Source organism: Gavia stellata, chromosome 2 (genome assembly GCF_030936135.1).
Source record: "Gavia stellata isolate bGavSte3 chromosome 2, bGavSte3.hap2, whole genome shotgun sequence".
NCBI classification, from domain to species: domain Eukaryota; kingdom Metazoa; phylum Chordata; class Aves; order Gaviiformes; family Gaviidae; genus Gavia; species Gavia stellata.
The window spans coordinates 106,907,436-107,051,614 of NC_082595.1; the positions used below are offsets into that span (position 1 = coordinate 106,907,436).

General features: G+C 41.9%; 1 protein-coding gene across 2 annotated transcripts; it reads left to right on the top strand.

Moving 5' to 3' along the window:
• The first annotated feature begins 3,002 nt into the window (after positions 1-3,002).
• Positions 3,003-80,816, top strand: CLIC5 (chloride intracellular channel 5). Of its 2 annotated transcripts, none has more exons than XM_059827792.1 (6): positions 3,003-3,491; positions 54,859-54,968; positions 55,299-55,424; positions 56,716-56,822; positions 76,919-77,100; positions 79,367-80,816. In XM_059827792.1, the coding sequence occupies exons 1-6, from the start codon at positions 3,003-3,005 to the stop codon at positions 79,532-79,534; spliced, it is 1,182 nt and encodes a 393-aa protein (XP_059683775.1). In that variant the 3' UTR covers positions 79,535-80,816. The 2 variants fall into 2 exon arrangements, with proteins under 2 accessions (XP_059683775.1, XP_059683786.1); XM_059827803.1 differs by lacking the exon at positions 3,003-3,491 and adding an exon at positions 25,745-26,012.
• Positions 80,817-144,179: the final 63,363 nt, after the last annotated feature.

Consider the following 144,179-nt stretch of genomic DNA (forward strand, 5'->3'; position numbering starts at 1 on the left):
ACCTCCTTCCTCTCATTTCTCTGCAGGAGAGACGGCCCGTGTCACTGGATGTACGTGCACGCAGATGCTCTGTTCTGTTCCTTTGCTGGAGCGGAGGATTTTTGGCTGAGGAATAGGGAGGGAGCAGCACAGGAGGCAGGGGCGCAGGCCAGGACGCTAGTGTCCCAGGTTATAATGTGGGTGCCTCAGGTTTGATCTCGTTTGTTATCACATAACTTCTGAATTGTGGCACCGAAATTATTTCTGTCTTCCCTGAGGATGAAATGTTAGGGTTGCAAACCAGCGGTGGGTTTGTATAATGTGATTTGAAATGCACCTGATTTTCACCTGGATAAATTCTTAAGTGTGGCGAGGTTTACTCTGGGGCTTTATCACTCTGTCACAAGAGTGAAGTCTGGATCTTGGGGCTGACTGGTACTTTTCTCTTGGAGGGGGGCAGAGGAAAGGAGAACTTGGGAAACTCACATTTCTAACTAATGAAATCCACATCAACTCACTTTATTTTTAAATAATATTCATACATTACACTCTCATTCCTTGTTTTACCTGTGATATTTTATACCCTCCAGCAGGTGCTGCTGCATCCTGCTAATATCTTCTTCGTGGAGGGAAAAAAAATAATCAGTCATTTGATTTAATACTAGGCAACTGGACTTTGCTTTTTGTTTTGCCTCGTGACTGTGTCTGTATTCTCTTTTATTCCTCAAGTTATTTGCCAGCAGAGTGACTAAGGAGGGAATTTTTATGATCCCAACATATTTAATCCTGCAAGCACTCTTTGTAAGAAGGGGTTGAAGATCAGTGGGAGTTGCTTATCAAGGCCATGCTCAGAGCAAGTTGAACAGACGCAGGTAGAAATACATCTGTATTTCTACAAAAATGTGAAGAAACACAAGTGTTTTCTTAAAAAATAGTCATTAAAAAAATAAAGTTTTTGGTTGGCTCATTGGTTTTTCCCAAGTTTCTTGAGCTTTAGTAATTTAAGCTTATGATTTTAAATCAGTTTTATTGCTAGCCTGATAGCTGGTCTTGAATGCTAGAAGCTTGCAATACAGATTACAAGGCACGTGTTTCAGAATCTCTTATTTAGGATTTCCACGTGAAGAATTGTGACTGAGTTACATACAGAAAATGTAAAGTTGAGATGTGCTTTGCTGTGTTTGCTGATGGACCACTTGTGCCAGGCAGGAATTTGTGGGTAGTAATAGCTGAAATTAGGCTTTGATATGGGTTACATATCCTTGAAGTCCTTGAGTTGCATCAGGCCAGAAATGTGCTCATGAGTTAAGAGATCTCATTGATCTCTGATACTTACCTGCGTCTTTGTACTGTATTGCTGGTTCCATGCAGGGAATTCAAATACTGCTGTAGTGTTTTTCCTCACTGTTACATGGTTTTGACTATGATTTTGGCACTTTTGGGGTTATCTAGGAGCCTTAGAAGGTGAATCCAAGCTTAATAAACTGAATGGTTGGTTTACTTTTGATATTTAACTGTATTAGTAGTCTAAAATGCTCAATATAAGAACAATGACAGTAAACTACAATCATAAATCTCAGTCAGGCAGCACCTGCCACTCTACTGTGTGAACAGCATGTGTGCCCCTGGATGTTCTGCTTGGAGGTGGCTGGAATTACAATCTTTCACTCTAACCTCTCTTCTGGGTTACTTTTAGAAATCCAACCTGGCTGTGGCAGTTACCTCTCAGAAGTTACAAGGATGGGTCAGGAGGAAATCACTTTTTATTTTTCCTTTTGGCTTAAACCCAAAAGGTTAAATATAATTAGATTCTAAGAATTCTGGTAATAATCTACATAATCCAGATGCAGTAAACACACAGATAAAAAGTCTTTAGTCAATAAGGTCTGAAGTTCGCATAACTTTGATAAATTCAGATTTGGCTCTTTAATGAGTTTCAGCTCCATTGGTTTCAGATGCTCTGGAATGTGTGTCTGTCTTTAAGAGGGCAGTTCATTTTATGCTAAAGCTGGAAGCATTCATCTGTTTTAGATTCTGTGGAGATTTATGTGTCTCTGTTCTTTAAGGAAGAGGAGCTGTATAGACAGGGTGGCTAACTAGATTGCTAAAGTCAAGTGGCATTAACCCAACTTTGGAAACTTGGGTCTATGTCTTATGACATGGAGATATATAATGTAAACGTGAATATAACTAACTGATATATTAAGCATACATAATAATAGTTAATGCTTATTCAGTGCTTTCTTTTTCTAGATTCTAAGGCAGCTCATAAGCCTTTTTACAGTTTTGGCCCTAGTTTATAGATGAGAGGATGAAGTTGCTAAATGTGAAGTGACTGGTTCAAGGTCCTAAAGTGAACCAGTGACAAAACTGGAAAGAGTTCAAGTTTCATGCCTTTTTCTCATGGATATACCACTTTATATTTTTTTTTTATTTGTAGGTTTTTTATAAATGATTATCATTTGTTGATGATGTTGTAAGTAACCACTGAAACATTGCAGATTGCTTGGATTATTGAGGCAGTTTTGCCTTGCTTTTCCTTGAAGCTAGGCTTTTGTATATTGAAAATATCGGTAAATGGGTGAAGTCTACATTTCTACCTCTTTATGCAAAATGTACATAACATTTCCAGTAAAACTATTTTAGACTTCCTGTGAAAGAATACATATTTTTTTACCATGGCTTTGTAGTACTGATAGATGCTTCAGCTGTTTTTCACTATACTTCCCCAGGCTATATCCAGAAGAACAAGTGATTACAGCTCATAAGATATAGTTACCAGCAGTCAGCTCGACAAAGGGGTTAAAAGAGAGACAGCCCTATCTTTTACTGCAGTGGAAGCATAGTTGTTGATTTAAAGCTCCAGTAAATGATTGTTGGAGGTCTGCCATGTGTAGCAGAGCATTCAGAAAGCACACCACAGTCTCTGCTTCCTCCTAAAGAGTGTTTGTCTGTCAACATCTCACTTTAATTGTAGTCTTTTAAGGTACCAGAAGGCAGGCAAAACGCACCAGCCAGCAATCATGGAAGATCAGGTCTTTACCAACGTTTATCAAAATATTAACACCACCAATATCTATGAGATTCCAGAATCTGAGGAAGACAAAGGAGATAATCTTTATGATCATGTCCATGAAGATCCAGCATCTCCTTCTTCCATCACTACTATCCCAGAGAGCATGGATAGTAGTCAAGAGAACTCAGAAGATAGCTGTAGTAATTCTGTGGCCTCTCAGCATGGGGCTGATGGGGAAGATGGTTCTTCATCTCACCATGGTGCTGACGAAGACCACCCATACCAGGAGATGGATCTGATGAGCCCAACTCTGGAAGATAAACATGTAGAGGGCATGATGTTTGAAAGAAACGTGCATTTTCCTCCAGATTTCCAGTTGCATCGGAGCCAGAGCACTTCTTCCAACTCTTCAACTTCCCTCAAGTTCCCTCTTAACAATAACTTTGGAGAAACTGACAACTTTCAGGAAGATTATGAGATTTCCATATTTGTAAAGGTAAGAGCTTGGGTGCTCCTAAGAATATAGTAGTTTTAAACCCCAAATCAATTTGTGTCCTCCAAATCAGTAAAATACAGCTACCTGCTGCTTTGTTAGCAACTCTGCCTGTGTGCTGCAGGGGGCCAAGGCATTCACTTACCTCTTACATCTTAAGGCACAGAAAGAGAAGACTTGTGTTGTGTGGAGATGCCTGGGATTTCTTAATTTCAAGTGGAAGTATGAGTATGATGAAAGTATTCTGACTGTTGCTGCAATACATTCCTTCTGTGGTATCTCCCTGTTGTTACTAGACTGTTATTACTTGAACTGGTTTAGTTAAGCTAGTTCAGCTATCCCTGTGTTTCACTATCTATCTAACAGCTAATAGCTCCAAAGTGATAGTTACTAATGCTGTAAAGAAAACAAAATATATACTTTAAATAATGGGAATAAAATTTCCACAAATGCTCATCCCTGAAAGAGAGGTCTTTCTTTTATTTCTTTCAATATTTAATGTATTTCTGTGACAATTTTAACATATATTTTTCATTAATTTCACGTTAAGTGTAAATTACTGAAGGGACTTTCACATTTTCTCTAACCGTAAATACCCGTGTTCTTAAATAAACACTGTACTCTTCCCTTTATAAAAGCTCTTGTATTCAACCATTCTCAATATTTATTAGGCTGTAACACAGACCTGACAGTTCCTCCTTTTTAACTACATAAGAGATAAATTTTCGAGTTCTTGTTTCCCTTGAATAGGACCATACACCATGAGTGTAATACTCTTGTTACTTCAACAGAAGTCTTGTGAAGTTTGTCACTTTTCAACATAAGTAAGATTATTAGAATCTGTTCCTCGGTTCCACAGGTGCTTTGAAAGCAGGGTAAGAGATTTTGTTGCCATGCATAGTGAGAAGTGTTTTTAGCAATGTCTGTATTTGGTTAATTTAGTTTATTTAGGCAGGAGCACACTATAACCTTCGCATTGGTGTGAGATGCTGATTATCTTGTATGAGCTAGGAGAGATAAAATGGCTTGGTGGACTGTCCTAATACTGCGTTTGGTTTCTGTTGTAAATCTTGGATTTCTTGGAAAACAGAGTTAGCTAAAAAGTTATCCTACATTTACTTGTAGGATAAAGGAGAATGCTTCCATAAAGTGTCAACAGAATCTTGAGATTCTTTTGAATGCATTAAGAAAGTTATGATTTAAATGTGTTTTCCTTTGTGTCATGTCTTCCTGTAGATGAAAAGTTGATGTTATTCCCCCTTCATGTTTCCCTTCTCTATGTGACAATCCTTTGTGATTGCTTTTCTAATTTTTGCATAAAGGTAGATCATTTAAATTGTTGATAAATTAAAAAAAAACCTCAAACAAACAAACCAGAAATGGCTATCAGGTTGCTTAGTCTTATTCTGCATAAGAAAAACCATAAAACTTCAGCCATTTCTCTTGAATTTCAACGTTACTGCAGCTACTCTTGTAAAAAGGTGTGTATTCTTCAGGAGAAGGGAGTATTTACTAATTGCTGGGTCGTGAATCCTTCTGGGTCTGTGTGTACTGCCACAAGGGGTTTTTGCTACTGATTTCTGTAGAAGTGGGCTATGAGAGCCATGTGTGAGGGCACTTGGCCGTTTTGTTACCTTGGTAGGACTTACATGGTATGACTCTTTGAAGCAGCAGCTGTCCTATTTCTGTGACTGGATCATGGTGATTGCTAAAAACGTGTGGACAAAGTAAGATCTATGGTGTTGGTTCTAGTTCATATCTCTGCTTGTAGTCCTGCATACATGTTTTAAAAGTTGCAGCAATTGAGTATATTTTGTTTGTTAGCAACTTCATTGTGTTAGCAACATGAGTGTTGTATTTTGGCTTTAAAATCCTCTCTCTCTATTCCTTATTCTTTCACGTTCCTCTTGTTTCAAAATAATGGTGTCCTCTCTTTCTATGCATGAAAAGAGAAAATGTGTGCAGATGCTCCCATTCAAGCAGAGATGATGGGGTTAATTTGGATTTCTGAAAAGTGACAAGAGGGGCATTTTGAAAAGAACTGTCATGGTGAAGGAGTGAGGAAGTCCTTTTCCTTGCTTTTGTTGTGCAGAATAGCTAAGTATCCCATAAAGGGGCTTATCAGCTAGTCTAGAGAGAAGCACAAACTTTGGACTCTGTTCACTTGCCAAAACATGAGTGCCTACTGCCTTTGAGATGTCCTTGAGCCCCAAGACATCCCTACCTGGCTGGAAGAGGAGACGTGAGGCCTTCAGGTGATCCATGCTGTGGTCTTCCTCCAGCAGGAGCTGGAGGCCTGGTGGGCAGGGCACTGGATACTTCTGTGCCAGTGGCTGAACTGAACTCCTATGACAGCATTTTATGCCTTGAGAAATTGATGACATTTCATTTTTGGATTTTTGCTTTTCTTTCTTTCTGGTATCAAGGTAATAAAGCACTAACTCCATGGAGTGAAGAGCCAGCTTCGCTATCTTTAACTATCTAGATAGCAAAAGTCTGCCTATAAAATGGAGGGTCATAGAGTAATATGTAACAAGAATTGCAAAATACCTGAGGGCTATCACTTCTTATGCACGTAGGAACCAAATCTCTCGGTTGTGTCAACGGCCATTATTCATAGGCGGTTCCTTTCTGATATGGTCTCTAGTCCACCTGAGGCCAGCGTTGCTCTGAAATTGGGTTCGTCTTCTGGATTTGCTCTTTTCTGCAGACATTAACAGTGACAGCAGGACCTTTTGCTGCGGGACAATAGTGGTAATGACAATTCTGCCACTATTTACTCCTTGCTTTGTTTGTAGCACTAATAAATCTCTTGAGTGGCCAGAAGGGTGAGTGTCAGACAGGTCGCTGCTGGCTGAAAACCAGAAAAAGTGGGAAGATTAAATGGTATCTAACTTAGTCTAGCTGGCTTAGTTGCAGCGCACTGGCTAGAATAGATATTTAACTTCATCAGAATATTGTAAGTGCTGTTGCATTAGGACCATAGTTTCAGTCAGACCGGATAATCTTTTCTGTAGTCCATCCTGTGTTACTGGACGCCAAGAAGATCTTTAATTCGCATTCACTCATCTTTCAGTGATTATCGGTACTTGGTAACTATGTCCTCATCAGTGGACTATTTCAGGATGTGCCATAAGGTAAAAAAATTTGGCTTTCATCAAGGAATTCCCTGTACCTTTAGTAGCAGAATATAGCATGTACCAACATGGAGCTGTTTGTCTGAATCCAGCATGTCCAGGCTTGTCACAGCCACCTTAATGCCCTTTCAATAACGTTGTAATTTCTGCCAACAAAAGCCTTTGAAATTTGAACAGAAATATAACTGACATACATACAGGCTATGTTACTGAGTGCATAGGACAGCTCGATCTAATTGTAGCTCTTGCTCAGAGGTCCAACCTTTTCACTTGCATGCTGCATTTCCCTGTTTAGCAGGGCATTTGTTCTGAGGCTAGGTTTCTTTGAAAATTTTAACTTTTTGTTTTCTTGAAGCTTGAGGTGTTATTTAAAGAATACTCCCCCTATTTTCTTTTGAGAAGCAAATTATTGCCCTTCCGGTTTATTGATGACTTGAGACTGGCTATGGATTATACCTCTCTGTACAGATTTGTGCCACAGGAGAAGGAAGGTATTTCCTTACCCGGAGCAATAAACACCTTGTGTTATGCAAACAATACAAATTTAATACAGTGGTTTAGCATCGTGAACCTGCATGTTCGATCACTGCACTGGGGTAACAGAGTTACGGATGCTGGAAGGCACCTCTGGAGATTGTCTAGTCTAACCGCTTACTCAGAGCAGGGTCACCTAGAGCAGGTTGCTCAGAGCCATGTCTGGCCAGGTTTTGACTATTTCCAAAGATGAAGAATCCACAGCTTCTCTGTGCAACCATTCCAATGTGCTACCCTCATGGTAAAAATGTGTTTTCCTATGTTTAAATGGAATTTTGTGTATCAATTTGTGCCCATTGCCTCCTGTCCTTTCACTGGATACCAGTGCTTATATTTAAGAATGCTGTTTTAAGAAAGATACTGCTTTTAACTTCCCTGTACATCAGAACTTAAACTTTTAGCTGTTTCCATTGGGATTATTGAATCCTGTAGTAAAATTTCTTTAAGTCAGTAGCTGGGAAAGGAAGGACATTTCTGTTTTTCCTGCAAGATGCTTCCCACTCCCTTGTTTCCAAGTCAGGAAGGTCTGAGGGCTCTAACTTGACGGTACAACCCTGTGTTAGCTCCCTACTGACTCACGAAGTTGAGCTGAACTGTTGTGAATGCCAGACCATGTTCTTAATAGGGACGGTGAGCTTAATCACTTGTATCACTGCAAAAATCACGCTCCTTCCCATTGAGTTGGCTTTTCTGTTGTTTTATGGAGCATATTGGTATCTGTAGAGAAAGTTTTGTTTAAAAATGTGTATTAATGGTTTAGAACATGAAGTTACAGGACATAGCTAATTTTTAGCATGTATTATTTGAAAAGAGCAGAACCAAATCATAGTGTAACCATGTGTATGCCCAGTCTTAAGTGAGTCGTTATGCTGGTGCTTTGCTGAGCAGAACTGAGCATTTTGTAGAAGCAGATGAAAAGTAAAAGAGTACCCAGCATAGGTGAACATTTGTGGCTTTCAGTAGGAAGTCCTGCAGGGGGTTTCAGTTAAAGGGATGGATATCAACATTAATGAGAATATCAGTTTTTCAAATTTTCAACCACTTATTTCTTGCTACACTCATAGTCTACAGAGTAAAACAACTGCAAATTTGGGGTGGTAGATATTTGCAAGCATAATTGGGTGTCCAAATACCTTTTAGCAATGCAAGCCGGGTAGTCTTTTAATAGACTCTGATACAGCACATAAGGCGGGTGTTAAACTATATCTTCTCCACTGAGGTTTGCAGGTAGTAGAATGAGTTCTGGCTGAAGCCAGGTGGCAGATGTAACCCTCTATATGCACATAAAATTATAGTAATTTGGCTTTTTATGACATTTTTGCTTTTTAAAATATTTTTTATAATAAATGTAATAGAAGTAAGCAAATATTATTTTGGTCTTATGAATAAGCTTAGAAAAAGGTTAAATGAATCATAATCCACCTTTTAAATAGTGTTAACTGAGCAACTTGAGCAAGGAAAAGATCCAAGAACTATTTCCAGAGTTCTCCACTCATGGCAGATTTACACACCAAGATGCAACATACTGAAGTTAACATGTACACAGCAAGAAATGACTAATGGGGAGCCAATATCCTAATGTGATACCCTTTTTAGTAATTTTAATTAAATTAATGGATGTTTTTCACTGAAATAGTCTTACTTAAAATAGTTTACAAGTACAACTAAGTATAGAAATACAGGTCTGGAATATGAAGTGATAAGATGTGTCCTCCTGCTCTCAGTCTTATCTAGACTATCCCTAATAGATGCTTCTTTGAAAACATTCAGTGATGCAGATTCAGCACTTACACCAGTTAGTCTCTGTCAATGCTTAATTATTTTCCTGAGACAAAAATTTTCCTTTGTTAAAATTCACTTGCTCTGATTTATGCTATTTTTTTCAATAGAGAAATCTGTTATGTATTGGAAGACACACATCAAATTTCCTTCAGTCTTTGCTTTCCTAGACTAAACAAACTCAATTCCTTCAGCCTGCCTTCAAGCTGGAGTCATCATTTCATTTCACTGAGTCACCATTATCATTGGTTGACGAGAAGCTCAACATAAGCTGGCAGTGTGCGCTTGCAGCCCAGAAAGCTAAACGTATCCTGGGCTGCATCAAAAGAAATGTGACCAGCAGGTCAAGGGAGGTGATTCTGCCCCTCTATTCTACTCTCAGGAGACCCCACCTGGAGTACTGTGTCCAGCTCTGGGGCCCCCAACATAAGAAGGACATGGACCTGTTGGAGCGGGTCCGGAGGAGGGCCACGAAGATGATCAGAGGGCTGGAGCACCTCTCCTATGAAGACATGCTGAGAGAGTTGGGGTTGTTCAGCCTGGAGAAGAGAAGGTTCCGGGGAGACCTTATTGCAGCCTTCCAGTACCTGAAGGGACCTACAAGAAAGCTGGAGAGTGACTTTTTACCAGGGCCTGTAGTGATAGGACAAGGGGTAATGGCTTTAAGCTGAAAGAGGGTAGATTTAGATTAGCTATAAGGAAGAAATTCTGTCCTGTGAAGGTGGTGAGGCATTGGAACAGGTTGCCCAGAGAAGCTGTGGATGCCCCAACCCTGGAAGTGTTCAAGGCCAGGTTGGACGGGGCTTTGAGCAACCCGGTCTAGTGGACAATGTCCCTGCCCATGGCAGGGGGGTTGGAACTAGATGATCTTTAAGGTCCCCAACCCAAAACATTCTATGATTTCTAAAGTTTTAGTGGTTTGGTATGTTGTGGGGATTTTCTGTTGTTTTAGGGGTTTTTTTGACCTTTTCCTTTATATATTTCTTAAGCTCTGTGTTTCAGGTACAGGTAGTGTATTTAGCAGTGCCAATAAAAATTATTACAGCAATTGCATCTTTAATTCCTCATCTGTCCAACTCTCTAGTCGGGACACTATATCTGCTGTATTTTAGCAGATTTGTGTATCCTTTAACATTTTGTTTAGGATTACAGAGTTCATCTTCTAGCCCTGGTGTTTTCCCAATAAATGCTTCTGTAACAGTCTCAACCATTTATTACTCACCTGTTTGCAAGCAGCTGTAATGCAGTACTATTGCACCGTTTGAACCGGCCATTTGACTTTAAAAGCATTAGGTTTCTCAGTGAGGTGATCAGAGTCTCATCACCTGTCACTGAAAACAGTATTGTTTTGAAGTCAGAGAATTGCTCTGATATAAATTCAATGTGGAGCACACTATCAGCAATGCTTTTGCTCTACTAATTTAGAAAATATACATCTGTAATATCTCTGCACCATACTATGCAGACACAGTATGGCTTTATGGCTACTTTCTACACTCTTTCATGGACAGGAGACGGGTAATCTCTTAAGTCTTAACATATAAACCTAGTAGCTATGTAACCCTTATTTCTGAGGAGGAAAACTGTGTTGTGGGTCTCTTCATAGCTTGATTTATGCTTATCTGAATTACTCTGTGTGCTTGTGTGAAAAGATTAGTGAACGGCAGTTCTGTTACAGATAACATCCAGTTCCCCAACTATCAGTCATGAACAGAACGTGTGCTTTAGCAGCAGGGCATAGCAGCTTGCTTAATCTCTTGCATACAAAGGGTAAAAGGTCTTGCTTCTGACCTCTGCTGAGTCTGTGCCTTGCTCATGCACCTTTTCTGCCTCCGGAAAGGTCCGTGAATCAATTTCCAGCTGACACTCCCGTGCCACCTTCAGCTTTTGGCTCCAGCAGCGACTGTGGCTGGGTATAGCACAGTAGCGTAGCAACAGCTTCAAAATACGGACCCATATTGTCTAGGAAATTGTTACTGCACAGTGATTGCAGCAATAGCAAATACAATGTAAATATGTAGGCCATACTGAGGGAAAATTAAAATGGGATTTATTTACTTGTTTCTTTTTCCTACAAATTTTTTTTGTGACTCCCTCTTTGATGTTCTGAAAATAAGACTGTTATCCCAGCCTGGTTTGTTGTTTTCTTTTGAAACATCTTAGTTCCTTTTGTTGCATTTTAGGAGAGGAAAATGTTTAGATTTGTGGATTGATTACTTTTTTTGCTATCCCTGACAACTTATCTATGTAGCAGTGCTGTCAGCTGGTTAAATGGTTTCTGTCCAATATAGAGGGATTTGTATTATTTTTAATTGTTTATTGCAGAAGTGCCTGAAGAGCAGCTCTACTGAGACTGGTGTTTTACAAAGAAAGTAATAGATAGTCCCTGCAAAACAACTGGGAATGATCTGTGTAAATTATTTTGGGATCCGCAAGAGGAAAGCTGCTTTTCTTCTCTGTTCTTTGTTTTCTTTAGATATCAAGGGTTGGATTTGGCACACCCGACTTAAGGTGTGTCTGTAAGCTATTAACTACATCTCTGCAGGATATCTAGGCTCCTTTTGCAGCAAAAAGCTATCTGAAATAGTGCAATGGGATGTTAATTCACATGGCCAAGTGTAGGCATCGGGTGTAGGGTGAGGTTTGTTGTTCTGTAGATGCCATTAGTTGCATTGAGTAGGGTCCTGATTCAGTTTTCCAAGCATAGGCATCCAGTGCTGCTTTAGATGCCTTAAGCCTTCCCTCCTGGCCTCCAGCTGCCTCTGCAGAAGGCCACGGGTCTCCCATAGATCCTTTCTCATGTATGTTTACAGAGTTCCTCAGCTATCCTAGGGCCTCTCATATGCTGCTGGATATCTCGGTTTAGGCAACTGAATCAAGCCATAAACTTTCACTGCATACAAGAGTATAATCACCTGAAGTTAAAAAAACTGAATGCCACCAGTGATAGTTTAAATACAAAGCCTGGATTACTAGATTAGGCTGGAAGCCAATTCTGATAATGGGTATCTGGAAACAAACTCCAGACCAGTTTTTTTTTTTTTTTTTATTCCACCCACCCCAGGCTATTTAATTTTTCTTTTTCTTTCCGTGTCCACACTCAGCAACAGCTGAAGTGCAACAGTGAACAAACATTGCAATGTTGGACAGTTCACTGGACAGTCTATCTTAATCAGATAAAATCATGTGATATATCTTAGCATCTTTCCAAGACTGAGAACAAGCACTTTCTTTAACTTCAGTCAACCTTTATCCTTTTCTTAACAGCAACCCCCATATAGGTTTCGTTCAACTGTATTTGTTTTGTAGTTACTTTTTATTTTAGACACCATAGTAGAAGAGAAAGGCCAACTGAATTTACTAGGTTTGAATTCCTAGGTACCAGTTCAAACATAACTTAAGATCTTAATTGTGAAAAGAGAATCTGCTTTGTTTCTTTGGGTCATAAGACCCAGTATTGGAGGGAAATTTTCCACTGTTCTGCAACTGTATTTACTGGTCCATTAGAAATAATTTTGGTGTTCTCTCATACACTGTGATTGTGGCTGAAAAGAAATACCTGAATATTTTTCTGTATCGGTGGCAATTTTTAAAATACTTACAACTGCTTAATGGCAAATGTTACGAACCTGTATGAAACTACCTTCCGTGGGGAAAAAAAACCGCAAGAGGTGGCATGTCACTTTAAAATGAGTCATTGATTTGGTATCTGCAGGTGTGATTTTTATATTTAGACCTCTAGATGACCCTTTTCATATCAATTAATGATACAATTATGGTTGACTTTTTACTGTTGGTACATCCCTGATAATGCTGTAAGACATCAGTGGCCTTCATGAAGTTATAATGATACAATTAGGAATAGAGGAGAAGTGAATTGGTTAGTGCACAGGTCTGGTTTCAGTACAGGCAAGCAGTGTTTGAAACCAGGATTTTGATTCGCAAGTTAATTGATTTTCTGTTACAGCCTCCATGCAATCACCTCAAAGCAGTGTGTAAGTGTTAATGAAGTAAAACTTGAACACATTTTCTGAGAGAAAAACAGTATTTTCCTGCTTATATGTTTAAAAAAATTGGGCACAGAAAGGTAGAAACCTTTGCACACTCACCAAGATAATTTTTTTTTTTTTTTTTGGTTCCTGTTAATCTGAAAAAAATTTCATAGGATTGGAGGTGACCTTTTGGAACATGAAATAGAGTCCTTTTTCTGTCACAGACAACCTCGTCATATAATACATAATTCATAAACTGATCAAGGTCAATCTAAAAACTAAATGGCCATTATTATTAATTTTGGAAATCTGTTTCAGAACGTCACTGCTCTGATGGTTTGACACCTTACTCTAATTTCCAAATGACATTTATTCATGTGCAGCTAATACATCCTTGTTCTTGTGCCAGCATGGTCTATTAGCATTCATTCTTTCATTTAGCGCTTTGTAAAATCAGTTTAGGCTTAGACATCCTCAGATGATCGAGTGCTCCCTCAGTAAGTTTGCAGATGACACCAAGCTGGGCGGGAGCGTTGATCTGCTGGAGGGTCGGAAGGCTCTGCAGAGGGATCTGGACAGGCTGGATTGATGGGCTGAGGCCAATTGTATGAGGTTCAACAAGGCCAAGTGCCGGGTCCTGCACTTGGGTCACAACAACCCCATGCAACGCTACAGGCTTGGGGACGAGTGGCTGGAAAGCTGCCCCGCAGAAAAGGACCTGGGGGTGTTGGTCGACAGCCGGCTGAAGATGAGCCAGCAGTGTGCCCAGGTGGCCAAGAAGGCCAACGGCATCCTGGCCTGGATCAGAAAGAGTGTGGCCAGCAGGAGTCGGGAGGGGATCGTGCCCCTGTACTCGGCGCTGGTGAGGCCGCACCTCGAATGCTGTGTTCAGTTTTGGGCCCCTCACTACAAGAAGGACATTGAGGTGCTGGAGCGTGTCCAGAGAAGGGCGACGAAGCTGGTGAGGGGTCTGGAGCACAAGTCTGATGAGGAGCAGCTGAGGGAACTGAGGTTGTTCAGTCTGGAGAAGAGGAGGCTGAGGGGAGACCTCACCGCTCTCTACAATTACCTGAAAGGGGGTTGCAGAGAGGTGGGTGTTGGTCTCTTCTCCCAAGTGACAAGTGACAGGACAAGAGGAAATGGCCTCAAGTTGCACCAGGGGAGGTTTAGGCTGGATATTAGGAAAAATTTCTTTACAGAGAGAGTGGTGAAGCATTGGAACAGGCTGCCCAGGGAGGTGGTGGAATCACCCTCACTGGAGGTGTTCAAGGAACGTGTAGATGTGGCATTGTGGGACATGGTTTAGTGGGCATGGTGGTGTTGGGTTGGTGGTTGGACTTGATGATCTTACAGGTCTTTTCCAGCCTTAATGATTCTGTGATTCTGTGTTTTTGGGCTAAACCAGCCAATCTTTTTTGTCTCCATTTCTTCCAGTCGTCATAGTAATTCCCTTCTGCACGTACCTTCTTTCCACAAAGATGCCTTTTTTTTCTTCACATCTGCATCCTGTCTCAGGTTGCTTCTACTTTTATAGCTAGACTAAACAAGCAGCAAAAAAGATTCTTTTAATAACCTCCTGGTTTAAGATACCTACAATTGTTTAAGTAAACACATCATTCAATTTGAGGTGAAATGTCCCGACATAAAGACGTTAGAGACAGTTAGAAAAACTTCATTAATTTCTTGGTGCCTTTCACAGTTTTTCACTTATACTGACACTTGTTTTCCTTTTAGCAACTGTAATGTTTTTCTAACATCATTGCAAGGTTCCCTAGTCTGCCTGCAGAGCACCAGCATGGCATGATTCCCACTGTCCCAATGGCCTTAAGAGTGCTCACACGTACTGGCCCGGAATCTTAAAATCAACAGCTTTAAAGGGCTTCTCTCTTGATCCTGAATTGACACTTAGATGGGGTTGTTCACTTGTTTATGTTACTGCTCTTTGGGAAATCTTAGCATCTTGGTTGGACTTGATGATCTTACAGGTCTTTTCCAACCTTAATGATTCTGTGATTCTGTGATCTGAAGCTCAACACTGTATCCCTGTAGCTTGAGGACTGGTTGAGAAGCAAATGGAAGGAGTGGAAGCTTTGCATCTGAATTTATAGGTATTTAATCTCTCTTCTGCCCTCTGCTCACATATATTTGTACATGTTTTGGATTTATTTTAAAATGTGTTTGATTAAAAATCTGGCCAGCAGAAGTGTTTTATACTTGCCCCACATTTATATTTGCTCTATAAATATGTGCATCCTTATCTGTAATGCTGATACTTTGGTGGCCCCTCATTGCAAGAGGGTCTCTGTTAGTCAGAAATGGCATGTGATTGGTCAGTGAGGTATCTAAATAATACTGGCAAGTCCTCATTAAACAGGAATACCAGGAGAAAGAATTTAAACTTATAAAGTTTTTTTTTCCTTAATGTCATTAGAAATTCTTCCTAATTTTAATGTCTGTTAGCTAGGAACTTTTCAGAGAAGTACAGGAGGAAAGAATTCAGGAATCCTGAATTTCATAGAGTAGACTTGTTGACCTAAGAGTACTTTTGTTAGTGCTTTTTTTTTTTTTTTTTTTTTTCCCCTATCACACTGTGGTTCAGGCATGGAAGGTAACCTTTCTTGTACCTATCATGGGCTTTTTCACAGACCATCAAGAAGGCCCATTAATAATGAAGACTGCACTCATATCCCAGTTGTTTAAAAAAAGAAGTTATCCAAGAGCTCAGTGCTGTAGCCTGCTGAATGCTCTGATGCTTATCCATAAAAAGTATAAACCACGTGCCTGATGTTTTAGCGTATAAGAACTGTAATTCACATTTTTTTCAACCATTTTAAATTAATAAAATTATGTTTCTACTTAAATACTTCAGTGCTTTGGGAAAAGGAATAATAGCAGGACTTTTTTTTTTAAAAGCTGATGAGCCTTTAGAGAAGAATCATAGTGTTGAAGTCAGAGGAAGTTCAGTGGAGAATACTAAAATGCCATCCTTTGCTTTATGAAGATAGAGAGCTTAACTAATTTAAAATGTTATCATATAGAGAAATCATGGATAAATTTAGATGTAAGGTAAGAAACTAATTGCTATATTTTAATTTCATTATCTAATGTTTCAGTCTCATTGTATGTCATTTTGGGGACTAAAGAAAATTAAACTTGTCAGTTTGGATGAATATGATAAAGGGCTATAGGGCAAGTCTTTTTAATCAAGTGAATCAATGTGGATCATGGTTAATATGCTGTCTGCTCAGTGGGCCTCGGTGAGATTTCAGGGTTATTTCTAAACAGTAGCATGCTCAGGCTGAAAATGTAAGCTGTGCTGAAATTAATAAGAGTATTGCACTGATTCAGTGCAGACAGGATATTACTCAAGATACTTCGCTGCAAACATGCAGTCTGGAGACTGTTTGGATCTGGGGATTCATCTGTGTAAAATTTATGAAGTCTGTTTTAATGATTGTCTGTCAGACAGAAAATTTCTTGAACATTGGTCTGAGCTGCTTGCTTTTCTCTTTTGTTTCCATGGTGGAATAGAAGCTGAAAAAGGAGAAGGAGTAATTCTTACTTTGGCTAGAAGTGGCAGTTCACAAACCTCAGAGACAATCTATTTGAATTAAACACCCCAGGACCCAATATAGACTGTCTTAAGGAATTCATCCAGTCTAAATTTCTTGCAGGTCAATCATTAAGTTATAGAGCAACTCATGGGGAACTCTGATCACCTGATAAATCTGACCAGGTACCACCTGAGAAAGAGCAGCTTTGTCAGCTGGGGAAGTGATTCAGCTGCTGTAGCATGTAGGAGGTCTGATCCTGTGAAAAGCAACTGCTGGAGGCTGGGCAGGATACCCCAGGGCATCCAACATGGCCCTGGAGGTCTATGTCTGAGCAGTCTAACCCCACCATCAATTTCTCAAAGCCTAAAGTTTCTACAAGGTCATATTTCTGTGAAAAGATACTGAACAAATACACTGGACAAAGGTCCAGTATCAAAAATTTGTTATACACCACGTGGCCTATTTTGAAGAGGCACCAGTCTTTCTCCCCTTCCTTTGGTGACCCCGTGGATTTGCAAATAATCAGCAATAAATAGTTTCTAGTTACATAGTGCGTAGTAACAAGGTGACATAAGAAAGAGCACCTCTGTAAAAACCACACAGTTATATAAACACAGATATATCATACTGCAGCACTGCATACTTTATTGGACTTCATGAGGTACTTTAAATTTACTTATTTTCACCAAATGTAGACAGGGTGCTTATCTGTTGAATCAGTAACTTCATTGTGGTCCTCACTACACATGTACTTTGGTGTGCCTGTGCCTTGCCGTGTGTCAGTAAGACCGTATAATGAACAGCAGAATTTTGGAGCAGCAAATTCATAGTCATTTGGCTCCTCCCTGTGAGATTGCCAAGAATGAAGTTTGGACGGGAGCAGAGTTTCTTGCAGGCATCGGGTGCTGATTGGCCTTGCGCACCGTGGCTGATAACAGCTAAAAATAGCAGCGGTATAAAAGCCCAGCGAGCAGCACAGCTGCCCTGGCATTCCCTCCTCAACTGCCAGCGAGGGAGGAGACGGTGTTCTCCAAGTCCCTGTAAATACGTGACCAAAGAACATTCTGCTGCTTAATTCCACTTAACAATTAACCCGTCAAATGAAGACACACACTGGACTGTGTGACTCATGGGGGAAGTAACCAAGTTCTACTATTAAAAAAAAAAAAAAGACACAAACTGAAGGCCAGATTTTCCAAGTAGGTTTTCTGAGCAGAGCGTGACAGGTGGGCTGGTGGAATGTCTTTGGAAGTTTGCCTGCGGAATATCTGTGGTTTTGTGTACAAGAACGTTGGACTTGTGTACATACTCACATAATCACCTGTATAGGGAGCATACTCCTTGACGATGGGATTCTGAACAAATGTGTCTTTATTTGACAATGATTTGACTAAGCTGGCATTGAGGAGTTCAGGAGTCTATTCTTAGCCTTGCTGTTGATTCTGGGGAAATCAGGTCACTTCCTTGCATTTCTGTTCCCTTTCAAGCTCTGCCTGTCTTCTGTTTTAAGCTGTAGACCTCCGGGGAACAGTGACTTCAGTTGTTGATTGCATTGCAAGATAAACCTTTGGGCGTCTGAAGCGCTTTGGATGAATAAAGAAGGCAGACACCTGTCTTGAAGAGCTCCTCTTTTAAAGTCTGGCAAAAGTTACATTGAGTTGAAAATGGGGTGTAATCAGGGAAAGCATTAGGAAGTCTTAAAAATAGGTGGCGGTGTCAGCCCTATCAATAGTAAACTATCCCCTCATGTATTAATTCCAGTTGCTCTGTCCTCCTCTGATTTTATGAAGCTTTGCACTATGAAATTTGTATGGGTGGATTCCCTTTCATTTTAGTTACGGTATTTTAATTTTTTTTCTGGTTTATAATGATAACACTGCAACGTTTATAATATCCTACAAGATTGACAGATGACCTGGCTAACTTGCCTTCAGTTTTGATTTGATACACTTAATTTTCTGAAAAGGTCACTTATAACTGCCTAACCATTTTCCCTTTCATAGGAACATTCAATTACCTTTTAATTTATTGTTTAAATTCAGAGATCTCTCATGGCAAACGAGATAATTGAGGAGGATGTTGGCTTGGTAGTTCTGTATACTTTTTCTGTCTTTTTTCAGTCTTTTTCTGGTCAGGAGACCCAGCATGAGCAGTGGTGGTAGAAACTCCCACACAGTGGTTTCCACCTAGTCGAGATACAGAGCTGAGAGGAGTCAATCCTTACAGCACACCTAACTTCACCCTTCTGAACTCTTTGCCTTTCCTCTCTGAAAGTCAATTTTCTGTGTTAACGTGTAGCCAAGAGATAACCTGAGAGTCCCTTATTGGTGCCATCCTCCACAGGGGAATTTAGGCTTTCTCTCAACGTGATGGGATACCTTTATATATATTTATGAATTAGTCTGGCATCAACTCTCACTTGCTGCTTGGCTAGGAATGGGTAGAAATTGCTAATAATGAGGGGCTCCGTATCTCATTAGCACTTTTCTAACTGATGTAGGTCTCCCAGGAAAACCTAGTCCATTTTCCACACAATTGTATCATAGTCGTCACCAAGGTCAGAGCAGTGAGACTGCAAAGATGACTCTGGGCTTTGACATGTTGGTGATCTGTGAGGTTGCTTCCAGGTATTGCAGCTGGTGACCAAGGGCCCACACCTTCCTTATAAAAGTGATACCTGCTACGCGCTCTGTGAAAATTTTGTGATTTGGGGAAAAGGCAAAAAATTTTTGGAAAATCTTCCATTTAAGAGGAAGAAAATCTTAACATCTTTCTATTTAGACTACCCAGTATTTCCAATACGGACAGACTTAAACAAGACCCCATTGCTATTCACACTGTGCTCACAGCTGAATTTCACACTAAGATTTACTTTCAGTCTGAAGCTAAGCTCTTCTTTAAGAATTGCCACCACTGTCTTTCACTTAAGGATGTGGGACGTGGTCTCTGAAGTCCTAATAACTCACGCATGGTGGTCACCAGCGAAAATCTACTAACATGAAAGGCTAGTTGCAGAAGAGGGGTTCACACCTGTGCTTAACTAACCACTTAAGTCTGCAGTGAAAAGGGTCCTCAAGCAAAGAAAAACTAAAAAGAGATATTACTAAGTCAATGTCAGGTGCTTCAAGACCTTGAACTCTTGTGTTGAATAAAGAAGGAAAAATAACCCAAACAACCCACCGTTCATTTAATAACAGCTTGAGGTGATGCACTAAGGAAAGTGAGCTTGTTCACTGGCAAACTTTGTGGAAACTTTATCACAGAAGTACCAAAAGGTGAAATGAAAAATGAATGAGGGCAGTTTTCTAAGGAGAATGGAAGAGTTCTACAGTTCAGTGTAAGGCTCAAGGTCAGCCAGCTGCATTAACCCAGGCGTACAGCACTGCCATTGATGAGGTGAGCCATAATGTTTGCAGAGGTTAAACTTTGCTGCCATAAAGAGAGATGTAAAGATCTTGATCCCTGCTGTTTCATACTGAACAAGCGTGGGTTTATCAGGGAGCCAAAAGCCAGAAGCCCTTTTCTGAAGTCAAATAGTACATACACCACAGAGGATCCTGTAATCTGTTGTGCAGATCCATGCGTGTAACCTGCTGTGCAGGTACTTTATGGCTTCATCTGGCACAGCTAAATGTCACTGACGCCAACATTTGAACCCATGGGAACTAGTCTGAGTCACGAGTAATTTCAAACTGAGTTGCTGAAGGCTTCATCTTTTAGAAAAAATGTGCATCAGAATATAGAAAGTAATTTCTGCTTTCAGCCAAATTGTTTGCTAAACAACGGAGTGAAACACAAATGTATCCGATGAAATCAGCAGCAATTGCCCATTCTTTGGGCCTCATTTACAGGGGGGAATTGAAACCTAGCCAGAGATCTGCATGAGATGTATGTGCCATTTTGAACACTTTCAGTAAATAATAATTCATAAATTGGGACTGGAGTAGTGTGTTTCGTGTGCTGGTCTTTTGCTTGGGGGGATTTAATCCTAGTTTGCATGTACATGCTTCAAATCCTAATTAATTTAGACTTAATTTATGACAAGAAGCATACCAAGAAATGAACAGAAATAATCTAAATAGGGCCTTGCACTAAGAACACTTGTAGATTAAGACAGGGATATGCATTACTCTGCTGCAGACTTGTAAGTAAAATCATGTAATTTTAGTTCTGTGACAGCAGTGAGTCAACAACAACGGGTGCATCACGCTTACCTGGTGTTGTTTTTCTTCATAACACCTAACAGTATGGAGGAAAAGCAAGGGCTGAGGATATCTATATTCCTCCTTTCATCAGCTACATTATCCGTATAGCCTACAGTTCGGGACAATCTGTAATGCTCTCCATTATATCCCCTACAATACGACTTTCCGGGGCAGTCTCAGTCCTGTTTGGAAGTATCTTTGCCCTCTGGAAGCCTCTCTGCTGAATGCAGTATTAGGAGATGATTTTGTACCTTTTAAGTGCCCATTCCCTGTGAATGGTTAGCTGTGGCTGTCTCAGTGTGAGCGCTGAGAAAATTATCCGTAACGAAATCCCTCTTCACACTCAAGAGCAGTGGGTTTTTCTCTTGAAGTTGTTAATGCTTATTAATGTTACAGCAAATTTTGATACTGCATCCAAGTGAAAACATAATTATATATAAAAATAATTTCATGCTTTTGAACTAGAACTTACTTTGCAAAACTCCAGTCCTGAATCACTAGATTCTAGTGATCTACCATTCTGTTAAACAACTGAGTTTCATCCAGAGACCTTTGGAGTCAAAATAATGCATTTTCATAAGGTAAAGGAGAGCTGCTGTAGCTCATGGCTATGGCAGATTCATAATGTCTGGGGATGGATGTAGAGCAAGCTATCCAAAATGTGCCAGTTAAAAGGAGTGAAAAGTTTTCTGGCCTAGGTTTTGCCATCCCATCCCATTTCTTGGGACATTCAGGCTGTACGCCTGTTGTATTACTTGATGTCTTTTGTTCTATGCCCTGGAGTGTGGGACGATTTTTAAGAGGGAACAAAATCACAGTTCCTCCATCAAACCAACAGGTCTTGAGGCACCATCCGTCTCTGGAGTTGAGAGAAAATATCTGCTCACCCAACCCTGGCATGAGGCTAATGAGAAGAGCTTTGTACATCCTTGCATGTCTTGTGCATCTAGGGAGGGGAACATGCAGTCTGACCCCAAATATCTGAGACAATTCCCTTTTGATTTTTCTGAAGATCAAACAAGAACTTGATAGTGACACATTGTAATTCAGAAGGAAATTAAAATTATTGGATTGATTCCTTGCATTTGTTAACTTGTTAAATGAGTAGCATGTCGAAGCTACCAGCGTGCAATAACTGCAGTGGCAAATTACCCGTAATTCAGAACTGCCCCCAGAAGATATATTTTCATAACCCGTTCAAAGATGCTGGTTTAGTACCTGGTTGCTGCTTAGTTGTGTTTTTTTATACAATTAAGCAGTTAAATAATTCCCAGCTAAAATCATAGCCCCAAATACCATTTACTGCAGCTGCACCGAGATTTTCCTTCTTCTTTTCATCCATAATGGAAGTGTATTCACAACACGAAAAATGTTACCTGTGTCATGTAAAACTTGTAATGCCCCGCTCTCATGGCATGAGCTGGGTGGCAGCACCCAGCGACGCTGGGGATGGATGCGCTCTGTGCCCTGATCCTTCTTGGTAACTTAGCGGTCTGCTGGAGAACTCCACGATAGAATTACATTCTGGATGCTTGGCCTCTGAGTCACCCCCTCGGGACAAATCTTTGCTGGAAGTGAAGCTTGGATCAGGCTTGTGAAAGCTGATAGTGCGTCAGAGTTCACCTACAATAGAGGTCTTACGTGGAGATGTGTCAGTTCCTTTTCTGAAGCTACCCTCTTCTTTTATTAATGGGATGACATACTCATATTCATTTATATATCTCATAAACCTCAAACTATAATGGCTTGGCTTATGAAGAGTTCATAATTCAGTGTCTAATATTCTTGTACGTAACTCAAAGCCTCTGCTACTTCTGACTTGTGAGAAAATGATAGGCCAAACTAAGAGACTCATTCTTTGCGGTAAAATGAGAGTGTACTAATTATTTATCAGTATCTTACCCTTAATTTGGCTGAAGAAAGAGCTGATTTCATAACACAAAACAGAGCCGTGTAGACAATAATAACCATTATAGTCAAAAAGGTTCCACCCAGATGTAAGTGATAAGTCAGTTTTATAAGGCAGCAACGCAGTAAATGCATGAATAGATTCCTGAAGTAGTACATATATATATATATATATATTTCCTCCTACTCGTTGCCTCCTATAATGTTTATCTTAAATCAAGCTTTCAGAATCTATTTTAAAACCCACAGTATTTATAATAACAAGGACTCTGTTTTGCTTGGTCTCTTCTAGGGGTTCCATAGGGAGATTTTTGAAAATCAGAGTTTTTTTGAGGTGGGCTGGGTTATTCTCTCTGTGGATACCTACAAGCACAGCTGGAATACCAGATGTGTGGTATTCACACTACAGCTTCTGTAGCCTCTGAGCACCCCGTATCAAGTCCTGGGGTAGGGGATGAGTGCAAGGTGGTGCCTCATGGGTGAAAGCGGATGGGGAAGGGACCTTCCAGGGGCACTGCTGCCCAGAAGCATCTTGAACCAGATGGGCTCTGGCCCATTCCTGCAGTAGTTTGTATCTGGGTCAAGATGGAAATGGCTTCAGGGTATCTTAGCTCCCTTTCGCTGTATCGCACAGTTTACTTTCTGCTTTGCTGAGCCTCAGCACAATAATCTTCGTCTTGCGAACTAATTGTAATACACCACTAAAGCCAGATGGTGATTGGGAAGGAAGGATTTAAATGTTTTGACACGTTGAGTCTCTACTGAAATTGCTGCATCTAGAGTTTAACTTTCAGAAGTGTAAGGCATGCACAACTTCTGAAGTGGGAGATGATACGTGCATAGAAATCGGGCACTAAAGTCACAGATTTCTATTACTTAATAATTACGGTAGGATTTGTCTGACCGTTATAATGTCTTTATCTGAGCTTGTTACCCTGGGCTCCCTTTATTACCAGTGGAAAAAAGTAGGCACTTCTAGGGCACATTTTTTCATTCTAAAATAGACATCTAAATAGGTCACATGCATCACATTTTATAAGTGCCATTATCTTCAATGCTGATTTTATTTAAACATTTTGGTTTAGTATTAGCGGTATTACCTACTCGCTGACCTTATAGCTGGCAGTATTTTCTCTTCCAGAGCTGATATATACGCTCCTTATAATTTGTTTAAAGTACTTGCTTATATCTAAACAGTGTTTTCAATGAGGCTGGAGCTACAGGTAACCTCAGTCAAGATGACCCACTTCCCGTTGTTTCCAGGAGCCTTCATTAAAGGGAAATTACATCGTCGCATGAGGTGCTAAAGCAAAACATTTTTTCAGCAAAAACAAAAGCTTACAATCATGTAGTTGATAATATGTTATTTAGGGATGCATTTTAGAGATACGGTGACTATACTTATGTTTTTGGCAGACTATTGTAACTGTAATATATAATTACAATGCAATGATTCTTTTTGCTACACATAAGTACACTTCGCCCATGTCCTTGGAAGTTTGCCTGTAAGCCTAAGAATAATTATACTATAAATGTTTGGTAATTAATGTACCTAGTCCAAAAATCGCATGTAAAAATTTGAAATCAAAGGAGTAATAACGTTTAATTCTCTTATAGTTAACCTTCCAGTTATTTGAATGAGTGCTAATTAGATCTGAAAACCATAAGCACACCTTTACCCTAATTATAATGTTGATTATCTTGTAATTACAGTTGCAACAGCATAATGAGATTTACTTGTTAACCGTTTCAGCGCTTCATGGAGTGCACGGGAAACAGCGGTTGTGGGAAATTCCCTTAGAGCTTACCCAAAGAGCCACGGAGACATTGGCTGCTACTGCTCTGGACCTGTGTCAAATGCCTAGAGGTCATGGAGGGAATTAAAGATCATCACGAAAGCACACAGCTAAGAGCACTTTCAGGAAAGGCGAGTGTTTGATCGTGTCAAAGCCATCCCCAAAAGGCCTCTCCGTGTCAGAAGGGGAAGGTAAAATTGCTGGTGTCTGGCAATGCAAGCTGCCGACAGCCTGCGAGCTGGAGCTGCAGCAGTCCCGAAACAGGAGCAGAGGGCAGCAGGGGCAGAGGTGAAGGAAGGGACTTTCCAAGGGCAGGAGGGCAGGAAGGTAGCCAGTCCCTCCAGGCGATGATGGCAACGAAGAGGAGGTCCCGCCCGACCCCTTTGCCTTTGCCCGCTCTCCTCTCCTGTGCCAGCACTCCTTCCTCCGTGCCTTTTAGCTGTGTCAGGCCTTTCTGTTGTGTGCCACCTCTCGCTTAGGGTTGCTGTGTGGTGACCTCTGAGTCACGCGAGGAATGCAGGGCGAAGGAAGGGAGTACAGATGACGACAGTATGTCAATAGCAGGCTGAAGCCCTTGGAAGTTTTCTTCCATACTCCACCCCAGCATATCATCACTCTCCTGTTCCCCCTGCTACAGTCACCACCCCAAGGGACACACTGAGAAATAGTTATGGGACCCCAAGATTTTATTTTCCCAGGGCCCTGAAGCTTTTCGTTCTCCTGCGTAACCCCATTCCTGTTCCTTTGCTCCTGAACCCTACTAGGAGTGGTGGCACCATGGGTGCTTTTCTCACCTAAGAATATTCAGTTTCGGCTTCTGTACCGCTTTACACCACACACAGGGGTTTTCGCCAAGGCAGAGCTCTGCTTTTCTGGACGCTCCTTGCACCGATGCAACAGCCAATGCACAGGGTGAAGAAATTAGGCTCTTTTTTCTTTACCATTCTTAGCAATAACAATATTAGGATCTTGAACAGCTAGAAGCAGGACAAATACCCTTCAGAAAAGAAGGCAAAACCATCACCATTGCTTAAAGCAATGAAACCAGCCTGCTGCAGACCCTCCCTCTTCCCCTGTCACTGGTGCTCCCAGCCGCGGAGTAAGGGAGGGAACAACAGAAATGCTGAAAATGGGGAAGAGCAGAACTATTTGCTCAGAGACTGATCCTGCCGTAGGTACCAGGAGCTTGTCTCCTCCCCTGTGAGTTAACCCCACCCTCTTTTTTTATGCTCTGGGCTATTTTGGGCAGGCGGTGAGAACTGCAGCTCTGACAGATGAGGATACTGTACCAGAGCACAGCAGCACTTGTTGCTCTGAAGAGCTACGCAGTCGTAACAGGGACTGCTTCTCTGCTGCCTGCCTTTTTTTTTATAATTATTATTTATTTATTAAGCTGCAAACTTGTTTTCTCGGCTGGTTTCAAGCTTTATCATTACAAATGATGTTTTAAGAGCTTTGTGAGAGCTGTTCGGAAGGGAAACCTACCTGCTGTGCAGTTGAAACCTCCTTTTGCCACTTAATAGCAGGAGATCAGCTGGTAGCCTTGGGGGTGAAAAATGACAGACTCTGTTCCGACTAATGGGGAAGGAAAGGACCCTGAAATTGAGCTCTTTGTAAAGGTAAGTTGCGCTGTGAACTGGACACTGGTGTGACTCTCGGATCAGCGCGGCTTCTACTGAATAATCAAACTTTAATTTTCTGGCGCTGAGCAGAAGCGGTGCTTTGACAGCCTGTTATCTCTTGCACACACATTCACACTGCTTTCTTCTCCGTGACATTAGAATTAGGTAATGTTGCAGAGGGAGAGTCAGAGTTCCTGTATTTTATTGTTATTTCTCTCCTCCTGAGTTTGTCCTGTTATTCTTAGCCTGCTGCCTGCAATGTACTGTGTCCTAACTTTAGACTGCCAGGTTTTTCACTAAGTATCCTGACTTCCTTCTCCATTTTTGGGAAGAGAGCGTGAAGAGCTGAGGGGTACCATGATTTTGTACCTCGGTAGAGGCTGCCAGGTCTGAAACACTAACGGATTATAAATCAAAAAGGATTGAGATAAGCTGGCAGTCTTCGATTATTTCCTGCAATACTTTTTTTTTCTAAAAAAATGAAAACTAAATTAGTTTTTACTCTCAGTTACCTCAGCCTGAAGCTCATTCTGATTTTATACAAGGGTGACTGAGAAAACTGAGAAACTGATTTAATGAAAATACAGAAAAATAAGTACACCTGTTATATGGTAGGATTTCAGAATGTTTCAAATTGGGTATGTCTGTTGGTCTTGGGCTATGAAAGTCTTACCATTAAAATCAGTGGCACAGTTCAAACCCCTTACACATACACCCTTATTAATAGCAAACTATGGAGAGGTTATGGAGAGGCTCATCTTGAGGGCGCTCACGGGACACGTGCAGAATACCCAAGGGATCAGGCCAAGCCAGCACGGGTTCATGAAAGGCAGGTCCTGCTTGACCAACCTGATCTCCTTCTATGACCAGGTGACCCGCCTAGTGGACGAGGGGAAGGCTGTTGATGTTGTTTGCCTGGACTTCAGTAAAGCCTTTGACACTGTTCCCCACAGTATTCTCCTAGAGAAGCTGGCGGCCCGTGGTTTAGACAGGTACACTCTTCGCTGGGTAAAAAACTGGCTGGATGGCCGAGCCCAGAGAGTTGTAGTGAATGGGGTGAAATCCAGCTGGCGGCCGGTCACAAGCGGAGTCCCCCAGGGCTCAGTTTTGGGACCAGTCTTGTTTAATGTCTTCATTGATGATCTGGATGAGGGGATAGAGTGCACCCTCAGCAAGTTTGCAGACGACACCAAGTTGGGAGGGAGTGTTGATCTGCTTGAGGGTAGGAAGGCTCTGCAGAGGGTTCTGGACAGGCTGGATCGATGGGCTGAGGCCAACCGGATGAAGTTCAATAAGGCCAAGTGCCGGGTTCTACACTTTGGCCACAACAACCCCAGGCAACGCTACAGGCTTGGGGATGAGTGGCTGGAAAGCTCCCCCGCAGAAAAGGACCTGGGGGTGTTGATCGACACCCGGCTGAATATGAGCCAGCAGTGTGCCCAGGTGGCCAAGAAGGCCAACGGCATCCTGGCTTGTATCAGAAATGGTGTGGCCAGCAGGAGCAGGGAGGTAATCATGCCTCTGTACTCGGCGCTGGTGAGGCCGCACCTCGAATACTGTGTTCAGTTTTGGGCCCCTCACTACAAGAAAGACATGGAGGTGCTGGAGCGTGTCCAGAGAAGGGCGACGAAGCTGGTGAGGGGTCTGGAGCACAAGTCTGATGAGGAGCGGCTGAGGGAGCTGGGGTTGTTCAGTCTGGAGAAGAGGAGGCTGAGGGGAGACCTTATCGCTCTCTACAACTACCTGAAAGGGGGTTGCAGAGAGGTGGGTGTTGGTCTCTTCTCCCAAGTGACTAGTGACAGGACAAGAGGAAATGGCCTCAAGTTGCGCCAGGGGAGGTTCAGGCTAGATATTAGGAAAAAGTACTTTACCGAGAGAGTAGTGAAACATTGGAATAGGCTGCCCAGGGAGGTGGTAGAGTCACCCTCCCTGGAGGTCTTCAAGGAGCGTGTGGATGTGGCATTGTGGGATGTAGCTTGATGGACATGGTGCTGTGTGGTGTTGGGTGGGTTGGTTTTTGGTGTGTTGTGCCTTGTTGTTGTTGTGTGGTGGTTGGCTTGCGTGGGTTGTTTGTGTGGTGTTTTTTTGTTTTTTTTTTTTTTGTTTTTCAGGTTGGACTTGATGATCTTACAGGTCTTTTCCAACCGTAGTGATTCTATGATTCTATGATTCTATAAACTACATGCAAACTCTGTCCCAGTGAAGAGCTCAGATTTTTTGATGTTCAGAGCATGTTTCAAAGCCCCTAGGTACATCGAGGCTGAAGTCCACTATGGCCATACAAAATGCAGGTGTTTGGTCTCTCTGAGCCTAAACCATCCCTGTAAATCAATAGGATTATTATTAATATGTGGGAGTTATATCAGGCCCTTTGCAAACAGAGTACTGAATGATTGGGAAAGCAAATTCCAGCCCCTCCCTTCTGTCAAGTTGAGGGTATGTAACTGTTTTGTACTCCCTGATGGGTATTTTGGGCTGTAAGTTGAAATGTCAGCCACGTCCATGATGCTTATACATCTTCCAAAACCAGTCAGTTCAGGTGCAGCCTTTCTGACGGAGCCAGCACCGAGGTGTTTTTCCCTAGCAAACTGATTTTACAAGAATTCCTGGTTCTTAACTGCCCAATAGAGCTTAATATACTAAAAGGGACCTGCATGGGTCCATACATGCTGATAATCTTCCCTCTACAAGGAGTTTCTACCAAAGTGAGTTTAATGGGGATGTTTGTGGGCTAAAAAACAGGTTAGTGGGATTTTTTGGTTCTCTGTCATCACAAATGTATTCTGGAATGCAAACCTTTAGCTACTGATACATTTTAGTGCCCACACTATTTTACTGAGGCTGATAGGGATGTTTGTGATATATAGTGCTTTGACCGCATCAGCTGTTAAAGTGAAGGTCATTGCCCAGATTCATTGTGCGAAGTTCTGGATCCGTAAGTTACTGAAAGAAATTTGCACTGCATTCAATTGAGCCATGCCATCACCTGAAGATTTATAACTCCAGAAAGAACATTTTTAGTAATGTGACTTCCTGCATAATGCATGTTACAGAATTGCATAGGGACTCTTACATAAAACTCATAATTTGCAGAGCTGGAGCAAAAGAATTAATTGGTATCTTCCTGGAGACTTTCCATTTAGGTTGAAAAATTGCAGTTCTTGATGTTTTGGAAAGGTGCCATTAATTTATTCAAAAGTCTAAAAAGTTATATAGTAAAGCATGTAACCAGAGAATTAAATTATACAGCTCAGAAGTTGAAAATTAAAAAGAGAAGAACATCCAAACAAGAGATGAGCTAGAAGTTGAAAAATAGGAGGATATAAGAGAAATATGAACTGGTGAAAACTCTTCTGGAGCATGAAATTTGAAAGACTAGGATATTAGTAAGAGGAGATAAACAGGAAGGCTGATCCAGGATAGAATCTGCAAAGGAGAAGGCACTTAACTCTGTCTGTTTTAAGGCTGGAAAGAAGAAGAGAAAGGTGGCAACTTCTGGATGAGTATGAGATACTGGGACAAGTGGCAAATCTAAATATACTAGACCACACTTCAGGCAAGTTCTAACAGCAGGAGATGTTGAGGTCAATGAGCATTTCATCGCTTGATTTTTGTGGCGCTAATATTTCACTTGAGGAAAAAAGTTCTGCTCCGCATCCCTGAATGAACACACAGCCGGAAAATGCAGAGATCAGTGAGAAAAATGTAGGGCAGTAGATGTGGCCTGGAGAAAACTGTATCTTCCACAGGCATAAATAAAGCAGAAAGGGCTGTTTCCCACCAGCCATAGAGTCTCTAATAACAGCAGTTTCTGTCTCAGGTTAAAAAAAGAAAGATGTTACACAATTGCTCTATTTCCTTTTTCTATTTAACAACCAGGAGAGTCGGAGCCTTAGAAAGACAAGTGAAGAGGTGATTGTAAACAAAAGAGCCGTGCTGTAACTTAATGCAGGTTAGCTATCTCCTGAGCTACGCAGGCGGGCTGGCTGGGCACTGCCAGGACATGGCTAGCTGAACTGCTACAGCACAGACAGGTTAAGCGGTTATCACACTTATTTGTTATCATCCCCATTCATTTTACTCTTCTTCTAATGGTTCCCTAACCTGGATCTGTGAGATATTTTTTTGTGAACAAGTGTTTGTTCTTGCAAGATGCTTATTTGAGAGTAAACGCCCCCAAATCTGGGGCAGGACACAAGCAGACTAATGGTGAGAAGAGGCAGAGCCGAGGAGCGGTGAGGTCCGCCGGGGAGATGGTGCCGCCTCAATCAGATCTGCAGCTGGTGTAAGCAGGCCTTTTGTGAAGACTGAAACTCTCCGTCGGCAATTCCCTCTCTAAACTTGTTTGACAAGGAATTGGAAGAGGCTGCCAGAGAAAAAGGCTTGATGTGCGGTAGCGCGAGACGCTGGCAGCAGCAGCTTCGGGGAAGTGAGCATCAGGAGGTTGCGCTTGCTCTGTGCTTAACCCAGCTTGTTGTAACTCAGGGTAATTTTCATTCTTTGTGTGCTGGAGACGCAAAGTGCTTCTGTATAAATGACACCCTGATGGAAGGTATATTTAGCTTTTCCTGGCAGTCTTGCACCTGTATACTTGAACATAATGACTGAACTGAAATGGTGCTCTTTTTATGTGTAGTAATACAGACTATTAAAATCCATACATGAGGATCACAGACCTTTTATGGCTTCTTTCTGCTTGCAGTGGAAACAGGTGTTTGGACGCACATTCCTTGCATTTCAGAATTAGAGTAGTGCCTAATATACAGAAAGTTAATTTGAAGGGAGGTACGTTGTATACATGGAAAACAAAACACGATACTAACAAGACTGTCTATTTACATTGCTCAGAATGAGCACAGTCTAGAAAGCAAACAAACCATACAAATGGTCCAAAGTCCATTTCATTTGAAAAATCTTCCTGCTTTAGAAGCACTCTATAACAAGATATATGTTAATCCATATTTCTGACGATGAAAAGATGGTAGTATCATCATGGTAGTAGGAGACTCCGTAGTGAGCTGGCAGACAGTTATTTCTGGAAGGAGTCATTGTTGTGGTATTGAGTGATTAATATTCTGGGTATGTTCATCAGCTCAGGTGTGCAAGAGCTTTTGCTTAAAAGGTGTCTTTGCTTCACAAAGTGTTCAACTGCAGTCACACCAAACACCCATCTAGAGAAAACGTGAAGGTGCTTGCAAATGTAAGAAGCAAGAGAGACCTCTCAAGGGGCCTGAGCTTCCGCACTCACTAGTCAGACATCGAACATGTGCCAGGTGAAGGCATAAAGGCATAAAATGCACCAAACACTCTCAGCCTGCTCCTCTCATTCGGAGCTGAGCGTTGTGCGTGACCAGGCACAGTGATGGTGTATTTGCAACGTCTCAGGGATGCGGTACCAGCCGAGGTAAGGTTCAAGGACTAACAGCATCAAAGTATTTGTAGAGCCCCTTGCAGTCAATTCTTGTTAGAGGGTTATGACAAAGAGAAGAGGTCAGTCCTGGTACGCTCCAAGTCTCCTGGAGCAGCAGACAAACATGCAAGGAACCTGTGAACCCTTTGTCATCTCCAACGGTTTCATTTAGGAGAGTTTTAGGTGTCTGTTAGGAGTATGTTTAAAAGTGATGGCAAGACTTGGCACCAAACTTACTACCCCTGAATGAATCGGTCAGAGAGCCTGGCTCTCTAGGACAAAGCAGTCATCCTGGTGATCTAGTGTGCTCTGTCAAAAGCCCAGGAGTCGCTTCTCATGGGAGGGTGTAGCTGCCCTTCTCCTCTCCTTTGGACAGAATTATCCCTGAAATTGTCCCAGGGAGGTGCAAGATTTTTATGCACTTTGGGATTTCCTTTTGTGCATTTTTAAAAAGTTATCTCTACCAAAGGGTGATTTCAAACTAACCCTGGTTTGGATTTTGGTGAACGGCTGCAATGTCGCCTTGAAGGGAGATAGATATAAATAAAAATGTTACTCGTGGCACAATCATTCCCCGCTATTATGGCTTTTGTGGTTTTAAGGTAAGAGAGTCACTCTGATAAGAAAACTGATTTCAGTTTCAGAATTTCAGGGTTATCAAAACTAATAATGGCTTTACAAACTGGGAGAGAGCATTTGACAGAACCTTTTAACCCATTATAGTGATACAGGCTCTGTAATTTATTTGATTCGTAGACTGCCCTTGAGAAGTATTTTGATGATGAGTAGAAATCACAACCAGATCTGGAAGGTACAAAGTTTGTTTCTGTTTCTGGAGAAGTGTGGGTATTTTACTGGGTATTACGAACTCAGCTTTTGGCTTCCGTACAAGATCGTTGCTATGTTGAGCGAAACTTTCTAGGTAAAGAGGAAATAATAAAGAGAGCAAAGCACAAGGAAGAACAATGATACTGAAACATCTGGTTCAACCTGTCTGGTGCTTCAAGACCGACAATAACATTTTTTTGGATCCTTGGTCATGTGGTTGGCCAAGCCTTTCACGTTTCGAGAGGGACGTAGCCACCCTACGAAGCAGACACATACAGCGCGTGCAGTCTCTGACAGGTTTCAGCTGTCATCCTGGAAGTGGCGTGAGCACAGGGTTTTATTATGGATCTTGCAGTTGTCATCCATTCGGAGCTGTCAAGCAGATGATGGGCACCATGGTTCATGTTTCTTCCAAACTTAATTTGGTGAGGCAGTGAATGATCAGCAGCCTAAGTCTCCTCTTCTAGTGTACTGGCCTTGTGCATTGGTATTAAGGTTACCAAATTTACAAGGTTTACTGGTAGTCTGGACACCAGAATACACACTGGAAGGAAAATAGTTTCACTAGGTTTGTTTAAACATCTATAAACATGTTTGATAAGCTCCATGCAGGGGGACTCAGGTTTTTCAGTGTAACTCTGGCTCGGTTCCTATCTTGCTTAGATATTTTCAAATCAGGAGTGACTGGGTTGAAGCCCATAGAGTTTATATGTATATAAATGGGCACAAGAAGAGAGTCAGGTCTCCTAAATTTGAATCGCAAATTAGTAGTAACTCCACTACAGACCCAGTTAGATCGGGGAAATGCTATCTGGCCTGACAGTTACTTCTCTGGTCTTTTTATTAAGCGTTTTCAATAAAATAATAAAAAGAAAACTCAAGGGAAAAACATCTGTCTTGGCAAGATCTAATTTTGCTTTAATCTTATATTGGTAAAAGAAAATAATTCAATAAATTAACAAATAGATGCCCAGAAATTTTTAAAATTACAAGTTGTTTGGTTTTCCTTGTGGTGAAGGAAAAACACTACTTTGAAGAAGCTTTAGCCTGAGTTACACAACCCAGAGTCTGTATGTCTGCGTGTCTGTTTTCTCTCTGAGCATTTGCAGGTTTTGTTTTGCATCGAGACGAGTTCCTCATTGGTGGGAATATCAGAGACGAGCAGTGAACAGTTCAAGCAGGCCAAATTTACAAAAGGACTTGGCAGGGATATAATCACTATCCCCGCCACCTTGAACCTAGTCTGGAATGCTTTTAGGATTGCTTGGGAAACTGGATCTCAAGTTAAGGAGGGATTTTCAACCACGTCTCCTTCTGCCTAAGTTCATGATCTAATCATCAGTTTATGGCTAAAGGTGAATGACACCCTTATCTGCCACAGTTTGTTTTTTTTTCCTCATACAAGTGGCTGTGATTACCTGCTTTTTATTGAACTTGATGGCATCAATATATATGTTAATTGTGACCAAAACATCTGATTAAAATTAAACATATTCAAATGCTTTGTTGAATATGCATAGACTGTATTTCTTAAAATGTCTTTACAAATTGGATCCATAATTCGAACGGATGAGACTTCAGAAGCATTCAGGATGGGTCATATCCCATGGCCATAAAAGCCAGTCAGGTTTGTACTGCTGAGTTCGGTGGCAGCAGAGTTAGACCAGCTTAAGTGTGCTTGAGATCTTGTTTAAACTCCGCCTACTAACTCCTTCCTTTGTTCCAGCTTTCCTGGGCCACATAGTCAAATCAGGTAAATACAGTGGTTTAATTCTACCATGAAGAACTGGTGATAGTCATAATTGTTACTGCTTGTACTTAGAGACAGCCATCAGTATGCTTTGGGGGCTCTATGTTTAGCTGCAGATCACTCTTTTTCCATCTCTGGCAGCACACGTCTCGTCAGGCTCACAGGTTGTTGTGTCATGGTCCAGCGATGACAGGGAAGCTCCAGTAAGTGTCCCCAGGAAACTTTTATCGGCAATATATGGCTCTGCTGCGGCTATTCCAGAGCAGCAAATGTCACGGAGATCGTTTGACATAGCATCCCAAAAATATACAGGGATCCTTTCCAAGAGAGCCGGTAGGAAGTACGTCTGCCTTTGCTCCCGAGTTTGATGTTAGTATCAGTTCACCAGGCTATGTCAAATATATTTTGATGGAAGGCTGTGTAAGGATTGTTTAGGATAACATATTGATCATTACAGCAACAATATTACTTAGTCCTTGTATGACATATAATTTTTCAAAATCTGGCAGATACCAGCAAAATAATCCCAGCAATGCTGCAAAGAGGTAACATAAACACTGGTATTTCCAGCCAAGAGCTCCGGTAGAAGATTTTTCACATTAGTCTTTCTTGATAGAGTCAGATATTAAAGGGCTGTGAGTTTGTGTGTTAGTTTTATACATGAATAAAAGAAGGTTTCAGTGATACTTTTTTTTTCCCAGCAAAGGCTGAGTCAAAGTCCTAGGGAGAATCAGTTGGCATAAGGAAAGGTTTGGTTTTGTGCTGGATTCGTACCGTATTCAAATCTATAAATCTTACTGGAACTAGAAAATCAGCAGGTACCTAAAGTGCTGTAGGAGGTACTTTGACAATAGCTTCAAGTGGTTTGTTTGACACAGTAAAGTTTAACACCGACAAAGTCCAGAATAGATCCTTATGCCCCTTGCTCTCCCCATTTGTTTGCACTTCTTCTGTACTGCTGACATGCAGTAAAACTCATCTAGATGCGATAACAATGATATATATGTACATCTGGAGTTACGAGTTAAAAAAACCTTTGATTTTCGTAGCTCTGATGTGTTTAATCAGCATCAAGTATTCCTGGCATAATTTTTTATATTAGACTTAAGAGTTGGAAATTATTAGACTGGAACAAAAGTAATTCAAAATGTATTCAGTTGTGTTTTGAAGATCCAAACCTGGTAATTTTATCTGATAATACCTAAAGGTAGAACTTTCTGTGACTGATTACATTTACAGCATGTCATTGCTGTTTGCTACGCAACTTGATTGCAAGTTCACACATAAATGTAGAACAGGTCCATAGGATGTTTTCTCTGACTGTGTTAAATTAAATGATTCTTTGTAAATGAGTATTATTCTGTCCCTCTCAATAATAATTTCATAACTTATCTTTTAGAATGTTTCTGATTTCACCCTTCTATAAGTATCCTTTTTTAATGGTGGTGTTCGCTGTCTGACATAGATCTCCCATGATACAACACAGATTCCTCTTTGATTCGGCGACCCTGGTGTACCACAGAAATTGCGTGGCTACAGTGTCGTAAGAGAAGATGTGCTAGAAAAGCGACTGGGACAGGAAGCACCTGAGATACAGTTCTGTAACATGCCACAGCAAAGTTTTGCTCTGTTAAAATGGCCCCAAGTGTTGTCAAAATCCAAATCAACACATTTTCTACTTTCCACTCAGTGTTTCAGCTCTTTATCTTAATACTGAGCAACAGCCACAGCTCCCACCAGGTGGAAACTCTGATTATTTATTTTTTTTTGTCCAGCTCTAATCAAAATATGAAAAGGTCCTGCCATGCAAATTCTGCAACATGTTAAGCTCAGTAATATTGCTGGGTTACCACCCATGTTCTTGGGAGGCTTTATTTACTTTTTTGCTCTTCTGCCTCCTTCAGTGACCTTAGGCAGGATATTCAGGCTCTCCTCACCTTGATAAAACGCTGATACTAGTCCTTCTCCACCAGATGTGGATGCATTGTGGGAGCAGGGAACATTCTTCACTCTTATCCTCAGCATGGCATCCTGAACATGGCTTAAAACAGAAGAGAAATATATGATGGGATCAGGTCTCTGATAGAAATCCGTCTCCTGACAAAGTTTATTGAAAATCTCGATTTCCTGGACATAAAAGAAATCAAACCAGAGGAAACTGGACATTTGTCTGCTCTCAGGTACAGGCTGTTGGGTGCTTTATTAAGTGTCTGGACATGAGCTCTAGCCCGGAGCTTGTGCAGCTGTGTTAGCTGTGCCCAGCGGGCAGCGGTGCGGTGTGGAGCTCAGTTTGAGCTGCCTCCCGCAGCAGTTGAGCCAAAGCTCCTTTCTGCTGGCACCCTGTCCACTTTTTCCTGCCCTCCTTTTTCCTTCTCAGGGTCTTGTATCTTCTGTAGTGCCTTCTTTTTCAACTTCTCAGTTTTTTCTGCTTGTTCTCACAGGCATTCAGGCTCATAAATTTATACCAGTATCCTAATCCCCATGATTTCTATGTTGGTCCCCAGGTCCCCTGGGTCAACTTCTGCCTAAGAGGTATTGTGTATCTGGAGCTCGGTTGCTTCTCCAATTTTTTTCCCACACACCTGATTGCCAGAAGACATTGAAATAGCTCCTTTATATGTATTTCTGGCAACTCTGCAAAAAATGAGATAAAGCAGTAATTGAAATGTATTTCAGGAGGGTTGTGCTGTAATAACTTACTAATGCCTCTGTAGAACAGTAGAAGTCGAACCTATCCCTGCTATAGCTACTTTGGCATAAATGACATTATGTTAAGGATGAAGTCGCTCAAATAGTGACAGTTTGCTCTTCTAAATCCTCATTCTTGATAGTCACTAATTTTGTGTGCAGAGCAGGTGACAGAAACCCGTGGCATTTACCTGTGTGTGCTTGATGCAAAATGTAATAAGAAGCCTAATATTCAAGGCCGAGGCTGATTTTCATTTACTTTAAATTCTATAAAACTTGAATTTCACACATTTAAAACTTGCAAAGATTATATATGGGAATAGTAATTTTTTTTCCCCTCCCAAGCTGTAAAAAAGCCGCTTCTTGACTATTGTTGTTGATTCTCTTGCATTTGTTGATTTCCTCTGGACTAAGAAAAAAATGTCATGACTCAATTCTCCATTCACCAATATTTCAGTTGTTAATACCTGTTCATGATACTGGGAATGGAGTTTATGCACAGGAGGAAGTTTGCTTGATTTAGGTATGGCTTTAGTTTCCCTTTCTGTTAACCATGAAGACGCCAAAACAGATATAAAATTTTCTAACTTCTGCTGCTAATAAAGACATATAAATATAATGCGTGACTGTTTGGAAAAGGGCTAATTACCTCCTAAGAGTGTGTGCTGCTGCAGGCTAGCAGTGGAGTTCAAAGTATGATGAGCTAATCCGTGGAGATGTATGTTCCATCTCAAAAAATGTTTGACAGCTAAGCTCAACAACTGTCTGCAATTCAGAAAAGATAGTTTAGCATAGGTTTTAAATGTTCAGCAGCTGCTTTTTTTTTTTTTTAAAAAAAAGCCTTAGTAATAAGGCATGGAGTGATAATAGAAGATCTATAACCTTCCTGCGTGCTGATACCTATTAAGCGTACTTAGATCCCAGTTCTGCAAAAGGAGGCTGTGCAGGCTGCTCCGTGCTTTGGCAGCTGTCTCTGAACATGATCACAGACTCACAGAATCACTATGGTTGGAAAAGACCTGTAAGATCATCAAGTCCAACCATCAGCCCAACACCACCATGTCCACTAAACCATGTCCCACAATGCCACGTCCACACACTCCTTGAATACCTCCAGGGATGGTGACTCCACCACCTCCCTGGGCAGCCCATTCCAATGCCTGACAACCCCTTCAGTGAAGAAGTTTTTCCTAATATCCACAATTAAATTTAAATTTTAAATGCACACAGAGCTGACCTGTGCTGACATTGGAAAAGATGTAGAGAAGAATAATTTTAAGGCTTAAAAATTACTTAAGATTGCCAACCTTAAGGCAGTCTTTCTCATTTAAATAAGAGACCAAATGCCACTTGACTGCAATGTTAAATGTATCTGTAGGGGGCTTTTTAATAAAGTGGTAGCAGGTATAACAAGACATATTAATAGTTAGTTAAGGTCAGATATAGCCAAATTAGAAATAAGCTTAATAATAACTGTAAAGGTGATTAACCATTGGAATGAAGCAACAAAGAAGTCATGACCTTTCTTCTTCTGGTTCAAATCAAGACTAGATAGGCTTTAATGAAGCATGTATAGTTGGAGTCAATAAAGGAATAAACAAGTCATAAAATCTACAGACCAGGAAGGCATTGCAATGGAGGCTATCTTGGCAAACCAGAACAGGGCTTGGTTCAAGCACAGAAGAAAGCTTTGATTTCTGTGTCTCTGAGAGACAGCACAAATTTGGTCAAAGCCAGTCTGATAGAAATGATGTCCAGAGGCTGCTTGTGTGTCTTAAAATATCTGTTGGTGTCCTGGGTGTGATAATGGGATGGGATTAGTTCAGGTGGTGGTTAAATATGTAATTGCTTATCTTTGTCTGGGTATGCAAGGGCTAGACTTTGGAAGGGTCTCCAAAGGCTGAGGAGATGCTGGCTTGGCCAGGACTCTGAATGTTGCATCAGTACTGGCCGGTGAAATTGGGAGATAGGAGAGCTGAATTCCCTTTCTGTCTGTCATGGAGCCATAGCCTAAGTCATGCCACATCCCTGTGCCTTGGCTTCAGTTCCTGTGAAACATCTGCACCAACATTTGTTTTCACCTCTGTGCAGCCCCATAGCTTCTCCAGCTAAAATTGCATTCCTTCTTTCCTCTTTGCACAGACGAATGACTGTAAAAGCTACTCAAGCATCGTGGTTTGACTCCTCACAAAATACTGACTTAATTCTCAGGTTGGGCAGGTGCTTCTCTATATCAATTGCCAAGCTTGTCCTCCCCATAACATTTCAACACCCAAATAAACACCCTGAACCTTGCCACCCACCACATAGAGCTATTGTTGTTTCGGGTGCTGGTCCGTGTCTGTACCTGTGTATTGTCCGAAACAAGTGGAATCCAGAGAAACCGGCCCTGATAGATCATCGCTATTGTTGATGGTGTTTTTCTAGATTGTGATTCAATTTGTGTGGGTCAACGGGCACGTTGTGTTACTGCTTTCCTTTTGCTTTTAGCTGCTGAATGGGCAGCTTCGAACAGATACGAATGCATATCATGGGAGGAAATTATTTTCTTTCACTGCCCTGTGTTGTGATGAGCCATTGCTGCTGATTCAGTGTGCAACTGGAGACCTGTTTCGTTTGCTTATTTTATTTATAGTGTTTTTTAAAAAGCTGTTCCTGGATGAAGGGGGGTTGAATCATGGAATATTCTTGCAGGTTATAGGATCTCTCAGAATGGCAGTTTTAGTTGTTTTTCTGTGCCCAGTTCTTTTAAATGTTCAGGACATGCCAAGAGGATCCAGTGCTCCAAACCCCTTCATTATTAAGCCTTTTTTTTTCAGACTTCCCCTAGCATTTGTATAATTTTAGTTTCCTTTTCTTCTCTGACTGTTGACTCACACATGCAGTTTGGCAAGGAATGGTATTTTTGCCTTGCTGTACTGAGTTGCCCTTTCTTGCACTGAGGTGCTCTAACTTCGGATTTTTGGTTTTGTTTTCTTTTTAATGTCAGTAAATCTGATTCCAGTTAAGCTCTAGATCCTGTTCTAGAGCTGGGTCTTGCCTGAGGTTTAAAAATGATCTATTGCTTCCCCTGCATTAAGCACTCACCCTGCTCCAAGATGGAGCCACGAGGATCTCCTCAGAGTGCATGAATGTGATCTTTTGGGGTTTAGCTCATCTCCAAGTACATATTTCTCTAAACACCCCATAAGTCTTACTTCTTATTATTCAGTCTGTGAAAAAGGCAGTTGAACATGCATGCAGGAAGACTCGTTTCAGGTTGGGAAGTATCTACCTGCCTGTCCTGCTACGCTGAAACCAGCAGCCCTATGATATGCATCTGCGGAGGGGACATCCTCCTCTTACTGGGCTGAGCAGGACCTCTGCCTGATGGCCTGATGGTCTGATGTTTATCTCAAAAGAGACAATTCTGCAAGAATAATAATAATTTTTAAAAGTGCTGATTGTAGACAGCTATTCAGGTCTGGAGAGCCTGGGAAGGATGTGACCAGGAGGGGAACTTAGAGGGAGTGCTGCCCCACTCCCCTGACAAAGAGACAAACCTTGAAATGGTGATTTTCTTCTCCAGGGGAAGGAAAAACCTCACCCTCCTGACCTTGGCCAGTGCTCCAAGCCCCGTCTGCACGTGTGGCAGCGCCTTGCCGCAGCTCCTATGGGAAAGGGGTCTTGTCCTAACCAATTGGCCCCTGGGGACCAAGGATTTTTTTTTTTTTTTTAAATGTATTTAAAATTTTATTTAAATATTTATTTAAAATATTATTTAAATATTTATTTTAAATTTATTTTAAAAGCCATATCCAAGACCTTTGAGAGGGAGTGCAGTTAGTAGTAACCATGTTGTGCCCTTCTGTCAGTTAAAGGGTTTTTGTACTGACTGATGTTTGGATGTTCATTGGAAGTGTGAATTTATAGGATTTCTCTATATTTGTTATTTTTCAAGAACCACCTGTGTGCTTGGCACTTCACAAGAATAAAAAAAATCTGAATTTCAGAGAGAATTATAAGTAAACATGAAAAAATAGCTAATTCTTCAGAGATTATTTAGGTACTGGTGTGAATTGGGCCTAGCTGTACAAAAATGTATAGAAAATGTTCAGAAATTCTCTTGCCAAATGGTAGTTTCTCAATTACCTCATTAACCTGGATGTTCCAATAAGCTTTTTCCGGCGGGTGCTTGGTGTATGGAGTTCAAACGGCATTCTGCAGATTGCAGTTGTTCAGGCTACCGGCTCTCTGACAGCCTGCAGAAACTGCTGCCTTCTCCGAGCAGGAGCACAAGAGAAAACAAAGTGCTGCCAGAGAAACTTCTTAAACAAAGCAGGGTGAGATTCAGCCCGTCTCTAGATATGATGGTTAGGCCCAAGTACCTGGCCAAGAGTATAGCACCAGAAGGTGGTAAGGTGTGAATTATAATTGATTAACCATGCTGGGAAACAGATTAACCATGCCTGTTAACAGATTGCACAACGAACTGTAAATATAAATTATAAAATAAATAATATAACAAACATATATATAATAGAAAAGATATAATATATAATAGATATAAATTATGTAATAATTTATATAAAATACAAAACATAAAACTGTAAATATAAAATATAAAGAAGTGGTATAGAAGACTAGAAAGATTGTAGATTGATAGCATGAAATCTCTGTCTAATCCATCTAGAACGAAGTCTAGGTCCAAAGCACAAGCAAAGCATAGGAAGTACCATGTCCCACTTACTTACACTGCTTTAAATATCCCACTCTATCACTCTATCAGTCCAAACCTGAGTGTTCAAGTTAAACTGTAGTGACAAATTTTAGTGAATGTTTTCCTGTGGAACTGACAGTAGGAAGAAGGTGCAGATGAAATTTTGTGCCTATTTTGTTAAGCCTGAGAGAGGAAAAAACTGTGAGAAAGAACTTGTTTGTAAGAGTGCCAAACAGCGATTAGGTCTGCAGTGTTGCAGATCATGAAAGGCTCTTGAAAATGAGGCAACCCAAGGAAAACAGAATAAAGATGTGACTTACAGAGTACGGTTGGAGACTGCCTTCAGAGGAGGAGAAGGTGGCACTGCGTTATGAACTTAATGATAAATGGGTGAGGGAGCTTACAGGGCTTGAACCCCATGTCATGCTCCATTTCCACCATATCAAACGGGATTTGTTTAATTTGAAGAAGGCAGCTGGGTGACAATAGAGTGGACAGGCAGGGGAAGGGATGGGAGGAGGGGGCAGATTTTGGCGTTACTGTCACTAACTTGGTTAGTGAAGCCCGTGAACAGAGTATGTGCCTGAAAGGTCAGGGGCATAAATCGAAAGAAAATCTAGAAGGTGATTTTTTGCAGGGGTAAGAGAGTGAGCAACTGAGATTTGGGGAGGAAGGGGTTACTGATTGCTTCTGAGACAGGCATGACAGGAAAGGATGGGCTGGAGGGGGGTTTTGCTGCACAACCATCCTGGGGTCACTGCTGGTCTTGGAGAGCGGGTCACTTGGAGCATGAGGGGCCTGGGTGAGAGAGGGACTCAGGAGTGATGCGATTAAAAAAATAAAGATGATACTGGGAATAGACAGCATGGTCAAGGATCCCGGAAGCAAGAAGACAGTAAGAGGTGAAGAGATGGTAGGGAAATTGCAGTGGCAGAATTAAGTAAGATTTTCTATAAAGGGAAGAAAAGTAAGAATTATTTTAATAAATAGAATTCAATTAAACTTAATTAAGTTTTTTTATGCTGGATAACAGGATAAAATGAAATTAGAGGAAATTCAGTCTGAGCATCAAGTCAAAATGTGTTTTGAGAAAATTGTCAAAACCATTTCTTATGGGAAGTTTGCAAAGCGGCATCAGTGGAGCATTTCAGACTGACCCAAACAGTGCAGACACAGGGATTTAAGAAACCGTCCTGCACTGAGACGACAAGTAGACAAGAAATGTGATCCAAACTCCACTCACTGATCCAAGTATTTTTTTCTATTTACAACATTTATCATACATTATTTTCAGAAGCCTGTACCGTAAAATACTTGTAAATGGTACTTCTACTAGTATACACACTTATTCAAAATTTCTCAGTAGCTTTTGGAAAGCATCACTGGTTTTTTTCTTGAGCATTTGATATTGCAAACGCAAATTGCTTTGCTTTTAGATGAGTCACAAGGAATGTTTGCTTGCTGTTTGTGTGCACCTCTTAGAATCTTGTTTTTGTTGCTGGTATTTACATTTACAAACTCAGAACTTGCTCTCTGTTTCTTGTTTAATGAAATATTCAGAGAGTTGCGTTCCCTTCCTTTGTAGATGGCTATCAGAAAAGACTGCCTTGTAGTGTAACACCCCCTTTAATGGCTAAATTTGACTGTTTGTCTGTGTAAATGATCGGATGAACAAATACAGAGTTTTGGCAGGTAAGAAAATATTAAAGGTGAAAAAATATCCCCCCCAATACTAAACTCTGTAATGATTTCTCTGTGAGTAGCTGGGAACCAGAAAATTTGTTTATATTGCATTTGTATTCTCATGGCAGTCCAAATGCTGTTACTATTGTATCAGTAAGTAATTAGTTTACTGAAGTTATTGTGGGTTGCATTGGGAAGTCATACTGAGATGCAATAGCCAAACCAAAGACTAGTTTGAGCCTGCGATGTGCTGCTCCTTTGCAATGCAACTTGATCTGCTTTCAGTGAAAGTCGTAAACATTCATCGCATCCTGGGATGAAGCTTCCCTCATACCCTCTGCAGCACCGTTAACTTTGGAGATGCAAAGGGAGGTGGAAAGACCAAGTCCTGCCCACTGCAGGATTCCTCCTGAGAGTTATTGATTGCTCTTTCATCCCATTTAAAGTCACCGATGAACAGTATTTTTAGCATGTTAAATAAGATACAAAATGAGGTCATCGAGGGCAGATTATGGCCTGCGCTGGGGTCAGCTGATGCGGTGGTAAATGCCCTTACCAGCGACACGCCCCCCATTCAGACCTTTATTTGCAGTGCCTGCAAGAGACGCTCTCTTCTAATACTGCAAATAAAGTCATGGAATTTCAATAAATAATTCAGCCCTGTATCTGATTTCAGGTTCAGCATTAACTTTCAGCACCTGGTTGCTGTTATTATTTGTTAGTCCGACACGCTGCTTAGAGGCATGGAAATTTGGCTACAATTCATCACCATTTGCAGAATATACTGTATGACCAGATTACTGTCCCTGGCTCAGAGATTTTTTAACAGACATTCAAATTCCAGATGTGCACAGACTTAATTCTTACAAGAAGAACTGCATGCAGGATTCTGGTTCTGTAATGGGAACCGGAGCTCTGCACAGAGCTTGCTTTGGAGAAACGACTCCTTTATTTGCATCTGATCTCTACTAGAAACAGTAATAATTTGACTATAATTTGCATTGCCCATGACACCTTTTGACAGTGATCTATCTCTCATTTTATTTTCTGCAGCTTTCCTGGGGGAATGAATTTTTTACATATCTAATCAGCTCTCAGGATATAGAATCATCAATATTTGAAATTATTATAATTGGTGCTTTGTGAATAGCTAAACCAGATTCATTCCCAGATTCTTTCCACAGAGCCCATAAAACCACTTGTGGTTTTAATCACTTATTAGAAAGAAACTAGTGAATCCAAAATATGACTGTGCTTTCACTCAAGTCGGTGGAATATTTGTCATTAGTGGGAATATTTTGTGTGAATATTGACTGTTATGGACGCAGAATTAGATCAAGTGTATTAGAGTATAGACCGTTCATAGCTGTGGCACCAAAAGGCCAAAATCAGAATATCACTGTATAGGCACAGACTTCCGAAATGTAGGAGCTGCATTCTGTATGTGTAGAGCATGAACAGCCATCCAGTATGAGTACGTTGCAAGTTTATTTGTCTTAAAAAAGGATTTGTGGCTTTCTTGTTCAACGTCCTTACCTCTTCCTATGAGATACACGAATGTAGCCAAGATTACCAAGCAGTAGCTGATGCTTGAGCATCTCTGTTGACTTTTACTAAAATTGTGATGATTTTCTGACTGCTGCTGTGGCCTAAGCCACAAATCCTGTGACTAAGGTTCTTCCACCAGTTAAACTCACGGAGAGCAATGCCACTGATAGATAAGAAAAAATAAAATTACATATATAAGCAATGAGGTAAGTTTAGCAAACTTTAGCACAAGTTTAGCAAAGTTTACCTTTAGCAGAATCCTACAAACGGGGTGTTTGTGGTCGACTTCCCTGGGAGTGAGAACTTCACCCTGCAATGCAAACATATACCACTAGAGGGGATTTTACTACCACTCTATGTCTAGCATATGTCTATCCTGAAAAACATATGTTCTAGTTCAACCACAAGATGTTGGCTACAGACTGAGTGAAATCTATGGTTTGTATTATGCAAAAGGTCAGGAAAGATTATTATAATTGTCCCTTCTGGCCATTAAACCTATGAGTGAAATTCTGGTCCCGTCAAAGTCACGGGCGAAATTCCCATTGACTTCACTGGGGCCTGACTTCATCCTGTGCAGGTCAGAGGAAAACAAAAGTCTGTGCCATCATGTGTCTAGCACTGACAGAAAGAACAACTGTATTGTCAGAGTCACTAATATGTACTGTTAGAACGGATTTTAAAACATCCTATGCACCTTCTCTGCAGCAGGATGAAATAAATGGAGACCAGTTTTACCAACTTTTTTTTCCTTTTGATTTCTACAAAGCCTCCACTAATGCAGATTACACAACCTCCTTGAAAAGCCTGCTTTGTGTTTCATTATTACTATAATTACACTGGATTTTTTCCCCCTAAAGCTTTATTGTTGCAAATTAAGCAAAATACTTAATCCTATCCTCTGTGGGCATGAACAACAATAGATCATCATCCTCTTTGTAAAACAGTCTTCTACATACTTGAGGACTGTTATGTAGTGGTAGAACATCACATGTACATTGCATTATCCTGTTGCTGTTGCTTGTAGATGCATATGCTGATGATTCATATTGTTTGTGATTTACGCAAAACGTCATTCGCTTCACCCTCACAGCCTTACCAGCTATTCCCCATCCTGCATTTGTACATTAGATTTTGTTCTTCTTACATCTTATACCTTGAGGTTTACTTTCCTAAATTCCATTTGAGTGATTTCAGACACTTTGTTCCAACTTCTTAGCATCATTTTGGAGTCTACTCCTCTCCTGGGAAATCCCAGTAATGTCTCTGTGCTTGTTGCTGTCAGGAAATTTTATAGGGTTCTGTCTATTCCTTCCTCCATTTTGCTAATGGAGTCATGAAATATGACTCATCTTCACAAATCACAGAATCGCAGAATCATTAACGTTGGAAAAGACCTGTCAGATCATCAAGTCCAACCAACAGCCCAACACCACCATGCCCACTAAACCATGTCCCAAAGTGCCATGTCTACACGTTCCCTGAACACCTCCAGTGATGGTGACTCCACCACCTCCCTGGGCAGCCTGTTCCAATGCTTCACCACTCTAAGAAAGTTTCACTTCACACTAAAGAACTTTTTCCTAATATCTAGCCTAAACCTCCCCTGGCGCAACTTGAGGCCATTTCCTCTTGTCCTGTCACTCGTCACTTGGGAGAAGAGACCAACACCCACCTCCCCACAACCCCCTTTCAGGTAGTTGGAGAGAGCAATGAGGTCTCCCCTCAGCCTCCTCTTCTCCAGACTGAACAACCTCAGCTCCCTCAGCCGCTCCTCATCAGACTTGTGCTCCAGACCCCTCACCAGCTTCGTCGCCCTTCTCTGGACACACTCCAGCACCTCAATGTCCTTCTTGGAGTGAGGGGCCCGTGGACCTTCATGGTACCTCTGTTCGTTATGTGTTTCTACACTAACAGAAAACTTGATTATTGCTACTTCGTAAGTATTTTTTCAACCACTCATATAAGTGCCTTGCAGAGATTTTATACAGGTCCTATTTCCCTACTGTGTTTATGAAAATACAATCTGGAGCTTATGTCAGAAGCCTTACAGAAGTCAGCTTCTAGATACCTGCTGCTTCCTTCCTACCTGCTGTGCTGGATACCCCATCAGAGAACAAAATTTGATTGATTTAATGTCATTTGCTCCTGATAAATCCTTATTGTCTTTTCTTATCAACTTAACATCTCCACATGTTCTTGTGAGCTTACTGTTCAATCATTTGTTCCAGTATCTTTCTATATGTTAAGCTTATACATCTGTAATTTCTTGAGTTCTTTTCTTGTTCCTATGCTGTCTCACTCACAAGGAATTATTGATGAGTCCCCAAAAAGCAAAGCTTTTAAAAGCTGTTCTCTGTGGTTATATCCAGTGGCCAATGTGGGTACACAGGATCCTGTGCCATGATACTGGTAAGTGATGGGAGCACAATTGATTTATTAGGTTAGAAAAGGCTCAGGAAGAAGTGTAAAGGACGATTGTTATTTGTCCATCAAGCCAAGAAAGAGACATATATATCCAGTCCACTATGTCCAGAAGCACACAAACTTTGTGCATAATCTGCTAATGAGAGCTGTGATGAGAAATGCAATTTTGGGTTTTGAAGAATTTCAAGATTTTGCTCTAAGTCTAAAAAAACACATTTTAAAACATTTGCAGTGTTATTGAACAGAAGCTGTGGGTTTTCTGTGAGGAGGGAAACTGAAATAGTCTCAGTAATTTTGAAAGGAAATTTTGGCTGGTGGGTGGGCTGCTGGGCAGCCAGGAGCCCTGTGAGTCCTGGCCGAGCTGCACGTTGGGACCCCGTGCTCTTACAGCTTTGCCTGGTCCCAGCACCCTGCCCATCCTCCAGCTGGACTGCGGTGGGGTCACCAAAGACCAGGACTCCAGGCCTATTTCCAAGGTGGTATGGCCAAAGCTGTTGACCACCTCCACCAGGTATTTGTCAAATTCCAAGTGTGCTCCTCAAAAGAATGCTCTTCCAATGGAGGTTTTTTTTTTTCAACACTCTTATATTAATTTTTTGCCTAGTTGCTCAGAAGCTCGCAGTCAGGGATACTCCCAAAGCAGATCTAGAAAATTCTTACTAAAAGACTTTTAAAAACAGCTATTCCTTCTGGGTGGCTCATGGCCTGATTTTCCAAGTGTAGAGAGTTGATACTTGTGAGAAGTCAGCTGCCTTCAATTGTCTCATAGGATCTAAAACTGCTAGCCACTTTGAAAACGTCAGCCTGCATTTAGCTGGTATTTTGCTGACATTAAAAGAATATAAATTAAAGACGTGCTATATGTGGTTTGTCTCTACAATACTGCTGATGTTACTTAATGACTCTCACTCTTCTGGGGGTTTTTCCCTTATACATCACCATGTGAAAGTCAGACTTGGTATGCAGAAATTCCTCACAGCAGAGCATGATGCAACATGGTCTCCTAGAAAAAACAGTATTTTGGTCCCAGCCTTAATTCATATATATATACATCTGTATATATTTTGGTGTAGGAAGTTTCATTATAGTTCCTGCTTCCTTTGCTTATCTACTATCAATTTCTCATTAAGTTGAACACATGCAATGATAAGTAAAGGATCTACATATATAAATGAGAACAAAATAATTTCTTGGTCTGGGGTGCCAGACCAGTCTGTGCTTTTCTACTCTGTTGGCATTTGTCGAGCTGTGGGCCTTTAGTTCTTTAAAGAAAGCAGAAGACGTGATGGGATAGCATGAATCATTTTCACGTGATGAGACTATTTACCTGTGTTCTAGTCTGTCGTTTTCTAAATCCAAACTGCATATGACTGATCGGAGTTCTCAGGGATCGCGAAGTTTATTTCAAAGCAAAGCATATTTCATGCAGAACATATGCGGTGGCCAGTGGCTCTAACAAAGCCCTTGAGGAAAACCGAGACTTACTTGTACAGGCTGGTCACTGTGCACGTAGCTATTCTGCTACCAGGACCGCAGCTGATGTGGCAGATAAATCTGCTCTGCACCAAGTATGTGGACCAGTTTGAGTCAACTGATCTTTAACTATGAACATCCTAAGCCATCACGAAAGGATCCCTAGGAAGAAGCTGACCTATATGACTGATCCCTTCCATTCATGTGAATATAAAAAGTTGGAGAATAATGATTTACCAAATCTAAAGAAAATATTTGTCACGTCTTAACTTCTGATGCCCATGGGGATTCCAGCCTGCAATTCCATCTCCTGAAAATCCTGAATGTCTCAAGAGTACAAATGCATCTCTCCCAAAACTGCAGAGATCTGAGAAGTGCAACGGCAGCTCCTTGGAGATCCTCAACTCTACTGACGTGCTGCTCAGGCGGTTTGAAGCGAGTGTAACAAGCCAGCTCCCTTCAAATTGGCCGTCAGTACAGACCAAGTTAAGCTTGTGTGCATCTATAATATATGTCTGTATGTATGCCAAACGTGGACAACATTTTGGCTGGCTTTTGGGGAGCTGGCTAAAGAACTTCACCACTTCCTTTTTGTTTTGTTACTACCCTGACAGTCTTTCTAGCAAATGCTCTATTTTTATTTGACATATATGCACATGGTCCATTTCCATGTGTGCGTGCTTAGGAATATATTCCCACTCTATCTTGCCCTCCCTTGGAAGACTGCTGCTAAGAGTTTCTCCTAGCAAAATGAAATCTCGGAAAAAGTCCAATGAAGTTAAAATGCTGCACAGCAAATTTATTATTGTTGTTATAGGCCCCCATTCAGGAAAGTACTTAAGTATGTGCTTAAGTCCCGTTGAAATCGTCAGGACTTAAGAACATGCTTAAAGTCAAGCATGTATTTCCTCTGAATTGGGATGTATTTCAGCACATGCTTAAATGCTTTCCTGAACCAGAGCCACAGTCAACAAGTGTCCTATGATACACAGGACTTGTGCTACAAGATTTACTTCTTACTTGAGACCTACCAGTGCTGCTCTATGAATATACACTTCTTAGCTTGCCTCTCCGTTGGTGGCACTCCAAATAGCCTACTGGCTTTTACATTTGGATGAGAAGCTGTGAAAGAAAAGAGACGAGAAACTGGAAAAAAATGATCCTTACTAAAGCAATACCTTGGCATGTCTGATCTCATGTTGCAGCCAATGATTTTTCCCTACAATGGAGATTTGTGCTATTGTGTGTGTGGTATAATTACTAAGACAGTTTTTTTTTTTTTTTAATGGCACAATAAATAGGATATTTCCTGGCCTGCTCTGCGTTTCGAATAGGATTTTCACTTCCCCTTTGGGTTCTGAGCGTAAGGAGAGTAAGTGTCAAAAGGCAGGCGCTTTCCCAATTTTTAAAACAGAGAGGGTGTAACCATGTGTAATGTGAGTCTAGATTTTGATTGTAGGGATGATGAAATCAAATCCCTCCTTAATCCTCACTGGGAAACATGGAGTTGAATTAGCCTGCCTGCTTTTGCTAACGTGTTAAAATCCTTCTGAAAAAGAAATGTGTTTTAGTGCCACCAAAAAGACCTGCCTACTTTACCACAGAGTCCAAAAGAGCACTGGACCATTGTGCAGAACGGTCTCAATGCAGTGAAAAATGAAAAGACAAGGAGAATAAATAAAACCAAATATATTATTCTCCTGAAAAAAACACAGTGCTTTCCAATATGCAATTCTTTCCAGCACTGCCATTTTTATGCTAGATGCTTAGTCATTATTAAGGACACTATATTTCTTTAAAGCTGCTATATTTTTGGAATAACTGGAAATGAAACTTGCTTTTTTTTCCCCCCTTAAGGTTAGTTAAAATAATATACAGTTGTCTGTGTGCATTGCAGTCACTGTGTATGTACCAGTTGGAGTATTTTTGGAACAAGTGAGGAAGTTTATTCCAGTTATTTCATTTATAGCAAAGTAGTAGCTTGAACTTGAGAAGAGCTCCCTGTTTGCATCGTTCAGCTGCGCTGTGCAGTGGTTGGAGGCTCTCAATACTACCGCTACTTTACAAAAATATTTGGCATAAGCTCATAAAATCACTGAGACTTCTTCTCTCCCCCAAAACCCTCTTAATTTTGTTCCTTGGTAATGTGTCAGTACATCCCCCACTTGTGCACACAAATATCTTTAATTAATTCATTAAAAATAGCTGAAGTATTTAAGGAGGAGCACCTTATAAATAATAAAGGAGAACATCTTGTTCATTCTTGCCATTACTCAGATAGAGGCAAGCAGCTGGTATGACGGTGGGGTTTTCCTGATATGAGTTCCGGGGCAGGACCCTGTATCAGTTGGTGTGAAGTACCTCAACAGCTGGAGATTAAGTAGAAAAGCATCTTTTTTTAGTAGCTAAACTAGTAAGAGTAAGCTTATGTGAAGCAGCGGGAGCAGGAAGTGATGTTTCCAAGATGGAGCAAAATAATTCTCCAGCAATTAGGCCTCCACGGATTCGCAGCTTTTCTATTACTGGGGTCCACATTCATCCCACCTGAACTCTTCAGATTCAGTCAAAGTGACAGGCGGCCAGATTCATCTTTTGGATGTGCATCTTGGCCTTGCCCGCACAGGAGACATTCCCTTAGCCATCTCAAACTTCAGTGGGATGAGCATTGGCCAAAGAGTCTCACCCGGCAAATCCTTGAATCCGTTTTACTCTTCCACAGTCACTCTGGGAATTTGGCTCTTCAGGTGAGGTCCTTCTCCACAGGGAACAGGAGGGACTGCCCATCTGCAGGGAGAAGGTGGCTCTGAATCCCTTTCACAGCTTTGGGTGTTACAGCGCACTTTAAAACCTCTGTTTCTTTGATCCTAGTGCCCACAAAGCCTCACGTTTATCCCTAGTTGCAATCATTAAATCAGAAATATCCAGCATTACTGGCAGGGAGAGTGCACACATCATCTACTTGCTCCTTTTTGAAAGTGGTTGATCACTTTTGCTGTGCTTCAGGGAAGCTACGTAAGAAAGCTTTTGTGCTCATTTATGAATAACAGCGGGAATAAATGGTGTTTCTCCAGCTTGTCAATTATTTGTTCTTTTCTTTCCATCCACTGTTTGAGTTCTTGATCCTGATGAAGGTATTATTTAATTCCTGCATTTCTGAGCCCTTAACCTTGGACAGATACATAATAGGCTCGTATTTAGGCACTACCAGGGTGCTTTAAGCAAGCTGTTTTTCTTTTAAGCCGAGAGTGACTAAGCCTGGGAAGTGCTCTGTTCTTCCTCATCTCCTCCTGGTAGTTAATAGACTTCACAAGGGATCTCGAGACACTCTGATAAGCCTTTGAAGTTATTACCTACTAAGGTTTTGCTCTTTCTGAGTGCTGAACATTGAGTTACTGACTGCTGTTAGAAGCAATGAGAAAGGATTCACAAAACCGACAGAGCCTTGCCTATAATTTCTGCAGAAAAAGAGCTGAATTTAATGGATAAATTGTGTTGCTGGGGAGATTTTGATTCTGTTCCCTCCTTTGTCACCAGTTTGCCTTGTGATTTGTGCCGGTGTTTTCTGTTATGCCAGTCACATGAGATCAAAACCCATGAGTCAGACTCCACCCAAATCATGAGCCTGGCTTCCAGATCCAGGAGCTTTGAACAGAGATCATACCGTACTTTTTCTTTAGTTTATCTTGCGTTTCTGGAATTTCCTTTGTCTATTCCCAGTGTGTCTCTAGCAATTAATGTTTCCCACTCTTTTGGAAGTGTTGGGAAGATATTTTGACTATTTGGGGCTTTTGGAGGCCTCGTTTGACCTCCACAATTAATTTTATTTTTGATGTCTAAGTGAATCTTATTTCTTCCAGACTCCGCGTCTCTCTCCTGTCCCCAATGACTTCTGCATCCCTTAACCTCACACGACCCATCACTTCTGTGTCTTCATTGCTATTCATCTGCTTTGTTCCCCCAATGGTCCTCTGTGGTCTTGAGAGCGTTTTTCACCATTGCCTTGCAGGATGGAGAACGTGTAAAAAGATGCAGATCTGGGTAACCCTTAACTTTTGTATGAGAATATATAATTGGAAAGAGCAGGGAAATGGCCTCCCTGAGTCTCTTTCTTGAAAATGGTGAAACTGTTACATGCAGCACAAGAAGTGGGTGACAGGGACAGGATGGAGACCTGCAGGAGGGCTGGAGCTTTGCATGTTGTTGAGAGACAAGACCCCTTTGCTTGCGAGGTATTTGCAGGACTTGGCAAACCAGGGTTTTACACTCACTTTGAAGGGACTCAGGTGAAGAGTGCATCAGACTCAATGAGTTACAAGCCAAAGTAAATCCAGAGAAGATAAGATGAGAATCAGCCCTTCTGTCTGCTCTCTTTTGCCCTCTAATTCAGTCGTTGATCTGTTTTTCTTCAAATTTTAGGTTTGTAATATATTGTTTGTAGACTTAGTTAGCCAACTCCATTATGAAGGATATGATTTTGATTGAGATGGTGAAAAAGCCAAGGGGAAATTTGGTGTCGTATCGCTGTTTTCTCCTATAGCATTTGCCTCTTTTCAGCAAGGGTGAGAAGTTAAAAGTTCTTGGCGATGGTTTAACAAGCCAAAGCCAAAACAACAAATGTGACTTTGCAGTAATTATTGCATGCAATACAGTGGTGCTTGGTATTCCCATGGTAACATTGTCATTGTTTTGCCATGGAATTTGCAGAACCGAGCTAACTATTTAATTAATAGAATTTTGCAAATCTAAGCTACTCACACCTCAGGCAGATGGGAAAATGCATCTTCTCTTGCTCATCCTCATGCCATACCACTCTTTCACCCACATTGTTTGCTGGTTCTTGCATATGCCATGTGCCAGGCATATTGCAGATCTGTAATTTCAGGTAAAAGTACAGCCAAACTGTACCCCTGTCCAAATGCCTCTAGAGCCTGAGTGTTTGAAACCGAATCTGAACCCAGAGAAAAACTCTTTACCTAGCCCTAAACTTTATGACGGGTTGTCTCCAAGCCTTGAATGCACACTCTCTTCATATTTTCGTGGATTGGAAAACTGGAATTTGTTTTTAAATCCAGAATCATCAAAAGCTGCGTTCAAGACATGAGAAAGATTCACGATGCCTGCCAGAAAATCCTTCAGCTAAACATTTCACATGCAAGGCCTGAATTGGTAGCAACTGGACACATCTCAAAATGTTTCTAGTTGTGCTGTGAATGTTTCACAGAACTGCAATAATTAGATGTGATTCCTTCTTTAAGACAGGGAAATGCTACCTCACAGCTTGAATATTAATAAGATAAAATTTATGAGAGCAAACAGAGTAATACAGTATTTTCTCCAAAGGAAAAAGGCATGTATTTGCTTAGCTCTTTCATCAGCCGTTTTCGGACACACACTGTGTGCATAAAAAACAGTTATGCAACTCATGTGGGTCAACAACGGAAGGTTGGTTGCTTCACCAGGGTTCTAAGAATCTTTTAGATACAATGGTACCACAAATTAAAATGGAAATCTATCAAAAGCATTATCGTCCTGAAAGCTTTGGCCGCAAGCATAATTACTGTAGAAGGATGTTGTCCTTGGACGCAGCTTTGGCTCAGTTCAGCTAGTGTTATTTGTATCCCTCCATGGCTCAAAATCAGAATTTGCATGGCTAAGGACCATAACTTTTTAGAGGAGAAAACAAGCTGTTTCCTCAATGCTAGCACTAGCAGTTTTTTATTGTTTTGTAGTGGCTTGTAGGCAGCTCATTAGGTACTAGAGATAGGAACAGACTGAATGCGGTGGCCGAAATCTGCCTTGAACTTTGGAAGGATTCAGATGGAGATTTCTCTCTGGATCTGGTTGTTTGTGTCTGAGGCTGTTACTTTACTGGACGTGAACAGGAACGAGTGAATGTCCCGAGTGCTTGGGTTTAAATCTAGATCTGAAGTTCCACATTTTGGATAGTAAAACAGTGAAGCAGATCTTGAGCTGCAGTCCACAGACTTAAATAGAGCACAAAACCTGTCCTGAGTTTTATAGCATGTCCATCAAGCAGGTGGTCCTGCTTGAAAGAATGTATGGTCTCCTGCATGTTGCTCGCCATCAGCAAGGGACACATCTCCTTTACCCAGAGCTGCCTTCAGGAAAGGCACCAGGTTGCTTTTTCAAGCTCCTGACAAAGACTGAATCCTGGACTAACTCCATTCTTGTGCTGATGATAAATTATATTAAATAACAGGCACTGACAGTTATTTTTAAACTGTTTCTTTTTCTTTCAGCATCCAATTTTGCATCTTGAGGAAGGTAAGTGACGAACAAGTCTGAAATCTGTTTTTTCTCTCTTTCCATCCCTCAGGCCGGTATAGATGGAGAAAGCATCGGGAACTGTCCGTTCTCCCAGCGTCTCTTCATGATCCTGTGGCTCAAAGGAGTAGTGTTCAACGTTACCACTGTTGACCTGAAAAGGTAAACATTGTTCGGTTTAATTGAAAATAGTGATATGATCCAGTGTTTGCCCTATAGAAGGGCCCCACCAAGTTCAATCAGATTTGTATCTAGCCTAGAGAGTCTGTGGTGCACAACAGAATAGTTGGGATTCAGGTTTGGGGTTTTTTTTTTTTTCACTTGTGGAATGTTTTTATATTAAACAGGGTGCTTGGGGTAGTTTCAAAGTCTTCCAACCACAAACTACAGCAAAAAAAAGAAGGGCAAACTGATTTTGTAGAAACTATAAATATCTGTGCAACTACCTGACCATAAAGATTAGTGATTCCATTACTTTTTCTCTCTCTGCAGAAAGCCAGCTGACCTACACAATCTGGCTCCTGGGACCCATCCACCTTTCTTGACTTTTAATGGAGAAGTCAAGACAGATGTTAACAAGATTGAGGAATTCTTGGAAGAGACTCTTGCACCTCCAAAGTAAGAACTTGGAATTTTTTCAGTCAATATTCCATTTCCTAGGAATGAAAGATGTCCTAAGAAGAGTTCCTAAAAAGCACTCCCTCCAACAATCTTTACTTACAGGAGTAATATATATTTATGAAACTTGCTGGCTTCTGTGAGATGACTTCCATGTGTGAAGGTTACTTATGTGACTAATAACTGCAGAATGTTTTCTCTGTACACATTTCAGGATGCCCTTGTATGCAGAATCAAGGAGACCAATACTAGAAAAATTTTGTAGGGGTCTGGTGTCCACATTTTACAAAGCTAAAAATAGATTGGAATAGATGCTGAGAATTGCCACACAAAATATCTGTGCCAGGAAAAGCATTTTACAGCAAAAAACTGGAGGTTTCTGAGCTGTATGGTGTATTAGAAAGGTTGGAAGGGGAACTGATTACGGAGTACGAGAGGCTATGGAGGCAGAAAAGAGCTCATTATTCTAGTCAAGAAATGACAAGAGCCCATGACTGGAAGTTATAACCAAACTAATTCGGATTAGAAACAAGGCACAGATTTTTTCAGTATGGATGATTAACCATTGGAACGAGCTACCAAGGAAAGGTTCAGATTCACCCGATACGCCTTAGTTAGTCAAACATTTTGGACTTAATACAAGGATAATGGGAAAAAATTGTTGGCGTGTGTTTTGGACTTTAAAATCTATGAATCAATGAAAATTGGCTCAGTTCCTTATGCAGTGTTTTACCTCCAACTGAATCAGCACTATAGGCCAGTCCTGAGGCAAGAGACCAGATATTTACATTTTCTATACTCTGGTCCAAGACCACTGAAATCAGTAGGAGTCGTTAGTTTGGTTGGTCTTTCAAATCGATATATTCCTTTGCAACAGATGTCTATAAAAAACAATTCACCTGGGTAATACTAACATCCCTTGCTGTTACATCCTGGAGCACATTTAGGGAATTAGACACAACTGCCATTCATAATAGAGAAAGCTGACTGCCAAACTCCCCTGCACCTTTCTGATTTAAGGCCACTGTATCTTGGATCATGGTCATATAAAGTACACGTACAATTACCTTTGTCGTGAAGCCATCCTTGTGTAACTATCCAAACGCCTGCCTTGACAGACCTAGATACTATTAAGAGGGACTTGCCAAGCTGTTATTTTGAGATAAATGACAGCTTTAATTGCAGTTCCTCATACAGGGCTTTTTTCTTTCTTCTTGTAAATTGTATTTGTAATCATCACCATGTTGCTGGTAACAAGATGTTACTCTCCACACCGCTTCTCCCTTTTCAGGTACCCCAAGCTGGCTGCTAAGCACCGGGAATCAAACACTGCTGGAATTGATATCTTCTCCAAATTTTCTGCATACATCAAAAATACCAAGCAGCAGGATAATGCTGGTGAGTAGGATCATTGCCAAACGTGCCAGGGAGTTTGGGTACTTGGAATTGGAATAGTTTTACCATTCTCCCATCATTTTATTGTAAACTCTGTTCATATGACATCAGGTACCGCTGCTGATCAACTTGAGATGGTAGGTTCAGTGGACTCAATTCACATGTCCACAGTTGAATTGACTACATTTATACTTGTAAATAAACTAGGCTGCCGAGCATTCAGTAGCCCCTTTACCAATTGCCATGACATGGCTCCCGTCCATACAGTCCAGCTTCCTCACCAGCCCAGGATCCCATACTGCTTACTGGAAGTGGCTGATGGCCCGTTCTACCTCCTCTACTTTGCCCAGGCACTACTTAGGGGAGTGCTAATTGAATGGACCGAAACCCATGCTAATACTAAAAATTTAGCAGTGAATGACTGGGTGAGAGCAACCCATGCCCTGACCCTTCATAATTTGTTAGGTGTGGCCATCAGACTCTTGGCATGCTTATCTTGTGATTATGTTACGCTGTTATAGCTGATTTCCTCATATAAATGGAGTTATATCAAGACATTAAACGTAAAGTAACTAAATGAAAGAAGTGGCTTTAAGAAATGTAATTGCACTCTGTAAGCTCCAGACTTCCCCTCACATGTTTGTGTGTCAGAAGAAATACCCCCCCAGAAGCTGGATGCCATGCATATTTACACACATCCTACACTGTCTTCGTAATGAAATTGCTTTTCTTCTCCACATTCCTTTCCCCTCAGAGAGGCAAGACTTCATCTGGTCTAAGCTCCTTTTGCTTTATGAAAGCAAATGGATTTACACTGCCGTATCCCTTGAGATGATCTAGTAGAATATCTGCAGTCACTCACTGGTGTACATCTTACCATATATTACTAGTTTCACAGACAGAGACCGAAGGCATGTTAAACACCATGTGCTCACATCATATAATTCCGAGAAGACTAGATTTTTTCAGGTGCCAGCTCTGCCACAGATTTCATCTGTGCGATTATATTTCATTGCCTGGGGCTTACCTGTGAGATGAAAACGGGTAAACGATGATTTATGTCAGATAACAATCTGATCCTTAATATTTTTGCATTGTTAACAGAATGAAATAATTACAGTGCCTCACTTCTCAGGGATGCTAAGAAGTTATTTTTTTGTCTAATGCTATTGCGATGCTCAGCTAACCTCTGTAGGAAGTTGTAAAAGGAAGATAAATTAAGTTAGACTAAATAGATGTTACAGATAAAATAAAATATCTTGGCCATTTACAAGGATTTTTTATGGTCTGCTCCACAACTCTAAATCTTAAATTCAGCTGTGCTGCTCCTTGCATTCTAAACCAGCCACGGGTATCTGTCCACATGCATAATCCCAACACGTAGCTTCTCAGTGACTCTGCAATATGCAAATCCCTGGACTCATAAGGGCTGGCAGCTCCAGCCAGTAATAAATGGCTGTCCTAGAGGTGTCTGCATCTGGCTATAACCAGAGCTGGAATTCGAGGTCGGATATCCGCTACTGTGAGATAAGGAATCTAACCCCACAAAGTGCTCATGGCTGGGTCTGCACGTATTTACTAGCTGCAGTGTGATGAATGGGAGCTTTCCCTAGTTCTGCCTAGCAAACTCTTGGTTTAGGTGCTCTTGAAAATAAAAGGAAAATGCTTCCCAATGGCACCTGAGCACACCAAGGTTATAGAGAAGAGAGATGTTAAGCTGCAGGAGAGCAACAATCTTTGTTCCCTGCAAATATCCTCGCTCCATATTTTTAGCTGCTTTGTGCTCTTGTGATATCCAGACACATTGCAATCTCTGGACATACTGATACTCAACTTTCCTCTTTGAAGTGGAGAAGAGCTTTTAGCTTAATTTTTTACAGCTGGAGTGCTGCAGTGCAAGGAGAATAATGCAGAGACAAGCAGAGTATAAGTAGCACCTACATGTTCTTTCTATCAACGGAGTAAAGTACCTGAGTCCTTGGGACTATCAGTGCAGACTTATGCCATGCGGGAAGTAGACCTCAATTTCAGCAGAGTAAATGACTTTCAGTTTTCAAGGGCTAAGCAAGAATAGCTTTTCCCTTATCCCAGGAACATTTTACCCACTTTCCTATCCAGTTCATCTGAACCTACAGCAGTTATTCTGAAGGCTGATTTGGATGGCAGATAATGAGTTAATTAAAAGGTGGTTGTGTTAGATTTCTTGAGCAGTGAAAAGATTATGTGCAAAAAGGAAAGGACAGCACCACTGTATACATATTTCCTAATGAACATCTTTCTTTTTGATTGGTATTTTTTAAATTGCAACACGAATCAAAAAGGGATCTGGGGCTGTAGCCCTGATCTGATACATGTCATTTTACAGCAAGTTCTGATGCATTATCTTTCCTATATTAAAGCAGAATTAGTTGTATATAGTTCTGTAATAATAAAATGCATTTTATAGACGTAAAATGTAATTACTTAGGAGAATTTCCCTTTCCCTGTCTCCATATGAGCAGGTGAGATCCAAAAAGAACAAAGATTGCTGCTTGTGGTTATCTTAAACGATTCCTATACACCCCAGCTGTCAGATAAAGGTAATACATGTCTCATAGTCATCCTCTGTATTGGCTCCTAGCTCCGACCGGCTCAAGTGCTTGGGTTAATCTGGAAAGCCACACCAGTGACCGGGACATCAGTTGCACATGATCAAAATACACAAATAGCAAAAGACTTGTTAATAAATCCAAAATAGAATGGAGAACCCAGACCATTATATACAAAATAATTTGAATTTATTTTATTTGGGCATAGGGGAGTGCTGAATACTGAGTAAGCTAAAGCACCAGACATCAGGTTGTTTAAATTATGTTCTCTTAACCTGGGAGTCAGGGAGGTAAATTCATTAATGCATGGGATATCAGGCAGGGAATTTGTAGCATCAGCCTATCTCTAGCCACGAGAAGTGTGGGTTAGGTGTAATTATATATGATCATTCTTTGTAGCATACTGGTTTAGCAGAGATCATGCGGTCTACGTAACATGAGCTCTCACTACAGCCTGTGGCTATTAAATCTTTGCAGAAAAGTGGCGTGAAGTGGTTGGGATAATTAGTGAGATTTATGCAGTATGAAGGTACTGGGTGTGAGAAATAATGAGCACCTAATGCACACCAAAGATAAGCCCAAGCTGGTGTTCCTCCCAGGAGGGTTTACAGCCGGGGTCGTGCAACAGTTTCAGACTTCAAGTGATGCTATCACTTGGTTCTGTCATTGCAATATTTCCTATCCTGAGAGAGGTGGTGAGAAGGCGCTGATAACAGCGTTTGTAGCCTTTAAGTAGCTAAATGATGTGGTTTTGTTTTTTTTTTTTTTTTCTGGTAGTGGAAAAGCTACTGAAGAAAACAAGATTTGTAATTTCTTTGTTTAGTGTGTGTCTGAATTCTTGCATGTAAATCAATAGACACAATGATATATATGTCTGTTTGTTTCTAAGATTGTGATACCCTCTGCTGGCAAATATGTGAATATATAAAGCAAGCAGCTTTACTGTCAGGGCTGAAACATCCCCTTAACAAAATAGGTTTCCTTCTATCAAGACAGTTTCCTCTTACAAATGCAATATCGTCAAAAGAGAAGGGTTTCATAGCAACCTATCGATTTTGACAAAGTTTTCATGGAAAAAATAATTTTTTTTCTGGATGAGTTAAAATTACTTTGAAGTAAAATGCTTTTACATTACAGAGAAAAACAGTAATTTTTTTCTGGATTCATGCAGTACTTCATTAGCCACATGCCGTTATGTTTTATGCCTGGCACAGAAGCAGGTGATAACCTTCTTCTGTAAGTCTGTATGGCAATATGTTATTGATCATGATTCATTTACTTACCCGAGGTATTTGGCAGCTAGGCTGCCCTGATTTAATAGTTCCCTGAATTTCTGATTCTTTTTTTCCATCTTTGTTTTCCTAACTTTTCTGTCTTATAATATAAAAACGTTGAAAGGTTTGGAACGGGTTGGCGAGGGCTGTAAGCCCAGAAGCAAACATGCTCATGCCATATCAAAGTCCCACCACTTCTAAGCTTCTTGAAAGGGAAGGAATTGATTCCAGATTCTCAGGATGTGGCAAGCTGTGTTTAAAGAAAGTGTGTGCATTTATTATTTCAAGTCAGTTCAATTACAACAGGCTTGATTCCTTCCACCCCCCGTGTCACTTGATAATTTTATAACAGGCCTCTCTGAAGGAGTCATCTCCCCGTTGCGGGATTAGCTCCGTGTCTTGCTTCGGTAGCACAGCTGGGTTATTCGGTCCTCCGGCCATTGTCACCAGGATTCACTGCTGGTACTTGAAATGACAAGTGCTCATTCACACAAAACCAGGAGTCCTTGGGAGAGTTGAGTGGCAGTAGTCTTAAAAATTGTTTCCTGGATGCTCCAGTTTTCATGGCCAGTTTGAGAGTTTTTGGTTGCTTAGTGATTGTTTAGAAGGAGATCTTGTCTGAGCACAGGAAAGTAAACCAAGATCTTGTGAGTTTACTTTGGTTCCTTTGGTTGATGCTGAGCAAGTCACTCAAGCTCTGTACAGTAACCAGGGTAGCAACAGTTTATGCATTCTTCGGAGGAGGATGAAAATTAATTGGAATGCTGCGTACCTATTTGTTATCCTGCTTATTTTTTCTTGCGAGACTGTATACTGTGAACTGAGGGGACAACCTATAGTAACCACGCATTAACCGTCCTGCCTAAAGTTCTTTGGCTCATAGAATGAGCCCTTTGATTTCATTTATGAGTTTAAAAAGTTGTTCTTGAATTGAGTTCTTAGGGGGCACCAGCTCCAGTGTGGGTGGGCGCATTCATTAGTGGTACGGAAGGATATTTCACTGTACGGCTCTTCAGAAGGCGCTGAGCCGAGAGACCACCAACATGATTTCATACAGAGGAATTTCCAGCCATCTGACCAGAGGACTCTGCTTGTCTGGTTTGGATTTACATCAAGAGGCCAAAAATAAAAGCGCATTTAAATCATTAACTTACATGTGATTAAATGCCATTCACCTCTTTCAGGAGCTACATCACACTTCGTGGTTAAGTGCGTGAGGTGGGAAATATCTCTCTTCATGTGCTGTGTACATATGTATACAGTAGATACGCACACACACATACAGGGCTGGAATTAAAACTGGCCTACAGCAGGCTGAGAAGAGAGTCAGACCCACAGTATCGGTACATGCACAGGCTGGACGGTGTGCTCTGATCCTTTCTAGAAGCCATCGCATACCTCCTTAAATAAGCAGAAAATCAGTTCACTCCAAAAACCTATGTAGAATATTTGCAGTAGTAACAGCTCTATGGCGCAGACCCTCCGTGGCACCTGGGCTGACGTGCGTAGCCGGGGTACGAGCTTCTTGATGCTGTGGGTCAGCTCCTCCTGACTTTCACGGAGCAAATGAAAAAAGCTTTTCGAATGCCCTTGTATCGATGGGGAGTTTCCTGTGACAGGGATCTTGGATCGGGCTCTAATTCTGGACCAACTTTAATGCTTTACACTTTTTGCATGGAATTTCAAGGTGCCATTTAAATATATAGGTATAAATACATATATGTGTGTGTGTGATGTCTGTGTATCAACTTGCCGTTAAAATTTTCCCTTCTTCCTCTTTAGTTGCAGAATTTCCCTTTTCCACAACAAAACCCCACAGCTGTCCAAGGCCCAGCACGAGCCACAGTTTGTCCTGTGCTGTGACAATGCAACCAGGAAGGACTAGAAATAGTTTTTAAAATTGTTTTTCTTGAACCTTCTTGAGAAAAGGACTTGCTTTGTGACGGAACGTATCAGGATGACAGACCTTTAACTTTGGCATTTTGAAGCACAAAAAAGCTATTTCAGAACATTTTACCCAAGTTTTTATGGCTCCCTCTGAGCTGAGTACTGTTGGGCTCATGGTCGCTAAAGTGCCTGGCAGCTTTACAAAACCAGCCCTAATATAAAAAATACCCAGTCTTTAAAACATATGTAAAATAGCTTTTCTGCAACATTTGTGGCACATAAAGTACCAAATACACGTCGGTGAGTGTGATATAAAGTTTTTATTGCCATTCATTTGGGATGACCCATATAACTCACTCATGATATGTTAATAAAACTGTTCTCCACTCCGTCTCTTTACAAAAACACACATATAACAACCACTAAAACAGTGGTGATAGCTGTGTGCTAACTTGTTAGGTAGTGCCGCGAGTTGCATTTATCATCTGTCCTAAATTGCTTTATCTGCTTTCTGCTTAGTAATCGAAGACTGATTCTAAAATGCTCAGAAACAGCAGTTTGCAAAAGAAGTTTGCTTGAGAAATAACTTTGTGAAAGTTCTCCTCAAAATCAGGCTGGCGAGAGGCCCAGAGCCATCAATATTCTGTCTGGTACCAGCGACAGCTTTAAGGACCAATATCTTTTGACCTGCCAAAACTAGGAACTGAAATTTTATGCCATTGGAAGGAAGAGGTTTTCAGTTTTCTAAAATGGTAACAAACCATTGTCTTAACCTTGGAAATATGTACTTTACTAGGGAATGTTTATAATTTAGGTTTTTTCCTTCTTCTAAGACCTTGCTAATTAAGGTATGAAGATTTCTGGATGGAAATGTGAAAAAAGCTGTTTGAAAACAATACAAAACTAAAAACTAAAACTCTGTGTAAGTCCAAATGCGATCAGACTGCAAGTCCTCCAAGGCAGGGAGTTGGTTTGCCTGATTAGCACGCTTAGATGCAGCCATTCTGGGAACAGTAAATATTTACAATTAACGTACTGGCAGCCATCATTTTCTGACACGTCTGTGCTGAAGTAGCTTTGAAACCATAGCATACCATAGGGAGGGAGAGAAAAAAAATGGAAGAATATATATATTTATAGAAGTTCCAGACAGAGAACATGCAAAACCCTGAAAAACTGTTGACAATATATACTGCAGTCAACGAGGTTAATGATATGCTCAAATTAAGACATGTTCTCAAGCCTTTGCTGAATCAGGACCTATATGCGCAGGCCAGGCCTAGACTAAAATACTTGCGACGGGAACAGTAGTTGGCAGATGCTCTTCTTTAAGAGGGAGTTATTTCCCCTGTGTGTTTGAATATTCCTCCAAGTGCTGCTGGCTTTACTGGGATGCTTTGTTCTGTTTCCCAGCCCAGCTCCCATGCGCGCACACAGGAGCAGTAGCACAGCTGGAAGTGGATTAGAGCAATCTGGCGGCAGCAGTCCTGGGAGGAATTAAGCGCCTCGCTGCTGGAATGGGAGGCCTAAATTGCATTATTATTTAGAATTGAGTTTTAACTTCATTGCTCTATGGTTTCACACTGGTGGGTAACTCCCCTCGTTGCGATGCATTTGGTGCATCTTAAGTATGTTCCCCACAGCAAGGACTTAGATGAAGTTATGTTCGTACTCAGTAAAGTGTCCAAATCTTATATGAGCAAATGCCCAAATTTAAGCACCCAACTGGTCTTATTGTCCCGAGAGGATTGTTCACAGGCTTATATTTAGCAATTGTAGAGCAAGCTATCACATGATAGAGAGCCCAGTGACTGGCTTCTGGAAGTCCATTTGCAAAACTGTTGGTGACTTCAAAGGGAGAAGGATTGGCCCAGAATCTGTTTTTCCCAAGACATATTTTTTGTTTTGTGCATGCAAATGTTCTTCATAAAATAACAGGGAAGAGAAGAATGAGACATAACTGAAAATCAGTGTTGCTAATTTTCTTTATTAGATCAGATCTTAAATAGTTGACCTTTAGCTTGAAAACAGTGCTGGGAATAAGGTGACTAAATGGAAATCGTAGACATAATTCTTCTCTAAATACCCTGATTCTTCTGACTGCAGAAAAAAAATATGAATTTCATGGAGTTTGAGGCTAGAAGGAACTTTGGGTTATTTACTACGGTCTCCTGCAAATCACATCCCAGTCAGTTTTGCCCATTGAGCAAACATATTATTATTTTAGCCTTTAGAGTATAAATTATTTTGCATCAGAGCAGAGAACAGGAGAAACTGAAGGGACTTTGATGCACAATGCCCCTCTAAGGGGGAGGACTTTACTGGATGATAGATGCCCAGCTGATGGCAATAGCTGGTCCATATTCTGCCCTGCAGAGGAAGGTGAATCATGGTGATTCAGCCAGTCAAAGTTGAAAACCAAATATTTCCTGGACCTTAACCTGGAATCAGGATGACTCTGAACATGTGAGGACGGCATCTACTTAGCAGGACTTTCTGCACCACTCCAAAGCATTGGTCCAACTGTTACCGTCTCTAGAAGAGAATGACCAGATGGCCATGGATACGCCCCGTAACACATCTGATTAATTGCATATTGTGAGAAAAGATACTGTGATCTTTCCAAGCATCTTAAGTCTTGAAGCATGAGATTTAATTACAGTCATTGTCTTAATGTTGAGTAGCAAATTCTCTGTGACATTGAGGGTACGGCAGGCCACCAACCTTGGTTCTTGTTCCAAGACCTAAGAGATGGTATTTAGGGGCTTTAAAGTGCCATGACCCGCCCATGCAACTCTATCCACCTCCAGCCCAGTTTCTCCCATTTCTGGCAGAACTGGATTAAAGCCTGCCTTTTCTTAGTCTCTTTATAAACACCCCAAGAAGTAAGTCCACCTCTCTTCCCTCTTTGTTTGCTCCTTAAACCATTCATTGCTTTGGCGATGTGGAAAGTGAATTTGTTCAACTTCTGACCATTAGACCTTCTCACACCTCTGTCTGCAAGGCTGAAGAGCTCCCTCACACTTTCCAGATGTTTTGTCCATGAGTGAGCATCTGTGCACGTTGGCCTCTCAGCCTTCTCTCCAATAAGGTGAACAAATAGACTCTTCAAACCTGACATTTTGAGGCTTGTTTCCAGTCCTTCAGCACCGTATTATTGTTCTCCTTTGGCCTCTTGCTCAAATTTTCAAAGCATTTTTTAACTGGGGACACCCAAACTGGGAAAAATGTTTTTAATACTTGTCGCAACAGTACAGTTGCAACAGAGGGAGTATGACCTCCCTACTAGTACTTGAAAATTTTTCATACCTCCAGATAAATATAATTGGTTTTGCTTCTGCTCCTTTCAGAGAGGCTGAATTGAGGCATAATCACGATGGTCCCTAAGTCATTTCATGGGGCTTGAAACAAAAAAATCTCAAAAGCAGAGAAACAATGGAAAGAATTAAGATGTGAGTCATTTGTAAATCTCGTTGTCTCATGGTTTTTTGTATCTGAGTAACAATTTTTGAACACAAAGGGCAGAAAATACTGGAAACATTAAAATAAAACAATTTAAGACTGAGATTTGCTAAGTAAACTGAGGGATTTGGGAACTCTATAAGCTTAAAAACTTCACCCTCAGGTGCTGCTAGCTAGGCATTGCTGCGTTTCCCTCTCACGTGTCTTCACTCCACCACTGCTGAAGTGAAATAACTTAGTTGAAATCGGTAGAGTGCAGTTGGGATTATCCTGGTGTAAACAAAAGCAGACTTTATTCCTCCACATGCCTGGGATTGAAAGAAATCGTATTAAAGATGCAAGCACCAACAGCCTGTAGAGGAACAATCTTCTTCGCTTAAATATTAGAACACAAGGGGTCCCCACAGCACTGTCACTAAAGCCCAGTTGCACTCCCTACCAGAAGCCAACTTTACTCTTATTTTAACGCAGAAACATGTAGCTAGTTTTTCTTTGTTAGTCCCAGAATCATCTTGTTTCTTCTTTGCTAGTAAAACAAAACTTTGCACTCTGAGTAAACACACAGCAGCTTAAAAATCAAGATACTGGAGTGATAATCTCATACTATAAATATGTGGGTTTATAATCTGCAGGGCTTGATGCTTTATTTTTTTTTTTCAGGTTTCTGATGCAAATCAGCTGCTGCTTGTCTGCAGTTGGTTTAGGGACACCTGCACAAGACTAGCATCACAGAGGTCAGGATTAGGCCCTCGGGGACATGCTCTAGAAATGATGCTTGTCACTTACGTGCTGCCACAGAGTTACGATGATTTGTGAAATGCAAGTTAGGTACTGTTCTTCCTGGGGCACTTGTAGGCCAGTAGTTTTACATTCACTTACTTCCTGCCCTCAGGGTCGCTTGGACTCCTAAGAGACTTGGAAATGAACCCTTCTTTTGGTGTCTTTTGAACACCTGGGTTTTCTTCTTAAAAAACAGCTTTTGAAGGTGCTCCAATCGCATTCTTCATGATAATGTTACAAGTATTACATTTATTTCTTGCCTCCACTGTAAAACCAAATAAGAAAAGGGAAGGAAGAAACCTGAGTTTTTAGTCTAAAACTAGAAAGAAGTCAAACCAGATTTCTTAGATGCTTGAAAATCATGTGTTTGATTTTCTTTTTAAAGACATTATCGATTCACCTGTTTCACTGGGTTTAATTTGGGAGTAGGACAGATGGTATCACAAAAACAGGATGATGCCTCTTTTTTTCTTGTATTTACAGTTTATCCCCCACAACCTGGAACATACATCCATGGCTGGTGCATTACTACTTTTACCAATGTAAAATTTGTGGCTGAAGAGTGCTATTATCCTTATTTTGTATACAGGAATTCAGAAGAATTTAAATCATTTATATAAGGTCATGTAGAAAAGCTTGGGAAGAAGAGACTCAGGTCTCCCAAATCCAGGTAACCTCCTCACCCTTGGATCATCGTGTTCTGGCTTAGGAAAGGGTACCTGGGGAATCCAGGTCTCAGTCTCTCTGTCACTGAGGCGTACCTTCTGTGGAGTTTTTGAGACAGGTCCGTCAAAATTTCACAAACTTTTGGGATGAAGCTCTAATGGATCAATCCACATCATCAAGGGTTTGTAGATGGGGGAGGGAAGGGAAGGGAAGAAGGGTGATAAGGGAAGGATCATCTCACCTAAGTTTGTCTAACAGTTATACATTAGTCCTTCAATAATACTGGCTTCTTTTCTGATCAATGGAGAGGGACATAAATCCATTTCTAAAGGGCATTTTGATTTATCTTAAAATATCGGTCTAAAGCAGGGAGAGCTTCCTTTACAGGTGCCCGTCTTTCATTGCTGTCTGTAAAGGAGGCTTGGACAACTAGGTTGGACTAATTACCTAACACTTAGATGGCTAAAGTTAGACAAGGTGAATCTTATCTATAAGCAAATCAATAGATTTCTGATGAGTCTGGGTTCCTAAGGTTGCTTTGGGTACCTAATGTCTGTATTTCAGCTCCATGTTCCTCTGAGTCCTGGCTGAAGCGCTCCTGGGGTTTAGCACCTCTGTTTCTCTCACTGAACATAGACAGAAGATACGTGCCAACATATATGGAAAATAAGTACCTCTTTATACCTCGTGTAGACCATGTCTGAAAGGCAGCCTATGACCAAAGTTGTGTGGCTGTTTGCACGCGTGCACCTGTGTCCGTGTGACTTCTCCTACTCCTGGTGTCTGCTCGCCTGAACACTGACCAGGAGTAAAAAACCTTGTTCAAGTCCCAGCTCTGACTGATCTGGAGGATGAATATGAACCCCTGTCCCCTAACAGAAACCCCTAACCAGGAAAGTAGAGTTGAGGAATAAGAGACACTAATCTATTTTTCTTCAGTGTACACAACCGGGTATTCATTGATTCATTAAGTGAGTAGGAACAGACAGATCACAACTTCTCAGCATGGTTGTGTGGGCTTTTACCTTTATTGTGGGAACATGCTCAAGTGTCTGTTCCAGTGAATATTGAATTAGTTATCTAGAGTGGAAGATCTTTAATAGGAGAGGTGACTCACCCCAGAAACTCCCTTTGGCCCAGAGTTAGGCATCTAAATGCCTTGGATGCATGGGAGCGTACAACCTCCATCCTTCTCCTCTGCATTTCCAATGGCTCTCTTAGTGACTGCCCACTGATTTGCCTCTCAATATAGATGGTGCTCATAGCTGGGGATTTTACAAGGCAGAAACATGCCTGGAAAGGATGTTGCAATGCTCAAATTGGCAATGTACTTGCCCTTTGGGGAGTAAGCCCTAATATTTAAGTACCTTTAAAAAAAAAGGGAGGTATTATGCTGCATCACTTAGGTGAACTGTGAAATTATATTCAACGGGTAGGATTCATCTCGCCTAACTTCACCTCCCTGAAAGTTAGGTGTCTAGTCTGAGCTAGTCCTTTAGGCTTCGTTTGTAATTCACGCAGTGAGAAGGGCATGTGTGGAGTGAGTCACACCAAGTTTAAATCAGGTGTCTCAGGCAGTTGGAAGGAATTGCCCTCTGGAGATGCTTAGTACCTCTGAGCATACAGGGAACCTACATAACCAGCTTAGAGAAGACACCTGACTCTGAAATGGTGAAACAGAAGAAATCAAGGCAACACTCAAATCTCAAGGGTTATATTGAAATCATAGGGGAGAAGATAAACTGTTCAATATGTAATATAGTGGCGCGCATATTGCAGTCCTCCATGTGAGAAGGATTAATCTATGCAGATTAAAGTTACAATACTGTGTTGAGCCTGCCTGAAAAAAATGAGCAGGATGGAGAAAAAAGAGAGTGAAAATATGAGTCCTTGGTCTTTAATCAGACTGTCAGACTAGTAGAATGATATTATTTTCTTACCATAAATTGCTGTTTCTTAGCTGATTTCTCTCTCCTACCAGAAAACAGTATTGGGTCTCATATAATATCAAACTCTGTGAATCTGGAAGTGATCAGGAAAGGTGGTTTGTTTTTGTAAAGGAAAAATAAATCTCAGATTGTTTGTGTGAGACTGTGAATATTTATGTACTGTTCCCCCTTTTCCCTCATTGCGTATTTCACCAAGTTCATTTGCGTGTGTTACAGGATAAATCTTACTGGAGGGCAGTGGAAGAAAGCAGTAAAAAGGAAAAGCATCAATCAGTGATCCAGGGTAGCAGCAGGAATCGTTGTTCATTTTTGTACATGGATCATTGTTTGTTGAACTTGCCTGGGCTTGACAATTAAGAAACTTGCAGTTCTGCTGAGGTCAGTCTCAGGTGGTTTCAGATGATGGCTACAAAAGCCAGTATGTTGCTGGACTTTGGTAACTTTGAAGCCTTGCTGTCACTGTGCTTTCAGTGGTATTCACTTATGAAGAGGGCCACATATATTTTACTTTGGCTTGGAGAAAATACTTTGTGACAAAACATTTATTTGATGAAAAATGCCATGGAGGGTGTGAGTAACCTGAATTATTGGCAAATGTGGGTTGAATTTGGTGAATAATGACTTGTTTTGAAAAGTAAAAATATTTGCTCTTAAACTTTTTGAAACAAAAGGTTATTCTCTTTTTAATTGAGAAATGACATGTTAATTTTGAAGATTACCAACATTTTAAAAGTGATGTGAAAATGATTGAACATCTAGGCACAACTTCAGCAACCAACCCAAAACACGGCTTTCTTTTTGTTTTCGTGTTTGTTTGGAAATCTTATGTTATTATGCTTTAAGTTTGTTTAAAAAATTGAACTAGTTTTGCTCTCTTTTAACATAAAACAAATAGTTTTCATGTTCAATTTGGCCAAAGAATCGTTTTCATTGCTCTTATTGTGCCCTCTATGCTTTGCATCTCTTCCGATAATAACGATCAAGTAAAATCCTCATCCTGCAAATGGTTCCACTCAAGCACAAAAAATAGGAGTCAGCTCACCTAATTTTAGGGATTTTAAATTTAGGTAGCCAGTCTGCCTATTCTCAAAAGAGAGAGAGAGAGAGGGGCTTCTCTGGTGGTAATTCAGCTTTTCCTAGGCTACTATTTTAGGATGGAATGATTTGCCTTCCAGCAGCTCCTTTACGCCACAGAGATTGGCGTTTATGTGCTTTGTCTGCTTTGCTATTTCTTCTCATCCCAGCATTAAACAAGGAAGGAAATATTTGGAGTTCAAGGAAGAGGATGAAGAGTCCTTGTCTGACCTCTGCAAATGCTGTGGGTGTGGGCAGTCTGAATCAGTTTTACTTTTTCCAAACCAGTTTTCTTTTACTACTTTCTAGTTACTTTCCATTTTGCTTCAGCCTTATTTGACCCACAGAAAATAGAGATGGAAACGACCGATGACGCTCAAGTTTTATGGCCGGTATTATTTAGGAGGTCAGAATAACTGATTATAATAGTCCCTTTTAGCTTTAAAAACTGCTGGAGAAATCCTAACTCTACCGAAGTCAACAGCAAAACTTCCATGGGCTTCGATATGGCCAAAACTTCACCCTGAGTACCTAGTAATGAATCTTTGTCATCTGGCCCTCCCCTTGACTTGCAGGATTGCTCCATGCATTACATTTTCCAACGTTTTGTTCAGTTGTGGTATAAATACTTCAAGACACAAAGATTTCTCTTTGTCCCCTGGAAATAGTTGCACAGGCTAATAGTTTAAGGAAGTTTTTGCTTGAAGAGTTGAGTAACAGAGCCAAAGTCTGTTCTTGGCTGAACTGGAGTAAATATGGAATAGCTTGTTGACAATGCGGAGTTTCTCCTCTTTTATGTCAGTGTAACTGAGAGCACAATTTTGCCAATTATTAACTTTTGTTACATTATTTGTATTTCTGTGCGTGTCAGGATTTGTTAATCTCATTGTTCAACATCAAGTAACCTTTTGCTGAAAACAGAGCGTCATTGTGAATTAGGTATCATCAGCTAAATTGAACCTCACCCTGTGCATTTGACAGATGGTAATACATTCATTAAGTGTTCTGTGGTTGCTTTGAGGTTGGAAAGTGCTATTTTTCTGGCTTCTAACTCAGGATTCTTAAGTAAAGTTGTATAAAAGCATAGTTTTGAAGGGAGAAGGAAAATTACAAAGAGGTTGTGAGGTTTTTTTATTAATATTGTTGTTTACTATTGGGGCAATGACATGGCAGAACTGTGATTGCTGTAAGTTGTCTTTGGCTGCATAAGTAGCCTGGAGCGGAGTAGTGAAGGGTGAGAGAGAGAGTTCCTCCATGAATTTTGTATATACGCAGGTAGAACTTCTTGGGATTTGAAGTTATCTTAGATACATCACTGTGGAGGTAATATGATGCTGGTGCCTTTGTGCTTGGTGATTTCACTGTCCAGAAAGACGGTTTCCATGAGTTCAGACATTGCAGCTATTGCAAGGGTAACCTGATGACAGGGCTCCTCCCACAGAGCTGGTCACATTTGGGATCTCTAAGTTCATACTGAAAGTCTGCAGGGTGGGGAAGCAATTGGAGGTAGAAATTTCAAAAGCAGCACTGAGCCACATTCTCAGGCATGGTTCCACTTGGTGTTGTAATACTGAATCCTCCACCCTGACATTACCAAGACAATGCAAGGCTGAGATTAGACACTTCAGGACAAGTTCTCCACGCAGCTGATTTAGGGGTCACCTAAACCAAGCGCAGAAAAGAAGACTCCACCGACTACAGAGGAAGCTCAGGGTGTTTAATTCAAACCTACTCATTTAATTTACTCACTTCGGGGAAGATTAATCCCAGCCATTGACTTGCAATGGAGCCTCAGCTGTTATCAGCAAACCTATTTGGTTATTTAATGATGTTTCCAAGTTGCCAAGGGAATTAGCTGCTTAGCCACTTCTGAAATTCATTGTGTGTAGTACGTTCACAAATGGGGAATTAGTCACTTTTTAGTTAGTCACATCTTTTTAAATGTCTCCATTCAGTCTAGTGCTGTGACTGGTATTCACAAGGCCCCTGCCCTGGTGAGTGCCCGCTGTCCCCTGTGTTCTCAGTGGAGACAACGTGTAGAGTCATCCAGACTTTCACAAAATAGCCATAGTACGGGAGGTTTAGAATTAAATCTTCTGCTGGGTTTGCTCAGTGATATGAACCCAGACAGCTCTTTCCTCAGCAAGAGTCCCAAAACCTTCAGAGCTGTAGGATATTATGAGGAGGTTATTTCTTGGTCTCTGTTCACATTTTTTTACCTTTCACATAATGCTTAAACATCAACCAGATAAGAGAGGAAATGAGAGAGTTAGTTTTTCTGACTTTCACCTGTGGTGTCAGCCTTCAGTCATGATCCACTGAATGTTGAGTTATTTATGGAAAGTGAAACAGTTCAACAGGAGAGCCGTACAAATTATCTGATACTCTACTGGCGGAGTCTCATCTGACAGATCTGGGCTGGCAGCACATTGAAAAGGCATTTGAAGCTCAGTCTTCCACTTTCTGTGAAAATGCTCTACCTATACCACCGGTAAAATCACAGAACTTCCTCCAAAATTTTTTGGAAGAAAGAAAAAAACTGACCTGCTTTTGATACCTCTCTCTTCTGGAGGCCACTGGTGAATTCAAACATAAGGTGGGTTCTCCCACCCATGCCAGCATTAGACACTTGCCTCTCTCTGAGGCTTAGAAGCCTCTTGCTTCGATATTTTTGAGATTCATTTACACGTCCTCCTACTTTGAGTGGGGATTTCCCTGAGCACCTTCTCAAGGAACTTAAGACTTCAGATCATATAGATAAATCTGAATGTGTTAGGCCACCTAGAAATTACGATTTGCAATGTGGATATTTGCATATGAATTTAAAAAAATCACTTAAAAAACATTGATGGAATTTAAAAATCTGACCCCGTGTACCTAAACTCCGTTTGCAATGGCAATTTTAGGATCTTCATTCTCTTAGCTTTTCAAAATTCTGTCACTGTTCAGTTGGAAGAAAGGCAGTTCTCCCTTTTTCACTGCTCTTCTATTTTCATGGCTGTTCTGAGCGATTTACTCAGATCAGAAGAGTTTTGATTAATTAAATGGGGTCATTGGAGTCACAAGTTGTGGTCCAGTTTTTGACTATCAGGAGATGAGATGGTCCTGACCATGTGGTGGTTTCACTGGGAGATCTCAGGATCCAGTGGGTTCCAGCAGAGCCTGTGAATTAGGTCACAGATGCGTTGAACCCTGAACATACGCTTATTTCTGGCCTAAAGCTGTTGTATGCAAGTGCCAAGTATGAATTCAGATAGATGTTTTTCCCACTGTCACAAATAGGCTTCACTCCAGGCATTGTTTTTGAGACAGCCATGACGCACTTTGATATATCAGTAAGAGCAAAAAAAACCCCAAGCCTAATAAGTTCCAGAAAAGTTATATAAACACACCTCACCTGATGCTCCTGTCTTCGTACGCACACTTAACTGACCCCATGGGCCAGCACAAAGCATCTAATGTAGTACTGATACTGGAAATATTGCACAGATGACTCAGAGAACCGACGATCCTACTGGGTGAAGGGGATCCTGGAAAATGCTCAGCGTTAAGCCAGTTCTCTAAAATCTGAATGAGCAAAATTGAATTAAATCACAGTAATTCAATTCCATTGTCTCTAAATGAATTCATTGCAAGAGGACATAGTCTGAGGCTGACCAAGAGAAGGAGAACTATCTATTCAACAGGTGTTACAGGTCAAACCAAAAAGAGATTGCTAAATCTTTTGAGTGTTGCCACATGAGGGTATATTACAAGCTATGCAGTTATTACCCGTCAGTAGAAGTTGTGCGGTGGAGCACAGCTGCAGATGATTAAAGGCACCACTGCCAGGATCTGACAGCAGAATGTCAGTGTCAAAATTCAATTTGGATTGATTAAATAAGGGATGGCAACACTTTTGTTTTATGGATGGCAGCACTTCAGTCGCTTTAGATGCTCTGCTTTCAGAACTGAAATTCTTTCCCTCCCTGCTATGTTTGTTGGGGTATTTTCAGTTGGATCGCAGTAATTTCTCCAGTCAATCAATTAAGCCAGGATTTGCCACTGTGTCTAAGAGTCAGCCACAAAAGAGCTGGTATGGTTCCCTGGTGCTTGGCCAAGAGGCTTCAGTGGGAGCAAGACATCAGGCAGCTTAATCTGACTTCCACCACTGGCACAAGGTTTAATGGATGTTAGGGCAGCAGAGAAATCATGTTCTGTGGTGTTCAGCTCCTGCTCTCTCAATGGCCCTGTACACGCCGCCTTTCTCTCCATGCCAAAAACACAGGGGCGGCTGACAGCAGAGCCAGCGGGGCTACCTGTGCCAGCAAGCTGCTCTATGCAGGGCGATCGCTGCAGCCTTTTGAAGCTTGTGTTGTGCTCCGTAAATGTATTTGTCTCCACAGGCCTTGTAGTGCTACACCGTCTGAGTAACTTGACGCATTGAGTAGTCTCCCCTAAGTTAAATGGCAGTAAGTTACTCAGAGATATAAGATTTTACAGGATTAGGCCTTAAATACTGACTCTGGGCCAGATCTGCAGCAGGTATAAATCACTGCAGGTAATTTTCACCAGCTGAAATTCTGGCCCTAAGCCCATGAGTCATGTTGTTATTTTTTCACATTGTAAATTCTTGCTGTTTCTTATTTATATTGCTTTAGCACTTTGGGGCACTTGTCAGGGGCCAGGACCCCATCGTGCTTGTCACCCTTCAAACAGAGATGCAAAAGACCTTTCTTGCCCCAGAGTGTTTTCAGTTTAAATAACATGCAAACCAGCATACAGTCATTCAGCTTTCTGTAAGTGCATTATTACCATCAAGTTTTTCTATTATCTTGCCGGTAAAGCCTAAGAACACTAATTCTGTGCCCGTGTTGATATTCTTAAGTAAAAAATTTGCACTCTGTTGTATGTTATGTCTGAGTGGCATTAGAATCATAGAATCGTTTAGGTTGGAAAAGACCTTTAAGATCATTGAGTCCAACCGTTAACCTAACACTGCCAAGTCCACCACTAAACCATGTCCTTAAGCACCACATCCACACATCTTTTAAATACTTCCAGGGATGGTGACTCAACCACCTCCCTGGGCAGCCTGTTCCAGTGTCTGACAACCCTTTTGGTGAAGAAAGTTTTCCTAATATCCAGCCTGAACCTCCCCTGGCTCAACTTGAGGCCATTTCCTCTTGTCCTGTCGCTAGTCACTTGGGAGAAGAGACCAACATCCACCTCTCTGCACCCCCCTTTCAGGTAGTTGTAGAGAGCGATGAGGTCTCCCCTCAGCCTCCTCTTCTCCAGACTGAACAACCCCAGCTCCCTCAGCCGCTCCTCATCAGACTTGTGCTCCAGACCCCTCACCAGCTTCGTCGCCCTTCCCTGGACACGCTCCAGCACCTCAATGTCTTTCTTGTAGTGAGGGGCCCAAAACTGAACACAGGATTTGAGGTGCGGTCTCACCGGCGCCGAGTATGAGCATACAGTCACTTCTCTACTCGTTCTGGCCACACTCTTTCTGATACAGGCCAGGATGCCGTTGGTCTTCTTGGCCACCTGGGCACACTGCTGGCTCATCTTCAGCCGGCTGTCAACCAGCACCCCAGGTCCTTTTCTGCTGGGCAGCTTTCCAGCCACCCATTTTAAGCCTGGAATTTGTTGCAGCCAGCAGTAGTGTGGGACATGGTCTTTAGTAATGGAAGCGAGAGGTCCAAAGTCTCCTCTCCGTTGTGATACCCCATTTGAGATATATGAAAAGTAGAATTTGCACCTAAGTTGAACCTGAAGAGAGGGGAATCTTAACAGTGGCTGAATATCTCATCTCTTTTGTTTAGCATTGTATTTAATTATTGTTGTATTACCTTCATTTCAGTTGTAGTGTGTCTCCCAGCTCTGTAGAACTCTGGTTAGCATCTCTGGAATTCTGCTGTTGCTTTTAATTCCTCTGGAAGGGGTTTAAAAATAGTAAAACTAGAACTTTTTAGAGCTGAAGTAATGCTAGAAATTTCCCCTTCATTACAGTCCTACTTGGCTGCTTAGAAAAATAATGTATCAGCATGTAGGGCTCCATTTTACTGCATGATGGCCTCAACAGACTAGAAAAATATCATAAGGTGAATGTGTTTTATTGGTGTATCATGCTGACAAGCCGTTCTTTCCTTCCATGATCTCTTTCACTGGTCTTTTTTGCTAGTCAGGAGAAGGCATAGCACAACAGTTTCCTATGTCCACTTTTCCCATTGCAGGTGAGCTTTACCCTCAGGCAGACCTTGCTGGGCTACTTTGGCCATCAGGTTGTTTAGGCACTGGAGCACAAATTAACAACAAATAAGAAAAAAGAAATAGTTCTTGGCTTTTTTATAGATACTACCATAGCCATTGATGATGAGTGTTTCTAAATAGTTCTTATTCTGCCCTAATCACATATTCATTGCTTTTTGGCAAAGCCCTTGAAAGAGGCTTGGTGAAGGCTCTGAAGAAGCTGGATGACTATCTGAGAACCCCTCTGCCAGAGGAGATTGATGCAGACAGCACTGAAGAGGAGAAAGTGTCTAAACGCAAGTTTCTGGATGGAGATGACCTGACTCTTGCTGACTGCAACCTTCTGCCCAAACTCCATGTTGTCAAGGTAAAAAAATGTCATGCAATGGTCAAAGAAGCCTTATTTGACAGTGAAATGCCCTGTTCCAACAGCCGAGTGCTAAAGCCAACATGTATTTCTAGCACAGATATCTTAAGTCCTTGAAGAGCAGAGTCTGAAACACACTTTTGCTCCTTAGTATTTCCCATAGGTTAACTTAAGTAACTTTGTATTTAGTACATGGGGAAACTGTCCCATCACTAGTTAGTGGCAAAGACAATATTAAGATTTAGGTATCCCGTCTCTTTATTTTTACCCTGCTGCAAGTAACAGCAGTCTTTCATATTAATTAGTTCCCATTATTCTTAAGAGCGATGTCAAAACTTTAGTCAGTTCCCACTCATTTGTAACTTAAGAGCTGCAGTCCATCTTTTTGGGGAATATTTGCTCCTGCTGGTATTTCATACAGAGAAGTTAACAAATCAAAGACACCGCTGAGGTCCAGAATTTAAGATGTACAGTGGTCACTGGTATAGTGCAAATGCTGTACATTATCTTGACTTCTAAATGTTGCATTACACGTTTCTTTAGAATAAAGCAAGTACCTGGCAGACCTTGGCAAGCAAGAAAGCTAGGAATTAAAGCCAAGTCATGCATCTAATCTGGCTCCATGAGCCAAAATATAAACTGAGCCTGGGAGCTGACTGCACACATGCAAAAAGAAAAAGATAAAAAGAAAAAAAAAGTGCATAAGTCACCAGGTAAGAAATGCGATAATATCCTCACAGGTTTAGCTCTTTCTTTGGCTCGTCTTCACTGGTGACAATGGAGTCAGACAATGCAAAATGAATGTATGGCCCCTTACTGGTTCCTGTCTCCTTGGGATGAAATGAAAGATGTCAAAAGAGAATTAAAATCTTTCTCAGACAAGCATAGCCATAGGATATTGCTGAAAAGCATTTTACAGATGGAAGAAAAGGGTGAATTATTTTTTCATTTGCTGGAAGATGCGTGCTGGAAATTGTGAAAAGCTTGACTTAAGTTGCCCAGCAGGTTTTATCTTCCCCATGTGTGTGCGAAGCATCACTGAAGGCAAGAATGCTTAATTAAATGCAGTTTAGGACAGGATTTGGACTTGCATATACCAAGTGGATCCTGGTAATAAAACCAAATCACAGTCATTTCTGAGAATATGACTGTCCTAAAAAAGCCAAGATGGAAAACAGCTCTACCATGTGCTTTAAAAATAAAGGGGAACTCTGTGGCACATATGTATGTAATTTATGCCCAGGAACAATTTTATACTGTCAGAAAAATTAGAGATTGGAAGCACTCATTAAATCAGCTAATCCATCCCTTCCTATCATCTCATTCATTCTGTCACCACAGGATTATTCTATATGGTATATTCTTACAGGAAAACTGAAATATCCCAATCCAGCAAGCTACTTAACCAACCAACTAGCTTTAAGCACAGATTTGTCCCATTGACTTCAATGGGACTATACAGGTGCTTAAGATTAAGTATGCACTTAACTATTTTCCTGAATAAGGGCCTGAGTGTTTTTAGAAGTCGAAAATTTCCCTTGATAGACAATTTGCTAGTCTAACAAGTCTTGAAATAACCATTTTCTCCCCCACTTTATCCTAATACTCCTGTTTCTAATGTCTGCTAAATCATCTTGGTTTCTCAATCATGGTACCCATACCAGCCTGAATTTTTCCTTTGCATGAACACAGATACAGCCTTCCAACAGCTGTAGGTGGTTACATCCTCTGACATCATTGGCCAGGCAAAATATATTACATATATTATAAATAGAAATATAGTAGATATAAAATATATGTTAAATATGTTAAATAGAAATATAATAATGAATATTAAAATATGTTCTATATTAATTGTTACTAATGTCTTTCCCTTCAATTGATCTTCCTTTTTATGATTCAGCTAATCAGCTCTTTCTTATCTGACATCTCAGCTTTAAGGAGTGATATACATAAGACTGGTAAAAAACACCAAACACCAAGATGGTAAAATTAATGAACTACAGGTATCATAAAAGTCATAATTTGGTGATAGTTGCCAGGCCATTGCATTAGAGTGTCCTTAGGCCAAGTAGCATCCTTGCAAGATAGGGGATGACCAATGGTCACTTTTCAGGCTTTTGTGTTATAAGACCCTGATTCTCTAAGCATTTCTCTCCTTTGCTATTAATTATGTGACAAGAAAGAATAAGCAGCTCTCTAAACAGGAATCTGGAGATATATCACCAGCAGAATGCTTTTTTCCCCTCTTTTATCTTTGGTTTAGATTGTTGCAAAGAAATACCGCAACTTTGAGTTCCCGACAGAGATGACGGGGCTGTGGCAGTATCTGAAGAACGCGTATGCCAGGGATGAATTCACCAACACCTGTGCAGCAGACAAAGAAATCGAGCAAGCCTACGCAGATGTGGCCAAGCGGCTCAGCAAGTCCTAACTGACCTCAGCGGTGGCTCAGTATCCCCTTTTACAGACTCTTCTCCTTGTTGCCTTAAGATATACTTTATCATTACGCTATCTGGTTGGCATCCCTATGACTTCACCTGTTCAAGTGTATTGGTCAGGGACAAATCTGCTTCTCCCTGGAGAAAAGAGAAGGCAGCCTTAGTATATAGGGTGGACACCCTTCGAAATCTGAACCTAAGATCTAGCTCTACTAGTATTACAATCAGTATTGGAAATAAGTCCACTCTACTAGTTTCTTGTTTCATGTTGGGGGTATATCACCACCTGTATTCTTTGGAGTTTTAAAAATAGGATGTTAGCTGGAATTTCAAGTAAGAGAGTTAGGAACACATAGAACTGGTTCTTCTGTAGGTTATTTCAAGGACGCTTTTTCCCCCAGTGCTATTGAGAACCTTGAGGCAGGAGCAAAATATGAAAGAGAGAGAGAGGGGGGAAAAAAAGGAGTTTGACCCTAAAGGAGAAATGCTTTTAGCAGTTATATTTAAAAAACTCTCTGAATGCATATTCCGTCTTAGCAGGCCCAAGAATTTGTAGGCTATTTATTTTTAACTTGGTGTAAGAGGGGGAAGCCTGAGTGAATATGTCAGACTTGCAGACGCTACTTTGCATAAAATTTGCATGATGTTGTTGCATCCGAATGTTTAAAGTGAAAAAGAGTGAATGACCAATTGAGCAGGCAGCCCTTGGAAGAGCGGGGCTCGTGCCAAAATGCCCAGTGGATCTGCTAGTTGGTAGAGACACTCAGACACAGCAATAACGGGGGCAGCATATTGACTCCAGCAAAGAGAGGGAGCTGGCACAGCTAACCAAACCACGTTGGATATTGTTGTCTTGACTGTATGGTTGCCAGTTCCTTTATAATTGCTATCTTGGGAAACTTGGATAGGCAGGAGAAAGCTGTCACTGCACACGAATTCCAGGCAGGGAAAGTGCTTTCTTCACGTTGGGCTCCAGATGGGTCACTTTCAACCACTCATCGTCTCACCCCAGGAGAAGTTTGCTCTGAGAGCCTCAAAGAGTGCAGCCTAAAACAGAGAGAGGCACATTTCCAGCTGGAAATTTGGCAAGTGCGCTAGCAGAAATCCATGCGTGACGCCTTAGTCCCACTCCTCCAGGGTTTACCGATCCAGGTTACACGATTCTGAATTGTGTAACATTGGAACAGGCTGCCCAGGGAATTGGAGTCACCATCACTGGAGGTGTTCAAAAAACGTGTAGACATGGCACTGTAGGACATGGTTTAGTGGGCATGGTGGTGTTAGTTGATGGTTGGACTTGATGATCTTACAGGTCTTTTCCAACCTTAGTGATTCTGTGATTCTGTGATTCTGTGAATTAAGATTGTTTTCTAAAACTGATTATTTTGTTCTATCTCTAGCGTCTGCCTGACACAATCTGCTTTATACTAGTGATTATTTGCACATTACTTTAGCAAATACAGAATGACAGCTCTTTTGCATGAAACTCATGTGCCCTAATATGTACAACAGTGCACAGGGCTCTTGTTTTTCAGTTTGGGGGAATTTATCGTTGTTTTCAAAGATAAAATAAAGCTGAGCTGTAACCCGATGTGGTTCCCCTTCTGATCAGAGCTGCAGAGAGCTGCACTGATTTGAGGGGAACCCCAAGATGGTGAGCTGTGACCGAGGGGAACCTCGCAGCAGGCTTGTTTGCAGCCAGAGAGCTGGAGGACTGGAGACAGCATTGAAAGCCAGCCTCTGCCATGTGATGCTGATGACAATCTGAAGCCATCCTGTTGCTTTGGTGGGATTATTCCACTTTTCACACTAACCCAGCTGGGAGCAGAATGTTGCTCGTTGACTGTGAAGATAGTTTGTGGTTGACTATTGTTTTACATGCAATGGCCAATTTGTTCTGAACTTTCCAAAACCTTGGAAGAAAATCCATGGAATCCCAAGTTTTCCCCTAGAACAGGCTATTTTAACAACGGCTAGACTGGAGGGCAAAGGCTCGCACTCTTTAAAATACTGCTGAGAAATCAGCTGGCTCAGAGAACACTAATAGCAGCCAGAAAAATCTAATGAGATTAGAAGTGTCTGCGCAAGCACATGTGGCTTGTTAAAAACATTTCTTCATGAGATTGGAGTTATTTGTGATTTTCTTTTTTTTTTTTTTTTGTAAATTAAGGCAATTATTTATTTATTTATTTTAATTGACTCAGTTCTTTCTGTCTGTCTTTCTGATTTTGTTTTCACTCAGCACGCTGGTCAAGACGGCTCTATCTGTTTAGAAAAGTGTTACTAGCAATGCTCTGCAAATTCGTTTCTAGTGAAAAGTCTTCTGTCTGAGTAATGGTCACTGGGATTTTTTTGCTGTCAGTATGATTTGGCTAGGAGCATGCCAGTCACCAGAATCTACATTTTTCTCAGTTGTCTTTTTCCAGGTTTGTACTTCAGTTAGCGGCTTTGCTTAATCACAGTTGCAGTGAATCGTTGAATGAAGATGCAGAGGCAGATGCAAAGTCTTGCTCTGTGCTTATTATATTTAACTCTTTAAAGAATATTGTCCAAATGCACAGCAGATCTCAGGCAGGGTAAGTGAACCAGTTCAGGGTCTGTCATGATTTCTTTCGTCTCTGTGGATCTTCACCAGTTTGCTGAATCCTGGGGTCCTGAAGTGTTCTAATATATCTTACTTTAGTTTTGATAGAAGATGGCAAAAAACACAGTTGATCTCAACAATTTCAAATTGCATCTGTTTTTAAAAAAAAAAGTTTAAAAATGGTTGGGCTTATACCAAAAAGAAGATGAGCTGTTAATGCAATGATCTTTTTCTAATATTATTTGCATGGTCTTATTAAAAACTTTTTAGGATTTCATTATGAAATCTGAAAATCCTCAAGCTATCTTCCTTTTAATTAATAATTAAAAAATCCCTAAATATCTCAATTTTTCTAACAACACCCCCAAAAAATTTCAATAAAATGTATTGATGGATATGAGAAAGAATAAGAGAAAATGAAACAGTTTTCAGCTACCGTGCCTGTTCTGTCTGAATTCAAGTCTCACTCTGCATCCTAACTTTGCATTTTACTCCTAACTCTATTATAGGCTGATCCAAGATTATGGACAGGTTCAGGCATTCCCTGACCTTTGTTTGGGTTTGAAATCCAAGCCCATGTTTTCAGATCTGTAACTTTTGCTCACCTTTGTGCTTTTTGGCTTTAGCCATAGTCAGAAGCAGGAAATTCTGGAAATCCTACATAGAAAAGTGTTTTGCTAAGATTTTGAGCTCAGTTCTCAAGACTCAGGATCCATCACCAGTGAGATTTTTAAAGGGCTCCAGACTCCTTTAGGCAGGGTATTTTTGGTGACCTTCCATTGTATTTGGAATTATAAGTAATAAATATTAATCATATAGGATTGTATATCTGCATTGGCAAGGCAGGGTTTCTGAAAAGAATCTAAGTGACAAGACAGACATTGCAGATTTACAATAACTTTGTTCATAAATTTTTTGCAAGATGTAAAGAAAGACATAGTGCAGAGGGGGAAGAAGCCAACAATGTGGATTTAATCAGCTACATTTCAGAAATGCAGACCAAATGTCTGTAAAGATGTCCATTTCATCCAAACATTTCTTAGATATTTATTTCAAAGCTCCCTGTTCAGTCAATCCAACACTCCATCCATATTGGAACTAATATTGATTTTTCTTCTATTAGCAGTGGTATGGGAGTGCTAGAGGATCCCGTATATTAGTTACTCTTATTTTCTGTTAGGCCATTTGAATTGCCAAGAGGTCATCTTGCTGTACAGGTAGGACTAAAGAAGTATCTGTTTCAAGACTATTTAAACGAGGGCTTCTGATAAACATTTTTTCCAATAGAAAAAATCATATCATGATATTGCTTTATCAGGTCTAGCGTGGAATATAGGGCTACAGGTTACTCCTATGTTTGCATCTGCTGAAAAGCCACTGCCATGGAGGAATGACAGTCTATATCACAGAGAAACTAGACATCACTGTTTCCTACAAGTTCAGCTGGATTTCACATAGCAACTTATTTTGAATATGCATTTATTTTATTTTAACCCCCCAGCCACCTCTCCTCCTCTCTCCTCCCTGCTCAAAGTCAACTCCAAGTTAGCCATAGCCATTCTGCCATTTCCTCAGTGCCAAGCAGCAGGGTGCTCATGGATGGGCACACAGGGAAGCGTGGTTTAGCCATCTTGTGGGATGGAGTCCGAAGGCCACTGCTTGCAGCACTGCTCCCACCATTGTGCCAGCAGCGAAGGTGAGAAGCAAACAGAGCCCTCTTGCTGCATTGACTGAGTTTGGCTAATTATCTGAGTTTAAGGTATTGCAAAAATTTAAGCAGTGGAAATCCCACTTATGTAAAGCCCCAGAAGCACATGGAAACATTCACTTTTTAAAATGAATTGGTGTTTTAAAGAAAAAATAACTCCAAAGTCTTGTGTCCTTCTTCATGTATAGTCTTCTAAGCATCAGGAAGTTTGCATTTGTTTATTATTCTGCTAGATATATTCATTATTCTTGAATTGCTTTTGATATTAAGAAATATTTTTTCAGTAAGATTTTGCTTTTCTGCTGAATCTTTCATCTCTTCATTAATTTTGATGTCTGCAATGACCTAGTAATTCTGGAGGAGGCAGGAAGCTGTGGGGCTTATACTTGTTGAGAAGTTGAATTTTTTGGAGAAAACAGTATTAAAAGCATTTTTAAAAAATGTGTCTTTTCATCTGGGATACTATAACCAAGAGTGATAGACTGTTTAGTCTGGGCTGTGATTTTCAGCACAGACCTGAGCAAGCCACCATGTTTAAGGCGGCTTTGCCTAAGGGTTTCCCCAGGATACATAGAGATGTTTCCTCCGAGTCACAAAGTTTCCCATTTCCTTGGTCAGGAGGGATCTGCTGGCACCGAACTATGACAGGCCACTAACTCAGTGCTAGGCAGTGAAAAAAGGGGTCCTGTTCCCTTCTCTCCCCTTGTAGCTCACGTGCAGGGAAAGCAGAAAGCATTCATCTGTTCTATCTCCTTGCCCCATGTCCCAAGCAACACTCCGGCCCTAGGAAAGCACAGGAACCCCATCCAAAGCTGGTTTTCAAAGCTTGATCAGTTCATGTTTTAACATTTGACCTAAAGGTCTGAAAAGCCCCGTGTAACTCCTAAGGCACTCGGCACGCAGCGTTCCAGGACTCAGCAGCATCTCAGAGACCGCAGCAATCAGGCTATTCCCCTGTTGCCCCAAATCATTCCCCTTTCACCATTTATTGGAGAGATGCTAAAGCTGAAAATACTCCAGAGGATGCACTTGAATGTGGTGTATTTTGAGCTGTGCTCATCAGCTAACCAGCTCTGAATGAGGACATTGTCGCAGCTCAGCAGGTCGTGCCCCTGCTGCCAAATGGACGACCCATCGCCCGTCGGAGTCGCAGCGCTCGGTGGGAAACGCCGCAGCTGCTCAGCCAGCGATGGTGCAACCACGATGAAAGGTTTCAGTGCCACCTTTTCTCCAGCCCGGCTCTCTAGCTGAAGTGTGTTAGCAGCTCAGCTGGGGCCGTGATCCAGCGCTAATGAGCATTTCTAGCTTGCAGCATGTGAATAGAGACTACTCATGTGTTTAATGTTAAACATGTGCTTGCCTGCTTGCCTGGAGAGGGGCCTGAAAGTCATGACAGAAAAGCCTATATTAATGAAGAGCATTATTATTCTCCTTCCTTTGAAATCCAGTGGCAGAATTCCCAGTGGGGGAATTCCCAATAGGAATTCCCAGTAGAGCCCAAGGCTACATAAGCACGAAGATGTTTCAAGCGTGAAGATGACCTTAGAGACCAGAAAACACTCAAGGAGAAGAGGAAGCAGCAGTGATATATAGGGTCTTATTACAGAAGAAGGACACCAGCTCTGTCCCGGTGGTAACTGGAGGGACACCACCAGTGCTGTCAGGCTTCCTTCTGGTTTATCACGGGGAGGTTCCGAGCGGAGCTGGGGCCAGGCCACGCTGGCAGTGTAATGCCGAGGCATGTTCTGCTCTATCTCCAACCACACTCCCTATGGTGGTATCCCACAGCGTAACGATGCCTCCATTGTGTCTGCCTCACTCTTATTATGAAGTGGCTTGTCTAAAGAAAACTAAGAAGGGTGGGGAATTTTTTTTTTTTTATATATACATGGAGTAAAAACAATCCAAATATGCTTTAATGGTTCTCAACATGATACTGTCAATTCTCACCACAGGGTGGAATTTGTTGGTGGAAATTAAATTAAATTAAATTAAGACCGAAAAGCTTGGCTATTGCTAATGGGTACTACTGGGAGCCCTAAAAGCAGTTTGCAGTGTAGAACCATAGTGGGAGTGAACATCCTTTAATTCCCAGAATCACTTGGGTTTCACAGGGTCATTTCAGCCTATTCTGCTGCACTGCTGAGAAGTGGCTCTTTCCTTGTCTCGATAGGTCTATAAACTCTGAAGAATTTGGGAAACGGCTATGGGCACCACATTAATCTTTTCCTTTTTCACTTTTTTCCCCCCCTTCATTAAATTAACTACTTTAGTTTGGAAGTAAGCAATAAGTAAATAGAATTTGCAAACAGCAAATTTCTCTACTTTTTCATTAAGGACGTTTTTAAGAGCTTTCAGGAAATGAGAGGTTATCCCCAGCGCTGGGAATAAACTCTGGTATAAAATATATATAGAAGTGTGATTCTGATTAAATAATTTAAGCAAGAAGATTACAGTTTGTTTTAAGGAGAATGCTTAGGACTAAGCGAATAGAATACTCCGGAAATTGCAATAGGGATTTAAGATTCAGTTTCAATCTCCTTTTTTTTTTTATTATTATTATTACTGATTGTACAACATAGAAACTAGATATATATATTCACTTTATTTAATTGCATTATTTAATTCAATAATGCTGGAAAGTATGTTGGGATGGAAGGTGGCATAAAGAGGAAAACTTACACCCCTGAAACAGCACTATTATTACTGAGTCTTTGATTTTGTTCCCGCTGGACTAAACAAGAGCCGCACCATTTAGTTGTGTAGAAGCAGGATCTCAACTTCACAGCTCCAGATAGTTTGGCAGGCTCTGTGAAGGACGGGGTAATTTGCTGTTTAGCAACCTGAGTCTTGCAGTGGGCACAGTGTGTTTCGGAAGGCGTCCAGGACCGTCCTTGGGTGAACGGATAGCATTGCTTGCGAAGAACTGCAGTGAATCCCCTGCTGTTATAAAATGAGATTAAGCCATCATGAGATGTGGACTGGCTAACCCTGAACCAGACACATTCGCCTACAGCACAGCCGCTAAATTGGTCTGACATCAGGAACCGCAGCGTAAGAGCTTGGCCTCAGGAGTGAGTCAAAGCAGCATCTTTGTCACCAGTCATTTTCTATTTATAACGACACAGATCTATTTTATAATCACGGGGAGGCACAACAGGAGTGTGCTTTGTTCTGCCTAAATCGCGTTTCTCGTGCGGGTGCGTTTAAACACAGCCTTTGGCCCCTTGCCGCACACCACACACACCCAAGGCGGGCAATTCTGGCACAACAATGCACACCCTGTCGTGCTTCAATGCTCAAAGCCTCCTGCGCTGAAGCAATAAACTCTTGCTAAATGGCTTAAAAATGTTCCCTTAAGAGTGCAGAGCTGCCACCCTGCCTCACTTCTCATTTCCAATGCTGGTTTTTTGTCTAAGCCTTGGGTTTCAAATAAATCAGGAGTGTATTGTGTTGTTTAGTGCTGGAAATTACTGGGCATTATTAACCGTAAGATATTGGGGTGAAAAACCCCAAACCCCAGTTCAATCCTCTTTCCTAGTGCAAAACTCATTGCTTGTGCATGCGACTCTATTTTCAGAGGCAGTGAATCAATTCCTAATAGCTGCTTGGTGTGGTTTCTGGAGAACAGGTCCTCATCTTTGCAAATTCTTGTAGCTATGGTGGTGTCCCTCCCTTTTTTTTTCTTTTTTTTTTTTTTTTTTAAATTAAGGGTCCTGCTCTGTATTGCCCAGAAATTTATGATCTAGCGATCAACAGATTTATTTTTGTAGTCTGACTGTTTTCAGTTCTAAAGCCTGAAGATCAAAACCAAGTTGCATAGTGAGATTTGGGGGTGAACAGAAATGCTATTTTTCCTCAAAAATCCACTCATTTTCAAATCCTGACTCATTTGGGGAACAATCCTGGTTACTTAGGGGGGGATCTGAGTTTGAAAGAGAGGAAGGGGAGCCTGCTGTACATGCTACTGCCCTTCCACTGGGAGAGGATAGCAGGAACCAGTCTGGAAGTCCTAAGAGGTATATGGACATGTTTTCCATCTTCAGTGTGAAAGCAACTTGCACAGAGACCTGAATGGCCCTAAACTGACCCACAGTTGCTTAAAAATTGCAATGATGACATGAAAAAGCAAAATTGGGGATATGAACAATGACATGACGATCAGGCACGGTACCTCTTTGGGGCATTATACAGGCAAAAAATACCTCATTTGAAAGGGCACTCAAATTTTTAGGTATTGGCCCAGACCCAAGTCCAGGGCTGGATTTTCTCAATCAAAATGTCATTAATCTCAGAAATACCTAGTGACTGTTGGGATTGTCACCACCTCATCTGCCGGGGTAAAAGCAGAAACGGTAACCCTTGAGGAGAATGAATGCAGGAATGATCTTTAAACGTGGACCTGGTAAGCTTCAAAGAAAAGTCATTTATTTGTAAACAGCTATTTTATAGTGGTTGACCATGAAAAGTTACTGTGTATCTAGGGGTCTCCATGAGATAAGAAAGAAAGACAGGATAAATCCCTTCGCATACTTGTGATTTTCAGTTGAGGCACATCCTCTGTTAATGGGCAATTTGAGATTAGACTGTAACCTTTTGGGGTAGGAACTGTGTATTTCTTCTCTGTATGTGCAGCTCCGAACGCAACAGGAGCCTGATTAGAGCCTTTGTGTGCTGCTCTAACCCTCGTAATATATAATAATAGGAATAATATAGTTAAAATGTCATTGCAGTTCACCTTTAATATTATGATTGTGCAGCTGTGCTCTGTCAGCTGTGAATAAAATTACTGTCCTTTTTGTATAATAGGTAGTCTATTTTATTATTGAAGAAAGAGTTTAATTTTAAAAAGCAAAAAAAGTATCTGCTCATTGTTTCATTTTAAGCTTTTGGATAAATAAGCAAAAATTTCTTTTGTATCCTTCAGATGAGTATGTGTTAAATGAAGAAATCCACCTTCCTGAATTGGAGCTGTTTATAATCGTATATTCCAAGAGTGATTAACACCTGATAATTTGAATAAAAGTGGTTTATTTTCTCACTGGGTTATTCCTGAACTTTTTTTTGATTTGTTAATTGTTTTTTTTAAGCAGGCAACATTCCCTTGGCTGCAAGAAAAAACATGGGCTCACAGCTTGAATACAGCTATACTCATCACTGGATCGAAAAATCAGTTTAATAGAAATAAAGGGAAAGACAGCAAGGACAAGTGAGCTACATCTGTGCTAGAAGAAGAAACATGGCCAGGATATAACTCATGCACTGTCTCCCAGATGTTGGTGCCATATAGTTAGTGCAGCTGGTGGTACCGTGTTGGTCTGGACCAGAGAGCACTCGCCAAGGCAGTGTCCAAGCACAGCACACAGGATATGAGAACCGGTGGGGTTATAATACAGGTCTATAAAATAATGGATGGGGTGAAATGGGGAATGATTATTCAGTATTTCTCATATCATAGGTTAGGTGTTCCTAATGAAATAATCAAGCAGCGAGTTTAAAGCAAACAGAAAGAAGTGCCTTTTTACACAGTGTATAATTAAACTTTGGAGCCCTTTACCGGTGGACGCCGTGCAGATCAAAATGAATATGGGATTCAAATATGGATAGGATAACTTAATGAAGAACGGATCCATTAACGTTGTGAAACACAAAAGTTTGGATGCAATTTCCAGGTCAAGAAGTCCCTAAATATCAGGGCTGGGAGAGGGTCCAGGGAGAAGTAGGTTTCCACTTGCTTTATTTCTTACGTTGCTTCTGCTGCGAGAGGTTAGACACAGGTGAGGGAGGGTTGGGTGGCTTGGCTCCAGGATGGCCTTTCTGATATTATGATACACAAATATGAAGTATTGTAAATTTTATTGCAGCACAAATCTTCGAATTTAGCTTCCCCAAAGCAAACCACTTCCAGAGAGGCGTTAGAGACAGAGGCTTGGAGTCCCTCTCACAGCAAATGACAGGGAATTCACCATCTATCTGAAGTAACAGGAGTGCATCATCCAACAGCTGCGACTGGAGACGAACAAATAGGATTCCTCCTGGTTTACGTTTCGACTTTTCTTCTGGTCACCAAAGTCTGTACCCTTTGGGCCACATCTCTCTAGTACCGCATCTCTCTTGATGCGACGTGTGATATAAAAATGAGAATTTGTTTCAAAGTCTTCAAACCCAAGCTGATAAGTGTCAGCCTAATGTTTCTGCTTTAACTGGTGCTGAAATAGCTATTCAGCTGTAGAAGCCCAGGGCCTTGGCTGATTGCTTTTGGACTAAGCCCTCAACGTGTAAGCACTGAGGTGCACCTTCATAGCAGATGTGGTCTTTCCCTTTCTCTCAAGATCATGACAGCATGGAGAAAACCCAAGGCATCTGCAAAACTCACCATCAGGCATATCAACAAATGAATAAATAAGGTAATGCAATCCCTTTTTTGCCTAATTTGTAACCAGTCCCGAATGGAAGTACAGCTTTGCTGTTTGGTTGCTCAGCCGCATGAGGGTTGACCATGGCCAGCACTGCTATGGGCGATCGGTAGCACTGCCATGCATTTTCTTGCAGGAACCCACACCTTGCACAGCTCCATCATGTCACTGCGTTGCCAGAATCACATGCACGAGGCTGCGCTGTCCTGATGAGCGTCTCCGAGAGTGGCTGGTACTGAATGCTTTGAAGGACGGTGCCAGAGCCCCGGCACTTAGGGCTTAACATACTGACCAGACACAAATGTTCCACACTGGTGGTGCCTTTTTAGTGTTTATTTCATTAAAAATAGTCACCTATAGCTCTGGCTTCTCTCATTGGACAAACAGACCTCAGAGTCTCCAGACACTGGCCGAGGTGATATTTTACAGCAGTGAGTGCATCAGATCGTTAGGCACTGTGTGAAAAAAAAAGAGTTCTGTGTGTGAGTGATTGTGATTGCAGACCTGAATGATGAAAAATCAGGTGAGTAACAGCCTGGATCACTCATTATTTTTCCTGTCTTTATTGTATCATTCCTTATGCATCTGCTCTGAACAAGCCAAAGCTTTCCCCTTTCCACAGCCATGTCTCTATGCTGCTGGTCATTTTTTTCGTCATTTGGTCTTTGAAGGATCTCTTTTAGCCAGCTAATAGCTCTATCTGACGGGGATTTGTACTGCTGTCTCTCCCTGCTTGCCACGTGAAAAATAGAGTCCTTAGTGGGCTCCATGGAGCTGCTGGCACCTCTTCCTTCAGGGATGGGGTGGGGGGGACCTTTGTCAAGGAGGGTTTAGTTTGGTTTTTCTTTTTTATCTCAATACCTGCTGTAACACTCTACACATCCTGCTAGACACGCTGCAATCAGTCCAGTCTGCGCCAGGCAAGAGTTTAGACATTTCAGGTGTCATCCATCCTTCATATCTCGTGCATGCCTTTCCTTTCATGAGCCCAGCAGATGCCTTTAATTGCCAGCCACTGCTCTTGGCTTTCCAAGAAGTAGCAGAGGAGCTATGGAGTCCCTCTGGCGAAGGATGAAACAAAGGGGCCCAGCAGTGTTATGACATTTTCTTGCACTGAATTGGCTTTGGGAAGAATGGGCTCTTTCCTCCCGTTAGATAAGCACAGAAATCTTAAGCAGATGGTTGCAAAACATCAAACAAATATATACTTAAAAAAAATAAATATAGGCTATACCCACATGCCCCATAATCTGGCCAATATTCAGCCACCGCTAAGAGTATCTAGCCTTTCTCTGGTGAAGCCTGGAGGAAAAGGAAAAACCCGCAGTCTAGTCGTTCTGCAGCAGGACTGCAACTGGCTCCTCCAGCACCGTCATCGCAGGGCTGGACGTGGCAATGCCAGGAACTGGTGGCCGGTCTCCAGTCTGCCCTGTTGTCCAGCAACAGGAGGGAAACACAGCCCTTCTCTCCCATGTGTTGTGTGTGTACACTCCAGGGGCTTTAATCTGTTTAAGTTTCTCTTTAAATCAGCATTGCGGAATGCAAAGGGAAATTTCATGCCATAGGGAAGAAGGTGCAGCAGTCTGGAAAGCCTGAATTGCCAAAAACAAAAAGAAAGGGTGTTTTCTTTAGTCTTTAAGTAACCCTTATGCTCCGGATTTCTAGGGCAGAGATAATAGCAGGGGGTTCTTCTAGTTTCCTTGCATAGGAAAGCCACAGGTTTTGGGAAAAGCTGGATGGAAGTATATTCATTGAGAAGTGCGAGAAAGAATTTATTGCAAGAAGTCCCCCTTCCCTCAACCCTTTGTTAAAACAACGTTAAAGAACATTACCGGTGGCAAGAGAAGGACTTTTAAAAACCTGCTGGAGTTCAGGTCACCCGTGTAATCCTCATTCACCCCCTTGTGCGGACAGGTTGTGGTACCAGCTTTCATCTCCTCGTGTACCACATCCTGCGCAGGTCCTGCCCTGCTCCGCGCCCGGAACGGGTGATGCAATTTGTTTTCTCGGCGATGTGTGGTCCTGGGCCTTCTTTATTCCTTATTACTCAGCCTGTTAGGAAGCTCTTTAAAATAGTCGTGGTATCATGTGCTTTCTACAGCAGCGTTGTTTGTAACTGCTTCACAAACATTCATTGGATCACTTCATGTGTCCCTGAGGGGGAAAGGATGATGTTTCACAGCGTGGGAACCAAGACTGAGAACTCCTGATGTGAGTTTTCTCTTCACTTCGGATGCTCCATTTCACCTATTTAAGACATGATTTTCCTAGCACGTTGCACTGCACAGCAATTTCAGGGTACTGCTGTACCAATAAATTCAGTGTGCTGGGAAAACTCCCAATCTCTGGGACAAACTGGCACAAAATGGCTCTTGTCCGTACTGGTTTTACCCTCCTAAACTGGATGGCTGCCTGCAAACTGCTTATTAGAAACAGGTCCTGGGCAAACGAACTTCCAAACGATGCTGGGGACAGATTAGTTTGGGAGGGTGCTAGGTGGCCTGAGCCCAGAGGGGTCTCACAGTCTTGGCATACATACATATATATATGTGGTGTATACATATGTATATACACCAAGTAGTAAAGGCAGGTATTTGGGTTACGTTCCCACTGCTTTCAAGTGCAGCTGGGAGTGCTCAGAGCTCCTGCACCTCAGCTGTTGCCACCTCAGGTCTGAGTGCCACCACAAAAAGTAGCAAATTTGGGTCAGATGAACAGTGTCTGATCTTTCCTAAGTTCGGAGTGTTTGACTTTGCAAGTATAGTAATGTTATAGTGTAGTTTTTCTTTGTATAATGTTTTGTGTGTGTGTGCTTGTATGCATACCACATACGTACATCTATTTATACACATGTATGTGTACAAGTATGGTGGCATCCTTTCCTCCAAGCAGCATTTTAATTCTGGGTATTTGTAAGGTCACAGAAAATCGGCGCAGTTGGTATTTGAGATGCCGCAGGGGACCGGCTGGGTTTTGCATCGTGACGCCACTGAAGCCCAAGTCACAGAATCACAGAATCACAGAATCACAGAATCACTAAGGTTGGAAAAGACCTGTAAGATAGTCAAGTCCAACCATCAACCAACACCACCGTGCCCACTAAACCATGTCCCACAATGCCTCATCCACACGTTCCTTGAACACCTCCAGGGATGGTGACTCCACAGCCTCCCTGGGCAGCATATTCCGGTGTTTCACCACTCTCTCAGTAAAGAAGTTTTTCCTAATATCCAGCCTGAACCTCCCCTGGCGCAACTTGAGGCCATTTCCTCTTGTCCTGTCACTCGTCACTTGGGAGAAGAGACCAACACCCACCTCACCACAACCCCCTTTCAGGTAGTTGTAGAGAGCGATGAGGTCTCCCCTCAGCCTCCTCTTCTCCAGGCTGAAGAGGACTCCCCTGAGTCCTAGGGAGGTTATTTATCACACCGCAGCGAGAGTCCTGCTGCCGTGCCCATTCGGCCAGGAGAATTCACTACCCCTTGCCATGGGGACAATTCCCCAGGGAGAGCCCCGAGACCGTCAGAGCCAGTTGGATGCCTTGCTCTGCATCCAGCCGGAGTAGCGCTCATATTTATGGTGTATGGGCTTATATCTTTATTCATAAAGCAGCAGCTTTAGCTTTTCATTGTCAACGTGGATGTTGAACTAATCAGAAAGGGGAGCAGGGGAAGGGTGGGGACCGGAAAAGAGGAGTTTGTGGGAACATAACAATGTTAAAGAAAAAACTCTGCTTGCTGTCAGTTAAGTCTCTCCATTAGTTACCTCTACCATTATGGATTCATTTTAAGATCCAGACTTCAATATACATAACTTTAAATCACTAACATCCTTCATGCCTCTGTGATTTGCTGGTTCCATATGTAGCCTCTTGGCCCATTGCGTTGGCACAGGTTCAATTCTTGTTCTTCCTTTGGGTTACGGTTTCCTTGCTTTGATGGGGGGATCGGGAGGGGAAGAAGAGGGAAAGAGCAAGAAAGGGATGGTGAGATAGAAGGCAAGTGATGGGGGAGAGGGAAAGAGTGGGAGGAAAAAGAGAGGAGCGAAAGGAAAAGTAGAAATAATACAAACGGAGAGACGCAGCTTAAAATAAATAGGAAGAAGTAAAGAAACAGCGTGAAAAAAGCAGAAAGAGGAAAAGAATGAGAAATGTTGTCACAAGCAGCTGTCCCCATCCCGCTGCTTGTGGCAGCGCTGAGATACTAAGGAGCCGGAGGAGAGGGCTGATACAGCCTTTCCCGAGTGCGGGAAATGGTAGTGCCAGGCTGCTGCTCGTCCCCTTGCAAACAGGCTCAGTCCCTGCCTGAACTTTATAATTAAGCTCACCGAGATTTTGCTTAGGGTCTGGGCTGACAGCTGTATTGAATTTTGGTTTATTGTGTGATTTATCAGGGCTGTCGATGGGCGTTTGGATGATTTAGTGCTGCAAAAATACCTTGGAATGCAATGCACAGCAATATCTGCATTATTAATAACAATAATAATAAAGATAAATGTCCCTCCCCAGAGCTTTCGATGGCCGTGCCACTCAATTTAACATTTTAACAGTGGCATGTGGCCTCTCCATGGCACCTGGTAACGTCTGATGGATTCGAGCAGGCAAAGAAAAGGTTATTTGTCAAACCCTCAGCCTCAACTGTACGGTATTTTGAAAGCTCCAGGTCAGAGCAGCCTGAGCCGCATTCCTGTCCCTGACATCCAGTGAGACTGAACTTTGTCATGTTATTAAGCTGTCAGCAGCGCTGGGGCGTTATTTAGATTTCTGGTGGGAACTCCTTGCACATGCTTGGGGTGCTCTAGTGGGATTATATCAACACCATTGTAAAACACACACAAATGAGCTGTGCTGTAATTACCACATGAAGACCTCGCTTGGCTGGGTTAATCAGCAGAGAATGGAAATTCCAGATAAACACAAATGGGCCACCAGGATGTTTATTCCAGTGGCAACAATGCCATTGTTTCCTACGGAGACCAGCCTGATTCTGGGGCTCCTCTGGCAGCCAAACCACTGGCTGCCTGGCATCTGTGCCATGCATGGAGGAGCAACATGGGGCTCTGCTTCCTCCCCTGCACCGGGGTCCTACAGGCACGACTGGCAGGACTGGGGCTGGGAAGATGCAGAGGGACCAAGGGGTTTAGATGTTGTGATATTTGCTGGTTTTTAAAAAAAAAAAAAAAAAAAGTTTTTTCTACATCCCTGCACCAGTTCCACTCAAAGGTCTGCTTTGCATGAGACTCTTGTGCCCACCAGGTAGGACAGAGGCTGCTTTCTGTGCACCCCTCCCCGCGATGCTCTCTGAAGTGGAAGGGGCAATTATGGCTTTATCGGTTCCAGCTGCCTGTCAGAAAGGGTGCGCTGGGGAAAAGCAGCTGTCGGGGGAGTTTTATTCTCTTGCTTGCCATTCAACAAATCACTTTTTAACGTGCTTTTACTGTTCGCTTTTTGGGGAGAGACACAACCTAATTTAAATTGACTGCACCGCCCAGTAGCCACAAGCCACAGTGGCCAAGAGGGACCATGGTGGCACCAGACACCCTGGGCAGAGGGCTGAGATCCTCCTTCACGAATTCTCCCTTCTCTGCCCGGTGCATCAGACCTGTTTTATCAACATAGCACCCAGGTGCTATAACTAACGCCGTGGATGGCGGTTTGCTAAGCAAACAACTGAGCCCCTGGAAGATGTCCTCGTCTCAGGTGTTTGCTACAACCTCCCCAGGGGCAAGGGGTTGCCTGAGCACTCCTTAAGTCAATGACTGTGGTTGTCTGCAGTAGTTTGAGTGAGCAGTGAGGATGGGTGTGCACAAGCCTGCCTGGCTCTGTCAGGAGCTGATGGCAGAGCACTTGGTTAATCCCTTCCTCTGGAAAAAGTACCGAGAAGCATAATGGATGGTGACAAACGGTGAATGGGTAACACCAGCATCATTTGGCACAGGAAGCTTTGAAAGAGGTTTTCCACACATCCTGACATCCTATTATAGTAAAGTAGCAATAATATATAATAATGAAAACATATAACAGTCTATGTCAATAATATATTAATATTAATTACATAATAATAAATTATTAAAATATTAAACACATAATTAATATAATATATTTCAGTCTGGAGAAGAGGAGGCTGAGGGCAGACCTTATCGCTCTCTACAATTACCTGAAAGGGGGTTGCAGAGAGGTGGGTGTTGGTCTCTTCTCCCAAGTGACGAGTGATAGAATGAGAGGAAATAACAGAATCACAGAATCACTAAGGTTGGAAAAGACCTGTAAGATCATCAAGTCCAACCATTACACACAAAAAAAACCAAAAAAACCCCACCAAAACAACAACAAAAACCCCACCCACACCACACAGCACCATGCCCATCAAGCCACGGCCCACAATGCCACATGCTCCTTGAATACCTCCAGTGAGGGTGACTCCACCACCTCCCTGGGCAGCTTATTCCAGTGTGTTACCACTCTCTCAGTAAAGAACTTTTTCCTAATATCCAGTCTGAACCTCCCCTGGCGCAACTTAAGGCCATTTCCTCTTGTCCTATCACTAGTCACTTGGGAGAAGAGACCAACACCCACCTCTCTGCAACCCCCTTTCAGGGAGTTGTAGAGAGCAATGAGGTCTCCCCTCAGCCTCCTCTTCTCCAGACTGAACAACCCCAGTTCCCTCAGCCGCTCCTCATCAGACTTGTGCTCCAGACCCCTCACCAGCTTCGTCGCCCTTCTCTGAACCTCAAGTTGGACCTTCTCCGACCTCAAGTTGTGCCAGGGGAGGTTCAGGCTGGATATTAGGAAAACTTTCTTTCCTGAGAGAGTGGTGAAACACTGGAACAGGCTGCCCAGGGAAGTGGTGGAGTCACCATCACTGGAGGTGTTCAAGGAACATGTGGACGAGGCATTGTGGGACATGGTTTAATGAGCATGGTGGTATTGGGTTGATGGTTGGACTTGATGATCTTACAGGTCTTTTCCAACCTTAGTGATTCTGTGATTCTGTGAAGTGCTTGAAGTGACTGTGCTACTCCCACAAATTTGCAATCCAAATGGGATAAAGATATCTTACTGGCGCCTCCGTTTGCAGAGAGAGGATTGTCCAAAGATGTTCACTCATCATTCAAATGGCTGGGTTAGTAGTTCAGCCCTCATCTCCTGGACAGTAGTGTATGAAGCACAGGATCATCAGTGCCTTCCCATTCCTGGCATCAATAGAGGGGCTTGCAGGAGGGTTTTCTCCTCCATGGAAAGGAAGGGGAGAGGAAAAGGGTGGTGATGAGTTACAAGAGAAACCTAGAGACAGTGGGTTAGGGAGAAAAAGCCAGAGTCAAGAAGGAATCATGTTTCCTTAAGGCCTTTTTACCATCTGCTGGGTCTACAGAAAAGTATAGCCAGACCATGCTCTGAAAGGCTTCTCTCTGAGTCCCCAGGTGGCCCTGTCTTCACTTATTTCTGGAACCGTGTAGGACACCAGAGACTGAATAACCATGGCAATCTCATTGCTATTTCTTTGTCCCTGCTCTGTTTGCCACATCCATCTGTGCCATGCCCCATGTTAGCTCTTGACCTCCCATCTCATGTAGCTGGTTGAGGTCCACCATGCTCAGCATTGGGGATAAAAATGCAATTGATAAATAATACTGACCAAAACCCCCTTATCTCCTCAGTGCCATAAGCACTATAGCAGAAAAAGGAATGGACATGACAGATCTGCTCCTCTCCTGCCTTTATCCATGCCTTAGTGAGACTGGTGAAATCCTGATGTCTCCCAGGAGCATCGTGAGAGTCTTGAGGGTGGCTCAGCACCTGCAGGGACCTGACCAGAAACCTCTTGCTGCTCTGGTGACTTGGGGTCCCAGGGGCACAACTCATTTTTATCATCAGTTTTGGAAAATTTGAATGCACAGCTCATGCATCTTCTGTGTGTGACTCCTCAGTTAGGGGCTCTTCTGAGCAATGTCTATCCCAGATGAAAAACATTTTTTAGCCAAAAGAAAATTCTCATTAAAAAATGTAATCTAATAAAAATTTTCCATATAAAATTGCTGGTTTGGACACACACTCAAATCCCCACCAAAACAATTACTCTTCATTTACTAACCAGGATACCAAAGTTAAATACCTCACCAGTATTTGGAAATTAAATTACATTTTTAAGTAAGATGGCAGCTCAAAAGGAATTGTCCCTTCCAGTGCACTGAAATGGGCAATTTTTGTCTGACAACTTGTGTTCCCTCTGCCTGCTTTACTTATTTGCTGTCCTCTGACATGTGGGTTGGGTGAACATCTTCATTTGTGTGTACGGTGGCACATAACACAAGGGACCCACAATTTACTACTGATGAAATATGAATGGAGAGGAGGAATAAATGTTTTCTGCCTTGGTCTCAAGAGTGGGTGCAGACAGCCCCTGGCTTTTTTTTGTGGGTGCTCAAAGCTGGCCAGATGCATCTTGGATGGGATCTTTCGTTTCTTTGACTCCCACTTGAAAAAATACGTAGTCACATACTTATCCTCAAATCCAGGGTTGAAGTCAAGGGGATTATATGGTCTGTTGATCTGGGATAGACTTTAGCGTGCGCTTGAAGACACGCTCATTTGGTTTACTGAAAAGGAGCATTTCCACCAGGTTTAAAGAGAAAGTGTTTGGTTAAAAAAAAAATTCCAAGACAAGGAAGAAGGTCAATGTCACTGAATGGGGGTGACACATCAAGATAAACACCTTCAGATAGCTCTGTCCTCTGAACAGCACTGATCAGCACCTTTAAAAGTCAGTTCTTCTTTAAAGTGTCTGCAGTTGGGCACTAAAAACTAGTGAAAAATAAATCATATACATAAAGATATGTAAATAGTAGAATTTGGAATAATGAAGAGTTATACAGCAATGAATTGTTCATTATGTAACCCACATTTTCCTTGTAGTTTTATGAAATGTCTTAACCAGGAAAGTAAGAAAATAAACACCTTTGCTTCCAGTACGCTTGAGCATTGCATGTTTCATATTCTGCAGTACCAAGATTTCTTGCCTTAGTACTTGCTTTCACTTTGCCATCAGTCAAGATCTTCTGCAGCTTCAGAAAAAAAAAGCATTGTACATTGTTTTCCTCATAGCTGCAGAACCAAAGTATTTAAGAGAAAATGTAGATCTCACTTGAAAAAGAGGGTTAAAAGTGGTCCCCTGCAAAAGGGAAAGTATTGTGACATCTGAAAGATTATTCTTTCTGGGACTCAAGGTTTTTACCAGTGATCTGCATCTGTAGCCTTTCCCAAAACACTCTATCATCAAATGATTCAATGTCATCATCAAAGAATTTTTGGCTACTGACTTTCCTTTAATAATAGTTGAGAAGTTTAATGAAAGGAAAGATCTGCATAGATTTCTTCCTAAATTGGATGAAATCCTGCCCTTTTTCTTTTTTTTTTTTTGGTAATATTTCTGCTCAGAGAAAATTATAGCCTCTGGTGCCAGTGATGTGCTCTGTATGTTTTGTTTATTACAGTGGTTTTAACTGGAACCATGGGTGAGGGAGTATCATTATAAAATTCTTGATACTCCTGATATATTTGTGCAAACATAGTTGTGGGCACTGAAGGCAATGGAGGAGATGACATTTTCAAAGCATTTTCTCCTTTTTTTAAGCATCTGCTCAGTCATTCAAATGAGGTACATGCCCTCATGCTCTCTAGGCAGAGAGAGACCAAGGTCCTGGTTCAGACTGGACATCTGACTTCGCGTGTCCAACCCCACCTGAGTTGAAGCCAGTCTTTTGCAGCTGCCTCGCCAGCCAAGCCATGGCTTGGTGGCCATACCCAGATGGCCAACCCCTTCCTGGTGTTTGCCGTCACTGCCGCAGGGGCATCGCAAGGAGATCTCTGGCTTCTCAGCCTGGAGTTGTACAAACCAGAAGTGATTGCAGCTTGTACTAAAAACCTCCCGGGCACATAGGTTACACACATGCAGTGGTTGGGGGGATCAGGTGGTTGTCCCACATTTGTGAATAGCAAGTGCTGGGTCCCAAAGAGCTGCAAATTCATGCCGTGTCTGCAGTACCTGTGAAAATGAGCTCTTAGAAACTTGGCTGCTGTGAATCACAGGTCTTCTTATTTATTTATCTTACTGTGAACCATGAGGATCAATTAGCTGATGACGATGCAGAGGGGGAGGGAGCTGAGGTTTTTACTTATCTTCAGGAACTGCTGTATCAGTAAGGACTGCGTGTTGCCTCTGCAGAGCCCTGCGAAGTCAGGGGCTCACACCAAACCCTTCAGGTGGGCTTGTCCTCAGCTAACTTTGGCCACCTCAGACCAAGGTGTCTCTCCCACCAGTGACGCGAGATGAGCACCTCCACAAAGCTGTTTACCTTGCTGGCTGTAGACACCTCTCTTAGGGTGGGAGGAACCATGTTCTCTTCCAGAGGACCATCTCAGACTACACATTTAGCTTTAGGATGGCTGAAGACAGGTGGGAATAATCTCATGTGGAGATGAATGGGACTACAGGTGGCCTGAACTGAAGCACTGGGCTTGCACACTTTGCTGGGTTGGGCAATCAGCAGCTGCTATAACCAACCCCCAAGATTGCAGTTACATTCACTGAACCACACCTCTAAAAGGGACAAATTCTGCTCCAGCCCAAGAAAGTCTCCTCCCATTGCAGTGCCATACGTCAGCAATTAGGAGATATATAACTGAGAACACATTTGTCCCTCCAACAGTAGAGGTAGCCGCCAGCAAAACGTGATGAGTAGGAAGCTAACCAGTCAAGAGCCATAGACATCCACAACTGGAGCCAGGGGAAAAGCTCTTATTGACATCTCTGCAAATCTGGGCTGAGCCAGATGAGGGCTGTGAAGAGAGAGCCCTGTGCATCATAGGGTTGTGTTGGTCTACAACCAAGGAGGGGAATATTCTGTAGCCTACAAGATCCCTACTGGGCAGCACAAAGACAAACTTCTCTTTCATCAGCACAACTGGGATTAATCTGGATTTGTTCTAGTGCAAAAAAAAGAATTAAACTCACTCTGTGTGTTTCCCCTCCTCTCTCTCTCTCCCACCCCCTGAATATGCATTAAAAATCAGTCCTGAGCCCTGTTCTGAAGAAGTGACAACTTGAGGTCCACATGCTGGGAGTGTTTGGGAAACATTTATGTGACAGGGTCATCATTTGAGGCAGAGAAGAGGAGGCAGTGGGAAGGAACAAAACTCTCAAGAAAGGAAGGAAATCAATAAAAGACTGGTTACTCAACCCTGGGATAAATTTAGAATAAATAAGTAAGTAAATACCTTGTTGACTCAAGGCATCTTGTTAGGAGGGGCTCTGAAAGTGAAATGTGAATGGAGAATGCAGTGTTTTGGGAGAGCAATAGAGGTTTTGACTACTTTGCTTGATCCATGTCTTTATGTTGCTGCTGCTGCTGGTTTTTTTTTTTTTTTTTTGACCAAAGTCACCACGTCTTCACCTATGCTGATAGATTAAACAGTGACAAGGAGCATTTTCACGTACAGCCTCTTGGTTGTCTTACCTGTTAAATTGCCTGAATTTTCCCCAGCATGCTTCTGGCCTGATCCCAGCAGGGCCCAGCTGGGAGCTGGGAGCTAGCAGAGAACGGGGACCGTTCCCAGTAGCAGTTCGGATGCAGCTGCCCGCTTTTGGGAGAGTAGTTAGCAGTGTAGACATGGACATCCAGCAAAGGGTTGCTCCCTTGTTTAATGTACTGGTATAGATGCAGTCTGTGTGTTTATGGTCAAAATAAAGTAAAATATTTAAATATATATCCATCACAAACAACTAGAGGCAAATTTCTGGAAGGTGGTGGGGTGGGAATTCGTTGGACAGCCGAGCACCAGGGTCCTGCAGTCCTGCCCCTCCGCTGGGCTGGCTCTACTGCGTGTCTGACCACTATGCGAGCTGAATCACCTCTGCAAAATAGTAGCAAATGGCACACTTCCACACTTTTTTTTTGTTGTATAAATCTTTTGTCACTGTAATGAATTGAATTAACTGAGCAAAGGGTCAACGAAGAAGGCCTGGGGCAAGAGCTGCAAGGCCAAGACAGAAGGAGAGGGTCCAGCACCACAAAAGGTAATGGGAGGGATCTCCAAGAGTCTCAGTGGGACTTGAGCCTGGTCCGTGAATACCCCACTGATGCTGGTGAGATCCTGCACACAGGCTTACACACCTTCCTCATCTGGGACTCCCCATTTAACAGGTCCATTTTGTTGTGTATTGCCTTTTCTCTTTCCTCTCACTGCCTAGAAAGTATTCCCATCTCCCCTCTCTCTTCTCTGTTGTATCTTGGCCCATGTTTTTATAGGGGACATGTGCATTTCATGAATGTGCAGTCTTGCACATACATTGCTCATGCCAAGTATGAGCCCATTCTGTATCAGAAAGTCATTTATGGGGTAGGGAATAGTCAAAACCTTACTATTAATAGTAACTCCTGGCATTCTGGCAGTGAGTGTTCAAAATCTTTCGATGCTGGAAAATATAATTTGTTACAACAGCCTCAGATTAGCCCACATGAAGAAATCAAGTTTTAGTATAATACAAAAAAACCCTATTCTGAATTTACATCCTACTTATTTTAAGGGATCTTCTGTTCCAAAAGTCCAATTATGAAAAGAGCTAGGAAAAATGCCTCTTTTCAGTAGTCTCATAGCCATTTCTTATCACAATGGGGATAGGGAAAGATCAGCGCTTCCCATGACAAGTGACCAATTCAACAAAAAAATACTACTAAGGGAAAACCAAAGCAAAACCCACCCAACATGTGGGCATTATTCAACACACACACACACACACACAAAAATAGAAACGAACAAAACCAGGAAAATTACTAGAAAATTATAAAAGCTTGGAAAAAGATGGTTAAAAATCAAAGGGAAAAAAAGAAAATAGTTTCCTTTAATTCCTTTTTGAGCAACCCCCAGTGAACATTTTTGCACAACTTTACTCTTTTGGGACTTTCTTGAAAACTAAAATGAAACTTATATTCATATTTACTAACACTGTATATCACTTTGGTTTTAGAAGTTCCTACATAAACAGGACTAGTTAGTTTTACTGTACTACCTTGCATCCATAGTATATTAATGCTCTTTTAAGGGTAAGGGAACTGAGTCACAGAGAGACATTAATAAGACAAGTACTAGAGTACAGAATATCTAGAGTATATCTCCAGCTTCTTCGCTAATGAATTATCCATGGGACAATACCACCTACTTAGACTGTGTTTAAAGATACATCATGCAAATGGAAGGAGATCGAAAGTCACTGGTGTCCTGTTGTGCACTGGTGTTAAAGATTTGACTATTGGCAGAAGCTGAACAAGTTTAAGAAAACTAGTACAACTGTGCACAGTGGGAACAGCAAAGCAATGCATTTGTTTCCACAATCCATGCTTTGTTTTCATTTATGGATTCAGCTGCCAAAGAGATATTTTTCTTTGTCCAAGATTTAATGGAAAATGAATATAATTCTAGAATTTTTTTTTAAATTTGAAATGTCACAGTCCAAATGTGGAGAAAAAGCTTAAGGCACTTGGTGGCTTAGGAAGCCCAAAACATTATTCAGTCCTTCACTGTCACTTGGTAGATCCTACTCTACCTCAGGTTGATAGTTTCTACCACACCAGGCATGTTTGCCTGATTTTTATGAAATAAACGCTTTTAATGAACTTAAGGCATTTACACCATGAACCCTCCAAAAGAAGGTTGTACATCTTGATTTTCTGTGTCAGTTTTGAGGGAAACAAGAACCATGAATTGATGTTCATGCTGGGAACAAACACCCCAAACACCCTGGCCCCATAGGCTACGTCATCGCCCCCGCCTTCTGCTCCTGCTCCTGTTCCTGAGTGTGGTCACTTCGGCAGGTATGGTAATGCTCCTTGGACTGCTTTGGGTAAAATAAACCCTCATTTTGAATTGCCCTTTAGAAATTCCTTCTTAATATACAATTTCAAGGGCTTTCCAATTTCTTCTGTGTGTCCTATCTGTAAAAGTTTCTCTTGAGGGTACATCTTTGCTAGCAGCAGTTCTTTCAAGGACTGCTTTCTTTTTGCAGAAAGGAAACATTTCATTGGCAAGGTCTGAGTTAAAAGGGACATTTTTTCCACCCTGCTGGTATCAGGGAGTTGATTGGAATAAACATGTCTGCCTTGAAAGCCAAGCCACATGAAAAAGAGAGCAGCATGGGGAGGCAAGAGTTTGACAAACAGCGCTGGTGGAATTGGCAGTGATGGGTCCAGGCGTGATCATTTCCCAGGTGCCCACCCTGCCTCTCTGTTGGGGGTCACCACCCTGCTCTTCCACTCACAGTCTGGTGTCTTCACACAAACCCACCTCCACCTGCAGCATCACTTCATACATGGGGATGTGATAGAGCTGAGGAAGCAGAAAGTTCATTGCACACTAGTTGTTAGGTGGAGGCTAAGGTGGAGGTGATACAGACCACAGGAGGTGGCATTTCCACTGGCACATCTCTTGGAGCTCTAGTTTTTCAGCTCTTTCTACCCGTCTTGCCCACTTGCACCAGTGAAAAGAGTCAAAACATGCCCAAATCATTCATTCAGGTCAAGAGGACATAGCCACACTACACGCAAGCATGCTGATTGCCTCTTGGCCATTAAATGGGGCGTTAAAGCTAGCTACGAATATGTCATAACAATTTGGCTCAGATCCTTCATGGATCAGAAGCAGCAGAGATGTGTAAGGTCCACTCCACCCACTCTTCTCTCAGCAGCTCCATATTGACATCCCTCAAAAAAGCAGGGAACTGAAAAATTAGGGAGGTGCGTTGCCTCCAGAGAGAGCGCGCGATGCTCTAGCAATGCCTAGCGCCTGTGGTTCTGGCACCAGCAGAGCTGACTGCCGCACTTTCACCAGCGGATCACTCAAGGCAATGGAGAATTCAATTCAGGGAGAATTCAGGGAAATTGCTTTTTTAATAACAGGGCAGGAGTTTTCACCCACCTCTTTCACCCTAGCCTGAATGCTACAGAGAGTAGTTATCTGTATGAACTGGTTTCCTCAACCAGTCTGAGTCATTTTTCTGAGTCTTAAGTTTTAAGGGATTTTTTGTGGCTACACATTGACTCTGTTTTTGTCCCTGGCATCCCTACAGGAAACTCAGCTCCACTGTTTTGGTGTCAGACTCAGCAAAACAGCCCTAGACTGAGTGGGAAGCATTAGACCCTCTGGGAGAACAGAGACAACGTGAAGAGGCAGGGTGAGGAGAGGTTGCCCCATTGCCCTTGTTGTTCTAGTTTTGTGGATAACCAGAAGGTTACAGCCTTTAGCACTTCTGCCAGTCAGAGCTATTTTTAATTAAAAATAAAACCAGGAAGTTTTTAATATGGAGAAACCAATAACGGGTTGTGTCACTGGCAAGTTCTAAAAATTATACTGCTGAGTCTTTATTAAAAGACAAAACCATTTTGCCTACTTTCTTTTTCTTTTTTTCTTTTTTTTTTTTTTTTTTTTTAATTTTTTTTAGGTTCGGCCACGAGCCCAAATATTAAAAAGAACTTTTCTTGCTAAAGACATTACCTTTGAACTTGCACAGAAGTTGACAACTCCGTCTGGGACACTCGTACAACACAGACTTTCACATATAAACTGAGAATGGTATGGTCAGCAGTATGTTCTACACTAAGTGACATTGCCCTGTTATTATAGTGTATTTATGTCTTGCTCTGCCCTCCAAAAGCCCCACAAGATATCAGAATATATGTGGTAGACCATCAGTGATCAAATATGAATTAACTGGAAGATGTGTAAGGAATCAGCTCAATAGAAAGCAAAAATGCATGTGATGAAGGAAATTATGCACTTGGCTGGAAGGAGGTTACTAGATCACTTTTTCAAGAACTATGTTTGTCATTAACCATTTTTTAAGAATAAGCATATTTAATATGGTCATTAGTCACTCTAGCAGAAAAGGCTGTTGAGATTTGCTGATGACACAGAGAGAAGGATTTGGGTATCGTGCAGGGAGAACTGGTGTGCTGAGGGTGAGAAAAGCAGAAACAAGATGATATTCAACAGAGAAAAATACAAGGATTTCACTTTAGAATTAATAATGGGAATTTTTGTTGGAATATCAGAGCCATCAACTGGAAGCCACTGAGATGGGAAAGGCACATTACACATTTATTTGGAGCCACCAATGTAACAGAACCAGAATAACACAAAAGTCTTCCCAGGATGGAAGATGTTCGCAGCAAGAAATATGTTTTAACACTGTTGCAAAAGATCTGCAATATTCCCTACTTTCTGGGTACCTCTTGTCGTGTGGACAAGCCTGAGCAAATCAGCGCTGTGAGAGCAGACTAAGGGGTACCACTAAATGGGCTAGGCTGGGGTGCAGAAACAGCCTCGCCACATTTGCAGAAAACTTTCTTCAAGCCAAATTAGCTTTCACCTGGCATCTGACTGGATCTGAAGTACCTCCTGCAGAGCTGTGAAAACAAATCTCCTTGTAGGCTCCTCTCCATTAACACCTTTTGCTGGAAATGCAGCAGCACCTTTCCAGTGCTGCCACCCTACAGGTGCCCACTTCAGTGTGCCAGCAACCTCTTCTGAAGCATCTGATCCCAGTCACGCTCAGAGACGTGACCATGGTAAGATGAGCAGCTATTTCCAGTTTGGCAGCCTGGCAATTTTTGTTTCCCTGGGAACTGGCAACTGCCCACATACACTCAGCCACTGTGTAGGAATCCATAATTAATGTCACATTTGCTCTACCATCAGTCTAGACACATTTGTCTAAACTATTGTTTTTAAAAAAGAAATAAAAATATAAAAAATGTCAATCCCCAACAGACAGGGAGTAGAGAGTAAATAAAGCCTGGCAGGCTCTTTTGCCTTTGATCACTTTTGCTACATTCCTAGTTGTCTTTTGAAAGGGTCTGGCACAGATTTGCAAAAAGTGATTTCCTTTACCCTCTTTGGCTTTAGAGTTGCCCTGCGTTAGCTGGCATTGCACAACAGGTCTTTTTTGTTTTGTTGTGTGGTGACAGCCTTTATATATTTCTGCCTGAGTGCATGGGGTTTTAGAAAGTAAGTGAGTGTAAGAGAAATTTTAATGAATGGAGACGTGAAGGAAGAAAGTCAGAAGAGTGAGTGAATGGCAAGAAGCACAGTGTGCAGAGATAACGTTTTCCCAATGCAAGTAGCCTAGACCACACCTAAAAATGAGGCTCAGTTGGAATAAATTATGTTTTCCCTATTAAAGTAGACATTTTAATAAAACTAGTGATTCATTTCTGTTCAAAATTTATGCTTTGACTGAAGAGCTCAGAATATTTCTTTAAGGACTGTTTGTAGGCGTTGGGGGAATTTTGGGGGAAAAAAGCACCCTCAGTGTGGGCTCAGTTTTGTATAACTGTTGCAGCTAAGTGTTTGGCATCCCTTTCATACCACCTCTCCAAGAACAAAGCTCAAGGGAGCGTGCTGAAAGGCCAGGGTGTATCTTCTAAAGCTAAGTACGACACAGGCCTACAAATGTACGCAACTTTCATCCAGGCACTTAAACATCTCCCCACTCTTCTACCGTGTGTGCTGGACTCCTATTCCCTTTCCCTGAGTGAACATTAGCAAGGAAACAATGACCTGCAAGTCAGTTGAGGAATGAGACATACAATTAGCAGTGAAATAAAAAACAGCTGGTGCGACTGAATAGCTGTTATTCCGAGCACATGAACCTGAAAAGATACTGTTTATTTTATAAGACAAACAAAATTTCCCTTCTGTTTGATCTAGGAGAGCATCTACCATTGGGAGCTGTCCATTTTCATTTAGTCTTCCTGGTGCCAGGGCCAACTGTGCGGAGTTATAAACAAAGAGCAGAAAGTATCACTTTCCCTGTTAATTTGACAGTAAACAATACTAATTTGACTGTGCAGCTGTTTATTGATACCACCCCCCCCAACAATTTAATATACAAAACAGTAGCCAGTGTACTGGGACTGCACTGTTGATAAAATTCAAAGAGCCAGAGTGGCCACAGTCTCTTGTCTCTTGCAGACATCAGGAGGTACCGTGATTTGTGTTTTGCCTTGCACCAGGGCAAGCTATGGAAATGCATTACTGAGATCAAGATGAGCAATTTTTTCTTCATGGGTCTCTTCAAGATGGTGTCTCCAGAACCATTTCTTATTAGCCTTTCTCTGATTTCTGGGGGGTCGATGAGAGAATTATCACCTACTTCTGTAGCGCCTGCTCAACTAGCTTGCAATATCTTGACACTGAAAATAGGTCTCATGTGTTTAATTATAGCACATTCTTAGTACTAAAATAGATTAAATGCCGTATTGTATAAAACAGTGACTGGCAATATTTGTGCTGAAAAAAATGCAGCTGACTTTGAAGTTGCTCCAATGTTGTTGTGAGATAAAAATGGAGGAGAGGAATCATGCAGAGGCACGTTGATTTGTTTATATAAACACATACATCTGGGTTGATAGGAGGCAGACTGCAGTCTTCACCATCAGCTCCTAGGATGAATGTCCTTAGACCATCCATCATTCAGGGACCGTGCAGGCAATCCCTTCAATCATGAGTTGTTTTCTTGCTAAATACCTTCTGTTTAACAGCCTCCTTTTGGTAGGATTTTAATCTTGTGCTGAGATGCTGAATCTTCTGCTCCATACAGTATTCCCAGGTTTCTCATCTGAACTCTAATAAAACGGTGGCATTAGGCTTGCAATCAGCAAATACTTTCTCTTAGTTTTTCAACATTTCTCCAAGGATTTATTACTCTACACTTCACACCTGCCGAGTCCAAAGGGTTGTCTGAAAGCTGCTGAGAGGTGGATTTGGGAGGCAGCACTGTGCTAGCTGCTACTATTCCGTGATACTTTATCTGCATCACATTACCACTTCCCTGAGCCTCTCTACATGCTCTTATGTACTAGTAAAAGCTGAGTGCTCTTTGCAGCCTCTCTTCTGTATTTTTTAAGGGTAAAAATAAGAGAACCACAGAAAGATTTGTAGGTCCACAGAAAACAAATAGTGGTGAACGATTGTACTGTCTCCCCTGGGTCCAGACTGGTGAGGGACATTGGTCATTATTCCCAGTTGTGCTTGCAATCTGTGGACTTACTTGGAAGATATGGATCATGTAGGAGAACAAGTACTTACTCCCATGAAATTTTAAGAGGTCAAGCTCTGCAAATTTAATTCAGATGACAGAGATAATGACTGTGGCAGAGAAGTCCTAAAGCAGCAGTTGGCCTCTAATTCTGTGCCTCACTTTCTGATTTTGAAGATATGAGTGGGTCAAGCTGGACTCAGAGGGCAGCCTTGGATGTAACACTTTGGCTCTAGGCATCAAGAGCAATGGTTCTGGGACCCGTAGTTCGCTCCAGCCATCTCTCTTTCCCAGTAAAGTAAACAAGATCTTTATGTGCATAAACCCACAAAAACTTTTCTTTTAGTAGGTAAGTGGACAATTACCATTGGTTAATTGACAGCCTTTCCAAAGCAGAAATACTCCAACAGGCTGACCATGTTATAATGTCTTCCTGATAGAGGGTGTTTTGGTCCTTGAAGGCTGTGGAGAGAGGACAGGAGGATCACAGTGTATTGTGTCAGAGTTGGACCTCCATGACAGACTGGTGGGGCAGAAAAAGTGTGTCTTGGAGAAAGCAAGGAGGCTGCAAGTGTCTATTTGTGTTCTGGGAGAAGACCCAGGCAGCTGACCCTGCTTGGGGTGTGTGAGTAGGTCGAGGCTCACTTTTCTGTCGGCAGCAGTGGCCGTATTTACCAGAGGGCCAGGCTGCCAGCAAAGGGCGTGATGGGAAGGTGGCTGGTCTTGCAGAAAGGCATGTTGGGAGGGTGGGGCTGGGTCTGAGGATGCCTTTCCGTCATAGTGGTGGAGGCTGCAGAGGCTCTCCCCAGCCAAGAGTAACTTCCACTTTCCATTTGTGCTTGGGGTTTTGGCCTAGAGCTACCAGATGCTGGCAGAGATCTTCAGTGTCCCCAGGGCACTAAGGGAGAAATTCTGCACAGATGCCGTCTTGCTGGTTTTATTTTCTCAAGAATAATGTAGACAAGACCTTTTCTTTGTGTGGCCATAGCCCTGTGACACACTGCTAGGATGTAAAGTGTTCTGCAGAAAAGCTGATGTCCCCATCCAGAGAATACTCAACCTACACAGATGACATGCAAAAGTGGACAACATGGGCTGTCATATTTGAGAAGTGAGTGCAATAAAAACAAAGTTAAGACATTCCATGCCCGATTTGCATGATTTTTAATAAGACCTTTTTGCTTTTTCCTTTTCTTTTCTCTTACCTATTTTGTTAATGCTTCCTTGGAGTGATGACTGATGATGTATCAGCATTTTGGACGAAGGATTGTTTTAAAGATCGTAATGAATGCTTGGAAGAATTCATACCACTTGATTATGCCAAGTTTTGATTGGATCACTCTCACTTGGCAGAGATGGTGATATCAGCTTTGATTTTTTTTTTAGGTCACTGTTGCCCAATTTTCAAAGTCAACAGTTTGATAATTAAAAATATATGTATGGTTTTCATTGGGCTGAAAGGGAGTTTTAAGTGTATGCATAATACTCTTATGTGCATTGATGATTTAAGGTGTAGCAGAGAGTGAGTTGAAAAGTGCTTGCCACCAAATACACAGAATTCAGAAGAACAGTATGGGTGTACCAGCAGAAATACTATGACTCCATTTGCTTTGGGATTTTTCAAAGGAATTGAAAGAAAAAAGTATTAAATGACCGTATTTTCCCCAAAAAATATAAATAAAGAGGCAAGTATTTTAAATAACATCCTGACACTCTTCTTGATTCTCACTGTGTGCAAAATCAAGAACTGCAGAAATCTGATCTGTGGTGCTCGTGGTTGCCTCATGACAGGTAGCTGCTGAGATGGTGCTGAGTTCTGCTGGGTCAGGATATTAAAATGTCACCCCTTGTCACACAGCTGAGGAGCACTGCCAGTTCTCAGGATGGTGGTATGTTTGCAAACAAGTAGGGGTGTGCCCCGTATTATACACACCCTGGGTATGGTTTAAATAGTAGTTTAAAGTCTACAAGCTTTGCTGAGAATTGTTCTTCCAAGTGAGCCTGAAAGATGTCCTCTTCTCGCTGAGCTTGACCAAGCTTATCTTAGCTGGAAAATGTACTTTCCCTCCTCTTCTGGGGTTTGTATTTGGGTGGTACCATTAGTAGCTGGGCCCAGTGACGGATCCCATGTCTAGCTGGATCCTGAAGTGACATCACTGAGTTAATTTTGTGTTTTTGTGTTTTCCCTACATGATACCACAACTTCAACAAGGAAGCTTATGTCTGAAAGGCAGAAAGGTGCCTACAGTGAAAAGTTTACTCCGTACTGCTTACTTGCTCTTTCCTATCACTTTGCATATTGTTTCGTATCTGCTGGACGGAGGTAAGGAGCAGTAGCAGGAAAGCCAACGAGTGGTTGTAGCAGTGGTCTGGTAGTACATCTAACTGAATCGCTTGTGGACCCCAGTTAATAACAGCAGGCCAGAAAGAGCAGTCTAGCACTTCTCTTCAGCAGTCGCAGAGCAGCCCTCGCACATCCCTTTCCATTCGTTTTTCTTCTGTGTATGTTGGCCTGCCTGTTGGCTCCAGATACGAAGACCAGTGCTTGGACTTGGTGAGCCTGGCTTGGGCTTGGCTCTCTCTCCAGGCTGTCATAGGAGCCAAGGCCTGTTGAGCATTTACACGATCAGGGTTTTAAAGATCTTTGCAAGTGATAAATTACATACTTTTCAATACTTTTCTTTTGTTGTTTTGGCCTCAGAACCCAGTTTGCAGGTTTCTTGAGTTCCTCCAGACGGCAACTGCAGGAGAGTTGTACCTAACTCTGAATTAACATCTAAACTGTGAGATTGAAGCTTCAGGGAGCCAGGAACAGGAAGAGTCCTCCCAGTTGAAACTAATTGGATCCATGCTCCAATATCTGTGCCTGTTTCCAAAAGGGTATAATGATTCCAGCCAGACTGTTTGCTCAATGTCAGTCCGAATTTAACTTCATGCTACTTTGCTTTATTTTAATTTGACATTATTTTCATGTTTATTTTACCTAATAAGTGAATAATTTAACTATAAAAGACTCATTTTAGAGGGTTAAGGGTGGAATCTGGAATGGGTGAAGCTTGGAATAACTACTGACCTGCTCGATTATGCTGGAGTAGGGCATGAGCGATGATGTCACATAGGGAGGCAAGCCAGACACGTAGGGGTGAACAGGCCTGCCATTCTGCCATCCCCATCATTGGAAATGTCAGTAGACTTGCTTGAAGGATAGATGTGGTTGAGTTTGTGACAAAGACACCCTGAAGTCTCCACCAATCAGAATGCATTGCGGTTATTGTTGAATTTCACTTTGAAGAATGGATTTTAAGAGAAAACTAATGGCATTAATACCATGAAACCACCGTTTCACTCAATCTGCAATATCATGATATAAATTAAATATGAGACTTTGAAGGTAGCTACTGATTAAGTAAACCTCACCTGAGGGTTACACAGTCTGTGATTTCAAAAGTACACTGTGAAACGGGGACAAACTCTTTCTGAAAACTGGGTCCTTTCATCACTTCTCAGACTATCTTCCAAAATAAATGGTTAGTTGAATTTGAGATTCTTTAACAGTGAATTGAGTTATTCCTTACATATGCTGTTCTGAAGGTATAGTTTAGTAAGAGATATGTTAATGTCTCCTGACTTCAAGGGAATTTGTTTCCTTTGTTGTCACTTGAGGTGGGATTCTTGTATAAGTTTAGAAAGCTACAGTGCGGATATCTACATCTAGGATAGTCACCCCAGGCACCTTCTATAAGCAAAGGAAATAAATAGGATCTCTTGGGGATTGCTTCATCTAGCTTATTTTTGTTATCTATATTTGGAAGAGATATATCGTGACTTTAAAATGCATCTCTCCTTATTGACTATTGAGAGAGTTGGGGTTGTTCAGCCAGGAGAAGAGAAGGCTCCAGGGAGACCTTATTGTGGCCTTTCAATACTTAAAGGGGGCTTATAAGGAAGGTGGAGAGAGACTTTTTTTTCACCAGGGCCTGTAGCAACAGGAGAAGGGTCAATGGTTTTAAACTGAAAGAGGGTAGATTTAGATTGGACATAAGGAAGAAGTTTTTTATGATGAGGGTGGTGAGACACCGGAACAGGTTGCCCAGAGAAGTTGTGGATGCCCCATCACTGGAAGTGTTCAAGATCAGGCTGAATGGGGCTTTGAGCAATCTAATCTAGTGGAAGATGTCCCAGCCCATGGCAGGGGGATTGGTCTGGATGATCTCTGAAGGTCCCTTCCAACCCAAACCATTCCATGATTCTATGATTCTGTGACTATAAAGAGAGTCCAGAGTGCCTATTTCTATGCAGAGGTCTATATTTTAAGTGTATACCTGTGGTCCTTGTGGTCTAAAACTGAAAACTTTGAAATAATATGGTCTGACCCACTGTACATAACAGACTGTTACAGTTCACTTCATTACCCCTGTCCTGGATGACGTCTTGCCTGGCCAAAGCATAACTTTCATGTGACTATCCATATTTTCCAGAAAGGCATCTGTTGCTGGTCTGAAGATCTTGTGCACAATCTGCACTGCTTATTTCTAGAGCTATACTTACATCTGTATCTGCTAAACCATCTTTTGTTTGACTGGGATGAGGTTACAGAATGATCGAAATCACTTGGTATTGAGGCTCTGTCTTCATTTATTATTTAACCACCTGGAAAACTCTGTGTAATATGAAAATTTTATGAGCAGCAATTTTTAGGCTTGTTTTCAGAACAATGATCAAAGCACTGCATGACATGACACATTATACCAATCCCTGTAGGAAACCAGTGGATGCACCATATTAAAAACTAATTTCCTGTTGACATTCCTATTTCTGAGATCCGTTAGCTAATAATTTCTTAATCCATTTAACATACGTGCTACTGAGACTGTGCAGTGCTCATGGTTGAAAGAGAATGGTGGCACAGTCAATTGACCTTACAAAAGCCTATATAGCTCATATATCTCAGAAGGTATTATTATAGATCAAATGTGTTGTTTGAAAAGATTATCAGGTTGATTTCAACTTATTGAGTTGCCCCAAGTACACCTTATTTCTAAATTCTTTACTTACTGAATCACTTTTCTGCATTCCTTTAATTTTGCCATGAATTGAAATCGTATCAGTCTTAGCTATCTGGTAAGCTATCTTCATCATCTCACTTTTCTGCCTTGAAAACTTGCAAATCAGTTTTGATCTTACTTCTGGAATTCTCCTCAGCTTCTGTGGTTATTGAAAATAGGTATCAACTCACCAAAATCTCTTTCAGGTAGTTCTTAGGTAAAAATTACCAAGATTTGTTGAATTAAAAATTGTTCATTCCTCATAGATTGCCAGAGCATGTTTTCTGAAGGCAGTTAGGCTGGAAGCCAAACTCTTTCCAGACCTACAGACCACTGTCACCTGTATTCAAGGAGAACCTCTTAATATGGGCTTCATACAAGCCTTGACTGAAACAGGTGACTACACATGAATTGCCGTTAGCAATATGCAACACTTCTTATCCTGAAAAAAGCTGATGTAAGATCAATATATTCAAGGAATGACTGACCATGAGATTTTTACCACCTGAAAGAAAAACTGAACAAAAAGACCAAGTAGCTGACTTGCACAAATCCATATCTTAACCAACCTTCTCCCCTTACCCATACCTCTCAAGCTTTGAACACCAAAATCCTTTTGTAGGCCAAGTAATAGAAGGGCAAATCCCGCCCTCATTAGTAACACTTCAAACCCACAGAAGCCATTTGGATTGGAATAGTCCAGCTAACTGCTACTTTTAGCCCAATGCCGGTGCTTTGCTGCTTGTGCCAAACCTCATCAATGAGATTTTGGATAACCAAAACCAAATGTGACTGATTTAAGAGAAGGATGGTGTTGTGGTCAAGGCACTGGAGTTGGGCATAAGATACATAAACTCAATTTCTGGTCATCTCACAGTCTTCCTGTTTGACCTTGGGTAAGTAGCACTGTAAGGCTAATATAGTAATGGATGGTACACAGGGGTTTTGGCTAGCTCTGGATCGTATTTTAGTTGAGACAATGAGGATCTAAGTGAGCCAGTTTTCATTCCACAACCATAACAGACCTGAAAGAGTTTTTCTTTCTACAATAAGTGCGTTACTCAAAGGATAAAGAGGTTAAAGAGGTAAAGGATAAAAAACATTAGAGCACAAGCTGTGATGTCTTTTCAGTACATGATATCTGAGTAATAAATAATTGATGAACATTTAGTCGTTGATAGAACACCATCTTACAAAGATTTTTTTTTTACATTGTACCTTAATATTCATAGAAAATTACTATCTTAAAGGAACAAAATTGCTTTGCTACAAGGTCCATTCTGTTGAGCCAAAATACAGCCATACAGCTGCCTTTCTATTAAGCAGCAATACTTTCTTATTAACAGGGAAATAAGGCTTTGTGCAGTCAGACAACCTGTAACAAATAAACTGAGTTAGACAGATTTGTCTAAAGTTGTCTTGGACTCTCACCCTCTCTCCACCACAGTAATCTGATCCTGCAAACTTTCACAATGAGTTTTTGGCAGTTGCTTCCCTAAGGTCCATGACTCTTCCAATAAAATCCTAGACACTGATCGGAAAAAAACCTTCAAAGCTGGAGAGATAGCACATTATTACAGTGGTTGACATAATGACATCTGGAGGAAGACATCACCACTCAAAAATTGACCATGGCGGTGTGGTGAGCACTGTGGCTTCTCCTAACTTCAAAGCTCAACACGGTAGTTAACAGATGACAATACCCACTTCCTTGGGCCTTACTGAATTTACTTACTGTGCTTCTTGAAAATTATCTTCTCCACCACATGAGTGACCAAAAAGAAAACCTCTACAGAAAAAAAGTCATTAGCATCTGTGCTATGGAGTTAAATGTGCCCATGTTTATTTGGGGCTTTGATGTGTGTGAACAAGTGCTGACTCCAGATTTTGTAAATTTAGTATAACATGTCCCTAAATATTTTTTATGCAGTTCTTGAACACAATGAGAATATAGAATCTGTTGTCAGATATTTAGCAAGCCAAAGAAAAGCATACCTATGCTTGCGCTGGTCCACCTATTTAGGAGCTTTTATCTATTTGTCTGTCCGTCTTGCTGTTCTTCAGTCTGTCCATCCAGGGAATCATTAAATGCCCACAAGCATAATTTGACACCAGATATTTTTCTGCTGCATGTTGAGCAGCTGTATTCAAAACTGTCTAGGGGAGAAGGATGGGATTATGTAAAGTGTCAGAAGTAGGAAAGATGCTGGGAGAAGTCAGAGAGGAAGGGGAAGAAGGAATGAGCCCTGGTTTTTTGCCCATTGCAGTCTGGATGACTCCCAGCATTGCTATTGCTCATTATTCCTTTGAAGTCAGTAAATGTCTGTGAAAATTACTGGTGAAGTTTTCTCACCTCTATTTAGCTCTGGTAGAAGATGGCAGTTTACTCCCACTGCTGCTTTCTCTTTTAGCTTTCATAGTGGTTGGTCCACAGTCTGCATCAATAGAGTCCAGTCCTTCTCCCGACCCAGGTGAATGTATCAACATGATGGCACCTGATGAACCATGGAGGGGGAAGGGAGAGGGGTTTTTTTGAGACCGAGGATATTACATTTTAAAATAAATAAATAAATAAGCCAACCAACCTGAAAGAACATTTTATAGCTGTAGAATCAAGCACTTAAATGCCAGAATTAAGGATGTCAATCAACTACAAAACATTGCCTTTTGGCATTGTAAATTATGATGCAGTCTTTAGTTAACTCATCACATACAGTTTTTTCCTCAAGGCTTCTGTCTCTATTAATGCACATGTAACAATGAGGAGCAGAAAAAGAAATGGAAGAGTTGCCTATTAAGTTTGCGTCAAATAAAGCCGAGCTGAGTGAAAAAATGGAGCTGTGAAAAAGGAGCTAATAGCTGCAAGAGGCGAGTTAAACCACTAATTTTGAGTTCATAAATTTTTTGACATTTATTGTAGTGTCTTCTTCATCTCTGTATCTGGGGAAGTGTTGACTCAGATTATAACCAACCATCTAAGCAGTCATCACTTTGAAAACATGGTTCCTCTGAGGCATTGCAGAGTCTAGCGGGTTGTGAAACCATAGATACAATCTTCACACCCATACAAATTTAGAAAATTTATAGAGAGATGTACTAGCATTTACTCTTTTGACTGAAACAATATTGATAAATGATTAAATATTTCAAAGATTTTGCCCAGCAAACTGAGCAGTCCTTCTTGTTTCCGTAATCTCATTCTTTCCTCTCTTGCCGGTAGAAAATGCAATTTAAAAGTAAAGCTGCGTGCTTACACATACGAGTCATGTGCGTATGCGGTCTCCTTGACCTGTGACAAGACAAGGACATTCATGGTAGAACTGATGGTCTTTGTCCAAGCTCTGTAGAAGGAGACTCAAATCAAAGATCACTTCAGCAAAAGGTCTACAACATCCCTTCAGTCTCTTTGTATCTTCATTGAAGGACCTTCAGTCTCACCATTAGCAGCAAGGAGGTGAAACATGGTTACATTTGTATGTCTTAAATCCATCCCACCATAACAGCGAGCAGAACAAGCCTGAGACTGATGGATTAATCTGGTTTGGTAGCAGATCCAGGCCAGTCATTGACAAGACATTGCAAAGGTGAGTTTACCTTTTGATCATCACTTAGGTCTGGAGTTGAGGTATTTAGCCCCACCTAGTATTTAGCCCACATGTCCGTACAGCATGCTATTGTAGTTCCTCCTCTCCCTGTGTGGATCTGAATTTCAGGCACTCATGTATTATCAAAGACAGACAGCTTGGATATTCCCACCACTGTTACCTGCACCAGATGCTGGGTCTGGATTTGTAGTTCTGTATAGAAAAGCTCATGTTGTATCCTGCAGCAGCCTCCTGAACTCTGTAATCCTCCTGATCAGTTCTCCTGTGTCGGAATCACTGCTGGGATGGGTGATGCTGGGTGTCTAAACAGGCCTACTTGCTGCAAAAGAATGTCTGGGGCCAAAATACAGACACTCAGGACAAGCTGAGTCCCTCCTTGTAAGTCCATCTGATTAATACTAGTAAAGGACAGAAAAAAGACTTAGGAGTAAAACATCTGGGTACAAACCAGCCCTGATGCCACTGCTACTACTGAAAATGGCAGACAGGCCATAATAATGCTGCTGGCTATCTCATCATGCACGTGTGCAGGGGGCTAAAGATAGGAAAATTGCACACAGAAGCATAAAGTCTGGTTTTTATAAACATTTTGAAGCCTGTAATCTTACTGGTGCCTTTCTGATGTAGTTTTATGTGTGTGCATGTGACATCTCAGAATTAGAGGAATATAAGTCTGGAATACTGGAAAAGACTTCAAGGCTGAATGTCATCCATGTTGTTCTTGACACGTTTGCCTGTTCTAAAAAACACCTCACGATGACAAACTCAAATTCCCAAGCAATATGTTGTCTCAGCTTTAAAAAGTTTGTCCTCTTGTCAAACCTAAATTGTTCTTGTTGAATTTGTCTAGGAAGACATGGTTAAAGGAATAGGATTTTCAGTTTGATCTTTGGTTATTTTTTTTAATTCTGGTTTTCTTGGTTTGAGCCAGCTCCTGGTATTTTCTAGCTCTGGAGGAGCTTATCCTCACCAGCGTCTCAAAGAGCAGACACCCATGGCACAGTGAAGAATTGCTCTTGTGGTGAGGGAACTGTGCTTTAGTCCTCTCCCATTTACCAGGCGGAATTTCTGAACACCTTCTTTCATGAAGGATCTCAACAGGCAAGCCTTTCTCACATAGTGTCCAAAATAAAAGCTTTGGTCTTTACAATTAGAAAGGACGTCAGACATTGAGTACTTCTTGTGGTGAGAGATACTTACCTAGAAAAGCACTGCAGTGAAATTCAAAGTGAATATCCAGCTGCCTACCACCCTCTGTCACAGCTACATATAATAATTGTGTTCCCTTCCATATTCGCTGAGAAATTTCAAATGTGTCCATATCAAATTCGGTGCCATCTCACAGACAGCTATTTTCAGTTCTGTCTGCCATCTCCATTTCTAAAAATGCTTTTCTATTGCTTGATGGGGTTTCATTTTTTTCATTTTCCATCTAATAACATTACTGAAAAGTGATGTGAAATAGATAGATCCGTCAGTTTCCTCTTTCATTCTCAGACTCACACACATACAAACCAGAGGGTGTGCATGAAGTGCGGGAGACAGAAAAAGATCAGAAAATTCAGGCACATGCCTTTTTACTTCTGCAGTGAATGAAAACCGAAGGTCCTGAAGTACCAGAGTCCTACCAGACTTGCAAAGCCAGCATGCTGCTGCCAAGAACATGCTGTCATTTGTGGCTCCTCACACTTCCTTGACCACAAGAGAGCCTGGAGACAGGAATCCACCACTGAGGCTTTGAAAAAGCTGCGTTAGGTTATTGAGCAACTGGATTGATGAAACTCTCCTTGTTAGCCTATTTGTGGTGTCTCTCAGCTTTGCAACCCATAGCAAAATGGCAGTTTCTGACTGCGTTTTTACCTAGTATATTGTATATTTTCACACTAGACAGTCTGATGTCTGTGTTAAGCCAGACACAAATTAGCTGGGAAAAAATGTGTACTACATACATATGCATGCACACACCTCTCTATGCTTCAAGAGCTTTAGGTCACAAAGTCAAGCAAGAAATTAAGAAAAGCCACAGTTTAGGTAATCTTTGCAACCTCAGTTTTCTTTCCATGTGGTAACGTCCCAAATGAAATGATTGCATTCTACCTTTTCCACACAGTCTTATCCAGTGCTCAGGATCATTAGTCTCAAGGGTGAACGAGAAGCATAGAGACCCAGGATCTGCTGTATGGCAGTACCATACCTCATGTGAGGATGTGGGAAAGTAGACTAGGGGACTTCAGGGGGAGAAAAGAGTGGTGCCAGAGGCCCCATCTGCTTTCTTGCTGTCATTCCTGCTCTTGGTGCTGCGAACACCCGTGTTTATTTCCCCCCTGGTAATTAGAATTACTTCTTTTCTTCCAGCTGACAGCACGTAAAGCTTGCACAGAAAGTTCATTTTTCATGTAAAAACTATATAAACTGCCAACTCCGGTAATTGTGGGAAAAGCCTTAACAGACAACCCCAGCAGCAACGACCGGGTCAAAACCCATATTCGAGGGGCTGGCTTTTCCCTTCCCCTGCTTATACCCATCTCCCACCCGACTGCCGGGTTGCCCATCTCCCTCCCCAGCAGCCTCCCTCATGCTGCTCGACTCCAGCAGGAGGAGCAATGGGAGCGTCCCCAGTCTCCCAGCTCCCCCAGCAGTACCAGCACCCCTTCCACAGCCAAGAGCAGCAAATTATCTGGAAACTCGTACTTGGCTCAGGGCTGGAGGAAACTCCAAAGCTGTTAAACTTGAAAAAAAGTCTCTGTGGAGTGTGTGCGACCTCAGAGTTCCCAAAGGCTCATTTTGTAGGATAATTTCACCGGGTAATTTCACCGGAGAAGGTTTTCGCAGGAAAAGGCATGTCTCTGACATTAGGGTAAGCCCCTTGCTGAATTCCAAATCTCTGCTCCAGAGAAGAAGGATAGTAGAATTTTTTAATGAAACACCTATTTGGGTTTTGTTGTGTTTTATACTGTAAAACAAAGGTTGTGTTTTTTTGGTTTTGTTTTTTTTTTTTTTGCTTGGGCTCTGTTTTGGAAGCAGGTGAACCACATTTGTAAAATTTCAACCCAAATTGTTTAATTTACAAAGTTATGAAGCGCTATAAACAGAGTGTCATAGTGGGAGGAAGTGCAAGCTTCCTTTGCTATAGGCCGGGATATGAAAGCTATAGGCAGGATATGAAAGCTATAGGCCAGGATATGCTATAGGACAGTGTCCTTCCAATAACGATACAGAGCTAAGGGCTCACGCCCTTCTGCAGATGAGGGACCGTGCTCCTGCCAGCTTCTTCCCCGTGCTGTCACAGAGGTATGTGACAGACCAGGCAGTGTTAAAGGAGCACTAGAATTTCCCCAGTCACCTCTCCTCCCCACTGCTAAGTGTATTCCTGGGTAGATACAGGTGGACACTTAAAAGAGGATTGGAAGGATTTAGAGATGCAGCATGGGTTAGGCTCTTTGCTCTTTAGCGGTGTCAGGAGCAAGGATTTGTGGCAAACTTAGGGAATACAGCTGGTGGTGCCTTGGAGGCATCTCCAAGGTTACGTGGGAGGTAAGGCAGGGATTTAGATTCCACAGGAGCTTAGAGGGATAGTGAGAACAAGTTAAGCACCCAAGACCTTTTGTGGCTCTTGCCCTTCCTGTCTGATCTCCACTAATCCCCCAACAGCTGTGCAATGAAGGATATTGTTAAAAATGGGATGTTTGAACTGGAAACCACTTTTAACAAAGCCAGGAGAAAGGTCTTGAAAAACTCTAGAGAAAGCCAAGCCGTCAGAAAGGAAGAACGCACACTGGTGTGGTCCTCCTGGATTTCTCCTGGTGTGTTTCAAAGGTGGAGCAGTGCCATGCAGATGACACGTCCATCCGCAAACTCGGCGCCAACCACTCCAAGAGATCCATGCATCCATGGTGGAGGGTGACCCAAAGTGCACGGCTCTCACCCTTTAGCAAGTCCCCTCCGGTACACTGCTAATTACCTAGGTGGCCACAGAGGCGGGGGGCGGCTGCTCATAAATTACCCTGAGATTCCTGAGGCTGGAAAGGGCTGACAGGGCTGAGGTTGAAGTGCAGCACGTTGCGACTCTTCTGCTCCGCTCCACCGGGAAAACAGCGAGACCGGCTTGGTACAAGCCACTGTGAAATGGCAGGACATTCTTGTGGTTGGCTCCATTATAATTTGCTCTGGAAATATTTTGGACGTCTCTCTTCTTTGTTGGGCAGGGGAGGAGGAAGTGTTTGAACCTTTAAACCCAGTACATCTGGCTCTGTTCCTGCTTACTGCTATGTGAGAGGGTGAAGGCAACACTTGAGCTTAGAGGAAGAGTAGAGCTGATTGAGTGTTTCATACCTGCTAATTGCTTTTGTCAATTTATCTGTCTAAGGGGTTTATGCCAATGTGTTATGTGTTCCTATTTCACTGTCTCTAAAGAACAACAGTTCTTGGGACAGTTGGACAGTTTAGAAAAGGCAAATTGACCTCACAAGTGATATTACTGCATTCAAAAAGCTGTCATCCTTTCTTTTCACCTGCTTTTTTTTTTGTTTTTTCACAGGGCTTTGGAAGTAAAACAATATTCCAATAACAACAAATTGGTTTTTGTACCAATGAGCACGAGTCCTTTATAGACAGATATCATACATGAAATATTGAAAGGTCATGGGGGTAGAAGAAGACGTGAATTCAGAATCTGCTGGTCCAAAATGTGGATTTAACATCACGAAGAAAGCAGTCTGGTGTGCAGGGCATGCAAAACTTGGACTGTGGGTCCTAACACCAGAAATTTCACTTCTCTATGCCTCAAATAATTATCCTATAAAATAGAGTTAATTATACTTGTCAGCTTTGTAAAATACTTTGAGGATTATTGGCAAAAATGACCATCTAGGAAAAAAGTGTTATTAATATTATTAGGGCTGATAACACAAAGTTAAGCTGCTCCAATTTTATCCAACGGCCCAACACGCACTCCAGTTTTACAAATTACAGTTTGGGCTATCCAATTTCATGAGCACACTTGCCACCCGGTGCCACAGCTTTATATCTCTGGCTCCACGGTTAAGGTGAACAGAGTATAATCACCACAGAATTTATGTCAATTTTGTGGAAATGTTATGATTATTCACAGCTGAGACTTCAAACACATCTTAAAGCACTTGATAGCCATAGAGTTTCCCGTCATGAGTCTCACGAGATCTACCTGCTGCACTTTCCACCGATTTTGGAAATCTGCCCACTGAGCTAAAATCCGTGCCCACACAGGGAGCCCAGCTCCCGCGTTTATGGGAGTGAGCCTGGGACAGCAATATTCACCTTTGCTTCCATTAATTGGCCAAAAGTGAAATTTTCTGGGTCTGTGCAGAGCTGGACAGGGGATCGCCCATAGCCAAAGTGTGAAAAAGGAGGCTCTCCGGATTATCTCTCTAGGATTATATTTTATTCAATAATATAAACGAGAACAAATCTCCAAAAGCCAGAAAACTAACCTCTGCTAAACCTCCGCACTCAAACTCAGCCTATCAGGTGTACATTACTGCAAATATTAAATCAGATATTGGTCATTTTTAAGAAAAAGATAAGCACAGCTTAGTGGAAGTATGATGGAGCAACTCTTCCTTAAAATTCAGTCTGTAAAAAATATCATTAAGATGAGCAAACAAGGTCATTAATATCATGGGGCTGATTTAAACGCCTCCCCATCAGGCGTAGGATCGTATGGTGTTCCCGGTAAGCAGTGCAGGCAACGACACATTGGGGTTTTTGGGAATGAGGGAGAAGACCACATGGACGTGAGCTACGCTGTGCCGTTTGCCCTCAGCACCAGAGAAAGGGGCCTGACCCCGTTTAATTTATTTTTATAAATGTAGCTGCTCTGAGCAGGATCCTTTGGCCTCTCTGGTAACGTACATCTTTAACGAGCCATTTCCAGGATGGGAAAATTAGCAAATAGTTTTAAGGCAATGCACATAAAACAATGAACCATGTAACACATATAGTTTAAGTAAAAGAATGTTTGAGCAGTAAGTATCTGCTTTTGACACCATTTTAATACCTATATGAGAGAAAAAAAAATTCTGAAGTTCTGTAGCGTGGGAACTTAATTAAAGTCTCAAAATAACTTGTTTTTTTTTCTTTTCTACAGTGAGGAAATGAGAGGTCTGAGTCAAAAATCAAGGTCTTCTTATACTACATGTTGTACAGAAAGAGAGGAAGAAGCAGGCTCTGGTGCTAAAAGATAACTGTCTGGAGAGATGAGATTACAGGCATTAAAATGCAAGTACTGTTTTCCTTATGATATAAAAGAGGAACTAACAACTACATGCATCACGCAGAGGATTGAATATCAATTTTATCTGAGATGAGAAACTTTGAGCTTGGAAAAAAATCTGTTCCAAAGAGTGTCAGTCTCTGTAGCCTCTCCAGCAGGGTCTGATCTTGCATTGCAAGGTCGAGGGATCCAGATGGCCCTGTGATGTATCTGGTCACCGTAGCTTGGACAGTTCGGTGCAAAAATGGATGCTGGCAGGGGTGTCGTCTTGTGGCTTTGAGGTCAACAGCCAGTTCTGGTCCGGCACTCTGCCTGCATCTTTCTGTGACAGAGAGGGAAGCAAGCAAGGTGCTGGGCTCCATTTCCCTTTTTTCTTCCAAACGGTTTGCTCAGGGCTCTCTGCTTTCAGCAGCTGCCCTCCGGGGCTTGCAAAACGGAGGGTGCTGCTCCATAAACGAAATGGAACAACCACCTTCTGGTCTGAAATCTGTCTGCAAACCCAAGCTCCAAGCCACCGGGGGATTGCACTCCTCCTCCGGTCAGAGGAAGCTCGTCTGCAGCACCGAGGTCTGACAGCCTCGCAAGTGGTAGACGAGTCCTGCTTACCTGACACGTCATGCTGCAACTCAGGAACCTCCAGACCGGAAAGCCAAGCTAGAAGTTGTAATAACTCATATCCGCTGCGGCTCGGTAGAAAGAGGACCTGAAACTCAGGCGCACCAGTGGCGTGCACAAGCCGCACACTATTCTCCGGACCAAATTTTGGTCCTCATGCATCACTGGGAGTTTTGCATTAGAATTAAGGTTTGGTGCTAAGCAAATAAAATGCCTACATAGTGTCAGGTCTTCAGCTGCACAGTTTTTTTTTTCTTTTTGAGCAGTGAAATGGTGTCTCATGCATTGGCAGCTAAATATGGCTGCAAGATTAGGTAAGCATGATAATAAAGGGGTATGGAAATGCACTGACCGCAACTCGAAGCGCGAGTCACAGTGTATGAGAATACACATGTTTGGGGGTTAGGTTTATGAGAAATACAGATCTGAATGATGCTGTGCTTGCGAGGCATGGGCCTTGTGTTTTCTTAATGCCAGGAGTGATTTATTTCTTGTAAACAGTTTTGCTCAACTGGCGCATCCAGTTACTACAGACCTTGTTTGGTATAAAAACTAACGGCATAGAAAAATATTGCTCTAGCAAGGTTTAACTGGTTGTCAGCCCAAACATGTGGCTGAACATGAATTCCACTGCTTGAAATATCCTCTAGTCGCTCAGCAACATCTTAATGTCAAGAGGAGATTATAGTCAGCATTCCCATTGAGCCATGACTCAGAGGTACTGTATGGAAAGAGGACATTTCCAGCAAAAGCATGATATGGAAACTAAACATAGAAGTACTGGAAATCTTCCCTCCTGTAGAAAAAAAGAGATGTGAAAGGCTAGCTCTTCTGAAGTGGAAGTTTGGCTGCTACTGGGAACATTATGAAAATACACATTACATGCATGGTTCCTCATATATAACTATGTTTCACAGCACGTTTCATCACCCACCTTTGCCCTCCCTTTCTTAATTCAGAAAAGATGCAGGAAGAAACCTTGCTTCTCAACAAAAATAAGTGCAAAATCTTGGGAAGGTGACATTTTTGCAAAGCAGGAACTCTGATAATTTGAAACGATGTAGTTTTGCTTGCGTTGCATAAAAACTGGCTATTAACATACCTTAGATACTTCGAGAGGTATGGAAATGTTTAAAAAAAACATGGACTGAAGAGATTGGCCTCACTGAAATTTACATTAAAAAAACCCGAGGAGACACTTACAAATTCATAGTTTCCATTTCTAATCTTTCTCCCTGTAAGTTTCCTGACATACATAATTCTCAGCTATGTTTGTGAGATGCCCAGCATTCTGAGGTCAGATGCATATTTCTTGTTTGGATCCAAATAGGTTATTTTAAAAGTTCTGATCCTGTATAGGCTTGCATACAAGAGTAAGTCTAAAATGATCAGGACTATATGCAATTTTAAAGCCAGCCACATACTCGCATATATGTATATATTTTTAAAAAAAAATAATAAAAAAAAATATATATAAGTGTTTGCAGGATCATGTGATACAGAGTCTAGGTGAGAAAAGAATAATGTATATATAATATGTCAGGTTTAAAGGGTTGTGACCAGTGGCATGAATACATCTGGAGGCCAGTCACTAGCTGTTTGCACCAGGGTTTTATACTGGGGCCAACAGTGTTTATCATCTTCATTAGTGACCTGGTGATGGAACAGAGCGGACCCTCAGCAAGTCTGCAGATGATACAAAACCAGGACGAGTGGCTGGTAGACCAGATGGGTGTGCTGCTATTCAGAGGGACCTCAAGAGGCTGGAGAAACGGGCCAAGAGGAACCTCATGAAGTTCAGCAAAGGGAAATGCCAAGTCCTGCCCCTGGGGAGGAACAACCCCATGTAGCAGTACAGGCTGGGGGCCAGCCGGCTGGAAAGCAGCTATGCAGATCTGGGGTCCTGGTGGACACCAAGTTGAATACGAGTCAGAAATGTGCCTTTGCATTCAACAGCACCTTGGGCTGCTTTAGGAAAAGCGTTGCCAGCGGGTGGGGGGAGGTCATCCTTCCCCTCTGCACTGGTGAGGCCACACTTGGAATGCTCTCTCCCAGTGCTGGGCATGGACATGCTGCAGCATCTGTCACAGAAGGAGAGGCTGAGAGACCTGGGATTGTCCAGCCTGAGGAAGAGAAGGCTCAGGGGGATCTTACCACTTTGTATAAATACTTCGTTGGAGAGGGCAGGGGGAAAGGGGTGAGGGGTCTGGAGCACAAGTCTGATGAGGAGCAGCTGAGGGAACTGGGGTTGTTCAGTCTGGAGAAGAGGAGGCTGAGGGGAGACCTTATCGCTCTCCACCACTACCTGAAAGAGGGTTGTGGTGAGGTGGGTGTTGGTCTCTTCTCCCAAGTGACGAGTGACAGGACAAGAGGAAATGGCCTCAAGTTACGCCAGGGGAGGTTTAGGCTGGATATTAGGAAAACTTTCTTCACTGCGAGAGTGGTGAAACACTGGAATAAGCTGCCCAGGGAGGTTGTGGAGTCACCCTCCCTGGAGGTGTTCAAGGAACGTGTGGATGTGGCACTTTGGGACATGGTTTAGTGGGCATGGTGGTGTTGGGTTGATGGTTGGACTTGATGATCTTACAAGTCTTTTCCAACCTTAATGATACTGTGATTCTGTGAAAGAAGACGGAACCATACTCATCTCAGTAGAGCCCAGTAAAAGAAGAAACGGCAGTGGGAACAAACTGAAATATGGTAAATTCCACTTAAACATAAGAAAAACCTTTTTCACTGGGCAGGTGGTCAGACACTGGAACAGGCTGCCCAGCGAGGTTGTGGAGTCTCCATCCTTGGACATATTCAAAAACCAAACTGGACATAGTCCTGGGCAACCTGCTGTAGGTAACTCTGCTATGAGCAGGGGCTTGGATTAGGCAATCGCCAGAGGTGCCTTCCAGACTCAGCAGTTCTATTATTTTGCAATTCTGTTGAAGAGAACACAATTATTTGGATTTATCTGATGAATGATTTCCTAATCTGCTTAACCTCATAAAAACCCGTAAAAGTTTATAGAGAAATTAAATGATGGTCTTTGTTCCAAAAATTAAAAACCTGCTCTGCTCACACATAAGGTTGCTTTCAAAACAGTTATTTGCTTTAGGTCCTCAGATATATTTGGTAATCTCATCTGAAAGTAATGAACTTCACAGGCTTACTGTCTCCAGTGTGTTAAAAAGTTCTTTCCCCTCATGTGTTTAAAAGAGCTTCCTTTCCATTTTCTTTATTCTTTTAGTTCTTACACTATGAGGAGGAGGAAATAAGAAAACTTGGGTTTGCCTTTTATCTCAAATATCTTCACATGAAATAGTAGCTATGCAAAACCAGCATGTGCTAAATTTTGCTAGCATTGGAATAAAAGTGTGAAAAATTAGGGTTAAGCAGCCTTAAGTGCTATGAATGGAGTACCCAGGTAATACCCTTTTGCTGAAAGGGTTATCTACTAATATTTTTTGCAGTATTTTTCTTTTCACTTGAGAATTTTCCAGTTTTCTGTGTGCAGTGATTCAGTTCCTAGCAGAGAATGGCCTGGGTCCAGTTATGACACTGGGCTTAGAAATAATTTGTAATGAGAAGCTGAGTTGAATTTCATAACTAGGAACAAAATTTATGGGTGTTTGAATCCTGAATTGGATATGAGTTTTGTGGTTGGGGTTGTCTGAAATATTTTTTGTTGTTGTTGCAGGAGACCTGGACCTCAATGTGCTCTCTGCACAAACTCCATTAAAAGTGGCTTCTTCCATTAAGAAGCCAGCAGTCTAAAAAATCTAACTTTTCTGCATTCAAAAGCCAACCATTCATCAGAGTAGTCTGAGACTGTTCACCTTTTAGGTGTACCAATGCGGTGGGAGGTGTCTGGGGGCTGGAATAAATCATCCAGCAGGATAGAGTTGACCATGAGCCACAGCTGGATGAGAATAAGCCAACAGATAGCCCTGGAGTAAAAGCCACCAAGTGTCGTGGTTTAAGCCCAGCCGGACTAATCACCACACAGCTGCTCACTCACTCCCCTTCCTCAGCTGGACAGGAGAGAGAAAATATGAGGAAAAGGCTCATAGGTCGAGAAAACGACGTCGGGAGATCACACACCAATTATCATCATGGGCAAAACAGACTTGACTTGGGGAAATTAGTTTAATTTATTACCAATCAAAATCAGAGTAGGATAATGAGAAATAAAACCAAATCTTAAAAAAACAACACCTTCCCCCCACCCCTCCCTTCTTCCCGGGCTCAACTTCACTCCCGAGCCTCTTCCCCCCCCGAGCGGCTCAGGGGGACAGGGAATGGGGGTTGCGGTCAGTTCATCACACGTTGTTTCTGCCGCTCCTTCCTCCTCACAGTCTTCCCCTGCTCCAGCGTGGGGTCCCTCCCACAGGAGACAGTTCTCCACGAACTTCTCCAACGTGGGTTCTTCCCACGGGCTGCAGTTCTTCATGAACTGCTCCAGTGTGGGTCCGTTCCACGGGGTGCAGTCCTTCAGGAACAGACTGCTCCAGTGTGGGTCCCCCGCGGGATTGCAAGTCCTGCCAGCAAACCTGCTCCAGCGTGGGCTCCTCTCTCCACGGCTCCACAGGTCCTGCCAGGAGCCTACTTCAGCATGGGCTTCCCACAGGATCACAGCCTCCTTTGGGCATCCCCTGCTCCAGCGTGGGGTCCTCCATGGGCTGCAGGTGGATATCTGCTCCACCGTGGACCTCCATGGGCTGCAGGGGGACAACCTGCTTCACCATGGTCTTCACCACGGGCTGCAGGGGAATCTCTGCTCCGGCGCCTGGAGCACCTCCTCCCCTCCTTCTTCACCGACCTTGGTGTCTGCAGGGTTGTTTCTCTCACATATTCTCACTCCTCTCTTCTCCGGCTGCCTCTTCCCGGTTTTTCCCCCCTTCTTAAATATGTTATCACAGAGGCGCTACCACTGTTGCTGATTAGCTCGGCCTTGGCCAGTGGCAGATCCGTCTTGGAGTCGGCTGGCATTGGCTCTATCAGACACAGGGGAAGCTTCTTGCAGCTTCTCACAGAAGCCACCCCTGTAGCCCCCCCGCTACCAAAGCGCTGCCACGCAAACCCAATACACCAAGCCATTATTGGTCAGTGTGATAGGGACCGGGGTAAGATTTTTTTTTTTCCAAGTTGGTCATCTTTAGACAGTATGGCAAAGGAGATGTTTAAGACGGGACTCAAAGTAATGAAAATAGGTTAGATTTATAGATATCTTCAGGAAACTTCTTCCAAACTCAAGGGGCAGCCTGGAAAAAGGCAATGAAGATATTAGGAATATTAGATATTAGGATATTAGGAAAAACTTCTTCACTGAAAGGGCTGTCAGACATTGGAACAGGCTGCCCAGGGAGGTGGTTGAGTCACCATCCCTGGACATATTTAAAAGACGTGTGGATGAGGTGCTTAGGGACATGGTTTATTGGTGGACTTGGCAGGGTTAGGTTAACAGTTGGACTTGATGATCTTAAGGGTCTTTTCCAACCTGGACGATTCTATGATAAGATATGTGTCAGAAAAAAAAAGCAAACAGACAACAAAGATTAGCTTCACAGGCAGCTCAGAGACTCTAGCCTCTACTAGGCAAAGAGATACACAGAAATGATTCTGACTCTTGGAGAGCTGTAATTTGATTTCTTCAGCTGCAGTTTGGAAGAGGATCCAGGCTCTGGTTACTGTAGCACTAAAGATACTGTTGCTGCTGGTGTAAACAGGAAACTCTTCCAAATACAGATAAGCAGCAAAGCATGTAATATTGAATTATTCTGCAAGTCTAGAGGTGACCCTGCTGAAACAGGCTTGTGGCCCACATGTGCGTGGCAATGAGGTGAGGTATATCCCACTACAGCTTTCACTGTATCTTTTCTGTGGCTAGTAGAGGGCTTGGGTCTTCAGGGCTGTCAGCTGGGCATCTTTCCTGAGCACTAAATTTATTTTAAAAAGTAAATACCGCTGGGCTGATGTGTGCACTTAGCCTTGATGAAGTCATTAGTGTGGTTTCCAGCAAACTGTTCAGAAAATTCATGGCTGCACTTAATTGCTACCATGTTCTTCCTCCACGCATATTCTTTTATTAATAAGAAAAAATGCCGAAAGCCCTAATAAACTGCACACAGAAGAGGAATGCTTGAACTGCAGTTAGCTGGTCACATCACCACAGATATGCAGGCCAGTTGTCAAACAGGGGATGATGTGTCACTTAAAGCACGGGAAAACAATACATCCAACGAGGTGACTCAAGCCATTCCTGACCCAAATGCCACCAGCAGACAAACATCTCTGGGTGCGATGGGGAGTGGAGGGGGGTGCTACTGCAGCTTATTTACTCTTAGAGTTGTGTTGCCTTTTTGGTTGGTGCTGTACTCCTGCAATGCTGAGCCATGGATGGGCTCACTGAAGAAGACAACTCACCAATATTCTTCTAGGAAAAGGTAGGGTTGTCCCACCAGGGACAGTTTTTCTTCCTGAGAACTCCTATGTGGTGTTTCTGAACTAACATCTCTACAAAGGGTCAGGACAAATGCCTGGGTGCTGCCCAACCTGCTTACTTTGGGGCTTTTTCTTGGAAAAAATGGAAAAGGGGGAGCACGAGGCTGATAGCTGATGGGAGTATCAGACCATTTCAGGCACATGAACTTATTTTTTACCTCTAGCTTTGTGCAGATTTAAGAGTCAGGTTAATCTCACCCGACTTTATCTCTTTGTCTAAACAAATTGTTTAGTCTCACTGTATGGCTAGCACCTTTAGAGGGCATTGATCCCTCCCTATTTAGGGACATTTTAGCTCTTGGTAATCTCTCCCTACTCCTGATCTTAATCCCCCCTGATCTCTTCCTCCTTAGTGCAGGGGGAATCTCAATGACTGGGCTGGTTTAGGTCACTAATTTTTGGAGAGCTGGAAGTAGGTGAGATAAGTCCCAGTATCTGTGTCTGAATCTCAGCCTCCCAACTGCTATCAGGTTCCAGCTAGCGTGTGCCAAGAGGAGCTGGGCTGCGTGGGGTGGCAGTGCCTTGCACTTGCATTGCTGTTTCTCTAACTTGAGTCTCCAGGGGAAGTTTGAGCAGTGACTCTGCACCGAGATCAGCATCTCAAGGGCATCGCCTCGATACTCATATCCTGTGAGAACAAGATATTTTGCTTTGTAGGCATATCACAACGCAGGGAGATCAGTGGGGTTACACCAAGCAGGCATCCAACCTCGCATGTCTAGTTTATGCCAACACACAGGTTGCTGGAGGACATTGTGAGAGAGCCTGGTTCCTCCTTCAGCGAGGTTAGATGGCTTGTGCTGCAGAGTGGAGCGACGTGTGCGCAATTCAAACTACTGCGATGGCTTTCCTTCTGGCAATTCTTTCGTACTGGCCTGGGGTTTTGGTTTTGTGGACAGCCTAATGACTGGGGTCTTGCCACTCTCTGCTGCAGAAAACACTTGGTCCACTACTGAAATTCGACTTGGGAAATATCTGGTCGTGCATAACGCCTACATACCACCTCCAGTACAGACTGAAAATATGTTTTCCCACTAGCCACTGTAGGTGAAACAAGCTGTAAGCAGAGCGTAACTACCCTGGGCAGGATTTAGATAGAAGATGGGCAACGAGGCCTTCAATTTGAAGTCACCCGGCTGTAGCAGAATCAGGAAAAACACCCTTTGTTCCCATCTCCTTCCAGAAGCTGACATGCAAAGCTTAGCAAGAGACATCTACAAAATGTTTGAGGGCTAAATGTATCACCATCTGGAATGAGACTGCCAGAAAGAGAGCGAGAGAAAGACTCCTTTTTCGCAAGTAACTTGTTTAATAAAAATAAAATTCCTCTTGCATTTCTGACATGGGACTGTAACCACTCCGCCCTAACTCGCTTTGTCATGCTCAGATCTATGAAGTAAGAGGAAATTATAGAAATTTATCATGTCTGGGTTCTCAGGATTGGTTATGACTCGCTGCTTTTATCTTCCAAACAGTCACTAAATCTAATTGCCTTGTTGTAATGGATTAACCCCTGTGGTCCACAGTAGCATTTATATTGTGTTCAAAGAGACTGTTACAGACTTAGGGTGCTTTTTTGTAGCAATATACTTTCATAACATGTAGGCGCTCTTTGGGCATAACTCAGCCTTTGTGGGTCTTGGGGGTCTAATTGGCTCATTGCACTGCCTTTCTGCAGGGGATGAATTTCACATCACTTTGGGAGCAAGTACAGATGGGTCAAAGGGCCTTCCACAGCATAACCATTTCTTTTAAATTACAATGCAAGCAGATTTTGAAACCCTGTGTTCAAACATCGGCATCTGTGTTGTAATCAAAAACATTCCCTTCCTGATATTCGTGGGATTAGTACTGTTATTAGTCGTAGTATCTTAGCCCCCGGGAGACCTGAACTCTAGGGTCAGGTCCCCAACAAGGAGCTGTATCAATACAGGTCCTGTGTGAATAAAGTTACCACCTAAGCTGTCTTACATTGTGTTTGCCGAGGGCTAATGGCTTACACACAGGCCCTCCTGGTGACTCAGCAGGTCCCAGTGACCCTCCAAGTGTTGGTAATGAGATCTTGTACCATGGCGGTAGGCGCGAGGCAAGAAACAACAGATGGCTGTGGACAGCAATGGCAGGGGAAGGAGACAACGGCTACTCCAGTCAAAGTACGTTGTCATATGTTGACACATCCAAGTCAAAGTATGCTGGCACCCCAAATCCTGACCAGTATCTTTGGAGGTGCAATGGGAGAACAATGTTCTAAGGAGGGGTATGAAAGAAGAAAATGCAGTAAGAATGAGAAGAAAGTGAAAAATTCAGAGGAACGAGGGACAGGATCTGTGAAGACATCACGTGGAGTAGGGCCACCAGTGTTAAAGGAGGAACATAAATGTCTCTGTATCAGGAGGAAGGAAGGAGAGTGCTGTGAGATAGAAAGTGAGCAAGAGAAATGGCACCAACGAAATGAGGAAGGTTGTGTTGCACCTTTGAAAGCACTGGTAAGGTCTCACTTGGAGAAAGTTGAAAGGGATGATCGTGAGTCAAATGTGAGGTGGGGGAGAACTGCACTGAAGGGTTGCGTAATATTAGGATGTAGAGTTGTCTGGAAGTAGCTAAAAAATATTTAGCTAGAAGGTCAGCAAAGTTACAGGAAGATGTACTGGGTCAGAGGGAAATCAGCCAAGTCTTGGGCTTGCCACAAGAGTCTCTGCACCCAACGGGGGTGAGTGAGAAACAACTGAGGGTGAGCCCCATACGTGGGAGACAGGGCAGACCTGACAAGGGGAAGGAGACACAAAAGGGAAGGGTGGGAGCGAGGAAGCAGGGACAGAATGCACCACCAAAGCAGAGTCCAGCAACAGATGCTAGAGAGATTATGGGCCATGCTTGATGTAACCAAGTCTAATGGGCAACCAGTTGTTAGGGCAGGAGAGGTGGTAAACCATGAATCTGAGAAGGGATGTCAAGACAGCAGGTAGATATGGAGATATGCCTTTGTAAAAAGCCCTATAAATGAGACTTGAATCAGGTTTGAAGTTCATAAAAGGATTTTTAATGGAATTATTTCAGATTCCTTCTAGAGCAAATAGGAAGCAGTTGTGATCCAGGTTCCACAGTCAGAGTAAATCTAATCTAACACATTTTCTTCTTTCATCACGGAAGACATGATCGCAATCTCAAATCAGTGTAACAGAATGTTTAATAGCTTCAAGCAAAAGAATAGAGCAAGTGAACAAATTTCTTTAAATTGCTTACTTTAAAGAAGGACAAATTGTCTGATACATTTTTGTGGGTGCACAATTGCCAATATTATTAGGTTTTTTTCACTTTTTACAATGTACTTTTAATTAAAATGATTAGGGAAATTCTTGACTTAACCATTAGCAAAATAAATGCTTTTAAAGATCTCATTCACTCCCAAGTTGGTTTTATATCCTAATTGTCATACAGATAAGTGTTTAAATGAAGTGTTTCACAAAAATTGTAGTTGGAAAATGGCATCTGTTTAAAGTCTGTTAAATGAAAATACCTTTTAATTACAGAAATTGCTGTGAAATGCTTTCCCGCAGTCTGTACATCTTGAACAGCACAGTTTAGGTTGTGCTGAAATGGCTCAGGCTGAACTTTTGTTTCACCTCTGAGTGTGGTACAATGGTTTTCAGAGGTTAGTTCAGGGGACTGCATTGCTGATCACTAACTCGATGTCTTCTGACCCATCTTTAACTCCGATATATTCCCACTGTGGCAAGTCACGAGGACTCACACGAGCAGGCTGAGATTCCTGTGTCTAGGAATACATTATTACTGTGGGTATAACCATGACATCTTTGCAAACAACAAACCTTTCTTATCTGAGATGAGCTTAACTGTACTACTCAGAATCTGTATTGCAGAATAATTTATAGCAGTTCATTGGGACACAAGCTGATACAGAGAAAGAAAACAACATTTTTACATTTTTATGCACAGTTTCTGCAGGGAGCTGTAGCCTGGGTTAACTGTTTCACTGCCTTTTAAGGAAATTTGTTAATGAGTGTAGACCGCAGAAAATTGCCTGTTAAGAATGTAAATTCAGTGCTGCTTTCCCTATGCACATATTTTTATGAAAGCTAAGGTGCTTCTGGATGTTTCTGTGGTGTGCTTCAGCATCCAGGTTTTGAATATCAGTATAACCTTGGTTTCAATTCTATCTAGCGGTGATGAGTTCCCCAAGTTAATTGGGCATAAAAGCTTTTGAGAAGGTATTAGCAATGCTTGAGAAATCTGTTTTTGTTTCAAAGCCCAGGCAATGCTGGGGTTGTGGCTTCTCCGTGGCAGCCCTGGAGAGAGCCCAGAGCCCCATTATAGCACTTTGGGGTGTGCTCCCGCGGTGAACACGTAGACAAATGCATTTATGCAAACGCACCAGCTCGTGTTCTGAGGACCTGACCTTTTCCTGAGCAAGTGGCCACGATGTTGTTTCGTGAACATGTGTGTGTGCGTCTGTTTCTGCATGTCAACCATAGAAGGATGATTCTAGTGAGCAGAATAAGAATTGAAAAAAAAAAGCAACAGCAAAACAAAACAAAACAAAAAATCCAAAGCAAAATAAATGGCTAGTCTCAAAATGAATTTGGCACCAGAAGGCTTCTCCCATGTTCAGACATCTGCAGAAAGCCCAGGCACTGGCAAGAGGATGATTTCAACAACCAGCTGAACAGTAGAGTACTGTATTTATGAGGGACCAACATGACAAACTCTATTTAGGGTTTATACCAAAAGCTTAACCTTTTGCAGTCTGTGGGTTTGAGCTGCACTAACAAGAAGCAATTACTGCAGTGGATTTTTTTATTTTTATTTTTGCTTACGGTGTAAGGCCCCAGGCTTCCCACTGTGGCTTCTCTCTAGCTGGCACACAACAACAGGGGTATATGCCAAAGCTGCTCTTACTTCTGCAAGGCAATGAATCAGAATGAGCTGTGGTGTTCTAATCTGAACGATTTCTTTTGCTAAGCTGGAGGTCCATTGCTTTCTTAGAAACCAGACAGACATTGCAATCCCTCCTGCTCTCTCATGTATTCCACCATAGATGCCTCACTGGAGGCATATATACACACATTTTGACTAAGCAGCATGATGGATGAGGAGTCTGGTGACGTACAAAGTGCAATTCGCTTTATTTAGTTGTCTGCACCTCTCCTGTAGAGAGCGGATTACAAGGATGGGCAGAGCAATCCTTCCTTTTATGCTGGTTGTTGGCTCCCAAGATATCTCAACATGGAAACCAGCTTCAATCACAGATTCAGGGAAAGAATAAAGGCCAGAGTTGACAAAAGTTCAGATTCAAGAAGTTATTAAGAACTCCTAAGTGTGTCCAGGTTCGTCACTTTCCCTTGCAGTCTCAGGATTGACATGGTGCCCTGAGATTTCATGATCTTGTCAACAATTAGCCAGAAAATTAAAACTCGTAACAGCTTAACAGCATGTCTTTACATGGCAGAAATATCTGCTTGCATGCCAAGAAACAGAATTGAAGATTATGTGGGAACACTGCCATTTGGAGACACCTGCCATAAAAATACTTATGTGCATGTAGAGGTGTGTGTGCATGTATCTGTCTCTGTGTATGCATGTATGTGTGTGTGTAGATGCTCACATCTACCCATAAAGTGGATTGATGAATATGCTTGATACATTTGAGACAAGACAATGTATTTTCTTCTCCAAATTTCACCTTTATTTAGTTTTTGCAATGCCCTCGGATGATTCATTCAACATATTTTTAAAAATGATTTCTTTGGGTTCGGCTTCATTGCATGGATTGATCATGACCGTAACAAATTGAAGGTCTGACCTAATATTCATTCACCTCAAAGAAGTTTGCCATTGGAGGTGTTGCTTAAAGACTAAGGGGACTGGAATGGCAATAATCTGATTGTTAAATGGGTACACATACACGACACCTGGAGTCACAGCTCTTTCATTCAGTAGTAAGTGAATATAACTGAAAAAATAAATAAACAGAGGCTTGAATTGTTTTCATGGAGATATAATCAGTTTGAACAGCTGAAAGATTTACTGTAGTTCAAGTCTATCCTGAAGCTTCTATTCTAGGAGATTTAGTTTATTTTATAAGATGTATGTGCTATGCAGGCTAATAATTCACAAAAAAATATAACCAATAAGTCCTGTCTCTTTTTTTTATTCCATGATTCCCTTGAATTTATTCCATACTCCATATTCATGATTACTTATTAAATAATTTTTGCAAATGATTCTGAACTCAGTGGTCAGTCATAGCCAAGCTTTTAAATGAGAGTGTCCACAGTTTACCCAGTTCACAGTATCTGTTCACATGACATGTTTGCACACTCACTACTTTAAACAACATTATTCTGCACAATGGATGCAGCTACAAATACTCGCAGCTGATGATGCACATTATTTTCTTTAAAAACTCCTAGAAGACTTCCTTGTAATTCATGGCACTGGATAAAATCCCCACCAATGATTTTTTTTCCTGAAATATTTTGGATTAATAAAAAATAAACAGAACACAAGCAAACAAAATTTTCATCTGTAGATGAATTGTGTACATGCATGAATATTGTCAGAATATAAGTTCTGTTTGCTCAGGTCTTATTCATATGAAGTGTGCATTCCTCTGTGTCTGTGTGTGTGTTTCCAATAAATGCTTCAATCAAATATTTTTACAGCCTGTGACATTCCTGATTTGTCAGAGATCTGGTTGAGGTTTCAGAAGATAACTTTTTGCTACATCAAATATTCTGCTATGAAAATGCACCTTTTTTTTTTTTCGTTAGTGCTTTAGCTTAGTACAACAGTAAGTGATGTGATGGAAGTGCCCATGGTCCTGCAGCCTTCACCTGTTTTACCCTCTATGAACGTCAAGTTTCAGTGTGGGCAATTTACCCAGTGGCTCACGTTGAACTACACCAATCGCAACGCACAGTGCAGAGGAAATTCTGTAAATCACAGACACTAATCATAGCCGGTGAGCATCAATGACCGACCTAGTTCAAATGACACCCCTGAGGCAGAGACTGGATCCCAGTACCTGTGCTTTTGTGCATTCAGACAGATGTTATTTCAGCTCTGCTATCTACACAGACCCTTTCAGGAAAGTGCGTGTTTTATTATAGTTGATTTTATGGCCCTAAAGATGAGCATTGCCATTTCCTGGAGCTAAATAGGCAATGGATCTGCATTTATAGCTCACAGCTGACTACTTTACTGCGATCTTAGTTAAAGGCAAGTAAGAGCTCTTGTAATTTAGCTGGGAAGACACTGCTCCACAGAGGGAAGAAATCATCTACATGTTGATGCCTAAACCCAGATTATTTTGTACACAGCAGCCAGGGACCAGCCAACTCCTCATCCAGAAGCTGTAAGGCAGCTAGCTGTGGAGAGCCCCGACCTGCTGGCTGACAGGTTTGGAGCTGTCTAAAGGCTTGAAATGAGGAGGTCTATCTCAAATTTGGAGGAGTCCAAGCGAGGAGACCCAGGACTCTTCATGGATGCCTGGAAGTCATCCCTGACAGGGGGCAGAGGGAAATGTATTCATGTGTGTTTGCTAAAGAAATAAAGTGAACGTGTTTCATGGACACTGCATGCAAACAGGAATATATAGAAGATACCTTCAGGAGCTGTTGCAGGTTTATTGTCTTCCTAAAAGTTGTTCTTTCAGTTTTTCCTCCCAGGCCAGGTTTTCTAGCCGTTCTCCCATCCTCACGTGAGTTTCACTGCTGTCCTCTGGCTTCTCCCTGATCAGTGTATACTCTCCCTTAAGAGATGTGCCGGAACTGGATGCTGTATCCCAGCTGGGGACATACTGATACTGAAGAGTGCAGGAGGGGTGCTTTGTGGTCTTGTGGACTACCCTGCTCTTTGTCGTGTTTGCCTTTTTTTCCCAACAGCATGACAGTGTTAACATACATTCACTCAAATTCTGATCCACTGTAACACCTTGACCTTTTTCAACAAAACTGCCGGTCATCCTCATCTTGTATTTGTGCAGTTGATTATTCTTATTCCAGTCTGGACTTTTGCATGTGCTGTTATTAGATTACACCCAGTTCTTTCAGACCATTTCTCAACTGTGTTCAGCTCATCCTGATGACAATCCAGTCTTCCAACGTGCATGTAGACTCTCCCATGTTGTTGCTACCTTTACATTTATGCTGTCCATCATGCAAATCATTTGTGAAAGTACTGAACAGTGCCAGGCCGGGGCAGACCCCTCCGTATGTTTTATGTGCCAAAACCTGAGTTTGATTTTCGGGGGTGGGGGGTGGGGAGGGGTGGGAGGGCAGGTAGAGGAACTTCTAGGTTCAATAGCATTGAACGACCATCATGATCTCCTTAAAGAAATGCAGAAAGTTTTGCTGAGGATTGGAGGGGGTGTTCAGGGTGCAGAATAACTTCCAGCTGTACACACTGATAGACTGACAACTACTGCAAAAGAAGGCACAGGAGCAAGGTAGCTCTGGGCAACTTCTCTTGTTTCTCTCTCTACCTACACACACTGCCATTAAGTGACCAGGTGGGTCCAGAACTTCATCTTGTACAAGTCTCTACTAAATTACAGCACCTGAGCACTCCAGAGGATTTTTGTTCTTTTTGTGTTAGAAAAGTTTGGCTGGATTAAAGAGGTCACTTTGCATAATAAAGTGGAAAGTTTTCATCTGTGATATTTTTCCTGGGCTAATACTAATATACATTGTATGGTCCAACAAAAAATTAATTAAAAATCAGGCTGCTAAAAATTATGATGGAAGTATTTTGGGGGGAAACAAAAACTCCATTTTGGAAGTGAAATTAAAGCTTCAAGTAAATGCTGAAGAGTATGTTACATATAATCCTGAAAAACTGTCTATGAAATCTCAAGAATTTTTAGAAATCTATTGATTCCTTATGGCAAGTGATTTATGTAAAGTTATGAACATTAGTGTAATTAGGGTCTTTTACTGGTTAAAAAAACCCAACTACAAGAAAATTTAGTATAATATATTTATATACATATTTGTGTATTTCATAAACGGTTCACTGTAACATGCAAATTCCTTGGCTCTCAACAGAGCTCTACACAGATGGTGAACTTTAGTCAGCTAAATAAGTGGAACATTTCACTTCAAACTTTTCCTTTTATCTTTCACCTTTCTTTGCTGTTTCCCTCCCATCTTTTCTGCCAGCTACTCCACAAAGAAGCCTGGGAACGACTATAAGGCAGTCTCCTCAGATTGCTTAATATTACTTCTATGAAGACAGCCTGAATTCAAAGGCTCCGTGTGAGAGACTGGGAAGATCTTCATTTCTCCCTTGGCAGCACTTTTATCCTGATAAATAGGAGTTTGCTCTGCATGTTTCGGTTAGGAGAGAAGATCTGCACAGACTGACAGCATTAACAGCCTCCTGCTAGAGTAGTCAAAATCCCTTTCAGCTCATTTAGGGCATCACGTACACAAGCTATACAGAGCCTGTATCGACTTTTAAACTAGATCCATGTAACTCATTTCCAATATTAACACCATAATCCTTTGGCTTTGCCAAAGCACCGCAACCATGTGCTCATTGTGCAAAGATTTGATCAGTGGCTTCAGTGATGCTCAAGGCTGGAATGGGGACATTGTAGTAGATTAATTGATTCAGTGAATTTAAGGTGAGAAAGGCAGTGAAAAGACATTTAATATGGTGGTGCACCTATCAAATTACCCACAGTCATCCGGTTATAGACTCCAATAGTTTTTGTTTGATAAAGGCATAATTTTGTATTGACTGAAACATACCTTTGACATTTTTATAGCCCTTTGAAAAGATCCACAGGTGACTATTTAATTGCTTTGTTTGTAGTTTGTGATAATGATGAATCACTTCCATTGCCATATTTCTATTTGTAATTATTAGAGCTGCCACTCCCATTATCCCTTTCTCTGATTGATTAAAGAACGATTGTACACTGGATCTTTCCTCCTTGAAACATTTTCACAGACTCTAATTGCATCACTGCTCAATTATCTTCCTGATAAACTCCATGGACAGAACAATTTTGACTCAGATTGAGTTTCTCATTGAAAGCCATTTTCAGTAATTTGAGATTTGCCCTCCAATTTTACAAAATTTCTTTAAATATGGAGTCACTGGGAATGTATGTATGAAATATTCCAGCATTGGTCTCACCAATACTTACATAAAATTGCCTTCCTGCTTAACCACCTTTCTATTCATATTTCAAGTTTCGTCTCTTCTCCCAAGTGACTAGCGACAGGACAAGAGGAAATGGCCTCAAGTTGCACCAGGGGAGGTTTAGGCTGGATATTAGGAAAAATTTCTTCACTGCGAGAGTGGTGAAGCATTGGCAGAGGCTGCCCAGGGAGGTGGAGTCACCCTCACTGGAGGTGTTCAAGGAACGTGTGGATGTGGCATTGTGGGACATGGTTTAGTGGGCATGGTGGTGTTGGGTTCATGGTTGGACTTGATGATCTTATAGGTCTTTTCCAACCTTAGTCATGCTGTGATTCTATGATTCCGTGTAATAGTGTCTTCTTGGTAGTCAATGGGAAGTAGCTCCTTTTCTGAGTTATTGCTTTCAAGAAGAGAGTGACCGACTGATCCTAGGTCAGACCTTTGATCCTAGGAGGACATTTTTGCATTTACATATATTATGTTTGAGGCATGAAGTTAATCCTTGTGTGAAAGGTCTGTGGAAAAAGGGGGACTGACTTAATGAGAGTTTTGTCGACCTAATTCCACACAGAAGCCATTCACTTCACCTGTCAGACAAAATTGGACACTTATCTGGTTTCTCATAATGAAAAAAGATATCTGTTTTGTTTAGCGAAATAAATTTTTCTCATTGCATCTTCTTCTTTTTACAATAGCCTTGGGTACATTTTCCTATTGCTTTGGCAAATGGGTCAAACTCCTTTTCTTTTAATCCCCTGATTTCAATAGCCTGATTACTACCAGTTGTTTGGTAGCATATCATGTGTAATGTTTTATTCCATATACTTTATTGAGCATGGATGTTGGACTCCGGCTTTTGGCTGGGACTGACCAGCAGAAGGAAAGGAAGGAAGGTCTGCCTAGTCCATGATGAAAAGATGAAATTTCCAGATGTTGAGGGCTTTGTTTGAAAATATCGTCCCTCCTACGTGTGAAATACCCTATTTTAAAACCGAAGTCAAAAAAGAAAAATAACAGACAAGTTTCTTTTATAATCTCCTTTACAATATTGCCATTTTTAATCTTTTTTTTTCTTCTTTCTCTAGCTCATGTTAATCACACAGATGCTCAAGGGAGTGGGAGATTCATAGCAAGGTCTATTGATCCTTTATTTTGCCTTGTTGCAAAGGAGTGCACAGTGAGCTAGGTGACAACCCTAATTCCTGCTCTCTCCTTTCCATTGTCCCCAGGGAAAACCCTCCATTTCATATTTCCCAATCAGATATGGCATTTCCCTGCTGTTGGATCATCGCCTCTGTCAATGTACAGGACAGGCATTCACTGGAATGAATAAATACTCCCTGATTGAAAAGATGTCTGTCCCTGCTTCATTATCACAAAAATTCATTATCACCACATGCTGAAATTAGATAAAAAGTGATGAAGGTTGGAGAAGGAGACATGTGGCCTGGTTCATGCAGCTACATAGTGCCCAGGAATGTGACTTTCCACCAGTTCTCTTCTATCTCCTTGCTTTCAGGCTCCATCAGGGTACGATCTGAGCCATTTCACCCCAGAGCTCCTATTTTAATTACTCTTAGTTTTCTTTTTCACCAGACCTCCAGCTGCTTGTCTGATCTTAGCTCCCCTCAACTTATTCTCTTCATGTCTTGTATGACGGAAGTAAGTATTTTTTCTGGGCTCTGTACTTACAAAAGGGCTGAAGCATTTTGATGACACTTCAAGAGAAATTCAGCTCAAAGGGAGTGCATGGGGTGGAAAAAATTCAGACAAACCTTCAGAGAGAGACAAATGAACAGAGGGTCCTATGATGAAAAATATCATGCAGCATCAAGGCAGGCAGAACAACTCTAAAAACCTGAAGTTAAAATCTTCCTTATAGGTTCTACAGAAGATAAGGTATACCCGATCTTCAGGAAATGCTGTACCCCTTCTTCTTTGCCATCTTTTCTACTGTTGCAAGCAAGATGCTCAAAAGCCCTCTGGGCAGTCCCCCTCTACCTGCCTTCTTGGCCAGCCTAACGTCAAATCTAGTGGCAGAAATCTAAGAAAAAGTCAAAATTCATGAACAAACAAAGACACTATCCTGTCCAAGGTGGATTTTCAAACGCCAGAAGTCACCAAGTCCCTGAAAACTGCTGTGAAGCCAGTCTGGGGCTAATCTACTTTAGGTGCTTGGAGAGATACTCTGGTGATGGGCACCAGTGTAACACCCTAAAATTGATAGCCTAGATTTTTATAAATGATGAGAGCTGCACGCTGCCCTAAGGTTAGCAGAAGTGCGACGTGCTCGGTTTTATTGATGTTGTGTTTCTTTCCTTTTCTTTTCCAACAGTGAATACTGTTTAAATTACAGAAGAAACTTCCACCAGTGCTGATAATAGGGGTGGAGGATAAACCTGGCTTGTAGCTCTGAGTAATATATACCCCTCACCCCAACACTGCAAGATATTAGCTGAAGGCTTGTCAGCCTCTTGGGTTTTAATTAATGAAGTTCCTGTTAAGGACATTTTTTTCAGCACTTGCTCTATTCCAACACATTTCTTTCATTTGAAACCTGAGCACTCTGCCAAGCAGGCCCACAATGTCAGAAGGGGAGGGAGAGCCTGTCTAAACTACAGTCATCTCTCTGTTCAACTTGATTCAATTTAGTTGAATTTCACTTTGT

Excerpts from the sequence above, each read along its gene's own strand:
- CLIC5 (XM_059827792.1), top strand. The coding sequence starts at position 3,003 with ATGGAAGATCAGGTCTTTACCAACGTTTATCAAAATATTAACACCACC. Across the intron at positions 54,969-55,298 it reads ACCACTGTTGACCTGAAAAG|AAAGCCAGCTGACCTACACA; the intron begins GTAAACATTGTT and ends CTCTCTCTGCAG. Across the intron at positions 77,101-79,366 it reads CCAAACTCCATGTTGTCAAG|ATTGTTGCAAAGAAATACCG; the intron begins GTAAAAAAATGT and ends TCTTTGGTTTAG.